This window comes from Ranitomeya variabilis, chromosome 5 (assembly GCF_051348905.1).
Source record: "Ranitomeya variabilis isolate aRanVar5 chromosome 5, aRanVar5.hap1, whole genome shotgun sequence".
NCBI classification, from domain to species: Eukaryota; Metazoa; Chordata; class Amphibia; order Anura; family Dendrobatidae; genus Ranitomeya; species Ranitomeya variabilis.
In genome coordinates, this window is record NC_135236.1 from 676,543,091 (window position 1) to 676,664,986 (window position 121,896).

The 121,896-nt window shown below is 46.1% G+C and overlaps 2 protein-coding genes and 1 pseudogene across 3 annotated transcripts; all 3 read right to left on the minus strand.

The window, feature by feature from the left end:
* Positions 1-53,033: 53,033 nt before the first annotated feature.
* Positions 53,034-58,958, minus strand: LOC143776998 (E3 ubiquitin-protein ligase TRIM39-like; annotated as a pseudogene). Its single transcript, XR_013215957.1, has 2 exons — positions 58,503-58,958; positions 53,034-57,539 (listed from the first exon to the last, which is right to left on the minus strand). The product of XR_013215957.1 is annotated as an E3 ubiquitin-protein ligase TRIM39-like (transcript).
* A 4,822-nt stretch (positions 58,959-63,780) lies between these two features.
* On the minus strand, positions 63,781-67,967 carry LOC143776997 (E3 ubiquitin/ISG15 ligase TRIM25-like). The gene has a single exon (XM_077266884.1). The coding sequence runs from the start codon at positions 67,937-67,939 to the stop codon at positions 66,317-66,319; it is 1,623 nt and encodes a 540-aa protein (XP_077122999.1). The 5' UTR covers positions 67,940-67,967; the 3' UTR covers positions 63,781-66,316.
* Positions 67,968-75,150: 7,183 nt separating this feature from the next.
* LOC143776999 (E3 ubiquitin/ISG15 ligase TRIM25-like) lies at positions 75,151-119,905 on the minus strand. The gene is made up of 3 exons (XM_077266885.1): positions 118,755-119,905; positions 89,056-89,103; positions 75,151-78,331 (listed from the first exon to the last, which is right to left on the minus strand). The coding sequence occupies exons 1-3, from the start codon at positions 119,903-119,905 to the stop codon at positions 77,866-77,868; spliced, it is 1,665 nt and encodes a 554-aa protein (XP_077123000.1). The 3' UTR covers positions 75,151-77,865.
* Between the last annotated feature and the right edge of the window lie 1,991 nt (positions 119,906-121,896).

The following is a 121,896-nucleotide window of genomic DNA, read 5'->3' on the forward strand; positions in this document are numbered from 1 at the left end:
TAATCCCCTTGTACCCATACATCCTGTCTGGTCTGACTCTTTGTCATTTCGTCCGCTACAAGGTCTCCCACTTAGGTCACTCAGCCCTGAGCTAACTGAGGCATCACTGCTTCTACCTGTTTCATCAGGCCATCTTCTGTTATGTCTCTGCTGGCCACTTCTCCCATGGTCTTTATTGCCTGGAGAGCAATCCATCCATTTTTCTCTATGTCCTCTGTTAGCTTCAGCTTGAGGACTTCCTGTCTTATGCGAACCTCTTCGCCTCTCTATACCGCGAGTTGAAGGTTGTGGCAATCTGTTTGCCATTTCCTGCAGTTCTATATTGATCTGCTCCCTCCCATGTCTTAGCTGCTCAACTTTTAGGTATGCCACGCAATACTCCAGATGCATCCGGATATTCTAAAGACTCTCCATGGATCCGACAACAAGGAAGGGAACTATCCCATCTTCACCCACGACCTGGCCCTTGTCATCACCCAGAACCCTCAGTCTCTTCACACTGGATCTATTTACAATCTCCTGCATCACTCGCCCAAGCCTTCCGATGACTTTTCCCACCAATTTTCTGGGTACCAGAATGATGTCTTCCACCAAGCCGAGCCGATTTTGAGCTTCTCTCGCTAGCTCCGAACGTCGAGCGGCTTCCTCATTCTTCAACATGATCATTTGCTTTGTGCGGAGGCATTGTAGATGCATCTCTCTCAGGGCAGCCACCCGCTTCACTGTGACTTCCCTATTCGAAAGTATGACCAGTTGATGAGTCTCAGGCGCCCAGTGCACCCTACATGCTTCGACCGCCTTTTTAAAAGCCTCATGCACCTCCTCACTGGCACACGCTTCTTGCATGTCTTCGGGTACGTCTATTACACATTTCAAAACGGAAGTCTCACCTTCTTGGTCATATCGTTGGACCTCCTCGTCCTTTGTTCGGCCATCTGCGGTGCTCTTCCCTTGCTTGATTTCTTCCCCTTATTTGGTCAGCCTCTCCAGCTCACTCTCCTTCATAGCGATCAGATCGGGAGAGCGCAACAGTTCGATTTCCTGGTCATCCATGGATTTCTGGAGCTGTTGATTAGTCTCCTTTGTCTTGAGCTCTTGGAGAACTTTATCTTGAGCTCTTGGAGAACTTTATCTTGCTCCTCTACCAAGCAGCGATGCTCATCCTCTCTCTGGAGAAGCTCCTGCTAATTCTTCTCTTGGTCGTCTCTGAACACCTCTATATCTTTCAATATGGCCTTGTTCATGTTTTGACACGCTGATAGGTGACCTCTGAGCTCAGAAACTTCCTTCTCCAGCTCATCCACTCTGTGCTCAATCACCTGTCTCAGGACCCTTTCTCGCTCGAACATTTCTTTAAGCAGCTCCATCTCATGGTCCTGCTTTCTTTTGGCCAGAACATGTCCCACCATCACTTCTTTAATTAGATTTTCAGATGGGGTCTTTTGCCCACCCACACTCTGCCTCTTCAGAGTTCCACCTGTTTCTGCATCCACCTCAATGGTGTCTCCTGGGCTCTCTGTCTGTTGGCTCCTAGGTACCTCTTGACTCTTGGTAACTTCAGAGTTCTCCATCTCTTCAGCATCAGGTACTTCATCACACTGAGCCATTTCACTCTTTCCAGGCATTGCAGATGTGGGTCTACTACAGGTCTGTTCTAACCCCAGCCCGTCACTAACTACCTCAGTGCTAGGGTTTGTCAGAGATAAAGTGACCCCCTCATCAGGGACTATAACGTGACTGCACGTGACCCCGTCTTTCTGCGGCCCCCACGACGAGATGAAGATGTGTCATTTTTACTCAGCTCCTCCTTACTGCACTCTTTTCTCCTTGCGTTTGAGTCAAAGTCTGAATAGGAGTCACCCCCTCTCACCCTGTCATCCTGGAACAACAAGTCCCCACTTAAACAGGTGTCAGACCCACACTTTCTTCCGGTCACCCGTAACTCTGGACTATTGACCTTAGGTGGCGCTACCTCCTCTTTACACATCCCATTAACAGGAATCCCCACAGCCTGCTGCTGTAGTGGGGCTTCAATATGACCATTCCATCTCTCCTCTAAGCAACCCCACACTTCATCAACTTCCCATATGTCTTCAAAGACCACAAAGTCCCGGCCCCTCTCAAAGGGGTAGAACAAGTTTGGTGTTATACCGCCATCTTGGCACTCTAAACTTTTGAACATATCAATGATCACTCTGTCCACAGTATAGTCCACAGTGACCCCATGGATGCAGTCAGGGCCGGACTGGGACTAAGATTCAGCCCTGGCATTTGAAGTTACACCGGCCCACTTGTCGCATGGTGAATATATAATATATTTGTGCACCCGTATGTCATAAGATGTGAGGTGCGTTTAACAAGACTATATAACATACAGTCCCAGATGGTCCAGTATTACAGCTCAGTCTTATTTATTGCTCCAAGGCCGGGGTCACATGAGCGTATAACATGGCTGAGTGCTATGTAATAAAACATCGTACAGCACTCGGCTCAGTGTTATCCTTTGGTGCAGCTCAGATCTGCGATTATTTTCACATGTCGATTCGGCATTTGAGAACAATCGCGGCATGCAGCGACACTCGGCTCACTGGCACCCACACAGGTCTGTGGGTGCATGTGAATCATCGGACTGCACTCGGATGTCATTCCAGTGCAATCCGATTTACGCAGAGACAGGTAATGGAGGAGATGGAGAAATTACTTTCTCCCTCTCCTCCGCAGCTGTGCTCGGATTCTCCCACGTGAGAGGATCGTAGCACAGAGCAGGACACTCACATCAGAGCTGGTGCCGAGGATCATTGGCATCTCGCATCCAATGCGCTTGCATCTGATGTTATATGCTTAGTGTGATTCCAGCCTTAGTTGTAGTACCAAGAAAAGTTGCTACTTTACACATGGAGCGGGGTCTCATAGACAATGAAGATGATGCTGCGCTCTCCATACTGCTATGGTCTGGTCCAAAGTGACCACATTAGCTATATTTTGCTTCTATGGGAAAAATGTGCACAAAAAAATTTAGCATATCTGCAAGAAAAATGGACATGTTGGAAATTTGAAGCACGCACTGCAGGTCAGTTTACACTGCATAAAAAAGCCCAGTGGCAGTAGATTTTTATATGTTAAATCCCATTCACATTGATGAATTGTAAGATGCTGCCTTTTTGATGCAGCAAAAATATGTAGCGCCAAAAACACACCAAAATCTGAGAAGCCGGCAGCGTTTTGGACACAGCGGACATGTGCTGCATCCAAAGTGCTGCCTAAGGTTATGTGCACACGTTGCAGATTTCTGTGCAGATTTTTCCGCTCAGTTTCTGAAAAATCCGCAGGTAAAATGCACTGCGTTTTACCTGCGAATTATCCACGGATTTACAGCGGATTTCTAGCGTTTTTGTGCAGATTCCACCAGCATTTTACACCTGCGGATTCCTATAAAGGAACAGATGTAAAGCGTTACGGAATCCACACAAACAATTGACATGCTGCAGAAAATACAACGCAGCGTTTCCGCGCGGTACTTTCCGCACCATGGGCACAGCGGATTTGGATTTCCATAGGTTTACATGGTACTGTACAACGCATGGAAAACTGCTGTGAATCCGCAGGCGAATCCGCAACGTGTGCACATACCCTAATACTGAACATTAGGGTTGAGCGACTTTAATTTTTTTAAGATCGAGTCGGGTTTTGTGAAACCCGACTTTGTCCAGAGTCGAGTCGAGTGCAGTCGGCCGATTATCGCTAAAAGTCGGGGATCGACCGAAACACGAAACCCAATGCAAGTCAATGGGGAAGCATAGTCGGCAGTGAGTGGAGGCCAGGAAAACACCTACAGTGCCCATTTTAATGCCAGAAACATCCATTCTTGTTTCTGAAGCTTGTCAATCTTAATTAACTGTATAATAATAGTTGTTCATTGGAACTTGGGGGTCATTTGGCAAAATTTGTGGGGGGTAGGGCTGGTTCAAGGTTTTAGTGGGCCCAGGAATCGTGGACTACGTCACGGCGGTAGAGCAGGGAGAGGTAAGTATTTCAACGTTGCAAGTGCTGTGATCCTGAGCAAGCAGGGGGGGCCCACTCGTTCGCATTGGCACTGGCACAGGGCCCCTCAAAGTACAGCGGTGTGTTTGCATGGCGGGGGCGCCTCCCACCAGCAGCGACACTTTTGCGTACTCTGAGGGGCCCTGTGCCAGTGACGTCGCCAACGAGTATGCCCCCCCACCTGATGAAGGAACCTGCACTTTCATCTGCACCTTCCTCTTTGTCCCTGTGTAAGGTGGTATAACATGCGGGAAGGGGAACCTTACTTTCAGCAGGGTCAGATTCTGGCTGTGTAGAGTGCAAGGGGAATGTAGTGGTCTAGGTCAATGTACCAGCAGACTCATCTAGCAGTGGCTGGGCAGTGGGCAGGATGAGGAGGAAACAGATATAGGGCCAAAGAATAAATTAGACTAAATGCAGTTCAAAATTGGTAACAGGACTAAACAGGCGGCATTGCTTTGTTGAGTGGATTAGCAAACCCAAGAGCAGCAGACACTGTTTTAAGGGCCCAACCACACTAGTAGGCCAAATGCAGTTTAATATCTGCTACTGTAGGCCAAAAGCCAGAAGGTTGAAGCACAGCTGTATTCAGTTGAGGACAAACACCAGGCAGGGGCAGACACCGTTAGTAGGCCCTAAACACCATTTTTTTTATTTAAAAACAGCACTTAATGAGAGCCAGAAGGTTGAAGCTCAGCTGTATTCAGGTGAGGGCAAACACCAGGGAGGGGCAGACACCGTTAGTAGGCCCTAACCACCAATTTTTAAAAACACAGCAGCACTTAATGAGAGCCAGAAGGTTGAAGCTCAGCTGTATTCAGTTGAGGGCAACACCAGGGAGGGGCAGACACCGTTAGTAGCCTCTAAACACCATTTTTTTTATTTAAAAACAGCACTTAATGAGAGCCAGAAGGTTGAAGCTCAGCTGTATTCAGTTGAGGACAAACACCAGGCAGGGGCAGACACCGTTAGTAGGCCCTAAACACCATTTTTTTTATTTAAAAACAGCACTTAATGAGAGCCAGAAGGTTGAAGCTCAGCTGTATTCAGGTGAGGGCAAACACCAGGGAGGGCCAGACACCGTTAGTAGGCCCGTAACCGAAGTTGAAGGCCAAATGCAGTTTAATATCTGATACTATAGGCAGAAAGCCAGAAGGTGGAAGCTCCGGTTTAGACAGTGGAGGACAATTTGAATTAGGGACTGCAGACAGACTTAGTAGGCTGTCCCCTGTGGACCATGCATCCACCACATTAACCCATTGCGCCGTAATGGACACGTAATCTTCCGTGGCCATGCCTACAGGTCCATGCGCCTGTTGTCAGGTGCACCTTTGTACTCACAGATTGCCAGAGTGCATGGACAATGCGGTCTTTTACATGCTGGTGGAGGGTTGGAATGGCTTTTCTCGCAAAAGAAGTGTCGACTGGTTAGCTTGTAGCGTGGTACAGCGTAGTCCATCATGGCCTTATTAATAGTAAATAAAATATATAACTAGGCTCTATGAACTTTAAAATAGGTTCCAGGGGTACACGGGCAGCATTGGTGTGGTCAGTGGAGGAGTATTGCAAGTAGGGGCCGCAGACAGGCTATCAAAGGCCTAAAATAACAAACAGTAGGCAGTCATGGCAGTTTGAAATCGGTTACATGGATACACAGGCAGGCACTCCAGGCAGCATTATGGTCAGTGGAGGAGTATTGCACACAATGAGAGACAGATGCCACACACAGCAATGGCACGGAGGCAGACTTGACAATATTTATCTCCCAATAATTTTTTTTTTGGAAAAGGGAGAATTTAGAAAAAAAAAAAAATGGCCCAGTATTACACAGTGTTTTCGGTGCCACACAACGAAAGACAGATGCCACACACAGCAATGGCACGGAGGCAGACTTGCCAATATGTATCTCCCTGCAGTTATCTCAGAAAAGAATGGCAGGCAGCTAGAAAAAGGACTGCTGCACACAAAAGTGTGGACAAACGCACAAGATAGCTGTGCAGAAAGGAAGGAAATACAGGATTTGTGCTTTGAAAAAAGCAGTTGGTTTACACAGCGTCGTACACACAAAACAACGCAGCTATCAGGGTCAGGGAGCCTTCTAGTGCAGCCCAATGAGCGACAGCGCTGAGGAAAAAAAATGTAGCTTCCACTGTCCCTGCAAACAAAAGGTGGTGTTGGACAGTGGAAATCGCTACAGCACAAGCGGTTTGCAGCTTTATGTACCCTGCCTATCACTATCCCTGCTTCCGAAGAAGCGGCAGCAACCTCTCCCTACGCTCAGATCAGCAGCAGTAAGATGGCGGTCGGCGGGAACGCCCCTTTATAGCCCCTGTGACGCCGCAGAAAGCAAGCCAATCACTGCAATGCCCTTCTCTAAGATGGTGGGGACTGAGATCTATGTCATCACGCTGCCCACACTCTGCGTCCACCTTCATTGGCTGAGAAATGGTGCTTTTAGCATCATTGAAACGCGACTTTGGCGCGAAAGTCGCGTACCGCATGGCCGACCCCACACAGGGATCGGCTCGGTTTCATGAGACGCCGACTTTGCCAAAAGTCGGCGACTTATGAAAATGAACGATCCGTTTCGCTCAACCCTACTGAACATCTATACATACCCTTAAAGTGAACCTGACCGCTGATACGTGCTGTGTGACCCATGGGCAGCACATATCCGGCACCGGCTGTACGATCTAAGCCAGGTATGTTTGTCTCTGAAATGCTGTGGCACCACAGAGAAAAACATGTCTGACTTCTCCCCTTCGGCTGCCAATGACTGGTGTGTCTCTGTACTCGCAGGCAGGAAGAAACTTGTCGCTCAGTGGGAGCGGATGGGGAGAAGCCACCAGGGACGCGCCTGTCTGACTAGTCACCCGTGTGGCCTTGGTTCTCGCCTTCTTTTAAAGTATGTTTTCACTGAAACAACAGCAGCATTTCAGAGTCAAACATACCTTTCTGGAATCATACAGCCACTGTCTGATACATGCGAACTGTGGAACGAGCAGCATGCATCAGCCATCAGATTCCCTTTAAGATCCCATAGGTGACATTTATGTCACATGGTTGACTATTATCCTTATCCCTTTGAGGAGAACTATAACTCCCAGCATGTACAGAAGCTCCTATGGCATGCTGGGAGTTCTAGTTCACCACAGGAGTGGTGATTTTCTTTTGAGTTAGGTTATGTTTCCACGGTCAGTACATGCTGTGGATTGGACGCTGTGTACAGCCGCAGCGTCGAAACCGTAGCTACCAGATGTTACAGCATAGTGGAGGGTATTTTACGCAGCTTCCCTGCGTATACGCACATGCGGTGTGTTTTTCTAGACCGCAGCATGTCTATTTATCTGGCAGAGACGCTCCTTCTCTGCCAGATAAATATCACAGTCCAATGTTTAGGATGCGGTGATTCCTCATGGTTCAATGAACACATGCGGAATCTCCGCACGAACAAAAGCCGGCAGTGCTTACTATGGAGCGGGAATGTGCTGCGTCCAAAGCGCTGCCAATACTGACTGTGGAAACATAGCCTTAGGCCAGGTTCACATTGCGTTAACAGCAGCCTGTTCAACACATGTGTTAACGGGCTGCTGTTACCGCAAGTGCCGAAACGCTGCCGGAAATGCTGCAGTCCGCGTCTCAGGGTTCGTCACTCAATGACTGCACATCCCTAGCGCACGCCCATTGTGGGCATGCGCTAGCGATGCGTCCGACATAGGAATTAATGGTGGCGTTAACGGACTGCGTCATATCGCGTTATGCCGCGGTGTAACGTAGTCCATCTAACGGACGCCCATAACGAAGTGTGAACCCAGCGGCAATGGAGCAGAGTGGACACAGCTTTTTTTTTTTTCTTAATTCTATTAATGGTTGCCTTTTAGCAGCTTCTTTTTTCCTAGGTACAACTCCGGGGCTTCCTGGGCTTCTGCTCAGGACACTCACGTTAGGTTATCAGACAGCAGCTCCTAAATCTTTTCTGTCCCTGCCGCCTCGTTGGACAGGAGGAAGTGGGCGGTCTGATGTCCTGATCACCAGCTGGGTCGGAACAGCACAGAAGAGCAGAGCGCGCCTCCCCCTCCCCCCTGCCTGTCTCAGTTACCTCACTGCAGCTGGTGACCAGGACATCAGAGGGCAGCTGCAAACTTCATCCCATAAAGCAGCAGTGATTTTAACAGAGCAGCGAGCTGCTGACTTCAGTAGCTGACAGCATGAAGGAGCAATAGATCGAGCGGCCCACTACAGGGACCGGCCGTTCTGGCATTTGCCAGAAATGCCCGATAGCCAGTCTGGCCCTGGGCACAGAGCAGACAGCACTGATATCATCCCCCTGGTGCTGTGCTGTCCCGTGCAGTGAGCTCCTCCCCCATCTCTTCACAGTGAGGACGGAGATGCTGCAGCCTGCTGGGGACAGAACAGTGGAGGGAGCAGAAGACACACTGTGAGTCCTGCTCTTCCTCCACTGCTGTTCCTGTGTGCTGTGCTGTGGGGCCCCTGACTGTAGGTGAGTACTCACCAGTCACCAGGGACGCGCCATGCAGGAGAGAAGAGAGACAGCAGCCAGTGAGCGCTCTCCTCAGTCTGGTGAGGAAAGCGTTCATTGGTCAGCGTCTCTCCCTGCATGACACGCCCCCCCCTTTTGAAGTCCTGCACTTCGTGCACCGCTCTCTCCCCAGCTGAGGGTGTTGGCAGGATTATAGGAGGGAGTGACAGGGGCCTTATGCTACTTGATACCGGGCCTGCCTGCAGGGGCCACCCTCCACCTCTCGGCCCCAGAGCAGTGGCATTGGCGGTATGTCCGCCCCTGGCTGGGGGGCCCTAGGGTAGAGGGGGCCCTAGGCAGCTGCCTAGTCTGCCTGCCCCTAACGCCAGCCCTGAGGACAGAGGACGGGCAGCACTCACTGCACCTGCCCAAGGCATGACAAAAGAGCGCAGGCGCCGGCTGATTTCAAAACAGTGCTGAGGAGGCTGCGTCCGGCGCCAAGAAGACTTGAGTGACGGCTGTGTGGCGTCTGCAGCAGGGGAGGGAAAGGCCGGCCTCCAGGACTGAAGAAAGGTATTTAGGACAAATTACAAAACAGATTATTTCTGCAGTTACAGCACCAATAACTAAAAGAGCCACCTTGTCGGAATGCAGCATTACTGCTGCACAAGGTGGCTCTTTTAGTTTCAAACGCCTGGGGGGTGACAGGTTCCCTTTAAAGAGCGAGAGAGTCCCGGGGATAGTGGCCCAAAAAGGGGTGGAGCTTTCAAAAGGGGCAGCACTGGTTACCTCAGTAGACATGTCTGGGGAACAGCAGTGTTTGTGTTTTGCGTATTCCGAGTGCAGCATAGACTTCCCATTTGATGACAGGCCGCAGGTGTGTACTGTTATGTTACACCGTGAAGGAGTATCTGAACTGCTGGACTCAAAGAGTCAGGTGACTCTGACGGGAACTCCTCTCGTTCTCTGTCTAACCGAGAAAAAGGTCAAGGTTCACTGCATCCAGGGCTGGACTGGCCATCGGGCATTTCTGGCAAATGCCAGAACGGCCGGTCCCTGTAGTGGGCCTCTCGATCTATTGCTCCTTTATGCTGTCAGCTACTGAAGTCAGCAGCTCGCTGCTCTGTTAAAATCACTGCTGCTTTATGGGATGAAGTTTGCGGCTGCCCTCTGATGTCGTGGTCACCAGCTGCAGCGTTTCGCAGCGTTTCGGCACTTGCGGTAACAGCAGCCCGTTAACACATGTGTTCAACGGGCTGCTGTTAACGCAATGTGAACCTGGCCTAAGGCTATGTTTCCACAGTCAGTATTGTCAGCTCTTTGGACGCAGCACATTACCGCTCCATCGTAAGCGCTGCCGGCTTTTGTTCATGCGGTGATTAAGCATGTGTTCATTGAACCATGAGGAGCATCCTAAACATTGGACTGTGATATTTATCTGGCAGAGAAGGAGCGTCTCTGCCAGATAAATAGACATGCTGCGGTCTAGAAAGACATACCGCATGTGCGTATGCAGCGCCCCAGAGTCCTGGTCGTTGCAGTACTGTGGCTCCGCCACTAAGGGGAGCTATGGTACGTCTGATGGCACTGAAGGAATTCATCTGACCAGGTATCACAGACACCAATACATTTCACAGTCGGGCCTCCAGGGGGAGCTAAGGGTTCTATTCACTAGGCCACTCCTCACATACTGGTAAAACTGGGGGTCAGGCAGGAAGTTAGATTAGAAAGCTACTGGGAATCGAACAGGCAACACCTTGTGGCAGAGGGTGTTGCGGGGAGAGACCAGAAGGGTCCCTGTCAGGGGTGGGATCCTGACAGAGGCCTGGCAACCTGAGAGAACGTCACGGGACCGTGCCTGCTCAGCATAGCGGCGGTGCCCAAGGAAGGATCAGAAGCGAGATATATTGTGCTGAGTGAGAAACGAGATCAACGCAAGAAGGAGAATACCAGTAGGAGTCGTGCTGTAAGACCGAGGCAACATCCTACTGAGGCAAACAACCGGCGGCCGGAACGCTGAGGAAGTACAGTGCTCCAAGCCATACTTCAAACCAACGGCAGGACAGTCAGTTAAAGGCGGGCTGTCTCACCTAAATCACCTACGAAGACATAGGGGGCAACCTGTGGAGAGGGGCGACTCTAGGGTCCCGGAAGAGCTCCGAGCCTACCCGTCATACGGGTGCCGTCCTAACCGTAACATCAGGGAGGGACGGAGGATTAGCAGAACATCATCTAATCGAGTTGTGAGGGAACTTAAGAAACAGACACAACAGTTGTGGGGACTTTCCGTAAGCACAGCAGGGAAGGACCACAACACTTAGCGCTAGCAGGTAGGCACAGATTTCCACCTGCAAGGAGAATTCTAGAGGTGCCATCGGACCGGCCGGACTTGCGCAGCCTGGTTAGCCGTATTCCGGATTGAGGACCCTGATTCATCAGTAAAGAGGTAAAGAGACTGCAACCTGGTGTCCTCGTTATTTGCTGCACCGCACCACCACCATTCACCACCACAATTACATTGGACGCCCCCGCGCTGGCAGGGCCACAGACCGGGTCTAGCCACCGTGACAACCCCATCGGAGCAGAGACTCAGAGGCCCGGTACCGGGTGCCCCTCGGCCCTGCGGCAGTGGGGGCGCTGCAAAACTTGGCGTCACGAACAGGATCTACTTAAGCCTGAAGAATCAGGTCATGTGTGCCTTGGAACTGTGATTTATTGTGCTTGGACTGTGCTTTACTGTAAAGACTGTGCATTGCCACTTGCCGCCAGAAGTTCCCGTCAAAACCGCCGCCATTGCAGCGCTGAGGAGAAGCGCAGGAGAAGAAGAGGGGCGTGGAGTAGGCGTAGACCAGCTGAAGAGCGCGAAAGACAATGGCCGCCCAGTCTAAATATTTCTGCACCGTGAGGACGTGTCCGTCAGCAGCAGAGATCCGCCTCCTGATCCTCAATGGAGGGCGGAGTCCGAGAAAACGACACTGCCCACGAAGGAGAGAGCGGGAAAAGGACCAGGAAGTGACCCACGTGGAGGACGCCATGGCCAGCAGCTCCGAACCCGAAAGTGGGGTTGAAGTGGAAGTCTCCCCCAACTACCAGGATGAGCGCAGCAGCCAGTTCTCCGCGGATAGCACCGAACTCCTGCAGGTCGAGATGGAGAGCTTGCTCGACCAGCTCCTTCAGCTGAACGTGAAGGCCCAGGCTCCGCACCAGGCGGCGCCGGAAAACAGTCTTCCAGCATCGGATCGTATAATGCTGCCGAGGTCCTCGCCGACACCGCTAGAGGAACCCGCCGCGGAGGAAGAGCCTGCATCGGCTGGTGAGTCCGCCGACCCCGTCCCGCCGGCCGAGGGCCTGCTAGTAGGCCCCGTTGCGGCACCCCCTCTCCCTGGGACCCATAGACTTCAGCGCCTGTTGCCATGGGAGGAGCCCACGGGTATGGAACACCGCTTGAAAGCCCCGATTCCATCCACTGCCTCGCTATGTGAGGTCCATGCAGAGCGCACGGTGTGTCGCTGGGTGAACCCAGGATCCAACCTTATGGGGTTCCCCGGGGTGAAGACCCAGGAGGGAGAGATGGTGCAGGCCCTAAGCTGGGAAGAATACCAGGTCCAGCTGGAGCAGCAATGGGAGGAGAAACAGAAAGAATACCAGGCCGGGCTAGAGGCCTACCATCAAAAGGACTTGGCGGTCAAGGACCGGGCCCGCAAGGACCCCACCGCTCACCAGGCCCCGCGCAGGCAGGGCACTGTTGTCACCTTCAGGCTTCGCGGAGGATGGGGCTTTGTCAAAGAACCGGGCCTGTATGCGGAGGTGTTTGTCAATCGGAGGGATGTAGAGTCTCACTTGAGGGAGGGTCACCCGGACCGGGACCTTCACCCAGGGGATGCAGTTACCTACACCCGGCACTTTGGAGAGAAGGGATGGTTTGCTTTGAACTTCCACAAGAAAAAGCTGATGGAACCCCCGACCAAGGTGTCAGAGAAGATATCTCCCATAGCCAAGGTACCCCCTTGTGGTCGGCCCACGATCACCACTGAGACCACCATGGTCACCCCAACGGGCACGATCGTGAAGACCACGACTTGCCGTGTTATGACCTCCACCTCTGTTGTGGCCACACGGGTGCCTCCTCAGGTGATCCGTGTGTCCACTGCCCCAGAACTGAAGACTGTGGGTACACAGACCCCCAGCTGGGATGGCAGACCCCCTTATGCAGTACCGGGCGGTTCACAATACCCAAAGGGGTTGCCGCCGCCGGTGCTGCCTCCTGAATGGTTCAAATAAATGTTTTAGTAATATGAACATGTAAATCGTTTCGTTAACTGTTTGGTTCCTGATTTTGCTGCTAAACCCATCCAGGGTTAACTCTTAAAGGGATCCCTTTGTTGACCCGGGATCCCTATTGTTTTGTTTGTTTTTCACTTTTTGCACAAGTTTCCAGAACTGCTGAAATCATGAACAGTGCATGATACAAACTGCTTGTAAATAGTTTGCACCTTCTTAAAGGTGCTCCCTACTGGTTTTACTTAAAGAGAGACTCTTTGCGAAGATACCGCACCGGAGCCTTTGCTGAGTATGGACTGGTAGCTTGAGAAGATGTGCTACCTCATAAAGACTTGGTCCCCTCTTAAAGGGGATGTTCACCTGTAGTACTTATGAACAGCGTTGCCTTAAAATGGTTAAGTGGCAATAATGTCTTAAAGAGAAAGTGATTATAATGTTTACATGAAAAGGTTATATGTAGAAAACCAGTTTATTGTGAAGAAACGTTGATAATGTGCTCTGAAGTAAAGTGACTATTGGAAAGGTGCAGTAGACCCGTAGGGGTAGACATGAAGTCCTGCACAAGTGAAAGTTAGAAGAAAGGTGCAGTAGACCCGTAGGGGTAGACGTAGCGTCCTGCATACATGTCAGTAAGAAAGTAGTGAAGGAATGTTTGATAATGTTGATAATGTGTTAGAGAATGAGGACAGAAAGTGAACCCGTAGGGGTTAGTCAGTGAGTCCTCCTAGGAGCCATATAGAGATGGCTCAGTGCTCTTAAACTGAAAGTAATGTTATGTTCTATACTGTGTATAGTAGTTGAAGAGGCAGTAGGCCCGGGCTGAAAGGGGCGGTCCTGTACAGAAAGGAGAGGCAGCAGGCCTGGAGCAGTTAGGACAGGCGGTCCTGCAGACTTAACGAAGGAGAATGTAGTTAATTGCCTTATAATGTGATTATAAGAAGGTCTTTGGTGCATGCCGAGTGTACGTCCTTAAAGGCAATGTTGAAGTATTGTTCAAAAATTTGCACTAAGTAGAATACCCAGTTGGGTAACAGAAGTTATTTATAGTCTGTAATTTATAATGTTTAACCATGTTTGTAACGTTCAAGTGTCCTTACCTCCCATAAAGGGAAGCTTTGTTCAAATATGCTTATTGTTATTGCACTCACAAAAATTGTATGTCTTTTTGCTAACCTGTATTGTTGTTTCTTCCCAGTCCAGGAGTACTGGATTTAACCGGGGGGGAGTGCAGCGCCCCAGAGTCCTGGCCGTTGCAGTACTGTGGCTCCGCCACTAAGGGGAGCTATGGTACGTCTGATGGCACTGAAGGAATTCATCTGACCAGGTATCACAGACACCAATACATTTCACAGTCGGGCCTCCAGGGGGAGCTAAGGGTTCTATTCACTAGGCCACTCCTCACATACTGGTAAAACTGGGGGTCAGGCAGGAAGTTAGATTAGAAAGCTACTGGGAATCGAACAGGCAACACCTTGTGGCAGAGGGTGTTGCGGGGAGAGACCAGAAGGGTCCCTGTCAGGGGTGGGATCCTGACAGAGGCCTGGCAACCTGAGAGAAAGTCACGGGACCGTGCCTGCTCAGCATAGCGGCGGTGCCCAAGGAAGGATCAGAAGCGAGATATATTGTGCTGAGTGAGAAACGAGATCAACGCAAGAAGGAGAATACCAGTAGGAGTCGTGCTGTAAGACCGAGGCAACATCCTACTGAGGCAAACAACCGGCGGCCGGAACGCTGAGGAAGTACAGTGCTCCAAGCCATACTTCAAACCAACGGCAGGACAGTCAGTTAAAGGCGGGCTGTCTCACCTAAATCACCTACGAAGACATAGGGGGCAACCTGTGGAGAGGGGCGACTCTAGGGTCCCGGAAGAGCTCCGAGCCTACCCGTCATACGGGTGCCGTCCTAACCGTAACATCAGGGAGGGACGGAGGATTAGCAGAACATCATCTAATCGAGTTGTGAGGGAACTTAAGAAACAGACACAACAGTTGTGGGGACTTTCCGTAAGCACAGCAGGGAAGGACCACAACACTTAGCGCTAGCAGGTAGGCACAGATTTCCACTTGCAAGGAGAATTCTAGAGGTGCCATCGGACCGGCCGGACTTGCGCAGCCTGGTTAGCCGTATTCCGGATTGAGGACCCTGATTCATCAGTAAAGAGGTAAAGAGACTGCAACCTGGTGTCCTCGTTATTTGCTGCACCGCACCACCACCATTCACCACCACAATTACATTGGACGCCCCCGCGCTGGCAGGGCCACGGACCGGGTCTAGCCACCGTGACAACCCCATCGGAGCAGAGACTCAGAGGCCCGGTACCGGGTACCCCTCGGCCCTGCGGCAGTGGGGGCGCTGCACGTATACGCAGGGAAGCTGCGGGTGTCCCTGCACACATAGTGGAGATGGGATTTTGCAGCGCCCCAGAGTCCTGGTCGTTGCAGTACTGACGCTCCGCCGCTAAGGGGAGTGATGGTACGTCCGATGGCACTTAAGGAGTTCACCTGACCAGGTATCACAGACACCAATACACTTCACAGTCTGGTCTCCAGGGGGAGCAAAGGGTAGTATGTATTAGGCCACTCCTCACAATCTGGTAAAACTGGGGGTTGGATAGGAAGTTAGACAGAAGCTGACTGGGTTGAAACCAGGCAACATCCTGTGGCAGAGGGTGTTTTGCGGGGGAAGATTCAGGGGGGTCCCTGTCAGGGGTGGGATCCTGACAGAGGCCTAGCGAACAGGACAGAATGTTAAGGAACTGCGCCTGCACTTCATTGCGGCGGTATCTCAAGAAAGGACAAGAAGCAAGGTTTATTGTGAAGAGTGAGAAACGAGATCACAGCAAATAGGAGATAACACCAGTAGGAGTCGTGCCGTAAGATCGAGGCAACATCCTACTGAGGCGTGTAGCCGGTGGCCGGAACGCCGAGGAAGTATTGGGCTCCAAGCATTACCGTATTTTCCGGCGTACAAGACGACTTTTTAACCCCTAAAAATTGTCCCAAAAGTCGGGGGTCGTCTTATACGCCGGGTACGGCGTGTGCAGGTAGCGATCCTGGATGATTCCCAGGGTCTGAAGGAGAGGAAACTCTCCTTCAGGCCCTGGGATCCATATTCATGTTAAAAATAAAGAATAAAAATAAAAAATATGTATATACTCACCCCTCCGAGAAGCCTGGCTCTCACCGGTGTAAGCGTCTGCCTCCGTTCCTAAGAATTGCAGAGCGTGAAGGACCTTCGATGACGTCACGGTCAGGTGACTGGTCACATGAGCGGTCACGGACCAATCACAGGCCAGTCACCTGACCGTGACATCATCGAGGGTCCTTCATGCTGCAATTCTTAGGAACGGAGGCAGACGCTTACACCGGTGAGAGCCAGGCTTCTCGGAAGGGTGAGTATATACATTTTTTTTATTTTTATTCTTTATTTTTAACATGAATATGGATCCCAGGGCCTGAAGGAGAGTCTCCTCTCCTTCAGACCCTGGGAACCACACGCTGTATAAGATGACTGGGCTTATAAGATGACCCCAGTCTTATACAGCGGGCATATCCCAAATTCCATATTTTATATGGAAAAGTTGGGGGTCGTCTTATACGCCCAGTCGCCTTATACACCAGAAAATACGGTACTTCAAACCAACGGCAGGACAGTTAATTATAGGTTGGCTGTCTCACCTAAATCACCTAAGCAGACATAGGGGGCAACTGTGGGACAGGGGCGTCGCTAGGGTCCCAGAAGAACTCCAGGCCTACCCGTCATACGGGTGCGTCCTAGCCATATCATCTGGGGGACGGAGAAGAACATCAGAATAGATACGAGTTGTGAGAGAAGAACATCAGAAACAGACACAACAGTTGTGAGGACTATCCCGTGGTGCTCAGCAGGGAAGTACTACAACACACAGGCGCTAGAAGGTAGGCACAGATTTCCACCTGCAAAGGGAACTCTGGAGGTGCTTTCGGACCGTCCGGTCTCAGCCAGCCCTGTTAACGGTACTCTGGATTGAGGATCTTGAAGCCTTCAGTAAAGAGGTAAAGAGACTGCAACCCTGTGTCCTCGTTATTCACCGTGACCTACACCACGCACCATCATCACACGTTTCATTGGACGCCCTTAGCAGGGTCACGGACCGGATCTAGCCACCATGACAACCCCAGAACTGAGACAGAGAGGCCCGGTACCGGGTACCCTGCGGCCCTGCGTCTGGGGGCGGTCCAATATTGGCGTCGTGAACAGGATGTACTTAAGCCTGAAGAATCAGGTCATGTGTGCCTTGGAACTGTGTCTGAATTGTGCTTGAACCGTGATTTATTCCAAAGACTGTGGATTGCCACTTGCCGCCAAAAATTCCGGCCAAAACCGCCGCCATTACAGCGCCACGAGGAGCGCAGGAGAAGAAGAAGGGCGTGGAAGTGGGCGTAAACAAGCTGAAGAGCGCGAACGACAATGGCCGCCCAGTCTAAATATTTCTGTACCTTGAGGACGTGTCCGTCAGCAGCCGAGATCCGCCTCCTGATCCTCAATGGAGGGCGGAGACAAAGAAAGCGAAACCGCCCACGAAGGAGAGAGCGGGAAAAGAACAAAGAAGAAGTCAGCCACGTGGAGGACGCCATGGCCAGCCACCCGGAGCCGGAGCGTGGGGTCGGAGCAGAGGACTCCCCCAGCTACCCGGAGGGGCACCGTAACCAGGCCTCCACCGCTGATGCTGAATTCCTGCAGGCCGGCATGGATGAGCTCAGCGACCAACTCCGGCGGACGCAGCTGAGCACTGAGGCCGGGTGGAAGAAGACCTTCATCGGGAGCCTCACCAGACGCCTGTTGGCAGCCTCGTCTAGTCCGGAGCAGGAAAGAAGTTCTAGCGCTCCGAAGCCAGAAAGCAAGGCCCTGCCGGAAAGCGAGATGCTGCTAACCGGGATGACAACGCCGCAGCACAAGACCCTGCAACCAGCGTTCCAGACCCCAGCGAAGATGGAGCAGACCGGCACCGGAGGGACCGCATCTGAAGCAGGCATGAAGGACGACCCTGCCCTGACAACCGACATCACTCCAGTGACTGCTAGTGCCACAGCTGCTGACTCCGTTCCAGTGACTGATCTTGCAGCAGCGCTACCTGCTGCCCTGACTAAGACCACCTCTGAACCGACGAATCCCAGCACTACTACTACAGAGTGCATTATCTCTACTACTGAACTTACTACCAAAACTGACATTCGAACCCAGATTATACCTGAAAAACCGATTAGTTACATTGATACCGCATCGGATGAGAAGTTGAACACAGATCTTCCCAGGCCAGGAAGTGTTCGCTACCAACTGATGCCTTGCAACCTACTACAAGAACAAACCTCGGAACCACGAGTATGTAAATAGTTAACTGTTTGTTTCCCTGCTTTTCGCTGCTAATACCTGACACGGGTTATTCTTAAAGGGATCCCTTTGTTTACCCGGGATCCCTATTGCTTTTTATTTTTGCTTTTGTTTTCCTTTTTGCTCCTTGTTCACCCATGTTATAAAGACTGCCGAATCATGGACGGTGAATGGTTCACAAACTGCATTGTAAATAGTTCGCACCCTATTAAGGGTGTCCCCTACTGGTTTTACAAGAAAAAAAGAACTCTTTGCGAAGAAACTGTTCCTGGAAACAGTACAGGAGTTCCTGCTGTAAACGGACTTGCGACTTGAGAAGTTGCCCTACCTCAAAGAGACTTGGTTCCCTCTTAAAGGGGATGTTCACCAGTTGCACTTAATGTATAATGTTGCCTTAAAAGAAAGTGAATAGTAATAATATTTTACATAGTAAGGTATATGTAGCCAGCTAGTTAGTTATAGAAAATGTTTGATAATGTTGCTAGAGATTGAGGACAGGAAGTAGACCCGTAGGGGTTAGTGGGTGAGTCCTCCTAGGAGCCATAGAGAGATGGCTCAGTGATCCTGTACTAAGAGAAGAGGCAATAGGCCTGGGCAGATAGACAGGCGGTCCTGCATATGAACAATCAGAAATTAAAAAGAAGAGTATTGCACTTAGAAGAGAGAAATAAAGAAAAGTTAATTTATATTATAGAGTTTTATAGTAAGCCTTTAGTGGATCCAGCTTATACGTCCTTAAAGGCAAAGTTAAATTATTGTTCAGAATTTGCACTTAGTAGAATACCCGGCTGGGTAATAGAAGTTATTTATAGTATGTAATTTAAAATATTTAACCCTGTTTTGTTTGTAACGTTCAAGAGTCCTCACCTCCCATAAAGGGAAGCACTGTTGTTATTATTACTTATTACTTGTTTATTGCATTTCAAAATTTGTATGTCTCTTTGCTGACATGTATTGTTGTTTTCTTCCCAGTCCGGGAGTACTGGATTTAACCGGGGGGGAGTGCAGCGCCCCAGAGTCCTGGTCGTTGCAGTACTGACGCTCCGCCGCTAAGGGGAGTGATGGTACGTCCGATGGCACTTAAGGAGTTCACCTGACCAGGTATCACAGACACCAATACACTTCACAGTCTGGCCTCCAGGGGTAGCAAAGGGTAGTATGTATTAGGCCACTCCTCACAATCTGGTAAAACTGGGGGTTGGATAGGAAGTTAGACAGAAGCTGACTGGGTTGAAACCAGGCAACATCCTGTGGCAGAGGGTGTTGCAAGGGAAGATTCAGGGGGTCCCTGTCAGGGGTGGGATCCTGACAGAGGCCTAGAGAACAGGACAGAACGTTAAGGAACCGCGCCTGCACTTCATTGCGGCGGTATCTCAAGAAAGGACAAGAAGCGAGGTTTATTGTGAAGAGTGAGAAACGAGATCACAGCAAAAAGGAGATAACACCAGTAGGAGTCGTGCCGTAAGACCGAGGCAACATCCTACTGAGGCGCGTAGCCGGTGGCCGGAACGCCGAGGAAGTATTGGCTCCAGGCATTTACTTCAAACAGCGGCAGGACAGTTAATTATATGTTGGCTGTCTCACCTAAATCACCTAAGCAGACATAGGGGGCAACTGTGGGAGAGGGGCGTCGCTAGGGTCCCGGAAGAACTCCAGGCCTACCCGTCATACGGGTGCGTCCTATCCATATCATCTGGGGGACGGAGAAGAACATCAGAATAGATACGAGTTGTGAGAGAAGAACATCAGAAACAGACACAACAGTTGTGAGGACTATCCTGTGGTGCTCAGCAGGGAAGTACTACAACACACAGGCGCTAGAAGGTAGGCACAGATTTCCACCTGCAAAGGGAACTCTGGAGGTGCCATCGGACCGGCCGGTCTCAGACAGCCCTGTTAACGGTACTCTGGACTGAGGATCTTGAAGCCTTCAGTAAAGAGGTAAAGAGACTGCAACCCTGTGTCCTCGTTATTCACTGCGACCTACACCACGCACCATCATCACACCTTTCATTGGACGCCCCTTAGCAGGGTCACGGACCGAGTCTAGCCACCGTGACAACCCCAGAACTGAGACAGAAAGGCCCGGTACCGAGTACCCCGCGGCCCTGCGTCTGGGGGCGCTCCAATTTCATAAAATACCCTCCACTATGCTGTAACATCTGGTAGCTACGGTTTCGTACACAGCGTCCAATCCACAGCATTTACTGACCGTGGAAATATAACCTAACTCAAAAGAAAATCACCACTCCTGTGGTGAACTAGAACTCCCAGCATGCCATAGGAGCTTCTGTACATGCTGGGAGTTATAGTTCTCCTCAAAGGGATAAGGATAATAGTCAACCATGTGACATAAATGTCACCTATGGGATCTTAAAGGGAATCTGATGGCTTCTCCCCATCCGCTCCAACTGAGAGAAGTTTCTTCCTGCCTGCGAGTACAGAGACACACCAGTCATTGGCAGCCGAAGGGGAGAAGTCAGACATGTTTTTCTCTGTGGTGCCGCAGCATTTCAGAGACAAACATACCTGGCTTAGATCGTACAGCCGGTGCCGGATATGTGCTGCCCATGGGTCACACAGCACGTGTCAGCGGTCAGGTTCACTTTAAGGGTATGTATAGATGTTCAGTATTAGGCTATGTGCACACGTTGCGGATTTGCCTGCGGATCTGCAGCGGATTGGACGCTGCGGATTCACAGCAGTTTTCCATGCGTTGTACAGTACCATGTAAACCTATGGAAATCCAAATCCGCTGTGCCCATGGTGCGGAAAGTACCGCGCGGAAACGCTGCGTTGTATTTTCTGCAGCATGTCAATTGTTTGTGTGGATTCCGTAACGCTTTACATCTGTTCCTTTATAGGAATCCGCAGGTGTAAAACGCAGGTGAAATCTGCACAAAAACGCTAGAAATCCGCTGTAAATCCGTGGATAATCCGCAGGTAAAACGCAGTGCATTGTACCTGCGGATTTTTCAGAAACTGAGCGGAAAAATCTGCACAGAAATCTGCAAAGTGTGCACATAACCTTAGGCAGCACTTTGGATGCAGCACATGTCCGCTGTGTCCAAAACGCTGCCGGCTTCTCAGATTTTGGTGTGTTTTTGGCGCTACATATTTTTGCTGCATCAAAAAGGCAGCATCTTACAATTCATCAATGTGAATGGGATTTAACATATAAAAATCTACTGCCACTGGGCTTTTTTATGCAGTGTAAACTGACCTGCAGTGCGTGCTTCAAATTCCCAACATGTCCATTTTTCTTGCAGATATGCTAAATTTTCTGTGCATATTTTTCCCATAGAAGCAAAATATAGCTAATGTGGTCACTTTGGACCAGACCATAGCAGTATGGAGAGCGCAGCATCATCTTCATTGTCTACGAGACCCGCGCTCCATGTGTAAAGTAGCAACTTTTCTTGGTACTACAACTAAGGCTGGAATCACACTAAGCATATAACATCAGATGCGAGCACATTGGATGCGAGATGCCAATGACCCTTGGCACCAGCTCTGATGTGAGTGTCCTGCTCTGTGCTACGATCCTCTCACGTGGGAGAATCAGAGCACAGCTGCGGAGGAGAGGGAGAAAGTAATTTCTCCATCTCCTCCATTACCTGTCTCTGCGTAAATCGGACTGCACTGGGATGACATCCGATTACAATCCGATGTTTCACATGCACCCACAGACCTGTGTGGGTGCCAGTGAGCCGAGTGTCGCTGCATGCCGCGATTGTTCTCAAATGCCGAATCGACATGTGAAAATAATCGCAGATCTGAGCTGCACCAAAGGATAACACTGAGCCGAGTGCTGTACGATGTTTTATTACATAGCACTCAGCCATGTTATACGCTCATGTGACCCCGGCCTTGGAGCAATAAATAAGACTGAGCTGTAATACTGGACCATCTGGGACTGTATGTTATATAGTCTTGTTAAACGCACCTCACATGTTATGACATACGGGTGCACAAATATATTATATATTCACCATGCGACAAGTGGGCCGGTGTAACTTCAAATGCCAGGGCTGAATCTTACCCCCAGTCCCAGTATATATATCTACTATATAATTGTCTAAGGGTCACTTCCGTCTGTCCTTCTGTCACCGTTATTCGTTTGCTGATTGGTCTCGGCAGCTGCCTGTCATGGCTGCCGCGACCAATCAGCGACGCGCACAGTCCAGAAAAAAATGGCCGCTCCTTACTCCCCGCACTCACTGCCCGGCGCCCGCATACACCGCTCACACAGGGTTAATGCCGGCGGTAACGGACCCCGTTATGCCGCGGGTAACGCACTCCGTTACCGCTGCTATTAACCCTGTGTGTCCCCAACTTTGTACTATTGACACTGCCTATGCGGCATCAATAGTACAAAATGTAATGTTAAAAATAATAAATAAAAAAAAAAAAACCTGCTATACTCACCCTCCGCCGCCTTTCTCGCTCCTCGCCACGCTCCCCGGACCGCTCCATTACAAGCGTCAGCTTGCGGTGAGGTCCCGTCCCAGGGCTGGTGTGCGGCAAGGACCTGCCGTGACATCACGGTCATGTGACCGCGACGTCTTCATAGGTCCTGCTCCCACCAGCCCTGGCACTTGCAATGGAACTCGGCTTCAGGAAAATGGCCGCCGCGATCTCGATCTGCGCATGCGCGGCATCCCGCGGCCATTTTCCTGAAGCCAACCACTACCATCTGCACAGGATCCCAGGAAGAGGAGAGGCGGGACGCAGAGGAGCAGCGACAAGAATGGTGAGTATGATACACTACAAGGGGCCCTCGGATCGTTAGGTGAGTATGTTTATTTTTTATTTTTTGGACCTGTCACTGGGCAATATCCTACGTGGCTCTGCTGTATACTACAAGGCTGGGCAATATACTACAAAGCTGTGCAATATACTATGTGGCTCTGTGCAATATCCTACGTCGCTGTGCTGTATCCTATGTAGCTGGCCAATACACTACGTAGCTGGGCAATATACTACGTGGCTGGGCAATATACTACGTCACTGGGCAATATACTACGTGGCTGGGCAATATACTACGTGGCTGGGCAACATACTACGTGGCTGGGCAATATACTACGTCACTGGGCAATATACTACGTGGCTGGGCAATATACTACGTGGCTGGGCAACATACTACGTGACTGGGCAATATACTACGTGGACATGCATATTCTAGAATACCCGATGCGTTAGAATCAGGCCACCATCTAGTAATATATATATATACATATATATATATATATATATATATATATATATATATATATATATATCCATCTCGGTGAAAAAATATAAATATATGTATTTTTTAGAGGTGTGGGGGCCCAAATAGAACTTTTGCTATGGGGGCCCTGTGATTGCTATGTACGCCCCTGCTTGCAGGGCAGTGATAATGAGGGCAATCTGACTTGTTTCTCAGAGCCCGAGGCTCCAGGGTGCCATTGCCAGATTGCCAACATCATAAGCAGTGTATCAGGCAGGAAGGGGGGCCCAGACACATTTCTTGAACAAGGGCAACAAGCTATTAGTGTCCGCCCCTGCCCCCAGCCAGTGGTGTGTCGCTAATAGCAGCACACCATGCAGCTGCTATGGGGCCGTGAGTCAAAGGGGCTCACCCGGTGCCAGTGAAAAAGGAGCAGTGGGTGACAGGAGGCAGGAGTCGGCTGCTGCGGCTAAAGCCTGTGCCCGCTGCTAAAGAGAAATTCATAGTCACTGCTCCCCACACCCATAGTCGCTCCCATCACTATGCACTGAAGCCGGTGCCGAGAGATGGGAGGGACTATAGGAGTGGAGAGCAGTGAATATTCATTTCACTTTAATAGCGGTCACAGTAGCCGCAGATGCAGGCTTCCTGCTGCTAGGCGATCACATGTGCACGCTACTAAAGGGAATGAATATTCACTGCTCTCCACACCCATGAATAAGATATATATCAGTGAGTGAGTGAGTACGTGGTGGCCATAATGCTGCAGGACTGCATTATATTCTGTTGGGGACTGCATTATATTCTATGGGGGGGCTGCATTATATTCAATGGGGGGTTGCGTTATACTATATGTCAGTATTATATTCTATATGGGGACTGCATTATACTCTTGAGGACTAAGAGAGTGTATTATACTCTATGGAGGACTATGGGGAGTGTATTATACTCTATGGAGGACTATGGGGAGTGTATTATACTATATGGAGGACAATGGGGAGTCTATTATACTATATAGAGGACTATGGGGAGTGTATTATACTATATGGAGGACTATGGGGAGTCTATTATACTATATAGGAGACTATGGGGAGTGTATTATACTATTTGGAGGACTAGGGGGAGTACCTTATACTATATGGAGGACTAGGAGGGGTACATTATACTATATGGAGGACTATGGGAGTGTATTATACTGTATGGAGAACTAGGGGGAGTGTAAAATGCAAGATATTCATCAAGTGATTGGATTGGTTATGCCTGAACAAAAATCATTGTTCTCATCAGCACATCGCCCAGGGAAAACTGTAGATATTCTGCTGCTAAGATGATGCTGTATGTGGACAGATTGATCTAGTGATTATTCTGAGCCCATCATTATTCCTCAGCTGATGTACAGAGGCCAGGAAACAAGCGGCAAATTACTTCAATATTGTTAATCACACTCGTTTAGTGGCCTGAAATCGGCGCTTGTTACTACAACCAAAATATTTCTGTGTGATGGTGCAATTTGTTAGCATTTGGGGCCCCATTTTAATCTTTTGCCTAGGGCCTCACTTTGCCTAAAACCGGCCCTGTCTGTTCTCATATGCAGTCTAGCTGACTGCGCCTGTGCGGCCGCCCTGCCTGTGAATCCCAGCCCTGCAGTGTCTTCTGATTTATTCACACTGTGGGGCTGGGATTCACAGGCAGGGCGGCCGCACAGACGCAGTCAGCTGGACTGCATATGAGGACAGAGGACGGGCAGCGCTCACTGCGCCTGCCCAAGGCATGACAAAAGAGCGTAGGTGCCGGCTGATTTCAAAACAGCGCTGAGGAGGCGGCGCCCGGTGCCAAGAAGACTTGAGTGATGGCTGTGTGGCGTCTGCAGCAGGGGGGAAGGCCTGCCTCCAGGACTGAAGAAAGTTATTTAGGACAAATTACAAAACGGATTATTTCTGCAGTTACAGCACCAATAACTAAAAAAGCCACCTTGTCAAAATGCAGCATTACTGCTGCACAAGGTGGCTCTTTTAGTTTCAAACGCCTGGGATGGGGGGGTTGACAGGTTCCCTTTAAGAGTTTGTGTGACCGGGTTCACACTGTCCTCTTACAATACCTCACCAGCTCCTGCTGGTACTGCCACAGCTCCTGTTGCAGTCACAAACCACTGGCATCTCCGGCTGCCGATCACCACCGACTGCTGCTGCAACTGCAGCTCCTGCTGCTGCAGAACCTCTTGCTGCAACTGCTCTGCACGAATCCCCAAACCTCCAGATGGCTTTGCGGACCTCCCAAACGACTCTACATTGATGATGTTGACCACCTTCGTAACCCCGCCGAGTTACTGCCAGACGCCTTCAGTCTTCGTGGCCCCATCGAGCCACAGCAAATACCTGCACACGTGCTTTATAGAATAAAACAGTCTCACTGACCCCGATCAGCACAGCACAGACTCCTGTCTGCTACACACAAGGCTTTACAGCCCAAACACAGTTTCTCACTGACCCCGGTCAGTATCACACGGATTCCTGTCCGTTACCTGTTGGTGTCGGCCACACAGGTTCCTGGAACCCTCTTCTCCTCAAAGGTATCCTACAAACAACAGTTCTCACTGACCCCGGTCAGCATAACACGGACTCCTGTCGGTTACCTGCCGGCCACACAGGTTCCTGGATCGCTCATCTCCTCAGAGGTATCCCACAAACAGCAGTTCTCACTGACCCCGGTCAGTATTACACACGGTTGTCAGACCGTTTACTCCTCTGTTGCGAATTCTGCTTTTGGGCTCCCTCCGGTGGTTGTAGATGGTAATGCAGTTGTCCCTGGGTTGCAGTCCTGGTCAGGTGTACCTGCTGATTGCAGTTCTGACTGGGGTATTTAGGCGTGCAGGATTCATTAGTCCTTGCCAGTTGTCCATGGTTTTGGGAGGTGTTGGTCCTTGTTTGGTTCCTTCTGCCTTGCTGCCAAATCAGCAAAGATAAGTGTCTGGTTTTGTTTCTGTGGCACACATGCTGTGTGCTCAATAATTCAGTGCTATTCATTTTTTTGTCCAGCTGAGATTGTGTAAGTATTTTCTCAGTCTTGTTGGATTCTCAGGAGTTGCAGATATACATTCCATGTCTTTAGTTAGATTGTGGAATTTTTTGTATTATCTGCTGTGGATATTTTAGGAAGGGTTTTAATACTGACCGCTTAGTATTCTGTCCTATCTTTCCCTATTTAGCTAGAGTGGCCTCTGTTGCTGAATTCTGTTTTCTGCCTGCGTGTGTCTTTCCTCTCCTATTCACAGTCAATATTCGTGGGGGGCTGCCTATTCTTTGGGGTTCTGCTCTGAGGCAAGGTAGTATTCCTATTTCCATCTATAGGGGTATTTAGTCCTCCGGCTGTGTCGAGGTGTCTAGGGTTTGTTAGGCACACCCCACGGCTACTTCTAGTTGCGGTGTTAGTTCAGGGTTTGCGGTCAGTACAGTTTCCACCTACTCCAGAGAAAGTTTCATGCGGCTCCAAAGTCACCGGATCATAACACTCCTCTGGCTCAGATCAGCCAGCGCTGCAACATGTGCTCCTTGGATCGTTGCCCGCAGTCTAGCACCAATTGTAAGGATTGTACCCACTCAGATGTGTAGGAGGAAACAGGAGGCACATTCTATTCAATGTCCATGTGGGTTTATTTGGTTCATAATCCACAAAGGCAGTAACAAAAAGGTAAACAGTCCGTACATCAGGCCAACACAGCATTAATGTCCATAGAAGAGCTCTGCTCTCAGGCCTGAAGGCACACAGGCTGTGCAATGTCCAGTACTCAGGCTCTATCTGAAGCCTCAAGCCACAGACACAGAAAGGCTTCTCCTTCTCAATATACAGACTACTCTGTAGTGTCCAGCCTGGACACATGGAAGTCTGTCCACACTGACAGACTCCCAAACACTCACTACCATGTGCTAAACATACCTCCTTTAGGTAGCCTGTAACCACACCCACAGGTGAGGTAACATCACATGCACTGTCACGTGATCATGACATCACTGCAGGTCCTCAATCTCCTGCAGGGAAAAGGGTACAGTTAGCGCCCCCACTCAGAGGTGAGGTATATGGGTAGCCAGACCCTCCCATCTCTCATAGCTACCCACAACCTGGACCCAGGTGCACTAAACGACATCTTTAGTGCTCATGTGCACTAAAAACAAAATACTCCGGGTTGCATCGCAGGGAGCATCCATCCCTGTGATACATACCTCCCATTAACCACGCAACCACCAGTCACACCACAATTCTTAACAAAAAAGTGTGAAACAACTGAAATTATGTCTTATATTCTAGGTTCTTCAAAGTAGCCACCTTTTGCTTTGATGACTGCTTTGCACACTCTTGGCATTCTCTTGATGAGCTTCAAGACGTAGTCACAGGGAATGGTTTTCACTTCACAGGTGTGCCCTGTCAGGTTTAATAAGTGGGATTTCTTGCCTTGTAAATGGGGTTGGGATCATCAGTTGTGTTGTGCAGAAGTCTGGTGGATACTGTTATGGACCTGGTGGTTAGGAGCACCCGAAATGACCTGATAGTCAAACTGCAAAAATAGAGCGAGCTCTGGGAAGTGGGAGCTCTGCTGACCGCAATCCTGATCCTATTATCACACACACTAGAATTAGCCGTGGATCGTGCCTGACTCTGCCTAGAGGACTCTTCACAGCCTGAGAGGTAACTACCCCTAAAGAGAAATATAGCCTCACCTTGCCTCAGAGAAATTCCCCAAAGGAAAAGGGCAGCCCCCCACATATATTGACTGTGAGTGAAGAGGAAGGCACAAACATAGGAATGAGACAGGTTTCAGCAAAGGAGGCCAGACTGACTAAATAGACAGAAGATAGATAAAGGGATCTTTGCGGTCAGCACAAAAAACTACAAAAAGTCACGCAGAGTGAGCAAAAAACCACCGCACCGGCTCACGGTGCGGTAGGTGCCACTCTGCAAACCAGAGCTTCCAGCTAGCGAGACAATATCATAATAGCCAGCTGGACAGAACTTAGCAGGTACTCAGAAATATATTCAGCACACAAATGAACAACAAAATGAGCTTAGCAGGGACTTAGCTTCTGTTGCAGTAGACAGATCATCAGGAGATCCAAGAGAGATCTGAACCAGTACTGATACATTGACAGCTGGCATCAAGTAACGATCTGAGCAGAGTTAAATAGAGGAACCAGCCCAGCACTAAACGATGCAGCTGAGGAAGCCACTTTAAGACCAGCAGCTCCACTTTCAGCCACCAGAGGGAACCCACGGACAGAACTCACAGAAATACCATTCCTGACCACAGGAGGGAGTTCGAGAACAGAGTTCACAACAGTACCCCCCCCCTTGAGGAGGGGTCACCGAACCCTCACCAGAACCCCCCGGCCGATCAGGATGAGCCAAATGAAAGGCACGAACCAAATTGGCAGCATGGACATCGGAGGCAAGAACCCAGGAATTATCTTCCTGACCATAGCCCTTCCATTTGACCAAATACTGAAGTTTCCGTCTCAAGATACGAGAATCTAAAATCTTCTCCACCACATACTCCAATTCTCCCTCGACCAACACCGGAGCAGGAGGGTCAACGGAAGGAACCATAGGCGCCACATATCTCTGCAACAACGACCTATGGAACACATTATGGATGGCAAAAGAAGCTGGAAGGTCCAAACGAAATGACACAGGATTGAGGATTTCAGAAATCTTATAAGGCCCAATAAAACGAGGCTTAAACTTAGGAGAAGAAACCTTCATAGGAACAAAACGAGATGACAACCAAACCAGATCCCCAACACGAAGTCGAGGACCAGCACGGCGACGGCGGTTAGCGAAACGTTGAGCCTTCTCCTGTGACAATGTCAAATTGTCCACTACATGAGTCCAAATTTGCTGCAACCTGTCCACCACAGAATCTACACCAGGACAGTCCGAAGGCTCAACCTGCCCTGAAGAGAAACGAGGATGGATACCAGAATTACAATAAAAAGGTGAAACCATAGTAGCCGAACTGGCCCGATTATTAAGGGCGAACTCAGCCAATGGCAAGAAGGTCACCCAATCATCCTGATCAGCAGAAACAAAACATCTCAGATAGGTCTCCAAAGTCTGATTGGTTCGTTCAGTTTGGCCATTTGTCTGAGGATGGAAAGCCGAAGAAAAAGACAAATCAATGCCCATCTTAGCACAAAAGGACCGCCAAAACCTTGAAACAAACTGGGAACCTCTGTCTGACACAATGTTCTCCGGAATGCCATGCAAACGAACCACATGCTGGAAGAACAACGGAACCAAATCAGAGGATGAAGGCAACTTAGGCAAGGGTACCAAATGAACCATCTTAGAAAAGCGATCACAAACTACCCAGATGACCGACATCCTTTGAGAGACAGGAAGATCTGAAATAAAATCCATGGAAACATGCGTCCAGGGCCTCTTCAGGACCGGCAAAGGCAAAAGTAACCCACTGGCACGAGAACAGCAAGGCTTCGCCCGAGCACAAGTCCCACAGGACTGCACAAAAGAACGCACATCCCGCGACAAGGAAGGCCACCAAAAGGACCTAGCCACCAAATCTCTGGTACCAAAAATTCCAGGATGACCAGCCAACACCGAACAATGAACCTCCGAGATAACCCTACTAGTCCATCTATCAGGGACAAACAGTCTCTCTGCAGGACAGCGGTCAGGTCTATCCGCCTGAAACTCCTGTAGAACCCGCCGCAAATCAGGGGAGATGGCAGACAAAATTACCCCCTCTTTGAGAATACCAGCCGGCTCCGAAACTCCCGGAGAATCAGGCACAAAACTCCTTGAAAGGGCATCAGCCTTCACATTCTTAGAACCCGGAAGGTATGAAACCACGAAATCAAAACGGGAGAAAAACAGCGACCATCGAGCCTGTCTAGGGTTCAACCGCTTGGCAGACTCGAGATAAGTCAGATTCTTATGGTCCGTCAAGACCACCACGCGATGCTTGGCGCCCTCAAGCCAATGTCGCCACTCCTCGAATGCCCACTTCATGGCCAACAACTCTCGATTGCCCACATTATAATTACGCTCAGCAGGCGAAAACTTTCTAGAAAAGAAAGCACATGGCTTCATCACAGAGCCATCAGAACTCCTCTGAGACAAAACAGCCCCTGCTCCAATCTCAGAAGCATCAACCTCGACCTGAAAAGGGAGCGAAACATCTGGCTGACACAACACAGGGGCCAAAGAAAAACGACGTTTCAGCTCCTGAAACGCCTCAACGGCCGCAGAGGACCAATTCACCACATCCGCACCTTTCTTGGTCAAATCAGTCAGTGGTTTGACAACACTGGAAACATTAGCGATAAAGCGACGGTAAAAATTTGCAAAGCCCAGGAATTTCTGAAGGCTCTTTACAGATGTAGGCTGAGTCCAATCATAAATGGCCTGGACCTTAACTGGATCCATCTCGATAGTAGAAGGGGAAAAAATGAAACCCAAAAAGGAAACCTTCTGAACTCCGAAGAGACACTTAGACCCCTTCACAAACAAGGAATTAGCACGAAGGACCTGGAACACCATTCTGACCTGCTTCACATGAGACTCCTAATCATCCGAAAAGACCAAAATATCATCCAAATATACTATCATGAATCTATCCAGATACCTTCGGAAGATGTCATGCATAAAGGACTGGAATACTGATGGCGCATTAGTAAGCCCGAATGGCATCACCAGATACTCAAAATGGCCCTCGGGCGTATTAAATGCGGTTTTCCATTCATCGCCTCGCTTAATTCGCACAAGATTATACGCTCCTCAAAGATCTATCTTGGTAAACCAACTAGCCCCCTTAATCCGAGCAAACAAATCAGACAATAGAGGCAAAGGGTACTGAAATTTGACCGTGATTTTATTAAGAAGGCGGTAATCTATACAAGGTCTCAGAGAACCATCCTTCTTGGCCACAAAAAAGAACCCTGCTCCTAACGGTGATGACGACGGGCGAATATGCCCTTTCTCCAAGGACTCCTTTATATAGCTCCGCATAGCGGCGTGTTCTGGCACAGATAAATTGAAAAGTCGGCCTTTAGGAAACTTACTACCAGGAATCAAATTAATAGCACAATCACAATCCCTATGAGGAGGCAGGGCACTGGACTTGGGCTCATCAAATACATCCTGGTAATCCGACAAAAACTCAGGTACATCGGAAGGAGTGGAAGAAGAAATTGACAACGCTGGAACATCACCATGGGCCCCTTGACAACCCCAACTGGACACAGACATTGATTTCCAGTCCAATACTGGATTATGGACCTGTAGCCATGGCAAACCCAACACGATCACATCATGCAAATTATGCAACACCAAAAAGCGAATATCCTCCCGATGTGCAGGAGCCATGCACATGGTCAACTGGGTCCAGTACTGAGGCTTATTCTTGGCCAAAGGCATAGCATCAATTCCCCTTAATGGAATAGGATGCTGCAAGGGCTCCAAGAAAAAACCACAGCGCCTGGCATACTCTAAGTCCATCAAATTCAGGGCTGCGCCTGAATCCACAAACGCCATAACAGAATAGGATGACAAAGAGCAAATCAAAGTAACGGAAAAAAGAAATTTAGGCTGTATAGTACCAATGGTGACAGACCTAGCGGACCGCTTAGTGCGCTTAGGACAATCAGAGATAGCATGTGTGGAGTCACCACAGTAAAAACACAGCCCATTCTGACGTCTGTGTTCTTGCCGTTCAGCTCTGGTCAAAGTCCTATCACATTGCATAGGCTCAGGCCTCTGCTCAGAGGACACCGCCATATGGTGCACAACTTTCCGCTCCTGCAAACGACGATCGATCTGAAAAGCCAAGGACATTGATTCATTCAGACCAGCAGGCGTGGGGAACCCCACCATAACATCCTTAAGGCCCTCAGAAAGACCCTTTCTGAAAATTGCTGCCAGGGGAAACTCATTCCATTGAGTAAGCACAGACCACTTTCTAAACTTCTGACAATACATTTCAGCATCATCCTGACCCTGACATAGAGCCAGCAAGATTTTTTCTGCTTGATCCACAGAATTTGGTTTGTCATAGAGCAATCCAAGCGCCAGAAAAAACGCATCTACATTAAGCAATGCAGGATCTCCTGGCGCAAGGGAAAATGCCCAGTCTTGAGGGTCATCACGCAACAAGGAAATAATGATTTTTACTTGCTGACTAGGGTCACCAGAGGAGCGAGGTTTCAGAGCAAGAAACAGTTTACAATTATTCTTGAAATTCAGAAACTTAGATCTATCCCCAGAAAACAATCCAGGAATTGGGATTTTAGGCTCTAACATAGGATTCTGAACTACATAATCCTGAATGCTTTGTACTCTTGCAGTGAGATGATCCACACAAGAGGACAGACCTTGAATGTCCATATCTACACCTGAGTCCTGAACCACCCAGAGTTTTAGGGGAAAAGAAAGGCAAAACACACTGCAGAAAAAAAAATGGTCTCAGAACTTCTCTTATCCCTCTATTAACACTTTGTGGCCAGCTGTACTGTTATGGACCTGGTGGTTAGGAGCACCCGAAATGACCTGATAGTCAAACTGCAAAAATAGAGCGAGCTCTGGGAAGTGGGAGCTCTGCTGACCGCAATCCTGATCCTATTATCACACACACTAGAATTAGCCGTGGATCGTGCCTGACTCTGCCTAGAGGACTCTTCACAGCCTGAGAGGTAACTACCCCTAAAGAGAAATATAGCCTCACCTTGCCTCAGAGAAATTCCCCAAAGGAAAAGGGCAGCCCCCCACATATATTGACTGAGTTAAGAGGAAGGCACAAACATAGATATGAGACAGGTTTCAGCAAAGGAGGCCAGACTGACTAAATAGACAGAAGATAGATAAAGGGATCTTTGCGGTCAGCACAAAAAACTACAAAAAGCCATGCAGAGTGAGCAAAAAACCACCGCACCGACTCACGGTGCGGTAGGTGCCACTCTGCAACCCAGAGCTTCCAGCTAGCGAGACAATATCATAATAGCCAGCTGGACAGAACTTAGCAGGTACTCAGAAATATATTCAGCACACAAATGAACAACAAAATGAGCTTAGCAGGGACTTAGCTTCTGTTGCAGTTGACAGGTCATCAGGAGATCCAAGAGAGATCTGAACCAGTACTGATACATTGACAGCTGGCATCAAGTAACGATCTGAGCAGAGTTAAATAGAGGAACCAGCCCAGCACTAAACGATGCAGCTGAGGAAGCCACTTTAAGACCAGCAGCTCCACTTTCAGCCACCAGAGGGAACCCACGGACAGAACTCACAGAAATACCATTCCTGACCACAGGAGGGAGTTCAAGAACAGAGTTCACAACAGGATACACAGCTGATAGTCCTACTGAATAGACTGTTAGCTGCTTTTTTCTTGCCATAATACAAATTCTAAGTAAAGAAAAACGAGTGGCCATAATTACTTTAAGAAATGAAGGTCATTCAGTCCAAAAAATTGGGAAAACTTTGAAAGTGTCCCCAAGTGCAGTGGCAAAAACCATCAAGCGATGCAAAGAAACTGGCTCACATGAGGACTGCCCCAGGAAAGGAAGACCAAGAGTCACCTCTGCTTCTGAGGATAAGTTTGTGAGTCACCAGCCTCAGAAATCACAGGTCAACAGCAGCGCAGATTAGAGACCAGGTCAATGCCACACAGAGTTCTAGCAGCAGACACATCTCTACAACAACTGTTAAGAGGAGTCTTTATGCAGCAGGCCTTCATGGTAAAATAGCTGCTAGGAAACCACTACTAAGGACAGGCAACAAGCAGAAGAGACTTGTTTGGGCTAAAGAACACAAGGAATGGACATTAGACCAGTGGAAATCTGTGCTTTGGTCTGATGAGTCCAAATTTTAGATCTTTGGTTCCAACCACCGTGTCTTTGTGCGACGCAGAAAAGGTGAACGGATGGACTATACATGCTTGGTTCCCACCGTGAAGCATGGAGGAGGAGGTGTGATGGTGTGGGGGTGCTTTGCTTGTGACAATGTTGGGGATTTATTCAAAATTGAAGGCATACTGAACCAGCATGGCTACCACAGCATCTTGCAGCGGCATGCTATTCCATCCGGTTTGCATTTAGTTGGACCATCATTTATTTTTCAACAGGACAATGACACCAAACACACCTCCAGGCTGTGTAAGCGCTATTTGACCAAGGAGAGTGATGGGGTGCTATGCCAGATGACCTGGCCTCCACAGTCACCAGACCTGGACCCAATCGAGATGGTTTGGGGTGAGCTGGACCGCAGAGTGAAGGCAAAAGGGCCAACAAGTGCTAAGCATCTCTGGGAACTCCTTCAAGATTGTTGGAAGACCATTCCCGGTAACTACCTCTTGAAGCTCATCAAGAGAATGCCAAGAGTGTGCAAAGCAGTCATCAAAGCAAAAGGTGGCTACTTTGAAGAACCTATAATATAAGACATAATTTCAGTTGTTTCACACTTTTTTGTTAAGTATATAATTCCACATGTGTTAATTTGTAGTTTTGATGCCTTCAATGTGAATGTACAATTTTCATAGTCATGAAAATACAGAAAAATCTTTAAATGAGAAGGTGTGTCCAAACTTTTTGTCTGTACTGCACATCACAGGACGCAAGTGTGAAAGAGGCCTTAGATCCCTGTAAAATCCTCTTTCCCTGGCAGCTCATGTCATCACATTTACTGAGCAGTGTGTGCGATGACGGGGGGAAAATAAATCCAACAGCAAATGCTGCGGGCTACAACAAAATGGCCAAGATCTCCTTCCACAGCTGTGACCTGGACAGTCGAGGTGTGTGCCGAGATCACAGCTAGAGGCAGGAGGAGCGGCGTCAATACAAGAGATGCAGTTGCCATCATATCGCAGGCTCTTATGCCCAGGGGCTGCCGTAACTGAGGTGCATAAGTGTCCTGCTTAGCCACTACACACCCCCAAATAAAAATGGCAGCCCCCAGTGGTTAAAGTATGAAGTAAGTAAAAAAACTAGTAAAGTTGTATATTTTATTTGGAATTAAAAATAATTGATTATGTAATCAATAAATATTAATGCAAAATAAAACATCACGGTACCTTCCCTTTAAGTAAAATCAAAGACAGAGAGAGGAATTGACAAATGTGCACAGTATGTGATTGGTGTATGACAGTGATATAGTTGATAAATCAGTGAATATATCTAGTATATGTGTGCACATAAGCCCTGGACCAAACATAAAGAGACCCTCGGTAATATGAAAAGCAAAACAAAAAAGCAAGAAAAAAACGAGATTAAGGTCGGTAATGATAATAAAATGTGTATTTTAATAAAGAAAAACTCTACCGCGGGTATACAACAAGAATGCTAAAAGGAGCCGCAGATCGTATGTATGTACAGTATGTATGTATGTATTCCAATAGTATATTGGTTGCAAATACATTTTTATGTATAACATGTACACAAATGTAATATGACTGCTGACCCTATAGTGCAATAGATATAGGTGTAGTGTATAGATAAATAAGTCAACTATTGGGATCGAGGCATAATATGTATGTGCAAATGGATACCCTGCTTTGTATGTATTGTGCTTAAAGTGGTGCAAACGTTAACTAAGGACAAGGCATCATATAGTATGCTCAGATACAGTCAGATGAGAATGCAAATTATACCTGAACTGATGAAGTTTGAAACTACGATATGTGTCTGTAAGAGGATGTGACGTAAAGGATGAGGAACCCCAGCACTGTGTGGTATTTGTGCATGAGGCCTGCTATCTACTGTCTAAACGGGTTCCTGCGGAACCAACCAGAAGAGGGAAAGTTTAAGGAGGTTCGAATTTAAATGGAGCACTGGGTAAGGTGACCTTGATGACGCAGTTTCTTTGTATAAGACACCAAAGCACCAAAACGGGGGGAGACTTGGCACCAAGAAAAGGGATGGTCAGGATGTGTGTCGAGGAAGACGCGGAGGCCAGGATGCCAGGAAATTTGAATCAGAGGGTTGTGGCGTGCCTGGAAGCAAAACTCAGATGGCGCTAGACACATTCCGGAATCAATATGCCGCTGATCAAGGCCCGAACACCAGACATGCACCGATAAAGATCCAGAGCGCAGATCACGCCAGTTAAAAACTGAGGCCTAGCCTTTGTCCCAACTGGTATGACAGCAGTCACTGGTTAATCACCAAAGAACCGTGAGGACACTCCGCTCAGGGGTGGACGCCTGTGGTGGTGAACGTGAGGTGTGAGTTGCTTCCATCACTGACATATGGTACAGGGGTTGGCCTGAGATAGTGTAAGAGGGTGAACTGTAGTCCCACTGAGAGGGCACTAGGACCCTGTGGTTTTTGCCTGCTGCAGCAAAGGACAGACACTGCCAGGCCCCCGGAGACTATGTGTGCTGGTGGGTGGGGTCTGGTGTTGGGTGTGTAAAGTGTCATATAAGGAAGTGGGGGCAGAGAAGAAAAGGCGGGAAGGGAGAAGGAAGCAGCAGTGTTATAGAAAGAGACTGTGTGAATTTGCTGCCAGTGTGTTGGAGAAGAGCTTTTGAGAAGAATCAACTCTGTGAGAGACTTGTTTTTGTTGCTAACGTTTTTCTGGGAACAGTTAACCTTTTATTTTGGAAGACTGAGACTTTACTGAAAACCCAGTACGTATTTGAGACTCTGTGGAGTCCCTGTGCATTGAGTTGAGAAACAAGTTTGGACAGACTGCTGATATAAAGACGGACGGATTGTTGTAAGAGCATTTCTAGGAACTACAGGAGTAGAGACAACTTCTTTAGGCCACTAAACTAAGTCCCCGGCGTTTGGGCTCGGCATCGGCCGACAAGACGGATAAGCGTGCTGTAACTTATTGGCGCCGAAGACTTGGACTGGCTGCAGCCTGTGTGGAATCCTGCCTGAGAGAAGACTCATCTTAGGTTAACGGTACCATAGTCATAGATACCTGGGTATCCCTTTGCAGAGTGTTTAATCGTTACTTTAGAGGTGTATCGCATATTAGATGTGTGTAAGTTATACTCAGTGTGTCATTCCAGGGGCTCCTCTTGATAACACTACATTCAATTTACGCTTCTTCTTGTATTGAGTTGTTCTGTGAGGTAAATTGGAGTATACAGTTCTCAGGAGACCTTGGAGTGGCACAGTGATTTCAGCTGCTGCTGAATTAGTGTATCTTTTGTGTGCATCTGCCTGAGTATTCCTCATATTACCTTACTTATTCTGCCTTTGAGTAAACCACTGTTGGAGATTTCTGCCTTAGTCTTGGTTTGTGACTCACTGGATCTTATTCGGACCTCTGGTCATTACATTTTTGGCGTAGTCGGCAGGATCCAGTGTTTGTCATGGACGAAGGCGAGGGTAGAAACGACCCCGCTGTATCCGCATCCTCCTCGGGGGTTGAGGTTCCCCGGGCAGCCGCGGCGACTCCGGGAGGGTATGTGCCTGTAGGAGCTTTACTTCAGCACATGCCGAAATACGATGGGCGCAATATGGCATTGCAAGATTGGGCCGAGAGGGTCCGGAGTATTCTGCGCATGTGTAATTTGACCCCCGCGTTACGCGCTGAGCTGGCATTAAATGCACTGGAGGGTGATATTAGGCATATGGTGATGGTGCGCCCAGAATCAGAGAGGGATACGTTAGAAAAGATTTTGGAACTGTTAGAGGGGAGTTTGGGGGGCCGAGTGTGTGTGGCCCAGCTTCAGTCCCTATTCTTTAATCGTCCCCAAAGAGAGTGTGAGTCCCTGATGCAGTACTCTAATATCTTGCAAGAGACGTTGAATGAGATGCAGCGACTAGACCCGGGGGCCATGGGGGCGTTCCGGGAGGTAGACCACTTGCTCCGGGATCAATTCATCACCGGGTTAGTCAATAGACTTCTCCGGGACAAACTGTTGGAAATGGCCCGGGCTGCACCAGAATTATCTTTCTGGCAGATTTACCGAGCTGCAGTGGAAAGGGAAGAGAAATCTGCCCATGTGCCCGAGGAAACAGTGAACAGTGCCCAGCTGGAGGAAGGTGGGTCATCGGGGTCAGGGGGAGAGGGGCTGGTAAGCGTGGTACAAGCTTTGCGTGCTGAGGTAAAGGAGTTGAAGCTGAAATTGTCTCAACTCACAGTTGGTCCCGCCTATACCCCCTCACGGGGGCCTTCTGCCCCACCCCCTGGAATGGTGACCCCACAGATGGCCAGGTCGCCCTATCAGAATGAGTCAACCCCTCGTCCACGAGGAACAATTACCTGCTGGAAGTGTGGGCGCCAGGGACACATCTCTCGTTACTGCCGGACGCTTGCAGCCCCAGAAACCCCGTCGCCGGCTTTAAACTTCCGGCCGCTGCCATGAGAGGGCAAGCAGCAGCGGCCCCACCCGCACAAAGCCCTCGACGGGATGAGCAAGATTTGTTTGCATGTAGTCCAGTGATGGAAGCAGAGTTTGAAGGGCGGAAGATGAGGTGCGAATGTACTATAATGCCTCTAGAAGTATATGAGAGATACTTCAGTCGACTAGTGATGCCAGAGGATGGCCGAGTGATACGACTTACCGCCGCAAATAATGCTCAACTGTTAGTCAAGGGGATCGTGTGGATGCAGCTAAAAATGTTTGGTCAAGAGCTGGGGCAGAAAGGGGTAGTACTGGTGGATCACCCCCCTAGAAGAGGAATGGAGGTGACGCTCGGAATGAACGTGGTGCGAGACTTGAATCACCAGATGTATGCCAGTGAAGGACCCCGATACTGGGCCCGGGCGACAAGACACTGACCCACACAGAGAATTTTACACCGTCTAGTGCTGAGTTGCGACTTGCTGAAAAGTGCGGTCCCAGGTGGCCGGGTGGGCCGGGTCCGAGTGCCATCGCGGGCCCCGATCCTGCTGGGACCCAGACAAGAGGAACTCAATGCTGCCGGTGGGAGCTGCACAGAGATTGAATGGGCTTGAAGTGCTACTTGAGCCCGCCCAAGAGAGTTCCTCATTTGCCAAAGTACATGTGGCCCGGTCTTTGGCGATTGTGAAGAATGGACGGGTGCCGGTCCGATGCATCAATGTTTTAGATGAGGCTGTTACAATTCCCGCTGGGACCATACTGGCTGAACTGTTTGTGCCGGCAGAGAAGGTGCCGGAAAATGCAGGATTCGAACTGCGACCAGATCAACAGTCATCCTGGACATTTGCGGTCGAGGTAGGCCGGACTGAACCTCCTACTGAGGAATGGAATGGTCATGTGATCATGGAGCAGATGGGGGTGGATCGGGAGAAGCTGACCCCAGTGCAGTTGGAGCAGTTGGAGAGAGTTTTGTGGGAGCATCAAGAGACCTTTTCCCGACATGGAGAGGACTTCGGGTGTACCCAGACGATTGAGCATGAGATTCCAACGGGGGATACTCCACCCATTAGAGAAAGATATCGTCAAATCCCTCCGGTGCTCTATCAAGAGGTGAAGAGCATGGTGGCCAGTATGCTGGACAACCAAGTGATCCGAGAGAGCCGGAGTCCCTGGGCGGCCCCTGTAGTCTTGGTCCGCAAGAAGGATGGGACACTCCGATTTTGTGTGGACTATCGAAATGCCCACACCGTACGGGACGCATATCCTTTACCCCGTATTGAAGAATCCCTGTCGGCCCTGGGTCGGGCCAAGTATTTCTCAACATTGGATTTGGCAAGCGGGTACTGGCAGGTCCCAATGGCTGAAAAAGATCGGACCAAGACGGCGTTTGTCTTACCAATGGGGCTCTTTGAGTTCAACCGGATGCCCTTTGGCCTTGCTACCGCCCCGGGAACCTTCCAACGCCTGATGGAACATTGCTTAGTCGATCTAAATTTTGAATCAGTCCTGATATATCTAGACGACATTGTGGTGTTCGGAACCTCATTTGAAGATCATCTGGAGAAGCTGCGTCAAGTTCTCCGGCGGCTCAGGAGCTACGGCCTGAAAATAAAGCCAAAAAAATGTCAATTGTTACGAAACCAGATTGAGTATTTGGGACACCTGGTGACCCCGGACGGGGTACTACCTATAGCCAGTAAGATTAAGGCGGTACAAGAGTGGCCACCTCCCTGTGACCTGCGAGAAGTGCGGGCCTTCCTGGGCCTAGCAGGATACTATCGGCGGTTTGTGCCTAAATTCTCACAAGTGGTGGGTCCCTTGAACGAACTTTTGAGAGGGACAGCACTGGGTCCTCGAAACCGCCCCATTCCATGGGGGGCCCCTACAGGAAAAGGCATTTGATGAAGTGAAAACCGCCCTCACGAGTGCCCCATTGCTGGCATACGCCCGGTTTGATACCCCTTTTTTGTTGTATACCGATGGTAGTCTTCATGGGTTGGGGGCAATACTAGCAAAGGTGCAGGACGGCCGAGAGCGAGTGATTTCTTATGGCAGCAGGTCTGTAAGAGACTCCGAGCGAAATCCGGCCAATTACAGCTCATTCCGACTGGAATTACTGGCCCTGGTGTGGGCAATGACAGAACGCTTCGCTGAGTATCTAACAGGGGCTGAGGTGCTAGTCATGACAGATAACAACCCGCTAGCTCACTTAGAGAATGCAAAACTGGGAGCGTTGGAGCAGCGGTGGGTCGCCAGACTGGCCAAGTTCAATTACCGCATTAAATTCCGCTCTGGTCGAGAAAACGGCAATGCAGATGCATTGTCAAGAGTGCCCCTTGGGTCATCAGGGGAAGATGTTGACGAACAACTTGAGGACACTGAAACTCCAGCTTTGGGGCAGATACCTATCTTCCAAAGTGTGGTACACTCAAGTGGGGTGGCCACCGGAATGCCCTGTGTCCTGGGTAAAACTCCCTCAGATTGGACAAAAGTCCAGGATGAGTGTCCGGACGTTGCACTTGTGCATCGTTGGGTACAAAACAAGGTCTGGCCCAGTGCAGAGGACAAGGCTCAGTTGTCCATGGAAGGAATGAAACTCCTTCGACAATGGGATAAATTGTGTGTGGAACAAGGTCTTTTGTATCGTAAGGTGTACCTGCCATCTGAGCTGCAGCATCGGTACCAACTGATAATTCCTGTGGGGATGGGTCCCGTGGTCGCTCGTGAGGCGCATGAGAAGGGGGCCCATTTTGGAAGTGAAAAGACACTTCAGTGGTTGCAGCGAGTCCTCTATTGCCCTGAGTTGGGAGGGATGGTGGCCGACGCGTGTCGGCAATGCCGAATTTGTGGGCTCAACAAAAGCCCTGAACAGCGGGCTCCCACACAGTGTATTAAGACTTCAGCTCCACTGGAGCTACTCATGATTGACTACGTTTTGATAGGGTACTCTACGTCAGGGTACTCCTATTGCCTGGTGATGACAGATCACTTTACCAAGTATGCTGTAGCGGTGCCGACAAGAGATCAGATGGCCAAGTCGGTGGCTGAGGCCGTGTGTCGACATTTCTTCCAAGTGTTCGGGTGTCCGCAGAGAGTACATTCAGATCAAGGGGCCTGCTTTCAGGGGACACTGATGAGGGAGTTGCACCAGCTCTATGGTATCGAGCAGTCGAGAACAACGCCTTACCACCCTCAGGGTAACGGGGCGTGTGAGCGCTTTAATCGGACCTTGTTGCAAATGTTGAGGTCCTTAGAGGGTCAGCAACAGACACGCTGGCCTGAGTATCTCCCTGAATTGATGTGGGCTTACAATAACAGGGTGCACAGTACTACTGGTTACTCACCCCACATGTTGATGTTTGGTAGACCTGGCCGAGACATTGAGGATTTGAACATGCCGGATCCCTCCTCCGCCCCCCTTCGGACTGCATCCGAGTGGGTACGAGAGCATCGGCGGCGGTTGAGGGTGGTGCATCAGGTGGTGGGCGACCGCCTTCGCCAGGTGGTCCATAGGGACACGCGACCCGTACAAACAGAGTTGTTCTCTCCGGGAGACAGAGTGTTGGTGAGGACAAAACGACGGTCAGGAAAGCTGAGTGACCGATGGGAGGCGATACCGTATCTGAAAAAAAAACAGGTGAATCCTGAGATTCCAGTGTACGAGGTCGAGCCGGTGGGGACAGGGGGGCCAACCCGTAATTTGCACCGTAACATGCTACAACGGTGCTGGTTTGAAGATTCGGCGCCTATTCCCCCAGAGCCAGAGGCCGTGTCCCAAGGGGCGGAAACTCTGAATGATCTTGAGTTTGATGGTGTGTGTTATGATCCTAGTGGCATGAGGATCGCAGGTCGGACTAGCTAAGTAACTGAACAGACGACTAGCTCTGGGGAAGTGGTAACTAGATTGACCGCAACCTGATCCTATCCGCACACAACTATAGGCAGCCGTGGAACGTTACCTGAAAATCCTAGACGTCTCTTCACGGCCTGAGAAACTGACTATTCCTGGAGGGAAAGAAAGTCCTCTCTTGCCTCAGTGAAATGACCCCAAAGATATAGAATAGCCCCCCACAAATATTAACGGTGAGTTAAGGGGAAAGCACAAATGCAGAGATGAAATCAGATTTAGCAAATGAGGCCCGCTAATACTAGATAGCAGAAAATAGGAAGGAAACTGTGCGGTCAATAAAAAACCCTATTCAAAATATCCACGCAGAGATTGCTCGAGCCCCCGCACCAACTAACGGTGCGGGGGAAGCAACTCCGTACCCCAGAGCTTACCAGCAACAAGAAATCACATATTAGCAAGCTGGACTAGACTCATCATACACAGAAATCATATTGCAGGCAGATGAGCAAAAAATATTCAAACAGAACTTAGCTTATCCTGAAGAGGCAGAAACCGAGATAATCAGGAGTAATCAGAATAGCACTGAATACATTGACAGCCGGCAACAAATGGAAGTGAAGCAGAGCTAAATAGGAGCCTCCCAGGAGAATAACGAGGCAGCTGATCCAGCCAGACCCGCAGGATAATAAACCAAACCACCAGGGGGAGCCAAAAAACCAAAGTCACACAATACCATCTGTGACCACAAGAGGGAGCCTGAAAATGGAGTTCACAACAGTACCCCCCCCCCTTTGAGGAGGGGTCACCGAACCCTCATCAAAACCCCCAGGGCGATCAGGGTGAGCCACATGGAAGGCACGAACCAAATCGGCCGCATGAACATCAGAGGCGACAACCCAGGAATTATCCTCCTGACCATAGCCTTTCCACTTAACCAAATACTGAAGCCTCCGTCTAGAAATACGAGAATCCAAGATCTTCTCCACCACGTATTCCAATTCTCCCTCAACCAGCACAGGGGCAGGAGGCTCAACCGAAGGAACCACAGGCACCACATACCTCCGCAACAACGACCGATGGAACACATTATGAATAGCAAACGATGCCGGGAGGTCCAAACGAAAAGACACAGGGTTAAGGACTTCCAAAATCTTATAAGGACCGATAAACCAAGGCTTAAACTTATGAAGGTCTCCTCTCCTAGGAACAAAGCGAGAAGACAACCACACCAAGTCCCCAACGCGAAGTCGGGGACCCACACAGCGACGACGGTTGGCAAAGCGCTGAGCTTTCTCTTGTGACAGCTTCAAATTGTCCACCACATGATTCCAAATCTGATGCAACCTATCCACCACAACATCCACTCCAGGACAGTCAGAAGGCTCCACCTGACCCGAGGAAAAACGAGGATGAAACCCTGAATTACAAAAAAAAGGCGAAACCAAAGTAGCAGAACTAGCCCGATTATTAAGGGCAAACTCGGCCAACGGCAAAAAAGTCACCCAGTCGTCCTGATCAGCAGAAACAAAACATCTTAAATAGGTTTCTAAAGTCTGATTAGTGTGCTCGGTTTGGCCATTCGTCTGAGGATGGAAGGCCGACGAAAAAGACAAATCAATGCCCATCTTAGCACAAAAGGTCTGCCAAAATCTAGACACAAACTGGGATCCTCTGTCAGAAACAATATTTTCAGGGATCCCGTGCAAACGAACCACATTTTGAAAAAACAGAGGAACCAACTCGGAGGAGGAAGGCAACTTAGGCAAGGGCACCAAATGGACCATCTTAGAAAAACGATCACACACCACCCAAATGACAGACATTCTCTGAGAGACAGGGAGATCTGAAATAAAATCCATGGAAATGTGCATCCAAGGCCTCTTCGGGACAGGCAAAGGTAACAACAAGCCACTGGCACGAGAACAGCAAGGCTTAGCCCGAGCACAAATTCCACAAGACTGCACAAAGGAACGCACATCCCGCGACAAGGAAGGCCACCAGAAGGACCTAGCCACCAAATCTCTGGTACCAAAAATCCCAGGATGGCCTGCCAACACCGAAGAATGAACCTCGGAAATAACTCTGCTGGTCCATCTATCCGGGACAAACAGTCTCTCCGGTGGACAACGGTCAGGTCTATCTGCCTGCAACTCCTGCAGCACTCGTCGCAAATCTGGGGAGATGGCAGACAAAATCACCCCTTCTCTGAGGATACCAGCCAGCTCTGAATCAAAAGGAGAGTCAGGCACAAAACTCCTAGAAAGAGCATCAGCTTTCACATTCTTCGAACCAGGCAGGTACGAGACCACGAAATCAAAACGAGAGAAAAACAACGACCAACGAGCCTGTCTAGGATTCAGCCGCTTGGCCGACTCGAGATAAATCAAATTCTTGTGATCAGTCAGGACCACCACCCGATGCTTAGCTCCCTCGAGCCAATGTCGCCACTCCTCAAATGCCCACTTCATAGCCAACAACTCCCGATTACCAACATCATAATTCCGCTCGGCAGGCGAAAACTTTCTTGAAAAGAAAGCACATGGCTTCATCACAGAGCCATCAGAGCTTCTCTGCGACAAAACAGCCCCCACTCCAATCTCAGAAGCATCAACCTCAACCTCGACCTGGAAAGGAAGGGAGACGTCTGGCTGACATAAGACCGGAGCCGAAGAAAACCGGCGCTTCAGCTCCTGAAAGGCCTCCACAGCCGCAGGAGACCAATTAGTAACATCAGAACCCTTCTTGGTCAAATCCGTCAATGGCTTAACAACACCAGAAAAATTAGCGATGAAGCGACGGTAAAAATTAGCAAAACCCAAGAACTTCTGAAGACTCTTAACAGATGTAGGCTGAGTCCAGTCATGAATAGCCTGAACCTTGACTGGGTCCATCTCAATAGCAGAAGGAGAAAAAATGAAACCCAAAAAAGAAACCTTCTGGACTCCAAAAAGACATTTTGAGCCCTTCACAAATAAAGCATTGGCACGCAGGACCTGAAACACCATCCTGACCTGCTTAACATGGGACTCCCAATCATCCGAAAAAAACAGAATATCATCCAGATACACAATCATAAACTTATCCAGATATTCGCGGAAGATGTCATGCATAAAGGACTGAAAGACAGAAGGAGCGTTAGAAAGTCCAAAAGGCATCACCAAGTACCTAAAATGGCCTTCGGGCGTATTAAATGCAGTTTTCCATTCATCACCCTGCTTAATACGCACAAGGTTATACGCACCACGAAGATCTATCTTGGTGAACCAACTAGACCCCCTAATGCGAGCAAACAGATCAGATAACAATGGCAAAGGATACTGAAATTTTACCTTGATTTTGTTTAGGAGGCGATAATCAATACAAGGTCTCAGAGAACCATCCTTCTTAGCCACAAAAAAGAACCCCGCACCAAGAGGGGAGGAGGAGGGGCGAATAAGTCCTTTCTCCAAAGACTCCTTTATATAACTCCGCATAGCAGCATGCTCCGGCACTGACAAATTGAAAAGTCTTCCCTTAGGAAACTTACTACCAGGAATCAAATTTATAGCACAATCACAATCCCTATGAGGAGGTAGAGAACTGAGTTTGGGCTCATCAAATACATCCTGGTAATCCGACAAAAACGCAGGGACCTCAGAAGGAGTCGATGAAGCAATTGACACCACAGGAGCATCGCCATGAATTCCCTGACAACCCCAACTTGACACAGACATTGCTTTCCAATCCAGGACTGGATTATGAGTCTGCAACCATGGCAGGCCCAACACGACAACATCATGCAAATTATGCAATACAAGAAAGCGAATCACCTCCTGATGAACAGGAGTCATGCACATGGTCACTTGTGTCCAGTACTGAGGTTTATTCGTAGCCAATGGTGTAGCATCAATTCCCCTTAGTGGAATAGGGAATTTTAAAGGCTCCAAAACAAAACCACAGCGCCTGGCAAATGACAAATCCATCAGACTCAGGGCAGCACCTGAATCCACAAAAGCCATAACCGGGTAAGATGACAGGGAACAAATCAGGGTAACAGACAAAATAAACTTAGGCTGTAAAGTACCGATGGTGACAGATTTATCAATCTTTTTTGTGCGCTTAGAGCATGCTGAGATAACATGAGCTGAGTCACCACAGTAAAAGCACAACCCATTTTGCCGTCTATAATTTTGCCGTTCACTTCTGGTCAGAATTCTATCACATTGCATAGACTCAGGTGTCTGTTCAGAAGACACCGCCAAATGGTGCGCAGGTTTGCGCTCCCGCAAACGCCGATCAATCTGAATGGCCAGAGTCATTGACTCATTCAGACCTGCAGGCGTAGGGAACCACACCATGACATTCTTAATGGCTTCAGAAAGACCTTTTCTGAAATTTGCAGCCAGGGCACACTCATTCCATTGAGTAAGCACCGACCATTTCCGAAATTTCTGGCAGTACACCTCTGCATCATCTTGCCCCTGAGAGAGGGCCAACAACGCTTTTTCAGCCTGGTTCTCAAGATTAGGTTCCTCATAGAGCAATCCAAGGGCCAGAAAAAACGCATCCACACTGAGCAATGCAGGATCCCCTGGAGCCAATGCGAAGGACCAATCTTGAGGGTCGCCACGCAAGAAAGAAATAATAATCTTAACTTGCTGAACAGAATTCCCAGAGGAACGAGGTTTCAAAGAAAGAAACAATTTGCAATTGTTCTTAAAATTCAGGAACCTAGATCTATCTCCAGAAAACAGCTCCGGAATAGGTATTCTAGGCTCTGACATAGGACTGCGCACAACAAAATCCTGAATACTTTGTACCCTTGCAGCAAGATGATCTACACTGGAGGCTAAACTCTGGATATCCATATCAGCAGCTGAACTCAGAGCCACACCAAGATTAAGAGGAGGAGAGAAGCCAGACACACAGCAGCTAGACACACGGCAGCAGAAAAAAATAAAATTTCTCCAAGCTTCTTTTCTCCTGCTTCTGCCATGCAATTAACACTTTACGGGCCGGCTGTACTGTTATGATCCTAGTGGCATGAGGATCGCAGGTCGGACTAGCTAAGTAACTGAACAGACGACTAGCTCTGGGGAAGTGGTAACTAGATTGACCGCAACCTGATCCTATCCGCACACAACTATAGGCAGCCGTGGAACGTTACCTGAAAATCCTAGACGTCTCTTCACGGCCTGAGAAACTGACTATTCCTGGAGGGAAAGAAAGTCCTCTCTTGCCTCAGTGAAATGACCCCAAAGATATAGAATAGCCCCCCACAAATATTAACGGTGAGTTAAGGGGAAAGCACAAATGCAGAGATGAAATCAGATTTAGCAAATGAGGCCCGCTAATACTAGATAGCAGAAAATAGGAAGGAAACTGTGCGGTCAATAAAAAACCCTATTCAAAATATCCACGCAGAGATTGCTCGAGCCCCCGCACCAACTAACGGTGCGGGGGAAGCAACTCCGTACCCCAGAGCTTACCAGCAACAAGAAATCACATATTAGCAAGCTGGACTAGACTCATCATACACAGAAATCATATTGCAGGCAGATTAGCAAAAAATATTCAAACAGAACTTAGCTTATCCTGAAGAGGCAGAAACCGAGATAATCAGGAGTAATCAGAATAGCACTGAATACATTGACAGCCGGCAACAAGTGGAAGTGAAGCAGAGCTAAATAGGAGCCTCCCAGGAGAATAACGAGGCAGCTGATCCAGCCAGACCCGCAGGATAATAAACCAAACCACCAGGGGGAGCCAAAAAACCAAAGTCACACAATACCATCTGTGACCACAAGAGGGAGCCTGAAAACGGAGTTCACAACAGGTGTGCTTGTTCCTGCGCCTGCTTATTTGCCCCCTCCAACCAATCTTATTCTTGTGTGATGAGAATATTGAGGATGTGGAGGATGCTGTTGAGGAGAGCGCATCAGATCGACTGCTTGGTCCTGACGCTGTATCACGGGACATCGAACCGCAGAAGGAGGCAACTCCACTTGCGCCCGCTAACACGACCACGGAAGTGACTTTAGCTCCCTCTAGGGTTGCACCTGTTGATGTAGGACTCAGGAGTAGGGTTGAGCAACCTTTACTTTTATAGGATCGGGTTTCACGAAACCCGACTTTTTCAAAAGTCGGGTCGAGTGAAATCGGCCGATCCTATAAAAAAGTCGGGGTCGGGGTCGGCCGAAACTCGAAACCCAATGCAGTGCATTGGGTTTCCAATGGTTCCCAGGGTCTGAAGGAGCGGAAACTCTCCTTCAGGCCCTGGGATCCATATTTAAGTGTAAAATAAAGAATTAAAATAAAAAATATCGCTATACTTACCCTCTGACGGGCCCTAGTACTAACCGGGAACCTTCCTTCCTTAGAATCAGCCTTCCAGGACCTCGCGGTGACGTCGCGGTGACGTCGCGGCTTGTGATTGGTGCGCGGCCGCCCATGTGACCGTGACGTCACCGGAGGTCCTGGAAGGGCTGATTCTTAGGAAGGAAGGCTGCCGGAACGAAGCCGAGGGTGAGTATATTCCTATTAGGTATATACTCACTCTCGGACACGCCCTGCGTCGTTTCGGCAGCCTTCCTTCCTAAGAATCAGCCCTTCCAGGACCTCCGGTGATGTCACGGTCACATGGGCGGCCGCGCCCCAATCACAAGCCGCGACGTCACCGCGACGTCACCGCGAGGTCCTGGAAGGCTGATTCTAAGGAAGGAAGGTTCCCGGTTAGTACCAGGGCCCGTCAGAGGGTAAGTATAGCGATATTTTTTATTTTAATTCTTTATTTTACACTTAAATCTGAATTCCGATACCAATTCCCGATATCTTAAACATATCGGGAATCGGTATCGGAACTCCGATTCCAGATTCAGAAGATCGCCGACTTCATGGCCGACCCCACACAGGGGTCGGGTCGGGTTTCATGAAACCCGACTTTGCCAAAAGTCGGCGACTTCTGAAAATTGCCGACCCGTTTCGCTCAACCCTACTCAGGAGAACTACATGATCTACGGCTGGAATACCGCCTCAGCGATATGCTCAGGATGAATTTGAGTGGGAAGGTATGTCGAGGACGCCAACCTCTAGTGGGGTGGCATGTAAGAGGGTGAACTGTAGTCCCACTGAGAGGGCACTAGGACCCTGTGGTTTTTGCCTGCTGCAGCAAATGACAGACACTGCCAGGCCCCCGGAGACTATGTGTGCTGGTGGGTGGGGTCTGGTGTCCGGTGTTTAAAGTGTCATATAAGGAAGTGGGGGCAGAGAAGAAAAGGCGTGAAGGGAGAAGGAAGCAGCAGTGTTATAGAAAGAGACTGTGTGAATTTGCTGCCAGTGTGTTGGAGAAGAGCTTTCGAGAAGAATCAACTCTGTGAGAGACTTGTTTTTGTTGCTAACGTTTTTCTGGGAACAGTTAACCTTTTATTTTGGAAGACTGAGACTTTACTGAAAACCCAGTACGTATTTGAGAGTCTGTGGAGTCCCTGTGCATTGAGTTGAGAAACAAGTTTGGACAGACTGCTGATATAAAGACGGATGGATTGTTGTAAGAGCATTTCTAGGAACTACAGGAGTAGAGACAACTTCTTTAGGCCACTAAACTAAGTCCCCGGCGTTTGGGCTCGGCATCGGCCGACAAGACGGAGAAGCGTGCTGTAACTTATTGGCGCCGAAGACTTGGACTGGCTGCAGCCTGTGTGGAATCCTGCCTGAGAGAAGACTCATCTTAGGTTAACGGTACCATAGTCATAGATACCCGGGTATCCCTTTGCAGAGTGTTTAATCGTTACTTTAGAGGTGTATCGCATATTAGATGTGTGTAAGTTATACTCAGTGTGTCATTCCAGGGGCTCCTCTTGATAACACTACATTCAATTTACGCTTCTTCTTGTATTGAGTTGTTCTGTGAGGTAAATTGATTACTAGCCTGTTGGAGTATACAGTTCTCAGGAGACCTTGGAGTGGCACAGTGATTTCAGCTGCTGCTGAATTAGTGTATCTTTTGGGTGCATCTGCCTGAGTATTCCTCATATTACCTTACTTATTCTGCCTTTGAGTAAACCACTGTTGGAGATTTCTGCCTTAGTCTTGGTTTGTGACTCACTGGATCTTATTCGGACCTCTGGTCATTACAGATAGTGCAACAGACAGGACGGGGGCCAGTTGAAATGAAGAAGACCCAGCAAGCCTTGCTAGACTTTGTCAGGAGGACGTGCGGCCTAGCGAGAAAAACCAGAGACCCCCACTAGGCTCTGTGTTAGAGGAAGAAACAGAACAATGACTTTCATAGGACTGGGATTATTACCTTTGCTAGAAAGATTATAAGATTATATAACAAGAGACTGTTATAATATTTAGAGTGAACCTGAGGATTCCTTGTATATCTTATATTGTATATTTCATGATTTCATGATTTTTAATCATAGACCGGTGACAGGGACAAGGGGGCATCCTCTACATCTGGAGGAAAAAAGGTTTAAGCATAATAACAGACGCGGATTCTTTACTGTAAGAGCAGTGAGACTATGGAACTCTCTGCCGTATGATGTTGTAATGAGTGACTCATTGCTTCAATTTAAGAGGGGACTGGATACCTTTCTGGAAAAGTATAATGTTACAGGGTATATATATTAGATTCCTTGATAAGGCGTTGATCCAGGGAACTAGTCTGATTGCCGTATGTGGGGTCGGGAAGGAATTTTTTTCCCCATGATGGAGCTTACTCTTACCACATGGGTTTTTTTTGTCTTCCCCTGGATCAACATGTTAGGGCATGCTAGGCTATGGGTTGAACTAGATGGACTTAAAGTCTTCCTTCAACCTTAATAACTATGTAACTATGTAACTATGATGTCATTACTGCGCTTTTAAACAGTTTAATTGGTTCCGCCTTATCCTTGTCTGCATGTTCATCCGGTCATCTGCTTACACGCCTACCTCATGTTTAGAACGACGATACTTGATGCTCGGTGTTTCTGTCAAGTATTGGGGCAGAGCAGAATCTGCCAAAACGATAGGTCAAGATTTTTCCAGACAAGTCTCATCATAGGTGTTTGTGAATGATAATTGGTGATGAAATGTATTTGGTTTGAGGGAGAAGGTACACAGGTATAGTATAATAATTGTTGTCTGGATGGATTCTTAGCTCTACGGTAAGTCCTTATTATAGACCTATGGCTATAATCACGTTCACAGAATCTTGCTTTAAGATTTTTTTCATGAATCACAAAGTCCACATCCATCAAACACAATTGCCTAAGGAGTGAGAATTGGCCAATATGTATGGATCACATTAAAGACACTGGATGAAATGTGCAATAATGCATTTACTGAGGTAGGTTTTCTGTAGATGTCGGACTCTAATATATTGGTGGAGTGTCTCCTGATTGTTATATCCAAAAATCAATGGATTTGGAATCAAAATGATATGTAGGGTGAATATTTTCATCATTCGAGTTAAGAAAGGAGATACATTTTTGTAATTTCTCTATGGAATACTAACAGATCAGGAAAATGTCGTCGATGTACCACCCCCCCAGAAGAGCACGCGGTCCATCCACCCATCCATCACACACATTGGTACATACATCACACACACATGGCAGGAAATTCATTTGGAATTGCACTTTATTTTATTGTAGGCACATACCATATGCCTTAGCTCTGGATTGTATTTGTTTTGCTCCCAGAGCAAATGTATTTTTTTTATTTCTTCATGGCAGGAATTCATTTGCACAAGTACTTTATTAGTACATATATGGTATGCATCGATCCCTATAGGTGACTTATTTATCTATACATATCAGGAATGTGCAGCAGATAGATCCCACCACTACCCTCAGTTTGTCAAGGAGACGCAACTCCACTGTCTCCAATCACCAGGATTATTACGCAATCTACTAACTAGTGATGGTCGAGGCTGCGGCTGCTTCCATTACATGGCTGGTTATTGGGGAACTCACAGTTAGCATATGGTATATACACCTCTGACTCCAAAGCATGGAATATACTGTATATACAGTACATACCCCGGCATAGATACTGCCAACTCCATAGTAACAAAATGAACAACTAGCTACCACCATGAATCGTTTATACGGGCCGATTGAACACCCTTTACAGGTGGTGTATGGCTTCAGGGGTGCGGTTTACAGAGCAAGAGGAACAGAGCTATTACATTTTATATATTTTATTCGGAAAGGTAGGCAGTGTTTATAAAAAACAAAGATGTTACAAAATGGGAACAAAACAATACTGCATATACCATTACATAACATAAAAAGAAATGATGAAAGAGAAATACTAAACCTGATGTTGCAGGAAAGGCTCTTCAGATCCGTACTGTAATTACCTGTTTAAAGTAGGAGGTCCATACTACAGTGGAAGTTAAAATGTCAGGTCTTTCTCAATTCCCCAGTTATAATGAATCCCATATTCTCATAGTGAGGTTCTACTTCAATGTAGGTTGTAGTGTCAGCGCTTTATTACTTCTCCAGTTATAATGAATCCCATATGTATAATGTGAGGATGAGATGTCTTTATTGATTTTAATTTTTCTTTATAACTATACAGTACGCCTATATCTATTGCAATCTGCATTATGTAAGGAGAACGGCTCCAGCATCACATTATAGATTAAATACAGGTCAAACATTCATACATTTGTATAAACATGTTGTATCACGACTCTGTTCTGCCTACAGCAACAATGTCACCCAACGAGGTTTTTTGCATAGAAGATCATGCGAGCTGATGTGTATGGGAAGAGCAGTGACGGCTTCTGGGGAGATTTTTTTTTACAACAGTTATATTCAGGATCGAAAAAACTAATTAGGGTCTATATGAGACGATAGTAAAAACTTATATTATGACATAATAACAATATAACTATTCACAACATGGTGATCTTTTCCAGCCTTGTACTAGAATCACAGAGGTGATTATCGATGAAGATCGGTCGCACATATAAACCTTTCAGGCGTGTGATTCCCTCTCAATAAACAGAGGGAAGGAGGCGCAAAGAATGTTAATAACTCGAGGAGTTTTGTTAAGTGCATTCTGCCGCCCATAGCACTTAACACCTCATTTACATAAAAAATTGAAATTCTTAGGATTTATGAAACATATTGACAATATAAAGGTAAATATGATTTCAGCTTTCACAGGGCTATGTGCACATATAAATGGTTCATGGGTTTATCTTCCTGACAGATTTCCTTTAGTGAAAGTGGTTGTCTCAAGTTCATGAATACGTAAAATTGCAAAATGCTTATAAAAATAATCAACTTTATAATTTACCTCTTACTAAAAATCCTGGTCTACATATACGTGAGAACAACAGATTTTATTTTTTTACCATCCTCCGCTCCCAAAATGAATAAAATTAAGCAGTACATTATATTTACCACAAAATCGAGCAAACAAAAATGAAGCCACCGTAAGACAAAAATAAAAGGTTACGTTATGGACACTTTGAGGGTATGTGCACACGTTCAGGTTTTTTTGCGTTTTTTTGCGTTTTTCACGATAAGAACACTATTAAAGCTCATTAAAAATGCATACATTATGCATCCTATCATTTAGAATGCATTCTGCATGTTTTGTGCACATGATGCGTTTTTTTCCGCGAAAAAATGCATCGCGGTAAAAAAAGCAGCATGTTCATTAATTTTGCGGATTTTCTGCATTTTTCCCGCTATTCTATGCATTTGGAAAAAAGCGCACAAAAAACGCACCAAAAACGCGTCAAAAACACATGCGGATTTCTGGCAGAAATGTCCGGTTTTTGTCAGGAAAATTTCTGCAAAAAATCCTGACGTGTGCACATACCCTTACACTATTATTATGTAGTTGATCATTTGTTCCTAAACGCAATATAAATTGTCTAATTAGTCTTCATTAGAAATGTTTTCTGCAGTAAAGTCTGAAGCTTTCACGTAGCCTAAGGCTACGTTCACATTTGCGTTGTGCGCCGCAGCGTCGGCGACGCAACGCACAACGCAAATGTGAACGCATGCACAACGCAGCGTTTTGTGACGCATGCGTCCTTTTTTTGCTTGATTTTGGACGCACAAAAAATGCAACTTGCTGCGTCCTGTGCGCCCTGACGCATGCACCACAGCGACGCAGGCGTCACAAAACGCAAATGCAACGCATGTCCATGCGCCCCCATGTTAAATATAGGGGTGCATGACGCATGCGGCGACGCAGCGGCACCCGACGCTGCGTCGCACAACGCTAATGTGAACGTAGCCTAAGAATTGGATGACAGCACTTTGTTCTCTGCTCTTCTCCGACCTCCTCTCAGTGTTAGAGATAGCAGCAGGTGCGGAGAGGAGATTGTACGTGGCCGATCAGAGGGTATAGGTGGTGGGGGATGGAAAAAAAACAGATTTACAGGAAGTGGAGATCACACAGGACCTATGGTATCAAAGTGTAAAGAGTGAGGAAGGCACAGAGGGAAGGAGTTTATGAATCTGGTAAAGCATCGGCGAACAGAAAGAGGAGAGAACACACTGACAACTTGCAGTAGGGGAAAGTCAAACCCGTCTTGGCATAAGAATTTCCCCTCACAGAGATCTATCATGGGCCAGAGAAATAATTTGCATCTGTCGTAGATTTTTTACAGAAGGGAAAATCATTCCAGGAATGAAGCTGTGCTGATACATGAGACTTGGAGAAGACAGCAGCGTCTAGGACACACTGACCTCACAACCAGCCTGTATTACTGGGAGGGACACGAACACTGGAGAAATGTCTGAAACCAGGATCAGGTTGTAAAGTGCATATCAGGAGGTCTGGGAATGGATGAAAGAAAGAAGACTGCAGTGAAACTCAAGGAAACCACTAACACATGTACAAATATTTTCTTCCAGGATAAAGGTGTGACCCCTTAATAAACTTGATTCATCTTATTAAATCTACAAAATTGCAAAGGGCTCATAAGAACCAAGCCAACTTCTTATTTCCCTCTTATGAAAACTCCTCTCCATTCTGTAAAGCTGCAGTGTACAGATTGTTGCCTAGGTTATCGGCCACCTCTGCAGTGCAGTTTCCCAGGAAAGTAGCATTTTCTTGCAATCTCCCGGCTTTAGAGCTTGTAAGTGCTGCTCTGAAGCTGAGGGGTCGCTGCATCTGGTAAACGTCAGTGCTTCATCCTAAATCCTAAAGACAAAGCTGACTCTACATGTTACAACGCTGGTCTGTACTGTGAATCTTAAGAAGATCACAGTCCCTGGCAAGAAGGAAATTACGAGGCCGAGGAGAGGTGTGCTACTGAAGACAGGAGATTATAGAACCCATATAAAGATGTTGTTCCCCTTCAGAAAAAGTTTAACTTTGGCCGCAGTTTGTCATAAAACAGTAAACTGGGCCGTCCTCACCGTCCGCGGTTCCAGCGCTGAGCTCCCGGTGCTGATTCTGATGTCCGGTATTGGCTAAAGCCCTGACGTGACTTCAAAAGTGCAGCAGCCAATCAGTGAGCTCAACGGCTCTGCCCGTGTGGATAGCATGCCTCCCTCAGACACGCTGAGCTCACTGATTGGTTGTTGTGCTGTCAACATGACGTCAGTGCCGCATCCTATACCGGACATCGGAAGCAGCACTACAGACTCAGCACCGATACCGAGGACGGTGAGCAGAGCCGCAATCTATACCAAACTGTATCCGGGGCTGAACATTTACTAAAAGGAGACGACCCCGTAATATTTATCTACAGACACTAGATATACCCCTCCAACCGATGCATCCTGTTGCCCAATTGCTTCACCAATCATATTCTAATCCCTGTAATGTCATCTATCGCTGGGTAGATTTCTACTAGGATGATGTTTCCTCACACCTGCTCCTGATATCTTTATAGAACCATTTAATACACATAACACAGCATGAAGGGGCTCGGAGAAGGCGGCAGTGAAGGTGTGTAAGTGTCTGATGGGGTCACACAGCTCATAAAAGGACAACTGCCCGGCCTCATAATCCAGACATATCCTGACCCGATCACTGGAGATCTGGTGAGGCAACGGGATCACTTTACTGTCATGTATCACTGAATACTGATTATTATACTCCCGCCCTTTATGTAAACACAAGGACTTGTTATTACATCCAATGTATGACTGACGCCCCCTCCTGTCTATACTGGGGTAACACATCCCCACACTCCACCACTCAGTCCTACTGATCTCCACATCCCAGTAATGTTGTCCTGAGGTAAATCTCCTCCCGCTCATCACCTGATAACCCTGGAATCTCTCTGCTGCTTCTGGACGATTCTGTCTTATTTCTGTCAACGTCGCAGTTTTCAGGTCGTCTGATATAAGGAGATTATTACCAGCCGTGTTTACATCCAGTAATATGTCTGCAGGATCCTGAACATGGAAGGTCACATTTATATCTCTTATCATAGCAGATAATGTGTGTGATAGGTGGGAGATCAGCTCCGCACCCCGATCACCTCCATCATGTCCTCCTGTGTCCTCATCTCCCTCCTCCTCAGGATCACACAAGTCACCGGTGTCTGGTTCCTGTAAGACAGTCAGTGGATCCGTCATGTTACACAGCTCCTCAATGTGTCTCATCTTCCTGGACAGCTCGTCCTTCTTTATTTCCAGCTTCTGGATCACATCAGACATCTGCTTTTCCCGCCTGGAGATGTCACTCAGGATCCTCTTCTCCAGGTCGTCCACCCATCTCCTGATGTCTATAAACAGGGCAGTGACTCTTTTGGCTTCTCCAGATGATTTTTCTTTAACTTTTCTCCTCTGCTCCTCCAGACTCCGGACTCTTTCCTCGGTTTTCCCTCTCTTTGTGTTCAGATTCTGCAGAAGATTTCTCAGTTTCTCCTTCTTCTTCTCTGAGGCCTCCTCCAGCATTTCCACCCGGTGTCCCCGATGTTCTCCGGCCAAACTGCAGGACACACAGATACAAACAGCGTCCTCAGTGCAGTAATATTCCAGGATCTTCTTATGGACAGAACATTTCCTGGTCTCCAGAGAAGTGCTGGGATCAGTGAGGACGTGTTCTGCTCCTTTAGGCCATGTGCACACGTTCAGGATTGTTAGCGTTTTTTTCGCGTTTTTTTCGCTATAAAAACGTGATAAAAACGCGAAAAAAACGCTAACATATGCCTCCTATTATTTACAAGGTATTCCGCATTTTTTGTGCAAATGTTGCGATTTTTTCCGCGAAAAAATCGCATAGCGGAAAAAAAAGCAACATGTTCATTAAAAATGCGGAATTGCGGGGATTCCGCACACCTAGGGGTCCATTGATCTGCTTACTTCCCGCACGGGGCTGTGCCCACGATGCGGGAAGTAAGCAGATTATGTGCGGTTGGTACCCAGGGTGGAGGAGAGGAAACTCTCCTCCACGCACTGGGCACCATATAATTGGTAAAAAAATAAGAAATAAAATAAAAAACAGTCCTATACTCACCCTCGATGTCCGGCGCTGTGTTCCCGCCTCTGTGCTGCACGCTGGCTGGTTCCTGTAGCTGGTGTGCGCTGAAGGACCTCGCCGAATGACGTCACTGTCCTGTGATTGGTCGTGAGCGGTCATGTGACCGCTCACGTGACCGGACCGTGACGTCACGGAAGGTCCTGTGCGCACACGCCAGCTAGAGAAAGAGGAACGGACGCCGCTGAGGAGATGTCTGGGTGAGTATAAGCATTTTTTTATTTTTTTTATTATTTTTAACATTCTATCTTTTACTATAGATGCTGCATAAGCTGCATCTATAGTAAAAAGTTGGTCACACTTGTCAAACGCTATGTTTGACAAGTGTGACCAACCTGTCAGTCAGTTTTCCAAGCGATGCTACAGATCGCTTGGAAAACTTTAGCATTCTGCAAGCTAATTACGCTTGCAGAATGCTAAAAAAACGCGAAAAAAACGGAAAAAAAACGCAAAAAAAAAAATGCGGATTTCTTGCAGAAAATTTCAGGTTTTCTTCAGGAATTTTCTGCAAGAAATCCGCAACGTGTGCACATACCCTTACTGTGAACCCTCAGATGATTATCACACAGAGAAGCCTCACAGTGTAGACAGGATCTAACAGCAGATACAGGAGAGTGAATACAGTAAGTGCAGCAGATCCCGGTGATCTCCTGATGTGGCTAAGTAGACATGAAATTCTCCACGACATTACTCAGAGTTATGTTCCTTATCAGTGCTGGTCGCCTCCGAAACTTTTCTCTACATTCAGGACAGGAATAATCTCCAGACCCGTCCCGTGTATTCAGGACCTGATCAATACAGACCCGGCAGAAGTTGTGTCCACATCTCAGGGTTACAGGATCTGTATACAGGGTCAGACAGATGGAACATTCCAGCTCCTTTCTGAGACCAGCAGACGCCATCGCTGAAAGCAGAAGGAAGAAATGAAAGTTAAATTCTCCCGTAAACACCCAGTGGGTGTGACCCACAATTACTAGAAAGCGAGGGCCTGAACTTGTCCTTCTGGCTGTATCTACAGGTTTGGTGACGATTTCAGCAAATACCTACTTAAGGTCGGTTTTGTCACTATCACTCAGGTTTTTGTGCTATAAAGATTTTTCAATTTGTGTTTTTTTTTTTGAGTCATTACTGCAGCCCGTGCTGAATTGTGACTTCTTCTATTTCCTGTTTCTTCCAAAGCAATAAATCTGCGCCGTTAGTTGCTATATTTTTCTTTGTCTGTTAGGGCTTTTACAGACATCCGTGATCATCGGTCCGATCTCGGATCACAATGTACGGAGTGGCCATTCGTCTCCCAATCCCGAGCGTGACAGGTTCATATATTTCTATGAGGCTGTCAGTCTTGGGGTCGGGAGATGCGCGGCCAGCCCATGCATTGTGATCCGAGATCACGGAAGTCTTGAAGAGCCCTACTTGGGTTTCAATGTCATCACCTGAGGGAAATATAGGAGCTTACTGATCACTAATTCAGTGACTGAGGTATAATATTTAAGGGTTTATCTAATAAAGTCTACCACTGTCCATATGTCGTGTTAGGTCACCTGGAGGGCCTATGGGTGTCACACGCAATCTCAAAAGTAACCTACAAATGACCATGTCTTCAGACGTTTTGTGTTATAAAGATGCTGCTTCCTACAGTGACGATAGATTATCCTATTGCTTCCCCTACGTTCCTATAGTGCTAACACCACAGAATTTTTCCTATGGAGCGAATTTGTAAAGCTGAAACTTTGGGCAGCAGACCTGCAGGATAAATTGAAGGGGATGTCCATGAGGTCATGAAAATCGGATTGGTCGGTGTGTGACACCAAGCTCCTCTACCGTACACGTGATAACCATAGCTAAGGACTCTGGAAGTTCACAGTATTCAGAGCTCCATAAAGTGAGTAATGATCGGTTCCTGGTCCTCCGGCTTAGGTTACATTTAATTCAATGAAAACCCAAGTACAGCCACAACACAATGTACCCAAAATATCGCTGCATCCTTAAAGAATCCCACCAGCAATTTATACATAGACATATAACGCTGTGTAATCTGTTTCATCCCAGCTCAGTTACATCCATACATTATTGGCATCGTGTTCATGTGATCCAGTCTGACCACCAATTCCATACGTTTCCCTGTGTGGCCAAGATGTCGGTCTCCTCTGTTGTTGAGAACATCCAATGAACTACAGAATTACATTAGTTTAGCATGAAAATCCTCCTGGCTGCCTCCAAACCAAGCTCTGCTCTCACTGTTTCTCGGTATGAACCCCCTTCAATGCCATACTTGATGATAATACGGGAACTGGATCACAATAGGGAGACTCAGTAATGTCAAGTTCCAACAAGGACATTTTGGAGACTCTTCTGGGCTTCCGAAGGGCAGGCTGAATTATCATACATTAATATTGTTAATGATGCTAAGATTAGAGTGCCGAAGGAGAAATCAGTCCAGGAATGAAGCTGTGCTGATACATAAGAGCTAGTGAGGACAGCAGAACCCTGGATACCTTACAAATTACAGGTTTTACTAGATTCACACTTAAGTTTGATCCTCAGTTGCAAGATGGAATCTTCCCCCAACAAATACAAATAGTGTCAGACGGACGCCATTTACTATAATCTGGTCTTTTTGGTTTCCATAAGAGTATTTGTCATTTTAGTGAATAAGTTAAAGCAGCATAAAAGTATTAGACACTTTATCTGCATCCAAACGTACACCATTGTAGTTAGTGGATCCATCTGACAACATTTTAGTCTGTAATCAGTGGAAACAGTCTCATTTTCATAGCTCCTTTCTTCGTTGTGAAACCAGCCTTAAGGTACCTTCACACTAAACGATATCGCTAGCGATCCGTGACGTTGCAGCGTCCTGGCTAGCGATATCGTTTAGTTTGACACGCAGCAGCGATCAGGATCCTGCTGTGATATCGTTGGTCGTTGGTTAAAGTTCAGAACTTTATTTGGTCGTCAGATCGCCGTGTATCGTCGTGTTTGACAGCAAAAGCAACGATACCAGCGATGTTTTACACTGGTAACCAGGGTAAATATCGGGTTACTAAGCGCAGGACCGCGCTTAGTAACCCGATGTTTACCCTGGTTACCAGTGTAAAATGTAAAAAAACAAACAGTACATACTCACCTTCGCGTCCCCCGCCGTCCGCTTCCTGCACTGACTGAGTGCCGGCCGTAAAGTGAAAGCACAGCACAGCGGTGACGTCACCGCTCTGCTGTTAGGGCCGGCACTCACAGTCAGTGCAGGAAGCGGACGCCGGGGGACGCGAAGGTGAGTATGTCCTGTTTGTTTTTTACATTTTACACTGGTAACCAGGGTAAACATCGGGTTACTAAGCGCGGCCCTGCTTAGTGTGAAGGTACCTTTAGATACGCTGGCAGATAATGTTACACATGAAGTGTTAAATCCAGGGTGATTATAGAGGACAAATGTTTCACAATAATCTTGCAGTGTAAACAGGCGGAGTATCACCCCATGAATGCAAAACGTGCTGCACAAAAGATCAAGGTTCTCAGCAGCACATCCTCCTGTGTAAATATATCTTACTCTGCCAAGAACAATGGCAGCCAATGCGGACTGAACAACGGATTACAGATCATGAGTGACATTCAAAGCCGGGTCGTCCTGATTAAACAGGTTATTAAACAGCAAACATGTAGCGGGACGGTATTCATATAAGGCCACACGAGTGTTGGGATTGATTATGGTAATTAAATATTAATCAAACTTTGCTCCGAGTTTGAGCCGAGTGTCACCTTATTGTGATCTGATTATCTTCGATGTGAGAATCACAGCACAGGTGAGAAGATGGAAAACATAATTTCTCCATCTTCATTGTTTGAGTCCACGGACACTAGACTGCACTCGGATGTCATCTGAGTGCAGTCCAATGTTTCACACTCATCCACAGACTTGTATGGGTGAGTGTCATCCGATTTGAAAAAAGCACAGATCTGGACAGCGCCATAGCATAATATTGGTCCGAGTGCTATCTGATAAAATATTGGAGAGCCGTGTTATACGTTATTTGTGAGCATTCGCTAACACTGAGATATGTACATTAAATGTGGAAGCTGAAATGATCACATCTGATTAAGTATGTTCCCCTCCCGCTCCTGTAAGTTACGTTCTTAGCAATGAATCCCTAGGAGGCCACCTGGTAGATCTATTTTGCACATACGCCTTTATAACTGTGTCTGCTATCAAAAATCCTGATACAAAGTGCAGCGATTCCCATGATCCAGATATGTTCAGAAATACGTAATAAAACCAACATCCCCAACTTGTGCCCCAATATTTCCTGCAATCTTTATCAAGAGAATAATCCCTCGATGCACCATTGGTGTAAGATACAACTTCTACCATGTTGTGAGGAAGTTGCGTACTTTAAATTACAGTGATATTAATTTCCATTTCTACCCGAGTTTGAGAAGTGAAAGATCGGATGTCAGGGATGATTTTCGCTGTTTATCACTGGTTTAATTAAAAAGTCTAGTAAAAAGATGTAACAAACAGTTCATAGTTCGATGTCACGTCCGACGACTTGGGAATTATAGAGAATTGTTATCATTGTACTGTTGTTTTCATACTGCCTTGTAATCCGGTTTGCCTTTTAGGAGGTTGTCCTGTCTCTCTCCCTGTAGCCCAGCTCTGATGTCAGTAACTCCTCCCTTCTTCCTCAGATAGTGTATGTCAGCCATGTTGCTTTTGTATTTGTTTTGCTCCCAGTGCAAATGTATTTTTTAATTTCTTCATGGCAGGAATTAATTTGCACATGCACTTTATTAGTACATATATGGTATGCTTTGATCCCTATAGGTGACTTATTTTTCTATATATGTCAGGAATGTGCAGCAGATAGATCACGCAGATCCCACCACTACCCTCAGTTTGTCAGGGAAACGCAACACCACTGCCTCCAATCACCAGGATTATTACACAATTTGCTAACTAGTGATGGTTGAGGCTGCGGCTGCTTCCACTACATGGCTGTTTATTGAGCGTATGGTATATACACCTCTGACTCCAACGCATGGAATATACTGTATATACATACCCCGGCATGGACACTGCCAACTCCACAATAACAAAATGAACTACTAGCTGCCACCATGAATCGTTTATACGGGCTGATTGGACACCCAATAAAGGTGGTGTACGGATTCAGGGGTGCGGTTTACAGAGCAAGAGGAACAGAGCTATTACATTCTATATATTTAATTTGGAAAGGTAGGCAGTGTTTCTAAAAAAACAAAGATGTTACAAAATGGGAACAAAACAATACTGCATATACCATTACCTAACATAAAAAGGAATGATGAAAGAGAAATACTAAACCTGATGTAGCAGGAAAGGCTCTTCAGATCCGTACTGTAATTACCTGTTCACAGTAGGAGGTCCATACTACAATGGAAGTGTCAGGTCTTTCTCACTTCCACAGTTATAATGAATCTCATATGTTTAATGTGAGGATGATATGTTCCTTCTCTGAAGATGTCTTTATGGATTTTAATTTTTCTCTATAACTATATACTACACCTATATCTATTGCAATCTGCATTATGTAAGGAGAACGGCTCCAGCATCACATTGTAGATTAAATACAGGTTAAACATTCATATAACATTTGTATAAACATGTTGTATCACGACTCTGTTCCGCCTACAGCAACAATGTCACTCAACAAGGTTTTTTGCATAGAGGATCATGCGGGCTGATGTGTATGGGAAGAGCAGTGACGGCTTCTTAGGGAGATTTTTTTTTTTACAACAGTTACATTCTGGTTCGAGAAAACAAATTAGGGTCTAAATGAGACGATAATAAAAACTTTTATTATCACATAATAACAATATAACTATTCACAACATGGTGATCTTTTCCAGCCTCGTACTGGAATCACAGAGGTTATTATCGATGAAGATCGGTCACACATATAGACCTTTCAGGCGTGTGATTCCCTGTCAATAAACAGAGGGAAGGAGGAGCCAAGAATGTTAATAACTCGAGGAGGCGGAGTTTTGTTAAGTGCATTCTGCCACCCATAGCACTTAACACCTCACTAAAATGTGGAATTCTCAGGATTTATGAAACGGATTGACAATATAAAGGTAAATATGAGTTCAGCTTTCACAGGGCTATGTGCACATATAAATGGTTCATGGGTTTATCTTCCTTTCGTTAAAATGGTTGTCTCAAGTTCATGAAGATTTAAAATTGCAAAATGCTTATAAAAATAATCAACATTTAATTTACCTCTTACTAAAAATCCTGTCCCTTTTATTTATATTTATCTGGTCGACATATAAGTGAGAACAACAGAATATCATTTTTACCATTCTACGCCCCAAAAATTATTACCATTAAGCAGTACATTATATTTACCACAAAATCGAGCAAACAAAAATGAAGCCACCGTAAGACAAAAATAAAAGGTTACGTTATGGACACCTTTACACTATTATTATGTGGTTGATTATTTGTTCCTAAACGCAATATAAATTGTCTAATTAGTCTTCGTTAGAAATGTTTTCTGCAGTAAAGTCTGAAGCTTTCACGTAGCCTAAGACTTGGATGACAGCACTTTGTTCTCTGCTCTTCTCCGACCTCCTCTCAGTGTTAGAGATAGCAGAAGGTGCGGAGAGGAGATTGTATGTGGCCGATCAGAGGGTATAGGAGGTGGGGAAGGAAAAAAATTTTTTCAGGAAGTGGAGATCACACAGGACCTATGGTATCAAAGTGTAAAGAGTGAGGAAGGCACAGAGGGAAGGAGTATATAAATCTGGTAAAGCATCAGCGAGCAGACTGAGGAGAGAACACACTGACAAGTTGCAATAGGGGAAAGTCAAACCCGTCTTGGCATAAGAAGCTCTCCTCAGAGATCTATCATGAGCCGGAGAAATAATTTGTATCTGTTGTAGATTTTTTACATAAGGAAAATCATTCCAGGAATGAAGCTGTGCTGATACACGAGACCTGGAGAAGACAGCAGCGTCTAGGACACACTGACCTCACATCCAGCCTGTATTACTGGGAGGGACACGACCACTGGAGAAATGTCTGAAACTAGGATCAGGTTGTCTTATCAGGAGGTCTGGGATGGATGAAAGAATGAAGACTGCAGTGCAACTCAAGGAAACCACTAACACATGTACAAATATTTTCTTCCAGGATAAAGGTTAATAAACCTGATTCATCTTATTAAATCTACAAAATTGCAAAGGGCTCATAAGAACCAAGCCAACTTCTTATTTCCCTCTTACGAAAACTCCTCTCCATTCTGTAAAGCTGCAGTGTACAGATTGTTGCCTAGGTTATCGGCCACCTCTGCAGTGCAGTTTCCCAGGAAAGTAACGTTTTCTTGCAATCTCCCGGCTTTAGAGCTTGTAAGTGCTGCTCTGAAGCTGAGGGGTCGCTGCATCTGGTAAACGTCAGTGCTTCATCCTAAATCCTAAAGACAAAGCTGACTCTACATGTTACAACGCTGGTCCGTACTGTGAATCTTAAGAAGATCACAGTCCCTGGCAAGAAGGAAATTACGAGGCCGAGGAGAGGTACGCTACTGAAGACAGGAGATTATAGAATCCATATAAAGAAGTTGTCCTCCTTGATAAAAAGTTTAACTTTGGTGGAAATTTGTCATAAAACAGTAAACTGGGCCGTCCTCACCGTCCTCGGTTCCAGCGTTGAGCTTCCGGTGCTGATTCTGATGTCCGGTATTGGCTAAAGCCCTGACGTGACTTCGAAAGTGCAGCAGCCAATCAGTGAGCTCCACGACTCTGCCCGTGTGGATAGCATGCCTCCCTCAGACACGCTGAGCTCACTGATTGGTTGTTGTGCTGTCAACATGACGTCAGTGCCGCATCCTATACCGGACATCGGAAGCAGCACTACAGACTCAGCACCGATACCGAGGACGGTGAGCAGAGCCGCAATCTATACAAAACTGTATCCGGGGCTGAACATTTATGGTATGTGCAAATTTACTGCGGATTTACAGCGGACTTTATGCGGATTTTGTGCGGATTCCTATTATGGAGCAGGTGTAAACCGCTGGGGAATCCGCACAAAGAATTGACATGCTGCGGAATGTAACCTGCTGCGTTTCCGCGTGTTTTTTTCCGCAGCATGGGCACTACGGATTGCATTTTCCATAGGTTTACATGGTACTGTACACGCATGGAAAGCTGCTGCGAACCCGCAGCAAAACCGCAACGTGTGCACATAGCTTTACTAAAAGGAGACGACCCCGTAATATTTATCTACAGACACTAGATATACCCCTCCAAACGGTGCATCCTATTGGCTGATTGCTTCACCAATCATATAATCTGTCACTGGGTAGATTTGTTCTACGGCGATGTTTCCTCACAGCTCCTCCATGATATCTTTATAGAACCATTTAATACACATAATGCAGCATGAAGGGGCTCGGAGAAGGCGGCAGTGAAGGTGTGTAAGTGTCTGATGGGGTCACACAGCTCATAAAAGGACAACTGCCCGGCCTCATAATCCAGACATATCCTGACTCTATCACTGGAGATCTGGTGAGGTAACGGGATCACTTTACTGCCATGCATCACTGAATACTGATTATTATTCACCCGCCCTTTATGTAAACACCAGGACTTGTTATTATCTCCAATGTACAACTTCTGCCCCCTCCTGTCTATACTGGGGTAACACATCCCCACACTCCACCACTCTGACCCACTGATCTCCACATCCCAGTAATGTCGTCCTGAGGTAAATCTCCTCCCGCTCATCACCTGATAACCCTGGAATCTCTCTGCTGTTTCTGGACGATTCTGTGTTCTTAGTGTCCAGGTCGCAGTTTTCAGGTCGTCTGATATAAGAAGATTATTAGCAGCCGTGTTTACATCCAGTAATATGTCTGCAGGATCCGCCACATGAAAGATCACATTTATATCTCTTATAATATCAGATAATGTGTGTGATATGTGTGAGATCAGCTCCGCACCCCGATCACCTCCATCATGTCCCCATCTGTCTTCATCTCCTCCATCATGTCCTCCTGTGGCCTTATCACCTCCCTCCTTCTCCTCAGGATCACACAAGTCACCTGTGTCTGGTTCCTGTAAGGCAGTCAGTGGATCCGTCATGTTACACAGCTCCTCAATGTGCCTCATCTTCCTGGACAGCTCGTCCTTCTTTATTTCCAGCTTCTGGATCACATCAGACAGGGACATCTGCTTTTCCCGCCTGGAGATCTCATTCAGGACCTTCTTCTCCAGGTCGTCCACCCGTCTCCTGATGTCTATAAACAGGGCAGTGACTCTTTTGGCTTCTCCAGATGATTTTTCTTTAACTTTTCTCCTCTGCTCCTCCAGACTCCGGACTCTTTCCTCAGTCTTCTTCCTCTTTGTGATCAGTTTCTGGAGAACATTTCTCAGTTTCACCTTCTTCTTCTCAGAGGCCTCATCCAGTGTCTCCACCCGGTGTCCCCGATGTTCTCCAACCAAACTGCAGGACACACAGATACAAGTAGAGTCCTCAGCGCAGTAATATTCCAGGATCTTCTTATGGGCAGAACATTTCCTGTTCTCCAGAGAAGTGCTGGGATCAGTGAGGATGTGTTCTGGTGATTTACTGTGAAGTTTTAGGTGTTTCTCACACAGAGAAGCCTCACAGTGCAGACAGGATTTCACAGCAGGTACAGGAGAGTGAAAACAGTAAGTGCAGCAGATCCCGGTGATCTCCTCCTGATGTGGCTCAGTAGACCGGAAATTCTCCACGACATTACTCAGAGTTATGTTCCTTATCAGTGCTGGTCGCCCCTGAAACTTTTCTCTACATTCAGGACAGGAATAATCTCCAGACTCGTCCCGTGTATTCAGGACTTGATCAATACAGACCCGGCAGAAGTTGTGTCCACATCTCAGGGTTACAGGATCTGTATACAGAGTCAGACAGATGGAACATTCCAGCTCCTTTCTGAGACCAGCAGACGCCATCGCTGAAAGCAGAAGGAAGAAATGAAAGTAAAATTCTCCCGTTAACACCCAGTGGGTGTGACCCACAATTACTAGAAAGCGAGGGCCTGAACTTGTCCTTCTGGCTGTATCTACAGGTTTAGTGATGATTTCAGCAAATACCTACTTAAGGTCGGTTTTGTCACTATCACTCAAGTTTTTGTGCTATAAAGATTTTTTATTTGTGTTTTTTCTTGAGTCATTACTGCAGCCCGTGCTGAATTGTGACTTCTTCTATTTCCTGTTTCTGCCAAAGCAATAAATCTGCGCCGTTTGTTGCTATATTTTCCTTTGTCTGTTAGGGATTTTTCAGACTTCCATGATCATCGGTCCGATCTCGGATCACAATGTACGGAGTGGCCATGCGTCTCCCAACTCCGAGCATGAGAGGTTCATATATTTCTATGAGGCTGTCAGTCTTGGGGTCGGGAGATGCGCGGCCAGCCCATGCATTTTGATCCGAGATCATGGAAGTCTTGAAGAGCCCTACTTGGGTTTCAATGTCATCACCTGAGGGACATATAGGAGCTTAGAATGATGATAACAACAAATGAATCCACGCTGGAAGGGCACAAAAGATAAAGTAATAGAAGTGAAAGACTACCGCGATGATATAACACACAAAACCGCATGTGATAAGTTCGCCTGCACACCCCACCACAGCGGAACAACCCCACTCCAACCAGAACAAACCGGAGCACTGACAATGCCGCTCACAGTAGAGGACTCACCGTCAGGAGATGTAGCGCTATGGAGCATGGTGAGTACGGACAGGTCGGAGAAGGAGGATCTGGCGTGTGGAACACTAGCGGGAGGGCAGGCGGGCAGAGGTGGTGGACCGCAATGCAGGCCAGCAATTGCAGAAGCTGCGTAGAGCCAGGGAAAGCCCCGGCCGGTGGCGTCCCTGGATACGAGCAGGAAGAGAGAATAGCTGGCACGAGGCTCAGCGTGTGACGTCACACAGGTAGTACGGGGCAGCACAGAGACCAAAAGCCGACTTTTGCCCGCCTGCCCTCCCGCTAGTGTTCCACACGCCAGATCCTCCTTCTCCGACCTGTCCGTACTCACCACGCTCCATAGCGCTACATCTCCTGACGGTGAGTGCTCTACTGTGAGCGGCATTGTCAGTGCTCCGGTTTGTTCTGGTTGGAGTGGGGTTGTTCCGCTGTGGTGGGGTGTGCAGGCGAACTTATCACATGCGGTTTTGTGTGTTATATCATCGCGGTAGTCTTTCACTTCTATTACTTTATCTTTTGTGCCCTTCCAGCACGGATTCATTTGTTGTTATCATCATTCTAGGCTATTCATTGACAGCGGTGGCACCTCCCTGTCTTGTCTCCTGCAGCTGAGGGCTTTCATCCCATTGTATGAGGTAGCGCGTGTGCAATATTTGTTTATTTTACATATAGGAGCTTACTGATCACTAATTCAGTGACTGACATATAATATTTAAGGGTTTATCTAATAAAGTCTACCACCAGGGGCGTAACTACCGCGGTCGCAGCGGTCGCCATTGCGACCGGGCCCCGCAGGTCAGGGGCCCCGGGCCGGCAGGTCTGAGCAGGGCCAGGCTGGCCATCGGGCACTTCTGGCAAATGCCAGAAGAGCCGATGCCAGTAGTGGGCCGCTGCACTGTTCCTCCCCCGGAACCCCCCCCAGTGCCGCCGCCGCCGCCGCCGCATTTAACTATACCGGCGTCTATGACACCGGTATAGTTCAATGCAATGATGGGAGGAGAGAGCGTCACCTGACGCTTCCTCTCCCATCATTCCCCGCTCTGCCTCTGACAGTACACTGCGGGTGCGCGATGACGTCATATCATCGCGCACCTGCAGTGTCCTGGGCAGACTTCAGCCGCCAGGAGCAGCGCGGGCAAAAGGAAAGGTGAGGAGAGTTTTTTTTTTTTTTTTTCTTTTTAACCGGACTGTGGGGCCATTATCGGGGGGGGGGGGGGGATGAGATGTGGGCTGTGCTCTATATATCCCTGTGCGGGCTCTGCTGTATATACCCCTGTGGGGACTCTGCTGTATATATCCCTGTGCGGGCTCTGCTGTATATATCCCTGTGCGGGCTCTGCTGTATATACCACTGTGCGGGCTCTGCTGTATATACCACTGTGCGGGCTCTGCTGTATATACCACTGTGCGGGCTCTGCTGTATATAACACTGTGCGGGCTGTGCTCTATATACCACTGTGCGGGCTCTGCTGTATATAACACTGTGCGGGCTGTGCTGTATATACCACTGTGCGGGCTCTGCTGTATATAACACTGTGCGGGCTGTGCTGTATATACCACTGTGCGGGCTCTGCTGTATATAACACTGTGCGGGCTGTGCTCTATATACCACTGTGCGGGCTCTGCTGTATATAACACTGTGCGGGCTGTGCTGTATATACCACTGTGCGGGCTGTGCTCTATATACCACTGTGCAGGCTCTGCTGTATATAACACTGTGCGGGCTGTGCTCTATATACCACTGTGCGGGCTGTGCTCTATATACCACTGTGCGGGCTGTGCTCTATATACCACTGTGCGGGCTGTGCTCTATATACCACTGCGGGCTGTGCTCTATATACCACTGTGCGGTCTGTGCTGTATATACCACTGTGCGGGCTCTGCTGTATATACCACTGTGCGGGCTGTGCTGTATATACCACTGTGCGGGCTCTGCTGGATATACCACTGTGCGGGCTGTGCTCTATATATCCCTGTGCGGGCTCTGCTGGATATACCACTGTGCGGTCTGTGCTGGATATACCACTGTGCGGGCTGTGCTGGATATACCACTGTGCGGGCTGTGCTGGATATACCACTGTGTGGGCTGTGCTGGCACCCAACACCATGTTGCAGTGCAGGAGATTCCTGCAACAGTCCGAGGCGTATCTAGGGGAAGCGGGGCGGGGGAAGGTGGGGGGGTTGTGGGGGCGGGGGAAGGTGGGGGGGGGGGTAGGGGGGGGTAGGGGGGGGCCCCATTTGGAAGTTCGCACCGGGGCCCATAACTTTGTAGTTACGCCACTGTCTACCACTGTCCATATGTCGTGTTAGGTCACCTGGAGGGCCTATGGGTGTCACACTCAATCTCAAAAGTAACCTACAAATGACCATGTATTCAGATGTTTTGTGTTATAAAGATGCTGCTTCCTACAGTGACGATAGATTATCCTATTGATTCCCCTTTGTTCCTATAGTGCTAACACCACAGAATTTTTCCAATGGAGCGAATTTATAAAGCAGAAACTTTGGGCAGCAGACCTGCAGGATAAATTGAAGGGGATGTCCATGAGGTCAAGAAAATTGGATTGGTCAGTGGGTGACACAAAGCTCCTCTACCGTACAGGTGATACCTGGAGCTAAGGACTCTGGAAGGTCACAGTATTCAGAGCTGGGACAGCAGAGCTCCATATAGTGAGTAATGATCGGTTCCTGGTCCTCCGGCTTAGATTACATTTACTTCAATGAGAACCCAAGTACAGCCACAACACAATGTACCCAAAATATCGCTGCATCCTTAAAGAATCCCACCAGCAATTTATACATAGACATATAACACTGTGTAACCTGTTTCATCCCAGCTCAGTTATATCCATACATTATTGACATCTTGTTCATGTGATCCAGTCTGACCACCAATTCCATACGTTTCCCTGTGTGGCCAAGATGTCGGTCTCCTCCGTTGTTGAGAACATCCAATGAACTACAGAATTACATTAGTTTAGCATGAAAATCCTCCTGGCTGCCTCCAAACCAAGCTCTGCTCTCACTATTTCTCGGTATGAACCCCCTTCAATGCCATAATTGATGATAATACGGGAACTGGATCACAATAGGGAGACTCAGTAATGTCAAGTTCAAACAAGGACATTTTGGAGACTCTTCAGGGCTTCTGAAGGACAGGCTGAATTATCGTACATTTACATTGTTAATGATGCTAAGATTAGAGTGCTGAAGGAGAAATCAGTCCAGGAATGAAGCTGTGCTGATACATGAGAGCTAGTGAGGACAGCAGGACCCTGGATACCTTACAAATTACAGGTTTTACTAGATTCACACTTTAAGGGCTCATTTCCACATGCGAGTCACACATCCGTATCTCGCATGTGGAAACCAAGCTGTGGAGCCGGCACTCAGGAGCGGAGCGTGCGGCCGCATAGGAACACATGGAGCTGCACAGCTCCGCTCCAAAGTGCCGGCGCCACAGCTTGGTTTCCACATGCGAGATACGGATGTGTGACTCGCATGTGGAAATGAGCCCTAAGTTTGATTCTCAGTTGCAAGATGGAATCTTCCCCCAACAGATGCAAATAGTGTCAGACAGACGCCATTTACTATAATCTGGTCTTTTTGGTTTCCATAAGAGTTTTTGTCATTTTAGTGAATAAATTAGAGCAGCATGAAAGTATTAGACACTTTATCTGAGTCCAGATGTACACCATTGTAGTTAGTGGATCCATTTGACACCATTTTAGTCTGTAATCAGTGGAACAGTCTCATTTTCAAAGCTCCTTTCTTCGTTGTGAAAACAGCCTTAGGGTACTGTCACACCGTGCAATTTTCGTCGCTACGACGGCACGATCCGTGACGTCGCAGCGTCGTATGAGTATCGCTCCAGCGTCGTAGACTGCGGTCACACTTTGCAATCACGGCGCTGGAGCGATGCCGAGGTTCGCTGGTAACCAGGGTAAACATCGGGTTACTAAGCGCAGGGCCGCGCTTAGTAACCCGATGTTTACCGTGGTTACCAGCGTAAAAGTAAAAAAAAAAAAACAATACATACTCACCATCTGATGTCCGTCAGGTCCCTTGCCGTCTGCTTCCCGCTCTGACTGAGTGCCGCCGTACAGTGAGAGCAGAGCGCAGTGGTGACGTCACCGCTGTGATCTGCTCTCACTTTCCGGCCGGCGCTCACAGTCAGAGAGGGAAGCAGACTGCAAGGGACCTGACGGACATCAGATGGTGAGTATGTACGGTTTGTTTTTTTTTTACTTTTACGCTGGTAACCACGGTAAACATCGGGTTACTAAGCGCGGCCCTGCGCTTAGTAACCCGATGTTTACCCTGGTTACCAGCGAACGCATCGCTGGATCGCTGTCACACACAACGATCCAGCGATGACAGCGGGAGATCCAGCGACGAAAGAAAATTTCAAACGATCTGCTACGACGTACGATTCTCAGCAGGGTCCCTGATCGCTGCTGCGTGTCAGACACTGCGATATCGTAACGATATCGCTAGAACGTCACGGATCGTACCGTCGTAGCGTTCAAAATTGCACTGTGTGACAGTACCATTAGAGATGCTGGCAGATAGTGTTACACATGAAGGGTTAAATCCAGGGTGATTATAGTGGACAAATGTTTCACAATAATCTTGCCGTGTAAACAGGCGGAGTATCACCCCATGAATGCACAAAGTGCTGCACAAAAACCCACTGTTCTCAGCAGCACATCCTCCTGTGTAAATATATCTTACTCTGCCAAGAACAATGGCAGCCAATGCGGACTGAACAATGGATTACAGATCATGAGTGACATTCAAAGCCGGGTCGTCCTGATTAAACAGGTTATTAAACAGCAAACATGTTCCGGGAAGGTATTCGTATAAGGCCACATGAGTGTTGGGATCGATTGTGGTAATGACACCTTAATCAAACTTTGCTCCGAGTTTGAGCCGAGTGTCACCTTATTGTGATCTGATTATCTTCGATGTGAGAATCACAGCACAGGTGAGAAGATGGAAAACATAATTTTTCCATCTTCTCCATTGTTTGAGTCCACGGATGCTAGACTGCACTCGGATGTCATCTGAGTGCAGTCCAATGTTTCACACTTATCCATAGACTTGTATGGGTGAGTGTCATCCGATTTGAAAAAAAAAAATGCAGATCTGGACAGCGCCATAGCATAACATTGGCCCAAGTGCTATCCGATAAAATATTGGAGAGCCGTGTTATACGTAATTTGTGAGCGATCGCTAACACTGAGATATGTACATTAAATTTGGAAGCTGAAATGATCACATCTGATTCATTTTGTTCCCCTCCCGCTCCAATGAGTTGCGTTCTGCAGTAATTAATCCCTAGGAGGCCACCTGGTAGATCTATTTTGCACATACGTCTTTATAAGTGTCTGTTCTCAAAAATCCTGATACAAAGTGCAGCGATTCCCATGATCCAGATATGTTCAGAAATACGTAATAAAACCAACATCCCCAACTTCTGCCCCAACATTTCCTGCTATCTTTATCAAGAGAATAAGTGACTAAACAAATGTATGTGATGAGACTCACATTTCTCTCTTACTCACCGAGTACATCCCTCAATGCACCATTGGTGTCAGCTACTACTTCTGCCATGTTGTGAGGAATTTGTATTCTTTAAATTACAGTGATATTAATTTCCATTTCTACACATGAGTTTGACAAGTAAAAGATCGGATGTCAGGGATGAATACCGCTGTTTATCACTGGTCTAATTAAAAACTTTGGTAAAAAGATGTAACAAACAGTTCATAGTTTGATGTCACGTCCGACGACTTGGGAATTCTAGAGAATTGTTATCATTGTACTGTTGTTTTCATACTGCCTTGTAATCAGGTTTGCCTTTTAGAAGGTTGTCCTGTCTCTCTCCCTGTAGCCCAGCTCTGATGTCAGTAACTCCTCCCTTCTTCCTCAGGTAGTGTATGTCAGCCATGTTGCTAGTTCATCTCTATGCATTTCTCACTTTAGAATCATCGTTTTATCCACTGCAATTGTGCATAATACGAGAATTGAGCTTGAGAATAAAACTACTGTTATCTTCATATGTGCCTCCGCCAGGGCTGGCACTAGGAATTTCGGGGCCCCATACTGTAGTAATGGCTGTAATGCCCTGATGGCGGCCCTGGCCTCCGCAGTCGAGTTAAGCTATCTGATGAAATCTCTTATGTGAGTACTGGCCAATACTGACATAGAAACGGTGTCACAGGAGCCCCACACTCGCAGTCTAGTTACGAAGTCAGAATATTCCCAGATCTAAATGTTAATTCACGCCATTAATTTTTCTATGGCAAGCATCTTTGGGTGTAAAAGGTGGAAACTTATGTTAGGGCGCTGGAGGGCAAATTCGGGCAGTAGGGATAATAGTAGACGACGCTGCCAATGTTACCTTGCTACATCTCTCTGACCGATCTGTGTGGGTTGGGTGATGTATAAGGCGGGCCTACTTGCTTGATCTGTCTTCATAGGACACCAAAATATCTCGTCTCGACCCTGGAGAAAAGTAATAATCCCAAATATTTGATCTCATCTGTCTATAATAGGCCGACGCTGACTCAGAACGAATTAAGTTACCAGCAAGAAAATGTAAAAATCTAAAGTTTCAAAAATTAGTTTTATAAGAACATATTAAACATCTCATGGAAGATTTTACTGAATAATGAAATGAAGCTGGTAACATACTTTGTGGGACATCTAATGTAATGCACATTTTAGCACCCGGTAGAATATAATAACCCCAAAATGGGCAAAAATACAACATATATAGTAAAGCTATTACCCCATTACAAATTAAACAAAATTAAAAATTAAATATAAGAAAAAAAATTTAAAATTTTGATCAAGTTCAGTTATTTATTTTATTAAGTGCTGGTGCGGTCTACAGAACGTATGGGAACTGCCCCAAAATCACATCGACACAAATCAAACATGCATAAAACTTTTTTTTTACATATGTTGTATGACCACACTGTTCTTTTGCCTTCAGTATCAATCTCACCCCAGTGATGGTCATTTTTTCCCCGCAGAACGTATACAGAATATTGGCTAAACGTGGTCTCGGAGATGATCATGTGAGCTGCACGGGAACAACAGCGCCGTCTTCTGGAAAGATCTTTTTAATAGAGTCACATGCAGGTACTGAGAACCCAGATAAAGTCTAATCTAAACAATCATAAAAACCTTCTGGACTCTCGGGATTTTGTACTTTGGATCTTACGAAATTAAAAATACTATAAGACCATGAAGGCTGATTACAGTTTATTTCATATATTTGTTCTCCCGTTTTATTTCTGTTTTTTTTACATTATTTTCTTTCTATCTGAATGATTATCATTTTAAACCTATATTTTACAATCTGTCATTAATTTTAGTAATCAATTATTTTTCAGATATTTATCATTTTTGCTTTTAGATGCAGTAAAACAACCAGTCAACAAGGGCTTCATCATATATTTTGCTCTTTACTGTTTTTATATGAGCTTTATAATATTCTTACCACATCCTCCCCCACATTTTACATTAGTGTTGGGCTGCTCATCTTGTGTATTTAGCTTCCCACAGTTAGCTCAGGGTCCTGCTCGGCATCCATCTATTTTGAGGACTTCAGGCACATAGGTCACCATCCTGATTGGGTCACCTTGTCGCGGTGGGATGACTTTTTATAATATTCTTACCACATCCTCCCCCACATTACACATTAGTGTTGGGCTGCTCATCTTGTGTGTTTAGTTTCCCACAGTCAGATCTTTGTCCCGCTCTGCATCCATCTATTTTGAGGACTTCTAGTACATAGGTCACCATCCTGATTGGGTCACCTTGTTGCGGTGGGTTGACTTTTATGAATTTTTTAATCAAAATAGTGTCCACTGAGTACCCTAGGTTTTTTTTTACATATATTACTACAATTTATTTACTTACTGCAGGGCATCTATTCACTGTTTTTATTCTAAGTTTTATTTCTTAAAACGACTAGTATTTATTTATGGTGCTGATTTTTATTTTCTGGCTATTTTCTAGGAGATAAGCCGCTGCCAGAGTAGTCTGGCAGCGGCTTTTTCATAGGGAACATAGGAGCAATTGGTCCATCCCAGTGTAAGGAGGTCTCAGGAGAGATAAATGTCATCCGCAAAATAATTCAGCTATATATTGTACATGGGGCTTTACTGATAGCAGCGGAGAGTGGGATACACAGATCAGATTGTGGATTGGAACATCCAAATCATAGGTAGGAACAGATTACACAAGCAACATACTGGGAGGAAAGCGCACACAAGATGACATGGGGTCTCGGAATACAGGAAAAAAAGTGTTTTTAGTCGGCTAAAACAGTAAGGCATAAAAAACCTATACATAATTGGTACTGATACATCTATAAAGGCCTAAACAATTATTTTATCACATTATTTAAATGAGAAAATCTGTAAAAAAATTAATAACACTGTAAATTGTTGATCTTCACATTATCTGGATTTAAAAAAGAAATGAAATAGTGGAACGTATTTTAAAAATCACACCAATGAAAATACTAGCAATTGATAAAAAAATAAAATTATGACTCAGAATTTGTCAGCATCCGGCGCTCCTGATGAAGCGCTCATGACAGCTATACACATGGGGTCTCCACATCCATTATCATGTGGGCAGTAATGTAATTTCTTCACTTGTATTTACAAAGCTTTGGAAACTGTATTATCTATTTCAGCATTTATTTAGGGATCAGTTTATTTCGGTATAAAGCGGTGAACCTTTATGATCCTGCTATTTTTGTGTTTCACCTGACGGCTCTGTGTGTTCACCACTATGACGGTCCAGGCCCTGAGGTCTGACCTCTCTTCAATGTGAATAATATTGATTTGAATTTTGTGCTATTTCTCAGGATTTTCTAAAAATAAAGCAATTTTTAAGACATACATTCTAACATTTTGTGTAGTCTTTATGTTGTTTTTTTTGTTTTTTTTTTCATCCATTTTAAATGAATATTTCAGCCTGAAATCTAATGAAAATGATGGAAATCACTAACATATGTACACATTTCTTACATGTCAAAGGTGTCCATAACTCTAACATGATAACCTGGAGAAAACAGGAAGGGCTGAGCTATTGCCTCTCTCACAGCAGCACCCAACTGGCTGAAGGGGGCTCCAATCAGATTGCTTAAATTCTGAATCTTTGGGTAGATTTTTTTCGAGCTTGATGGTTCCTCACAGCTGTTGAGCCTCCTGATATATCTAAACATCCTCCAAATACACATAACACAGCATGAAGGGGCTCGGAGAAGGCGGCAGTGAAGGTGTGTAAGTGTCTGATGGGGTCACACAGCTCATAAAAGGACAACTGTCCGGCCTCATAATCCAGATATATCCTGAATCTATCACTGGAGATCTGGTGAGGTAACTGGAATGTCTTACCATAATATTTGACGGAACATTGATTATTATATGCCAGCCCTCCATATAAACACCAGGACTTGTTATTATCTCCAATGAATGACTGAGGCCCACACCTGTCTATACTGGGGTAACACATCCCCACCCTCCAACACTGTGATCCACTGATCTCCACATCCCAGTAATGTCGACCGCAGGAAAATTCATTATTGCTCATCACCTGGGAATAAGACTGGAATCTCTTTTCTAAAAAATAGGTTAAACCGCACCCTATGTCCCTTACAGCCTTCCTAGGCCTGTGGACGCAAGTCCTTGCCAGGGGGTCAGCCCAGCTAAAAAGTCCAATCCATAATGTAAAAAAGAGGACAGCGCCACAACGGTCAGTGATGAGAAAAAACTTACAGCTTTAATCTGCCAACTGCGGCGACGTTTCGGTATAAACCTTTATCAAGCACAGTGTGACACATGTTCCAACCACCATTATATATCCCAAGCACCACCCCTCATTAGAACAAAACACCAATAGGAGTATAGTACTACAATGACACAATACATCAGTACATCAAAATACATATAAATATACAAAAAATACTTGTACAAATACATAAACATTGACAATACAGCATCAGAAAAAGGCATACTAGTCCTGATCTCTAAAAATCCAACGAACTAACCTACAAAAATGCAAAAAAGATCGCCCTCAAACAGATGTAAACAAACGACATTCCTCCAATAGAACTATAGCATTCCCCGTAGTCAAGATACAAACCACCCCCCCAGGATGATGTCATAACGGCCGTAGTCCAATCAAATACTCCTCCACAAATCATGTGATCATGGTGATAGAAAAGATTGCTGCACAGATCCAGTCCATACATGGGAGAAGTCTCCATTGCGCATAACAGGATTAGTATCCAGGATATCGATCAGCTCCCAAACAGAATAACAGTAGTCCAATGCAAAATAACAGTAGTCCAATGCAAAATAACAGTAGTCCAATGGGATCCTTGTTTACATCAGTGTGGTCACAGGGGTAAGATGAATCCCTGCGCATGTTCAGTTAGTTCACAGCAAGCATACCCACTATATATGCCACAGGCAGCGTCCATAGCGATCCAGATAAATAGCGATATCCTGCAGACTCATCATATTCCGATAGCGTTCACCTATGCAGGCAAATGGGGGCAGCAGTCCATATGTGGCAGTTGTAGGTATGCTGCAGCTTGTCCATAGTGCACATTATCCCGGCCATATATAAATATATCAAATTCAGAACTAACAGTCTATGAAAATAAAAGTAAAACATCTCTACATTATTAGACTCAAATACTGTCACCCAGGCCTGATTCAGAACACACCCTCAATGACAATATATCAAAGACCGCCCACAAGTGTACCTCCCCCATTGGAATCTACTTCAAAACATCAACATCATATATAGAGAAAAAAACCTTAAACTGATAACCTTTAATAGTGCAACAAACATGAAGGACCGAAGAGATCTATCATAATAGCCACACCGATATGTGCAAATAGCCCTCCTGGGGAGGAAATAAAAAGTCAGTAAACAAAAAATGCTTGACATTAAGGGAATCATTCATCATTAATATCCCCACACATAAAAATAGCTAGTTCAATGGGACAAACCCTCAATATTCTACCAGGGATTCCCAGCTAGTCTCCCATGCTGGTACTTGCCTAGCCTCAAGCTGCTTAGCATTTACAATCTGGCGAGGGCAGGCACATTCAGCCTAAAGTGGCCATATATACCATAAAGAAAATAAAAAAAGAAGAAAGAAAAACAGGAAAACAATAATGGTTAAAAACATTATACCAGAAGATTACTGTCAGAAATATTTAGCAGATACTAAAGGCAACAGCTCTGTTGGTACTCCAAATTTAACCCCCTAGGTGACAGGGTGTCGAGCTCAAAAATCCATCTTAATTCCCTCTTTTTTAAAAGGGCAACACGATCTCCCCCACGTCGCATCACTGGTACATCATCAATCACCCTGTACCTTAGTTGATTGACCGAATGTCCCTTATCGTGAAAGTGTCTCGGTACGGGCAGATCCAATAATTTGGTCCTAATCGTACTTTTGTGTTTGCTGATTCTTGCCTTGACCTCCATAGTGGTCTCCCCCACATAGAAGAGACCACACGGACAGGTCAAGACATACACCACAAAACTGCTCTTACATGTATACCGCCTCCTAATGTCGTATTTTTTACCAGTATAGGGGTGACAGAATGAAGCCCCCTTGAGCATGTTACCACAGCAAGCACATCCCAAACATGGAAAATTGCCAAGGCTCGGCTGACTCAATGTCATTTGTAAATCCCTTTTAGAACTTCCAATATCCGAAAGGACCAATTCATCCCTTAAATTTTTGTTCCTTCTGTATGAGAATAAGGGAGGTGCCTGAAACTCAACAACATTGGAGTGACCCTTATTCAGCAAAGACCAATATTTACGTATGATACCCGAGACCTTCAAACTCATACCATTATATGTACTCACAAATGGAATTCTTTTGTTAGTCTCTACCCTATCCTTTGGGACCAAAAGATCCTCGCGTCTGGTATCCAAGGCCCGCTGTTTATATTTTACAAGGTCACCCCTGGGATAACCCTTTGTTAGAAATTTATGGCACATATCTTCCAGTCTATCATCAACAGAAGTTTCACAGGAAACAATCCTCCTCACTCTCAACAGCTGACTCCAAGGCAGGGACTCAACCATCCTGCGTGGATGTTCACTGGAAAAGTAGAGAAGATTGTTTCTATCCGTTTCTTTCACACGCAAATCAGTATGTAAGCAACCACCAAGTTTGTAGACACAGGTATCCAGAAACTGGATCCTATCCTGAGAACATTCCATCGTAAAACCAAGACCAGGATGGATGTTATTCAGATAGACAAGAAAAGATTCCAACTCAACTCTATCCCCATCCCATACCAGGAAAATATCGTCGATGTAACGCCGCCAGCCCCTAACACAGCTCCAAAAACGGGAGCCATACACGTGTTCATCCTCCAGGACAGCCATATAGATATTAGCATAAGTGGGGGCCACATTGGACCCCATGGCTGTCCCGCGGCGCTGCAGGAAATAATCATCCCCAAAGAGAAAAAAATTCCTCTCCAGGATGAACTCCAACAGCGCCAGGATGAACCGTGTACAGCTCGGAGCCATGTCGGAGCCAGCAAGCGCCACACCGACTGCATATAGTCCCCTGGCATGCTCAATGGAGGTATAGAGGGAGGATACATCAAAGGAGACCAACCATGTGGAATTAACCACATGCAATCCTTCAAGGGATTTAATAAAATCACTAGTGTCCCTCACATATGAGGGAGCAGACACAGCAAACTCCCTCAACAGCCGATCCAAAAAAATTGCCACTTTACTGCAAAGAGACCCCCTGCCCGACACAATCGGTCGGCCAGGGGGTCTCCGTAGATCCTTGTGGATCTTAGGAAGCGTATACAGTATAGGGACCACCGGATGATCAACCTTCAAAAACTCAGCCAATTTGGTGTCAATAATGCCCATACTCAGGGCTTCATCAATAATTGCCTCTAATTCAGATTTGAATCCCTGAATGGGATTTACTCGTAGCTTTTCATAAACATCACCATCAGAAAGCTGAGACCTTATTTCACTAACATATTGTGGAGTATCCATCACCACCAACGCCCCGCCTTTATCGGCTGGCTTGATGGTGATGGATTTGTTCTTCCTCAATTCTCCAATAGCCTTACGCTCAGCATATGATAGATTAGATCTACTAGATTTAAAACAACTTTTCCTCAATTTGGCTACATCAGCCTTAACAAATTTAGAAAAGGTCTCCACAACCGGGTCATGCTCCGGAGGAACAAAATCACTCTTGTTGTAGAGACCTAATTTGCTGAGTGAGAGGCCTGCTTGTGGAACCGAGGACACAGAACCCTCCTTCCCTGAAAAAAACAGTGTCAGTCTCAACCTTCTAAAAAAAGCAAACAAATCATTATCTAAACCGAACCAATTGGTACGACTTGTAGGGCAGAATGATAACCCCTTAGACAAAAGTTTAATCTGAATATCCGAGAGAGAAAATGAAGATATATTTACCACCAAAGAAGCTGGAGCATTCATTTCGTCCTCCCCTTGGATCTCGTTGTCAGGCCTTGGTTCCCTTTTCTTATGCCTCCTACCACCTCTGTGGCCACTGCGCCTTCTTGGGGTGTAGATCCCCCTTCCTTGGCTAAAAAACCGACAGGGCTCGTACCTACAGCACCACCATCATCAGTGGAATCCGACTCCCCGCCTGTGAACCCAAACGACTTCTGTGGGGCTGGTTGTTTTTGAGGTCTTTTCCACCTCCTGGGCTGATTGCTGGACCGCCCAGAACCCAATTTCGTTTTATTAGGCAAAGAGTTCCTAAATTGCCAGCCGTATATCCTTCCATTATTATAGTCCTCAAGGTCTCTAAACCATTTGGACCTCTTAGTGTCCTCCAACCCGGTCCGATATTTCAGAAGATTTTCATCAATCCTGGAACCAATCAAACCAAGATCCGCAGCTGAGACCAAAGGTACGAGACTACTCTTAATCTCATCCACCTTTACTTTCAAAGAGTCAATTTCCTTCTTTAAAAACTCTATGTTAAGCAGCATGATGTCAAATGCATACTTATTACCAATAGCCTCAAATTTAGCACAAAATTGGGCATTATTTGGCATTAGGGTGGGTCTTAGATTAGGCCTTAATCCCCTCGGGATTCTCTTCGCCCTGCAGTACTCCACCAATGTCCCAGCATGCAGTTCCAATGAGATAAGTTTCTTCCTTTCAATCTCCCATCTGTTTTTCAACATTTCAGGGGAAGGCTGGTTCAGAAACGAATTGTCCACTCCAGCATCTGCAATAATTCTAACAGCATCTTCATCAGTATTTTAAAAACAGGCAGATGCTAGCTCACTGCCACTCGTACTAGCACACATATCCATACTGAGAAGGGGGTAGGGTGCAGGTAAAACAAGACCCACAACGTAAACAAATCCAAAAAATAGGTTAAACCGCACCCTATGTCCCTTACAGCCTTCCTAGGCCTGTGGACGCAAGTCCTTGCCAGGGGGTCAGCCCAGCTAAAAAGTCCAATCCATAATGTAAAAAAGAGGACAGCGCCACAACGGTCAGTGATGAGAAAAAACTTACAGCTTTAATCTGCCAACTGCGGCGACGTTTCGGTATAAACCTTTATCAAGCACAGTGTGACACATGTTCCAACCACCATTATATATCCCAAGCACCACCCCTCATTAGAACAAAACACCAATAGGAGTATAGTACTACAATGACACAATACATCAGTACATCAAAATACATATAAATATACAAAAAATACTTGTACAAATACATAAACATTGACAATACAGCATCAGAAAAAGGCATACTAGTCCTGATCTCTAAAAATCCAACGAACTAACCTACAAAAGTGCAAAAAAGATCGCCCTCAAACAGATGTAAACAAACGACATTCCTCCAATAGAACTATAGCATTCCCCGTAGTCAAGATACAAACCACCCCCCCAGGATGATGTCATAACGGCCGTAGTCCAATCAAATACTCCTCCACAAATCATGTGATCATGGTGATAGAAAAGATTGCTGCACAGATCCAGTCCATACATGGGAGAAGTCTCCATTGCGCATAACAGGATTAGTATCCAGGATATCGATCAGCTCCCAAACAGAATAACAGTAGTCCAATGCAAAATAACAGTAGTCCAATGCAAAATAACAGTAGTCCAATGCAAAATAACAGTAGTCCAATGCAAAATAACAGTAGTCCAATGGGATCCTTGTTTACATCAGTGTGGTCACAGGGGTAAGATGAATCCCTGCGCATGTTCAGTTAGTTCACAGCAAGCATACCCACTATATATGCCACAGGCAGCGTCCATAGCGATCCAGATAAATAGCGATATCCTGCAGACTCATCATATTCCGATAGCGTTCACCTATGCAGGAAAATGGGGGCAGCAGTCCATATGTGGCAGTTGTAGGTATGCTGCAGCTTGTCCATAGTGCACATTATCCCGGCCATATATAAATATATCAAATTCAGAACTAACAGTCTATGAAAATAAAAGTAAAACATCTCTACATTATTAGGCTCAAATAATGTCACCCAGGCCTGATTCAGAACACACCCTCAATGACAATATATCAAAGACCGCCCACAAGTGTACCTCCCCCATTGGAATCTACTTCAAAACATCAACATCATATATAGAGAAAAAAACCTTAAACTGATAACCTTTAATAGTGCAACAAACATGAAGGACCGAAGAGATCTATCATAATAGCCACACCGATATGTGCAAATAGCCCTCCTGGGGAGGAAATAAAAAGTCAGTAAACAAAAAATGCTTGACATTAAGGGAATCATTCATCATTAATATCCCCACACATAAAAATAGCTAGTTCAATGGGACAAACCCTCAATATTCTACCAGGGATTCCCAGCTAGTCTCCCATGCTGGTACTTGCCTAGCCTCAAGCTGCTTAGCATTTACAATCTGGCGAGGGCAGGCACATTCAGCCTAAAGTGGCCATATATACCATAAAGAAAATAAAAAAAGAAGAAAGAAAAACAGGAAAACAATAATGGTTAAAAACATTATACCAGAAGATTACTGTCAGAAATATTTAGCAGATACTAAAGGCAACAGCTCTGTTGGTACTCCAAATTTAACCCCCTAGGTGACAGGGTGTCGAGCTCAAAAATCCATCTTAATTCCCTCTTTTTTAAAAGGGCAACACGATCTCCCCCACGTCGCATCACTGGTACATCATCAATCACCCTGTACCTTAGTTGACTGACCGAATGTCCCTTATCGTGAAAGTGTCTCGGTACGGGCAGATCCAATAATTTGCTCCTAATCGTACTTTTGTGTTTGCTGATTCTTGCCTTGACCTCCATAGTGGTCTCCCCCACATAGAAGAGACCACACGGACAGGTCAAGACATACACCACAAAACTGCTCTTACATGTATACCGCCTCCTAATGTCGTATTTTTTACCAGTATAGGGGTGACAGAATGAAGCCCCCTTGAGCATGTTACCACAGCAAGCACATCCCAAACATGGAAAATTGCCAAGGCTCGGCTGACTCAATGTCATTTGTAAATCCCTTTTTATTTTATTAAATCCCTTGAAGGATTGCATGTGGTTAATTCCACATGGTTGGTCTCCTTTGATGTATCCTCCCTCTATACCTCCATTGAGCATGCCAGGGGACTATATGCAGTCGGTGTGGCGCTTGCTGGCTCCGACATGGCTCCGAGCTGTACACGGTTCATCCTGGCGCTGTTGGAGTTCATCCTGGAGAGGAATTTTTTTCTCTTTGGGGATGATTATTTCCTGCAGCGCCGCGGGACAGCCATGGGGTCCAATGTGGCCCCCACTTATGCTAATATCTATATGGCTGTCCTGGAGGATGAACACGTGTATGGCTCCCGTTTTTGGAGCTGTGTTAGGGGCTGGCGGCGTTACATCGACGATATTTTCCTGGTATGGGATGGGGATAGAGTTGAGTTGGAATCTTTTCTTGTCTATCTGAATAACATCCATCCTGGTCTTGGTTTTACGATGGAATGTTCTCAGGATAGGATCCAGTTTCTGGATACCTGTGTCTACAAACTTGGTGGTTGCTTACATACTGATTTGTATGTGAAAGAAACGGATAGAAACAATCTTCTCTACTTTTCCAGTGAACATCCACGCAGGATGGTTGAGTCCCTGCCTTGGAGTCAGCTGTTGAGAGTGAGGAGGATTGTTTCCTGTGAAACTTCTGTTGATGATAGACTGGAAGATATGTGCCATAAATTTCTAACAAGGGGTTATCCCAGGGGTGACCTTGTAAAATATAAACAGCGGGCCTTGGATACCAGACGCGAGGATCTTTTGGTCCCAAAGGATAGGGTAGAGACTAAGGGTACCGTCACACATTGAAATTTCCATCGCTACGACGTTACGATTCGTGACGTTCTAGCGATATCGTTACGATATCGCTGTGTCTGACACGCTACTGCGATCAGACACCCTGCTGAGAATCGTACGTCGTAGCAGATCGTTTGGAACTTTCTTTCGTCGCTTGATCACCCGCTGACATCGCTGGATCGTTGTGTGTGACAGCGATCCAGCGATGTCTTCGCTTGTAACCAGGGTAAACATCGGGTAACTAAGCGCAGGGCCGCGCTTAGTAACCCGATGTTTACCCTGGTTACAAGCGTAAACGTAAAAAAACAAACCGAACATACTCACCCGTCGGTGTCCTTCAGGTCCCTTGCCGTCTGCTTCCTGCTCTGAGTGCCGGCCGGAAAGTGAGAGCAGAGCGCAGCGGTGCTGCGATCTGCTCTCACTGTACGGCTGCACTCAGAGCAGGAAGCAGACGGCAAGGGACCTGAAGGACACCGATGGGTGAGTATGTACTGTTTGTTTTTTTACGTTTACGCTGGTAACCAGGGTAAACATCGGGTTACTAAGCGCGGCCCTGCGCTTAGTTACCCGATGTTTACCCTGGTTACCTGGGGACTTCGGCATCGCTCCAGCGTCGTGATTGCAACGTGTGACCGCAGTCTACGACGCTGGAGCGATGATGATACGACGCTGCGACGTCACGAATCGTGCCGTCGCAGCGATTAAAATTTCAATGTGTGACGGTACCCTAACAAAAGAATTCCATTTGTGAGTACATATAATGGTATGAGTTCGAAGGTCTCGGGTATCATACGTAAATATTGGTCTTTGCTGAATAAGGGTCACTCCAATGTTGTTGAGTTTCAGGCACCTCCCTTATTCTCATACAGAAGGAACAAAAATTTAAGGGATGAATTGGTCCTTTCGGATATTGGAAGTTCTAAAAGGGATTTACAAATGACATTGAGTCAGCCGAGCCTTGGCAATTTTCCATGTTTGGGATGTGCTTGCTGTGGTAACATGCTCAAGGGGGCTTCATTCTGTCACCCCTATACTGGTAAAAAATACGACATTAGGAGGCGGTATACATGTAAGAGCAGTTTTGTGGTGTATGTCTTGACCTGTCCGTGTGGTCTCTTCTATGTGGGGGAGACCACTATGGAGGTCAAGGCAAGAATCAGCAAACACAAAAGTACGATTAGGAGCAAATTATTGGATCTGCCCGTACCGAGACACTTTCACGATAAGGGACATTCGGTCAATCAACTAAGGTACAGGGTGATTGATGATGTACCAGTGATGCGACGTGGGGGAGATCGTGTTGCCCTTTTAAAAAAGAGGGAATTAAGATGGATTTTTGAGCTCGACACCCTGTCACCTAGGGGGTTAAATTTGGAGTACCAACAGAGCTGTTGCCTTTAGTATCTGCTAAATATTTCTGACAGTAATCTTCTGGTATAATGTTTTTAACCATTATTGTTTTCCTGTTTTTCTTTCTTCTTTTTTTATTTTCTTTATGGTATATATGGCCACTTTAGGCTGAATGTGCCTGCCCTCGCCAGATTGTAAATGCTAAGCAGCTTGAGGCTAGGCAAGTACCAGCATGGGAGACTAGCTGGGAATCCCTGGTAGAATATTGAGGGTTTGTCCCATTGAACTAGCTATTTTTATGTGTGGGGATATTAATGATGAATGATTCCCTTAATGTCAAGCATTTTTTGTTTACTGACTTTTTATTTCCTCCCCAGGAGGGCTATTTGCACATATCGGTGTGGCTATTATGATAGATCTCTTCGGTCCTTCATGTTTGTTGCACTATTAAAGGTTATCAGTTTAAGGTTTTTTTCTCTATATATGATGTTGATGTTTTGAAGTAGATTCCAATGGGGGAGGTACACTTGTGGGCGGTCTTTGATATATTGTCATTGAGGGTGTGTTCTGAATCAGGCCTGGGTGACATTATTTGAGCCTAATAATGTAGAGATGTTTTACTTTTATTTTCATAGACTGTTAGTTCTGAATTTGATATATTTATATATGGCCGGGATAATGTGCACTATGGACAAGCTGCAGCATACCTACAACTGCCACATATGGACTGCTGCCCCCATTTGCCTGCATAGGTGAACGCTATCGGAATATGATGAGTCTGCAGGATATCGCTATTTATCTGGATCGCTATGGACGCTGCCTGTGGCATATATAGTGGGTATGCTTGCTGTGAACTAACTGAACATGCGCAGGGATTCATCTTACCCCTGTGACCACACTGATGTAAACAAGGATCCCATTGGACTACTGTTATTTTGCATTGGACTACTGTTATTTTGCATTGGACTACTGTTATTTTGCATTGGACTACTGTTATTTTGCATTGGACTACTGTTATTCTGTTTGGGAGCTGATCGATATCCTGGATACTAATCCTGTTATGCGCAATGGAGACTTCTCCCATGTATGGACTGGATCTGTGCAGCAATCTTTTCTATCACCATGATCACATGATTTGTGGAGGAGTATTTGATTGGACTACGGCCGTTATGACATCATCCTGGGGGGGTGGTTTGTATCTTGACTACGGGGAATGCTATAGTTCTATTGGAGGAATGTCGTTTGTTTACATCTGTTTGAGGGCGATCTTTTTTGCATTTTTGTAGGTTAGTTCGTTGGATTTTTAGAGATCAGGACTAGTATGCCTTTTTCTGATGCTGTATTGTCAATGTTTATGTATTTGTACAAGTATTTTTTGTATATTTATATGTATTTTGATGTACTGATGTATTGTGTCATTGTAGTACTATACTCCTATTGGTGTTTTGTTCTAATGAGGGGTGGTGCTTGGGATATATAATGGTGGTTGGAACATGTGTCACACTGTGCTTGATAAAGGTTTATACCGAAACGTCGCCGCAGTTGGCAGATTAAAGCTGTAAGTTTTTTCTCATCACTGACCGTTGTGGCGCTGTCCTCTTTTTTACATTATGGATTGGAATCTCTTTTCTGTCTCTGCAAAATTTTGTGTTATCAGGGTCCAGGTCGCAGTTTTCAGGTCGTCTGATATAAGGAGATTATTGCCAGCCGTGTTTACATCCAGTAATATGTCTGCAGGATCCTGAACATAGAAGATCACATTTATATCTCTTATCATATCAGATAATGTGTGTGATATGTGTGAGATCAGCTCCGCACCCCAATCACCTCCATCATGTCCTCCTGTGTCCTCATCACCTCCCTCCTCCTCTTCAGGATCACAAAAGTCACCCTTGTCAGGTTCCTGCAAGACAGTCAGTGGATCCGTCATGTTACACAGCTCCTCAATGTGTCTCATCTTCCTGGACAGCTCGTCCTTCTTTATTTCCAGCTTCTGAATCAAATCAGAGAATGACAGTGACTCCTGCTCTTCCCGCCAGGAGATCTCACTCAGGACCTTCTTCTCCAGGTTGTCTACCCGTCTCCTGATGTCTATAAACAGGGCAGTGACCCTCTCGGCTTCTCCAGATGCTTTTTCTTCAGCTTTTCTCCAGTGCTCCTCCAGATTCTGGACTTTTTCCTCAGTCTCTTCTCTTTTTTTGATTAGATACTGCAGAACATTTCTCAGTTTCTCCTTCTTCTTCTCAGAGGCTTTATGCACAGGATGCAACTTATGTCCCTGGTGTTCTCCAAACAGAGAGCAGGACACACAGATACAAGCATCATCCTCAGTGCAGTAAAATTCCAGGATTTTTTTATGGACAGAACATTTCTTGTTCCCTAGGGAAGTGCTGGGATCAGTGAGGACATGTTCTGCTTCCTTGCTGTGAACTGTCAGGTGTTTATCACACAGAGAAGCCTCGCACAGCAGACAGGATCTAACAGCAGGTACAGGAGAGACCACACAGTAAGTGCAGCAGATCCCGGTGATCTCCTTTTGACTTGGCTGAGTAGACAGGAAGTTCTCCACTACTTTACACAGAGTTATGTTCCTCTTCAGTGCCGGCCGATCCAGAAACTCTTCCCTACATTCAGGACAGGAATAAACTCCAGATTCGTCCTGTGTGTTCACAAACTGACCAATACAATCCCGACAGAAGTTGTGTCCACATCTCAGGCTTATAGGGTCTGTATAAAGGCTCAGACAGATGGAACATTCCAGATCATTTCTTAGATCGGCAGATGCCATGGCTGACAACAGAAGGAAGAAATTAAAGTAGAATTTTCTAGCTGATACTAAATGGGTGTGATCCACTTTTACCAGAAAGGGAGAGGCTGAACTTGCCCTTCTGGTTTATCTGTAGGCTTACTGACAGCAAAGATCTCAGAAAATATCTTAAAGGGAATTGGAATGCCCGTCAGGGCCGTGGGGTACTCGGTACTGGGTCCAGTCATCGTTAAAAGGGTGGTCGTGGTGGCAGCGACCCGGTCCGTGGGCCTGGGCTCCCAAGTAAAAGGGATGATCTTTAAAGGGATTTGCAAACATAATAAAAGTTCTTGACGCCACCTGTGGTACTCGACGCTGCTTAAAGGGGTCCTCTGGGGGTGATGGAGCGGCAGCAAAGATGGCATCGCTTCCCACAGGTCAAACTGGGCCCTCAGGGCTCCCGTGTGATTGGCAAGGATGGTGTAATGCCGGAAAATAAATGGAGGACACAGGGTTACTGTCTCTTTACCTGGTTTACTGGTTGTAGTATCCACAGTCCAGGGTACCAGCAACAGGTGGTGATGTGGTCCGTCCGGAATGGAGGCAATGGTTGATCCCTCTCCCAGGTGAGGTTTGTAAGCCTTCATTCTAGCACTCTTTTGTGAAGTCCCTGCTGCCTGTGGCTCCCTTACAAGGTCCTCTCTCTCCTGTCTTGGGACAGTACCCATATGGTGGGCACAGTGAGCCTTTTTACAGGGTCTCTATCATGGCCTGGGCTCTGTGTTGCAGCACCTTCGGGTGTGGGTGCGGACAGACGACTTGTAATCTTCTGTCCTTCCGATTCTGCTGTGGGACTTGAAGTACAACACAGCCTCGGGCTCCCGGTGCCCGATTCCCGCGCTTGTGATCGGAGTGTGCCTGGGGTGTTACAGAATCTGTCAGCAGGAATTTGCTAAGTAAACTACAGACACTGCCAGGTTGGCGCTGTTATACTGATTGAAATGATACCTGGGGTGAAGATATCCGTCTTGTGGTTCTTGTATAATCAGTGTTAGAAGTTTTCAGTGAATGAGATGCCCGTGCTACAGGGCATGACTGTAGGCACAGTCTTATCTTCCTGGTCTAATCCAGAGAAACTAAGTAAAAACCTGCCCACAGGCAGCCCTGAAGCACCCAAAGGGTTAAATATTTTTTCTCTGGGAGGTCACAAGGACATTGTTTGAGGACAGGTCACACACTGAAGGGAACACAAGCCTTCCATGTGGCAGCCCCTCCCCTGAAAGCCAGGCCTTTCGTCTATCTGGTAACTGACTATATGTTCTTTTTGTACCCTTTGTCCTACCACTATTGTATTTGCATATCTGACTATTATATGTATATAACCAGTGTGTATATAGTGTATTGTCTAGTGTGCCCTTAAGGCGAATAAATACAGAATTTAACCTTGGACTACTCTTTTATCTTGATCCACGAATCCACACGTCTGTTTCTCGGCCTAATCTCACATGCTACTGGGTCAGGTTTCCAGCCCAAAATTACCCTGTTAACGGACCAGGCATATATCAAAAGAGGAACTGGTGGCAGTACTACCTGGCTGATAAGGTTCTGTTTCACTGGGGCTAGTGAAAGGGGCCTCTCAATCTATTATGGTTGTGGGCGAGTGTGGCACCATGTCCTTGACTGTGTGGGCCACCTTCTCTCACTCACCGTGCCTTCCTGGGCCCGTGTCGACAGGGGGGTGTCTGTGTAAAACTGTGCTAAGCTGACCTTACATGTCCCTAAGGAGTGTGGAATGTCACATTGGTACAAGTGGGGAGTCCTTACCACACGATCCTGCTGACGTAATATTGACATCAGGCGGGGTGGCGAGGTGTGGACCCTTCACATTTCCTTCACAACCCAGAACACGGACTTCTTCAGGAAGTACAAGTTTCTGTTCGGCTTCGGAACTCCAAAAATCATCTGTTTCTCATGCAGTCATCTGTGTGACAGGGCGAGAAACACCAGCGGCTCTGAACGGCGATGCTGCGGAGTCAAGATGTGAGATGTCACCATGAGCCCAGTTGTGAATTGCGGTAAAAAGCTTACCCTGCTCTAACCGGCAGCCAGCTACACACTGACAAGAGTGTAATAGCTCCTAAGTGAGAACTTTCTCACACAGCAGCAGTGCCATCAGTGAGTTCATAGGGGGTTATGAGCTGATGAACCCCCGATGAACTCACTGATGGCCCAGCTGCTGCGTGAGAATGTACTGATGAACTCCTGTCAACTTTCTCACGGCAATTCCGGTGTCAGTGTGTAGCCGGCTGTTGGATAGAGCAGTCACTGCTGATGTGAATTATTGTGGATAGGTGAGGGAAATAGAAGTTTATTATTATTTTTTCACTTTTACAGGTGACAGGCATCTGTGATTAGGTGTTAAGATAAATATAATGTTGTTTTTTATTTTGTTTGTTTACTTTTTACAGCTTACAAGGGCTTCAGGGATTAGGCATTAAGGTAAGTATAACTGTGTTTTTGATTTGATTTTAATATTTATTTATTCTAACTTTTTTTCTTTACCTTGAGCAAAGGCTTCAGCTGATGACTACCCCCATCAGCAGTGCCTGCTCTCTGTTATCAGCGACAGCAGGCATAGGCTGATGATTAAAGTAGTAAGCTGTTTACTGCCAGTCACGGCTGCGGTCTCACGATGACATTTGACAACATGCACCCGCAGCACTCTGACCGGCGGTAACGATCTTACCGCAGATTGTAGCCCATGTTGTGCGTTCTGTCATGCAGATGGTCCAGGTTCGGGTACTGTTCTGGTACCTGAACCAAACATTAAATAGATGTTTGACCAAACCTGTCAGACCCGAACATCCACGAGTCCTCCCATCTCTACCCATGAAATAAACTTTCCTTTTTGGACATAATCATTTAAATTAAAAAGGTTGAACAGTACCGTAACTGTGTTTTTTTCATAAACCATGTTTTTATGTGGCTCTCAATACATCCACTATGTTATTTTAGCAATATTACCTTTTATCACGCTCTAGCAGCACGTACGTGTGGCTGGCTGCAGCTCGGATGGGTAAATCGACAACTTCCTCTCTCTCCTGACTTCCTGTGTTCTATTACTACAAGTTCCATCATGCATTGCACTGGTCTGTAAGTCAGCACCTATCACCCTCACACAAAAGTCCACCCAAACCCCTCCTTGTAAGCTCTGACTGCTGATGAAAAGTATCACATCAGTGTCAGAAACCCCAGCACCAAGCACTGCACAACTATAGTAAGAAAGCTCTTCTCTCTTTCTGATATGTTTCATAGTATATATATTTTAGAATACATATATAAGACGTATATAGAGACATCTCACTTTACATATGTTTCTATAGTTATATATACTGTATATACATATATACAGTGGGTACGGAAAGTATTCAGACCCCCTTTAAATATTTCAGTCTTAATTTCATTGCAGCCATTTGGTAAATTCATTTTTTTCTCATTAATGTACACTGTGCACCCCATTTTGACTGAAAAAATAGAAATGTAGAAATTTTTGCAAATTTATTAATATAATACAAATTGATATATACTGGTTCAGAGTGGACGGGGACCCGACTATGAAATAGACTAGAACTAGAACTAGACAAGCTAGAAACTAAAGTTGCTCAAGCACCTCCCTAAAGGGGAAGGTTCCTTAAATACATGATGCCTCCCAGGAATAGACTGTGGAAACTTCCAGAGTGCAAGCGCTAATCTTTTAAGAAATACGATGCACACATCCTAAGCACATTGCCAGGAGACCTGCGCGGTGTACACAGGTTTTGGAACCCGGGAGGTGCAGCAGAAGAGTGAGTATGGTGGTGAGCATGTCAGCGTCCTTGCTGGGTGGGAAGGAGGGATGGGGAAGAGCCATGCAGGGATGCCGAAGTAACAGTATGTAGATGTGCACCCATCTATGTACCATAGATTTGAGTTAATTTAAATTATGTCCTCCTTGGCTAAACATTCTCCTAAAAAATTGCTAAGAAGAGCCTTTTTACCGATTTGTAAAATATGTAGTTTGACCTCTGCCAGAGCCTGTCCTATGGAACAGTGGCGGCACCAGCAATCTTACCCTCAGCAACTTATGGCCCGTTAAAAAAAATACTAAAAACTTATCAACCCCCTTCCAGTGCAAGCCACTCCTCTATAAAAGCCCGGAAGTTAATGTGACACCACAGGATATGAGCACCAGAGTCACAAGATCAGCACTGGGAAGGCAGGGATAGCGCCCCTCAGTGGCTGAGTTGACAACAGAAGGTTATTAAAGAAGTGCTTGTTTTATAGACCTCTGTATGAAGCTTTCAAGCAAAAGAATGCTCAAGAAATTGAGAATTATGTTACCAGAGAATGCAGTTATTTCAATGACAGACGAAACAAGCAGTAGGACTGCTGTAGAAAAAATAGTTGATACCTTTACTCTAAAGTTTGATTTACCTATGAAATGACATCATGAATGGGGAAGAGAAGTTGGGAACCAGCTATTTGGAGTCTGGAAGCCTCCGGAAGTTTGTCCTGTATTGGGGCACTTTCGATCCAGTATAATTAGGGCAGTTCAATTTTCTTTCCACAGTTTTTAATGGTATTTCTAACAATGGCCACAGCATTATAATTTATAAGGTCATCCGTCATCTTCGGAGCAGCTCCCTCTTGCATTTCCCTCCGACCATTTATCCTACAACTGCCAGGATCCCCCTTTGTAGAGAAGATCTTTGCCATCAATAAACAAGTGTAGAAAACAACAAACTCTATAAATCTAACTGATTGGTACAGAGAGAAATAAGAGAGTCGGAGTGTCATACATCCACCACAAGTAAATTAGGACATCATCATCCACGAGGTATCCAACATGGAGAGTGAAAAAATACAAGAAAACGAAAACTCACCAGGTTTGTCCCATATGAGATAAGGCTACCAGCTTTCAGGCCAGATAATCAGCATCCTAATAAGCTGTAGACAAGCCCCCAATCCAGTCTGAAACACAGGAAAAACACCTTTTATAATACTCACCTACTTGGTGGTCCAATCCAGTGGGCGTTGTTGTCTTGGTCCGTTGCCTCCCTTCTTCTTTCGATGCCGTCCTTCTTCTGTGCTTCATGTGGATGACGCATCCTACTTTATCCACACAGTGTCCCGAACATCGCGCTCCTTCTGAGGTGTATTTTTCTGCCCTGACCAGTACGGTAGTGCGCATGCACCTGGGCTTGTTGACCTTTCCTGGCACATGCGCGCTGCAGTACTTCTCCCTGCCCTCAAGAGTGCACAGAAGAATAACGTGAACTGTAAACTTAGATAAGCTTGTCGATAACTCAAGAGGGAAGGGTCTGCAGCACTGAGGAGAAGCATGAAATGCTAATAAATGTACTTCTGGCAGTGTAAGAATAAGACCATCCATTAATCTGCGGAATATGTTAGCGCTATATAAAAATAAAGAATATTATTATCAGCCAAAGCATGACAACGGGTATCCGTGACTCCTGTGAGCTCTAGTGTAAAACCGCTTACCTCACCTCATGTCACCCCCGAGATAACAGCCGCCTCCCCCTTCATCTGTAGTAACAGAATAACCCTATTAAAACACACGACAAATAGGTTGGATTAATTGGCCACAGCAGCTGTTTATTAACATTTAAACATACAACAATAATGGAACAATAAACCCCGGAAGTGGATGATCCTCGAAGCCCGAAACATATATAGAACATTTTCCAGCCAAACATCCCACCTATTTTGGCCTTATATCTGCCTTACCCCCAGCCGCTATGCACCAGCTCGGAGGCAAACTCCACCCGCCAGGCCAAAACCCGCACACCTGTTTGTGGTTCCCCTAATAATCCCTTCCATGGGATTATCTGTACCCCATTGACCATTTTAAAATCACCCCAAGGAGTCCAGGACCTATTGAGATCCCCCCCCCATCAATCCGCCATTTTCCACTTCCACCAACTTCGAGGATCACCACCCCCTGCCACGCTGCCGCGACAGATATTCTACCATACTTAACTATAACTAAGTACCTTCATAAAGCTAGAAACCTAGCCCTAACCCATAATTAATAACCCGATTTTTACAAACTTTAAACCATGGACAATAAAGGGAGGGTGGGTGGGAGCTTCAGTCTATGGCTGGTGAGTACCCAAAATGGTTGCCCCACTAATGTGGCCACCCCCTTTTATAAAGTCTCCCCCTCCCCTGCCCCCGACCCCTCCTTCTCCTTTCAAATTCAAGAAACTCCGTCACTCCCCTCACTTCTTTTAACCCTGTACCCCCCAGCAGTCCTAATAAGCTCCCTATTGTCGCACGTTTCCCTGTCATGGCGGCCTCCCCTAATGGCCAGAGGCCCAGTACGGCCTTTCTAGAATATGCCAGAATCTCTAATTACAGTCAATGCATTAAAAATACTGGGGTGATGTCTTAAATATTTTTGTCACCTTCACACATCTATACACATTTTTTTTTAGCATTGTGATGTAGTTCAGCGTGTTAAGAAGGAGAAATTAGTCCAGGAATGAATCTGTGCTGATACATATGATCTGGTGACTGCAACACCATCCTAGACACTGACCTCACATCCAGCCTGTATTACTGAGAGGGACACGATCCGAGGAGAAAAGTCTGAAACTATCAGCATATCAGGGTATTATGCACACACTTCTCAGAACGTGGTGTGGGGTGCATCTGTATGGGTTAATTTATATCCCTTCACTCAATCTTGCACTCAACCTTTGTTATAAGCTGGAAAGTGAGCATAAATGAGACCCCGACACAGTCCACACACCCCGGCTACGCAACACGCTGCCACCACTCATCAAACAAACGGGGTGATGAGTCCTCGAAATAAATGCTATCAGACAATCAAAAAACATCAAGCACTCTCTGAAAGACTATGGATTGTTTAAAGCATACAAAGACCTAACTTTTTAAAATTTTAAGCTTTAATATAAAGAAAATACAGAGCTCCCACTTCCTCCCACTTCTGCCTCCTGCTGGATGAGTGATACAGCAATCAGATTACTCAAGCAATTAGGTGACCGGTCTCCAGGCCGATCCTTCTACGTTTATGGCTCCTAACTGCTCCTTCTGATATCTTTATAGAACCACCACATACATATAACACAGCATGAAGGGGCTCGGAGAAGGCGGCAGTGAAGGTGTGTAAGTGTCTGATGGGGTCACACAGCTCAGAAAAGGACAACTGCCCGGCCTCATAATCCAGATATATCCTGAGTGTATTACTGGAGATCTGGTGAGGTAACGGTATCACTTTATTGTCATGTCTCACCGAATACTGATTATTACACACCCGTCCTTCATATAAACACCAGGACTTGTTATCATCTCCAATGTATGACTGACGCTCCCTCCTGTCTATACTGCGGTAACACATCCCCATCATCCACAATACAGATCTGCTGATCTCCACATCCCAGTAATGTCGTCCTGAGGTAAATCTCCTCCCGCTCATCACCTGATAATACAGGAATCTCTTTACTGTCTCTGGATGATTCTGCCATATTTCTGTCCAGGTCGCAGTTTTCAGGTCGTCTGATATAAGGAGATTATTATCAGCCGTGTTCATACCTCCCTGTTGTGAATTTGCTTTTTGCTCCCTCTAGTGGTTACTAGTTTTTTGACTCTGGTTTTTCTGTCATTCCTTTTATCCGCACCTGGGTCGTTAGTTAGGGGTGTTGCTATTTAAGCTCCCTGGACCTTCAGTTCAATGCCTGGCAACGTAGTTATCAGAGCTAGTCTGCTGTGCTCTTGTCTACTGATCCTGGTTCCAGTTATATCAGCTAAGTCTGCCTTTTGCTTTTTGCTATTTGTTTTGTTTTGTATTTTTGTCCAGCTTGTTCCAAATCTATATCCTGACCTTTGCTGGAAGCTCTAGGGGGCTGGTGTTCTCCCCCCGGACCGTTAGACGGTTCGGGGGTTCTTGAATTTCCAGTGTGGATTTTGATAGGGTTTTTGTTGACCATATAAGTTACCTTTCTTTATTCTGCTATCAGTAAGCGGGCCTCTCTGTGCTAAACCTGGTTCATTTCTGTGTTTGTCATTTCCTCTTACCTCACCGTTATTATTTGTGGGGGGCTTCTATCCAGCTTTGGGGTCCCCTTCTCTGGAGGCAAGAAAGGTCTTTGTTTTCCTCTACTAGGGGTAGCTAGATTCTCCGGCTGGCGCGTGTCATCTAGAATCAACGTAGGAATGATCCCCGGCTACTTCTAGTGTTGGCGTTAGGAGTAGATATATGGTCAACCCAGTTACCACTGCCCTATGAGCTGGATTTTTGTATTCTGCAGACTTCCACGTTCCTCTGAGACCCTCGCCATTGGGGTCATAACAGTTTGCCAGGCCAGTATTAAATGTTTAATGCATTGCAGAAGAGGGATTATAAGAAAGAAGATTCTGAGTTTTTTTTTTCTTCTTCCCCTTTACCTCAGAGTGGCTATGCTTGCTGCAGACATGAATGTCCAGACCTTGATTACAAGTGTGGACCAGCTGGCTACTTGTGTGCAGGGCATACAAGACTATGTTATCAGAAATCCTAGGTCAGAGCCTAAAATACCGATTCCTGAACTGTTTTCCGGAGACAGGTTTAAGTTTAGGAATTTCGTGAATAATTGTAAATTGTTTTTGTCCCTGAGACCCTGTTCATCTGGAGACTCTGCTCAGCAAGTAAAAATTGTTATTTCGTTCTTACGGGGCGACCCTCAGGATTGGGCTTTTTCGCTGGCGCCAGGAGATCCGGCATTGGCTGATATTGATGCGTTTTTTCTGGCGCTCGGTTTACTTTATGAGGAACCCAATCTTGAGATTCAGGCAGAAAAGGCCTTGCTGGCTATGTCTCAGGGGCAGGACGAGGCTGAAGTGTATTGTCAAAAATTTCGGAAATGGTCCGTGCTGACACATTGGAACGAGTGTGCACTGGCCGCTAATTTTAGAAATGGCCTTTCTGAAGCCATTAAGAATGTTATGGTGGGTTTTCCCATTCCCACAGGTCTGAATGATACTATGGCACTGGCTATTCAAATTGACCGGCGGTTGCGGGAGCGCAAAACCGCAAATTCCCTCATGGTGTTGTCTGAACAGACACCTAATTCGGTGCAATATGATAGAAAAACCGCAAATTCCCTCATGGTGTTGTCTGAACAGACACCTGATTTAATGCAATGTGATAGAATCCTGACTAGAAATGAGCGGAAAATTCATAGACGCCGGAATGGCTTGTGTTACTACTGTGGTGATTCTACACATGTTATCTCAGCATGCTCTAAACGTATAGCTAAGGTTGTTAGTCCTGTCACCGTTGGTAATTTGCAACCTAAATTTATTCTGTCTGTAACTTTGATTTGCTCACTGTCGTCTTATCCTGTCATGGCGATTGTTGATTCAGGTGCTGCCCTGAGTCTCATGGATCTCTCATTTGCTAAGCGCTGTGGTTTTACTCTTGAACCATTAGAAAATCCTATTCCTCTTAGGGGTATTGATGCTACGCCATTGGCAGCAAATAAACCGCAGTATTGGACACAGGTTACCATGTGCATGACTCCTGAACACCGCGAGGTGATACGTTTCCTGGTTTTACATAAAATGCATGATTTGGTTGTTTTAGGACTGCCATGGTTACAGACCCATAATCCAGTCCTGGACTGGAAGGCTATGTCAGTCTCAAGTTGGGGCTGTCGTGGTATTCATGGGGATTCCCTGCCTGTGTCTATTGCTTCTTCTACGCCTTCGGAAGTTCCTGAGTATTTGTCTGATTATCAGGATGTCTTCAGTGAGTCTGAGTCCAGTGCACTGCCTCCTCATAGGGACTGTGACTGTGCTATAGATTTGATCCCAGGCAGTAAATTTCCTAAGGGAAGACTGTTTAATCTGTTGGTACCTGAACATACCGCTATGCGTTCATATATCAAGGAGTCTCTGGAGAAAGGACATATTCGTCCGTCTTCTTCCCCTCTTGGTGCGGAATTCTTTTTTGTGGCAAAAAAGGACGGATCTTTGAGGCCTTGAATTGATTATCGGCTTTTAAATAAGATCACTGTCAAATTTCAGTATCCTTTACCGATGTTGTCTGACTTGTTTGCCCGGATTAAAGGTGCCAAGTGGTTCACCAAGATAGACCTTCGTGGTGCGTACAACCTTGTGCGCATTAAGCAAGGTGATGAATGGAAAACCGCATTCAATACGCCCGAAGGTCATTTTGAGTACTTGGTGATGCCTTTTGGGCTCTCCAATGCGCCTTCAGTTTTTCAGTCCTTTATGCATGACATTTTCCTGAAGTATCTGGATAAATTTTTGATTGTTTATCTGGATGATATTTTGTTTTTTTCTGATAATTGGGATTCGCATGTGGAGCAGGTCAGGTTGGTCTTTAAAATTTTGCGTGAAAATTCTTTGTTTGTCAAGGGCTCAAAGTGTCTCTTTGGTGTACAGAAGGTTCCCTTTTTGGGGTTCATTTTTTCCCCTTCTGCTGTGGAGATGGACCCAGTCAAGGTCCGAGCTATTCTTGATTGGACTCAGCCCTCGTCAGTTAAGAGTCTTCAGAAGTTCTTGGGTTTCGCTAACTTCTACCGTCGTTTTATCGCTAATTTTTCTAGCATTGTGAAACCTTTGACGGATATGACCAAGAAGGGCTCCGATGTAGCTAACTGGGCTCCTGCTGCCGTGGAGGCTTTCCAGGAGTTGAAACGCCGGTTTACTTCGGCGCCTGTTTTGTGCCAGCCCGATGTCTCACTTCCCTTTCAGGTTGAGGTGGATGCTTCAGAGATTGGAGCAGGGGCCGTTTTGTCGCAGAGAGGCTCTGGTTGCTCTGTTATGAAACCTTGTGCCTTTTTCTCTAGGAAGTTTTCGCCTGCCGAGCGAAATTATGATGTGGGCAATCGGGAGTTGTTGGCCATGAAATGGGCATTTGAGGAGTGGCGTCATTGGCTCGAGGGTGCTAAGCATCGTGTGGTGGTCTTGACTGATCACAAAAATCTGATGTATCTCGAGTCTGCTAAACGCCTTAATCCGAGACAGGCCCGCTGGTCATTGTTTTTCTCCCGCTTTGATTTTGTTGTCTCGTATTTACCAGGTTCAAAGAATGTGAAGGCCGATGCTCTTTCTAGGAGCTTTGTGCCTGATGCTCCTGAAGTCGCTGATCCTGTTGGTATTCTTAAAGATGGAGTTATCTTGTCAGCTATTTCTCCGGATCTGCGACGTGTGTTGCAGAGATTTCAGGCTGATAGGCCTGAGTTTTGTCCACCTGACAGACTGTTTGTCCCGGATAGGTGGACCAGCAGAGTCATTTCTGAGGTTCATTCCTCGGTGTTGGCAGGTCACCCGGGAATTTTTGGCACCAGAGATCTGGTGGCCAGGTCCTTTTGGTGGCCTTCCTTGTCAAGGGATGTGCGGTCATTTGTGCAGTCCTGTGGGACTTGTGCTCGAGCTAAGCCTTGCTGTTCTCGTGCCAGCGGTTTGCTCTTGCCCTTGCCTGTCCCGAAGAGACCTTGGACACATATCTCCATGGATTTCATTTCTGATCTTCCGCTATCTCAGGGCATGTCCGTTATCTGGGTGATATGTGATCGCTTCTCCAAGATGGTCCATTTGGTTCCTTTGCCTAAGTTGCCTTCCTCTTCCGATCTGGTTCCTGTGTTTTTCCAGAACGTGGTTCGTTTGCACGGCATCCCTGAGAATATTGTGTCAGACAGAGGATCCCAGTTCGTTTCCAGGTTCTGGCGATCCTTTTGTAGTAGGATGGGCATTGATTTGTCGTTTTCGTCGGCTTTCCATCCTCAGACTAATGGACAGACGGAGCGAACCAATCAGACTTTGGAGGCTTATTTGAGGTGTTTTGTCTCTGCTGATCAGGACGATTGGGTGACATTCTTGCCGTTGGCTGAGTTTGCCCTTAACAATCGGGCTAGTTCCGCCACCTTGGTTTCGCCTTTTTTCTGCAACTCTGGTTTCCATCCTCGCTTTTCTTCGGGTCATGTGGAGCCGTCTGACTGTCCTGGGGTGGATTCTGTGGTGGATAGGTTGCAGCGGATCTGGAATCATGTGGTGGACAACTTGAAGTTGTCACAGGAGAGGGCTCAGCGCTTTGCCAACCGCCGCCGCGGTGTGGGTCCCCGACTACGCGTTGGGGATTTGGTATGGCTTTCTTCCCGCTTTGTTCCTATGAAGGTCTCCTCTCCCAAATTTAAACCTCGTTTTATTGGGCCTTACAAGATATTGGAAATCCTTAATCCTGTATCTTTTCGTCTGGATCTTCCTGTGTCGTTTGCTATTCACAATGTATTTCATAGGTCCTTGTTGCGGCGGTACATTGTGCCTGTAGTTCCTTCTGCTGAGCCTCCTGCTCCGGTGTTGGTTGAGGGCGAGTTGGAGTACGTGGTGGAGAAGATCTTGGATTCTCGCCTCTCCAGGCGGAGGCTTCAGTACCTGGTCAAGTGGAAGGGCTATGGTCAGGAGGATAATTCCTGGGTGGTCGCCTCTGATGTTCATGCGGCCGATTTAGTTCGTGCCTTTCATGCCGCTCATCCTGATCGCCCTGGTGGTCGTGGTGAGGGTTCGGTGACCCCTCACTAAGGGGGGGGGTACTGTTGTGAATTTGCTTTTTGCTCCCTCTAGTGGTTACTAGTTTTTTGACTCTGGTTTTTCTGTCATTCCTTTTATCCGCACCTGGGTCGTTAGTTAGGGGTGTTGCTATTTAAGCTCCCTGGACCTTCAGTTCAATGCCTGGCAACGTAGTTATCAGAGCTAGTCTGCTGTGCTCTTGTCTACTGATCCTGGTTCCAGTTATATCAGCTAAGTCTGCCTTTTGCTTTTTGCTATTTGTTTTGGTTTTGTATTTTTGTCCAGCTTGTTCCAAATCTATATCCTGACCTTTGCTGGAAGCTCTAGGGGGCTGGTGTTCTCCCCCCGGACCGTTAGACGGTTCGGGGGTTCTTGAATTTCCAGTGTGGATTTTGATAGGGTTTTTGTTGACCATATAAGTTACCTTTCTTTATTCTGCTATCAGTAAGCGGGCCTCTCTGTGCTAAACCTGGTTCATTTCTGTGTTTGTCATTTCCTCTTACCTCACCGTTATTATTTGTGGGGGGCTTCTATCCAGCTTTGGGGTCCCCTTCTCTGTAGGCAAGAAAGGTCTTTGTTTTCCTCTACTAGGGGTAGCTAGATTCTCCGGCTGGCGCGTGTCATCTAGAATCAACGTAGGAATGATCCCCGGCTACTTCTAGTGTTGGCGTTAGGAGTAGATATATGGTCAACCCAGTTACCACTGCCCTATGAGCTGGATTTTTGTATTCTGCAGACTTCCACGTTCCTCTGAGACCCTCGCCATTGGGGTCATAACACCTCCCAACTTTTGAAGAAGGGAAAGAGGGACAAAGTTTGCGGCGCGCAACGCGTCCCAACCACATCCATTTAGCACTGCTGATCACACTGTTTCATATACAATAATTATAAACAAAAAAATATGGCCACACAGTGCTCCATACTGTATAATGACCCCACATGCTTCTCCATACTGTATAATGGCCACACATGATGCTCCATACTGTATAATGACCGCACATGATGCTCCATACTGTATAATGGCCACACATGATGCTCCATACTGTATGATGACCGCACATGATGCTCCATACTGTATAATGGCCACACAGTGCTCCATACTGTATAATGACCCCACATGCTGCTCCATACTGTATAATGGCCACACATGATGCTCCATACTGTATAATGACCGCACATGATGCTCCATACTGTATGTATAATGGCCACACATGATGATCCATAATGTATAATGGCCACACATGATGCTCCATACTGTATGATGACCGCACATGATGCTCCATACTGTATAATGGCCACACATGATGCTCCATACTGTATAATGACCGCACATGATGCTCCATACTGTATAATGGCCGCACATGATGCTCCATACTGTATGATGACCGCACATGATGCTCCACACTGTATAATGGCCACACATGATGCTCCATACTGTATAATGACCACACATGATGCTCTATACAGTATAATGGCCACACATGATGCTCCATACTGTATAATGGCCACACATAATGCTCCATACTGTATAATGACCACACATGATGCTCCATACTGTATAATGGCCACACATGATGCTCCATACTGTATAATGACCGCACATGATTCTCCATACTGTATAATGACCCCACATGATGCTCAATTCTGTATAATGGCCACACATGATGCTCCATACTGTATAATGACGCAAAATACCAAAATAGCTGGCGCACTCACTAAATCCACATAAATCCCAAGGATAGTGGGGGTGCAAACACAAGTGGCTAATACAATGTCACAAAGCCAAGAGAGAAAGAAGCCACTGAACAATTATTCGCACACCACCCATGATAAATATCAAAAGGAACAACTTTATTGGTAACACAATAATTAAAAACAATACAAAAAAACTCCCCCCATCAGGTCCATTGTGAAATAACGGCTGCAACAAAAACATGAAACATGCTCGATGGTATGCATGAAAAAACACAAAGAGATAAAGTACTGCAAAAATGGGTCAGGAACCAAGTACTGGTAAATAGAGCCCCCTAATGTAAAACGTATACCCATCTACCCCCAATCGAAGAAAAGGGGGGAGGGGGGGAATAGTAGAAGCACACCCCACTCCTATACGTATTCCTAATGGACCGTGATAAATGCAAGGTCTAGCCCAGTAACCACTGTGGCATATAATAGTGCAACAAACCCCCCAGCTCACCATGGGCCGGGGTAAGAGGCCAGGAGAGCTCTAGAGGGAACACCGACCCAAGGCAGGAGAGTGTGAATCAACGGTTACCATAAAATACCTACAATAAGGATGGTAACCGAGCAGCCAGAAGCAGGACCGACGGGCAGGAGATCCCGACGTGTGTCGCGGTTACAGGGACCGCTTCATCAGGGGAAGTGCTTACCAAAGCAAGTGCCATCCTTATATGTAGCAACGGTGATCAGTAAACGCTGGCATGTGCGTCATCATGGGCCGGAAGTAGCACGGCCGGAAGACCGGAAGTAAAAGTAGTAACAGAAAAAGGAGCCGCAGGCGCCTGCGCAGAAGGTAAAAGACACTAACTGTGGGCAGACGTCTCTGCCCACACACAGTTTCAATGCGCACGCGCCGGTAAAATAGCCAGCGGTCCGCATAGAAGCCAGGGGAAAAGGATAATAGCAGCAACTGTGGTTAAGATGGATAAGAAATGACCACAGCCAAGAAATAGGCAAAGAGGAGAAAACGGATATTGAGAATGTACCAAAGTTCAGGAAACCCTCTGACCACCAATAAAGAGATGAAACCCCAGATACCCCTGAATGGTACCAAATATCCGTCGAATATCTGTTGGGGCAAGGAATAATTAGAACATAAACAGGAGAAAGCAAATACAGGAACAATGATAAATACAACCCTGCACAGTGTATATATATATATATATATATATATATATACAATATAATATACAAACTGAAATACATACACATCAATGCATAACTACAAAGTATATATAAATATAAATATAATGTGGTCAAAGACCATTCTAAACTGTACATCCCAGCAGGGACCAGAGGAAAATGATAACCAGCCACTGTAGCTTAGTAAGCGTCCACAAAAAGTCCTGGTCCATCCACTCTCATCGGGAGAACAAAATAGGCACCAGCTGCAGTCCAATATGTGACATATTCATCGATAAGAAATGGCCACAAAAAGCATGATCAGGGGCTTGTCCAGACCAAGATTTGCACCCGGACCATGTTCCTGGCTATCAACTGGCCAGTTCAGCCCAGGAAACCCGTGAAGTGGAGATCCTCATTAATCCCCTGGGGTGCTGTTTTTTGTATTGTTTTTAATTGTTTTTAATTATTGTGTTACCAATAAAGTTGTTCCTTTTGATATTTATCATGGGTGGTGTGCGAATAATTATACTGTATAATGACCACACATAGTAACATAGTAACATAGTTAGTAAGGCTGAAAAAAGCCATGTGTCCATCCAGTTCAGCCTATATTCCATCATAATAAATCCCCAGATCTACGTCCTTCTACAGAACCTAATAATTGTATGATACAATATTGTTCTGCTCCAGGAAGACATCCAGGCCTCTCTTGAACCCCTCGACTGAGTTCGCCATCACCACCTCCTCAGGCAAGCAATTCCAGATTCTCACTGCCCTAACAGTAAAGAATCCTCTTCTATGTTGGTTGGAAAAACCTTCTCTCCTCCAGACGCAAACAATGCCCCCTTGTGCCCGTCACCTTCCTTGGTATAAACAGATCCTCAGCGAGATATTTGTATTGACCCCTTATATACTTATACATGGTTATTAGATCGCCCCTCAGTCGTCTTTTTTCTAGACTAAATAATCCTAATTTCGCTAATCTATCTGGGTATTGTAGTTCTCCCATCCCCTTTATTAATTTTGTTGCCCTCCTTTGTACTCTCTCTAGTTCCATTATATCCTTCCTGAGCACCGGTGCCCACAGCGGTACACAGTACTCCATGTGCGGTCTAACTAGGGATTTGTACAGAGGCAGTATAATGCTCTCATCATGTGTATCCAGACCTCTTTTAATGCACCCCATGATCCTGTTTGCCTTGGCAGCTGCTGCCTGGCACTGGCTGCTCCAGGTAAGTTTATCATTAACTAGGATCCCCAAGTCCTTCTCCCTGTGAGATTTACCCAGTGGTTTCCCGTTCAGTGTGTAATGGTGATATTGATTCCTTCTTCCCATGTGTATAACCTTACATTTATCATTGTTAAACCTCATCTGCCACCTTTCAGCCCAAGTTTCCAACTTATCCAGATCCATCTGTAGCAGAATACTATCTTCTCTTGTATTAACTGCTTAACATAGTTTTGTATCATCTGCAAATATCAATATTTTACTGTGTAAACCTTCTACCAGATCATTAATGAATATGTTGAAGAGAACAGGTCCCAATACCGACCCCTGCGGTACCCCACTGGTCACAGCGACCCAGTTAGAGACTATACCATTTATAACCACCCTCTGCTTTCTATCACTAAGCCAGTTACTAACCCATTTACACACATTTTCCCCCAGACCAAGCATTCTCATTTTGTGTACCAACCTCTTGTGCGGTACGGTATCAAACGCTTTGGAAAAATCGAGACATACCACGTCCAATGACTCACCGTGGTCCAGCCTATAGCTTACCTCTTCATAAAAACGGATTAGATTGGTTTGACAGGGGCGATTTCTCATAAACCCATGCTGATATGGAGTTAAACAGTTATTCTCATTGAGATAATCCAGAATAACATCCTTCAGAAACCCTTCAAATATTTTACCAACAGTAGAGGTTAGACTTACTGGCCTATAATTTCCAGGTTCACTTTTAGAGCCCTTTGTGAATATTGGCACCACATTTGCTATGCGCCAGTCCTGCGGAACAGACCCCGTCGCTATAGAGTCCCTAAAAATAAGAAATAATGGCTTATCTATTACATTACTTAGTTCTCCTAGTACTCGTGGGTGTATGCCATCCGGACCCGGAGATTTATCTATTTTAATCTTATTTAGCCGGTTTCGCACCTCTTCTTGGGTTAGATTGGTGACCCTTAATATAGGGTTTTCATTGTTTCTTGGGATTTCACCTAGCATTTCATTTTCCACCGTGAATACCGTGGAGAAGAAGGTGTTTAATATGTTAGCCTTTTCCTCGTCATCTACAACCATCCTTTCCTCACTATTTTTTAAGGGGCCTACATTTTCAGTTTTTATTCTTTTACTATTGATATAGTTGAAGAACAGTTTGGGATTAGTTTTGCTCTCCTTAGCAATGTGCTTCTCTGTTTCCTTTTTGGCAGCTTTAATTAGTTTTTTAGATAAAGTATTTTTCTCCCTATAGTTTTTTAGAGCTTCAATGGTGCCATCCTGCTTTAGTAGAGCAAATGCTTTCTTTTTACTGTTAATTGCCTGTCTTACTTCTTTGTTTAGCCACATTGGGTTTTTCCTATTTCTAGTCCTTTTATTCCCACAAGGTATAAACCGCTTACAGTGCCTATTTAGGATGTTCTTAAACATTTTCCATTTATTATCTGTATTCTTATTTCTGAGGATATTGTCCCAGTCTACCAGATTAAGGGCATCTCTAAGCTGGTCAAACTTTGCCTTTCTAAAGTTCAGTGTTTTTGTGACTCCCTGACAAGTCCCCCTAGTGAAAGACAGGTGAAACTGTACAATATTGTGGTCGCTATTTCCTAGATGCCCGACCACCTGCAGATTTGTTATTCTGTCAGGTCTATTAGATAGTATTAGGTCTAAAAGTGCTGCTCCTCTGGTTGGATTCTGCACCAATTGTGAAAGATAATTTTTCTTGGTTATTAGCAGAAACCTGTTGCCTTTATGGGTTTCACAGGTTTCTGTTTCCCAGTTAATATCCGGGTAGTTAAAGTCCCCCATAACCAGGACCTCATTATGGGTTGCAGCTTCATCTATCTGCTTTAGAAGTAGACTTTCCATGATTTCTGTTATATTTGGGGGTTTGTAACAGACCCCAATGAGAATTTTGTTACCATTTTTCCCTCCATGAATTTCGACCCATATGGACTCGACATCCTCATTCCCTTCGCTAATATCCTCCCTTAAAGTGGACTTTAGACAAGACTTTACATAGAGACAAACCCCTCCCCCTCTCCGATTTTTACGATCCTTTCTAAACAGACTGTAACCCTGTAAGTTAACTGCCCAGTCATAGCTTTCATCTAACCATGTCTCGGTTATTCCCACTATGTCAAAGTTACCTGTAGATATTTCTGCTTCTAGGTCTTCCATCTTGTTTGTCAGGCTTCTGGCGTTTGCGAGCATGCAGTTTAGAGGATTTTGTTTTGTTCCAATCTCCTCGCTGTGGATTGTTTTAGAAATGTTCTTACCTCCCTTCTGAGTATGTTTTCCTGGGTCTTCTTTCTTCGAGTCTAATGTTTTTCTTCCCGTCCCCTCTTCTTCTAGTTTAACGCCCTCATGATGAGTGTAGCGAGTCTTCTGGCGAATGTGTGTTTCCCAGGTTTGTTGAGGTGTAGTCCGTCTCTGGCGAGGAGTCCATCGTACAAGTAATTCACACCGTGGTCCAGGAATCCGAATCCTTGTTGTCTGCACCATCGTCTTAGCCAGTTGTTCGCATCAAGGATCCTGTTCCATCTCCTGGTGCCATGCCCGTCTACTGGAAGGATAGAAGAAAAAACTACCTGTGCATCCAGCTCCTTTACTTTCTTCCCCAACTCTTCAAAATCCTTGCAGATTGTCGGTAGGTCCTTCCTTGCCGTGTCATTGGTGCCAACATGTATCAGAAGAAATGGGTGGACGTCCTTGGAGCTGAAGAGCTTTGGTATCCTATCGGTCACATCCTTGATCATCGCACCTGGAAGGCAGCATACTTCTCTTGCGGTTATGTCCGGTCTGCAGATGGCTGCTTCTGTGCCTCTCAGTAGTGAGTCTCCCACCACCACCACTCTTCGTTGCTTCTTGGCTGTACTTTTTGCTGTCACTTGTTGCTGTGTACCCTTTTCTTTTTTGCTTGCTGGTAGTGCTTCATCCTTAGGTGTGCCATCTTCATCCTCTACAAAGATTTGATATCGGTTCTTCAGTTGTGTGGTTGGTGATTTCTCCATGGTCTTCTTGCTTCTTTTGGTCACATGCTTCCACTCATCTGCTTTTGGAGGTTCTCTGACATTTTTTTCACTTTCTGTGACCAGTAGAGATGCTTCTGTTCTGTCTAGGAAGTCTTCATTCTCTTTGATGAGTTTCAAAGTTGCTATTCTTTCTTCCAGACCCCGCACCTTTTCTTCTAAAAGGGCCACTAGTCTACACTTCTGACAGGTGTGACATGATGCTCCATACTGTATAATGGCCCCACATGATGCTCCATACTGTATAATGGCCACACGTGATGCTCCATACTGTATAATGACCGCACGTGATGCTCCATACTGTATAATGACCGCACATGATGCTCCATACTGTATAATGACCACACATGATGTTCCATACTGTATAATGACCACACATGATGCTCCATACTGTATAATGACCTCACATGATGCTCCATACTGTATAATGACCGCACATGATGCTCCATACTGTAAAATGACCGCACATAATGCTCCATACTGTATATTGGCTGCACATGATGCTCCATACTGTATAATGACCACACATGATGTTCCATACTGTATAATGACCACACATGATGCTCCATACTGTATAATGACCTCACATGATGCTCCATACTGTATAATGACCGCACATGATGCTCCATACTGTAAAATGACCGCACATAATGCTCCATACTGTATATTGGCTGCACATGATGCTCCATACTGTATAATGACCGCACATGATGCTCCATACTGTATAATGACCGCACATGATGTTCCATACTGTATAATGACCACACATGATGCTCCATACTGTATATTGGCCGCACATGATACTTCGTACCGCATAATGGCCACACATAGCTACTCCTACGCACGCGGCTGCGCTCCGTACACTTTGCACACACGGCTCCGCTCCGTACACACGCGCTCCGCTCCATACACCTCGTACACATGCGGCTCTGTTCCGTACACCTCGTACACACGCGGCTCCGCTCCGTACACACACGGCTCCACTCCATACACCTCATACACACACGGCTCCGCTCCATACACCTCGTACACACACGGCTCCGCTCCATACACCTTGTACACACACGGCTCCGCTGCATACACCTCGTACACATTTAGCTCCGCTCCATACACCTCATACACACACGGCTCTGCTCCATACACCTCATACACACACGGCTCTGCTCCATACACCTCGCACACACACGGCTCCGCTCCGTACACCTCGTACACACATGGCTCCGCTCCATACACCTCGTACACACGCGGCTTTGCTCCGTACACCTCGTACACACACGGCTCCGCTATGTACACCTCATACACACATGGCTCTGCTCCCTACACTTCGTACACACACGGCTCCGCTCCATACACCTCGCACACACACGGCTCCGCTCCATACACCTCGTACACACACGGCTCCGCTCCATACACCTCGTACACACACGGCTTTGCTCCATACACCTCGTACACACACGGCTTTGCTCCGTACACCTTGTACACACACGGCTCCGCTACGTACACCTCGTACACACACGGCTTTGCTCCGTACACCTCGTACACACATGGCTCTGCTACGTACACCTCAGACACACACGGTTCCGCTCCATACACCTCGTACACATTCAGCTCCGCTCCGTACACCTCGTACACACACGGCTTCGCTCCATACACCTTGTACACACGGCTCAGCTACATCCACAATGTAAACACCTCCTGACCCCACACAAGGCAGCTTACCTCATCCAGCAGCACCATCGCAAGTTGGCAACCAGCACAGGAGGTCCCGATCATGTGACCCCTGACTCTTCCCCCTGTGACCACATCACAAGTCCTCTCCTGTGAGCAGGGAGCAGCCAATATGTGGTGTGCTGTTCTCAGGCTGCGGGGATGAGGCTGACCGGCTGATATTGCATGCACACCTCCCAACCACTGCGGGACAACTAATGTCCCGCCCGGGATCGCGGGGCTGACTGTCAAAATCGGGACAGTCCCGCTGCATCCGGGATGGTTGGGAGGTATGCGTGTTTATATCCAGTAATATGTCTGCAGGATCCTGAACATGGAAGGTCACATTTATATCTCTTATTATATCAGATAATGTGTGTGATATGTGTGAGATGAGCTCCGCGCCCTGATCACCTCCATCATGTCCTCCTGTGTCCTCATCACCTCCATCATGTCCTCCTGTGTCCTCATCACCTTCCTCCTCAGGATCACATAAGTCACCGATGTCTGGTTCCTGTAAGACAGTCAGTGGATCCGTCATGTTACACAGCTCCTCAATGTGTCTCATCTTCCTGGACAGCTCGTCCTCCTTTATTTCCAGCTGACGGCTCACATCAGCACACCTCCCAACCGTGCGTATGAGGTGTACGGAGCAGAGCCACGTGTGTACGAAGCGGAGCCGTGTGTGTACAAGGTATACAGAGCGGAGCAGAGTGTGCAATGTGTATGGAGCGGAGTCGTGTGTGTGTATGAGGAGCCGTGTGTGTACGAGGTGTACGGAGCGGAGCCGCGTGTGCAAGCTGTATGGAGCGGAGTCACATGTGTACGAGGTACGGAGTGGACGCTAGCTGTGTCAGATTGGAGCAGATATTGCTCCTCGCTCTGACACTGACTGGCACAGGAGACATGGAGGTCTTTATCAGTGGCGTATCACAGCTGCAGCGACGTGAACAGTCAGCGGCGCAGCTGGATGACACCATTCAGCACCGTGGGAGTGAAAGCTGCCGGCTGCTGCGAGGAAGCGCGGTGAAAGGTGTGTGTGTAGTGATGGAGAAGGCAATGATGGGGGTGGGGTAGCCATGTGTGGCCATTATTCTGTACCCAGCATCATGTGGGGCCATTATACAGTATGGAGCAGCATGAGTGGCCGTTATACAGTATGGAGCATCATGTGTTTATGAAACATTGCGATCAGCAGTGCTAAATGGGTGTGGTTGGGGCGACACTAGTTGTGAAATGGGTGTGGTCAGAGGCATGACCAAAAACTGAATGCAAAAAGGAATATTTCCAATTATTGACACCAATCAGAGGTGAAAAATTAATTCACAAAAAGCCGAGTCATCATTTGCTAATTTTTAAGTCACTTTTTTTTGTCCTGTGATATTTTATGCATCTAAGTGGTGAACATGGTTCAGGAATTTTGTGCAAAATTTAAAAAAAAATGTTTTTGTCTAATATTTTTGCAACTTTTTAGAGCAAAAAGGTTGTACGTTCCACTAAAATGTCGCAAAATTTGCACAAAAATTTCTGGCAGAAATAAAATCACTTTGAAGGATCAGGAGGGGGGAAACACAGTAGTACACTGGTGCAAAATTTTAGTAAGATTTTAAAAAGTCGCAGATGATGAATCAAAATGTAAAAAATGTGGAAAACCTGATGAATGGTGATGGTGAAAAAAAAGCCAGGTGAACACATATAAAACAGACTTTAAAAAATGCACAAAGTTAAAGAAAAATAAAATGCAAAAACACCAAAAACTGGACAAATATTGATGCAAAAGTAATAATAAATTGGGCCCAAAAGTCTCTTGTTAAATTGTAAAACTTCTCATTGTATAATGATTATTCTTCACTCTCCTAATCCCCTACAGAAAGATGTAAGACTTGACCCCGATATAAGACTTGACCTTGATATAAGACCTGACCCCGATGTGGCAACTTCATCTTCCGCTCAGGCGAGAGATCATCAGAACGCTCAGACACCAGGATTCTTATCATTGGTTTTTATTGCATATAAATCAGAGTAACAATAAATCAATCATTGATCTGTAAGGGTTAATCACACAATCACACAGTAACTATACACAACATGGTGGACTCTGGTGACATTTCAGGGTCTTGTTTTGTAATTACGGAGGTTGATGAATTCTGGTAACACATGGAAGTCAATGTAATGTCACTACGATGGCCATAACTAATGACCCCATCATCATGGTGCCCCATTGTATTACAACCAGGACCAGGGATATATTACAATAGGGGGGCTACTGGGGACACATTTAGAGATCTCACCATTATGTTCCCGGAGATTTATAAATCATTGACCTCAGCCACCATTGTTGTAACTTTTTTAGTTTGTTTTGTTGTTGTCGAAAGTACAAAAGTAAAATCAGGAATGATGGCCACCAACCTCCCCATAATAATCGAGAAGACGCCCCACTTACTTATCTTACTATATAAAGTTTCTCTCTAGACGTCATGGACCAGATCCAAGGTCTCCACTTTTCCCAAAATTTACCACATTTTTGTGTTTTCATTAAAATATTGAATTCCAGATATATAAATTTACTTATTAGATTTTTTCCATTCTATAATAGTCATTGTAGTCTGAGACATCGATTTGTTTGCTACCACCAAGCAGGCAGTCAAGAAAGCCATGGCCACCAAATCCTTCTGTGTAAGGTTGGAGTCTTGTAATCGGTCCATGTCTCCAAGTGACTAAATTTTAGGCTTTCACAAATTTTATATTTCTAATCCTCTTCTCCACCTTCTACTTCACATCCTTCCCCTATTCTCTTACTTCCTCACAATACCGGAAGAGATGTACAGACCCCGTATTAGGACAATGGCGTTTAGGACAAGCCTGCTCACTCTTCTTTATTAGCCTAGCTGTCATCGTACCGGTCATTTTAAATTAGTTATAAAACTGATTAATTTTTTGATATAAACTTAAATTGTTAAACTGAATTTAATTTGCAAAATTTAGTACATTGTATAAAGTGAAAATGTCCTTTAATTAACCACCGGGTACAATGCAGCATTCATATACAAAGCCAATAAAGACTTTAACCCAGAAAAACAAAAACCAAGGAAAAATAAAAAACTAAAGCTTATTGAGAATGAATGACTATTGCAGCCTGAAACTTAGTACAACTAAAGAAACACTCTAACATACAGGGTGGGCCATTTAACTGGATAAACCTAAATAAAATGGGAATGGTTGGTGATATCAACTTCCTGTTTGTGGCACATTAGTATATGGGAGGGGGAAAACTTTCCAAGATAGGTGGTGACCATGGCGGCCATATTGATGTTGGACATTTTGGATCCAACTTTTTTTTTTTTCAATGGGAAGAGGGTCATGTGACACATCAAACTTGTTGAGAATTTCACAAGAAAACAATGGTGTGCTTGGTTTTAACTTAACTTTATTCTTTCATGAGTTATTTACAAGTTTATGACTACTTATAAAATGTGTTCTAAGTGCTGCCCATTGTGTTGGATTGTCAGTGCAACCTTTTTTTCCCACTCTTGACACACTGATAGCAAAACTGCAGAAGAAATGCTAGCACAGGCTTCCAGTATCCAATGTTTCAGATGGTTAACATCTCGTATCTCCACATGGTGTGGTATATTGGGTACAAAGATAGTGGGGCCATTCTTCATCAATGGAAACCTCAATGCCACTGGATATCTGAAATTGCTACGTGATGATGTGTTTCCCTCTTTATGCACTGAAGATGGCAACTTCACTGAGTTTTTCCAGCAAGATGGTGCACCACCACATTATGTGTGTCAGGTCTGAGCATTCCTACATGAACAGTTTCCTGGAAAGTGGATTGGTCGTCATGGGCCAGTTGAATGGCCACCAAGGTCTCCCAATCTGACTCCCTCGGACTTTTATCTTTGGGGTCATCTGAAGGCAATTGTCTATGCTGTGAAGATACGAGATGTGGAGCATCTGAAACATCGGATACTGGAAGCCTGTGCTAGCATTTCTTCTGCGGTGTTGCTATCAGTGTGTCAAGAGTGGGAGAAGAGGGTTGCATTGACAATCCAACACAATGGGCAGCACTTTGAATACATTTTATAAGTGGTCATAAACTTGTAAATAACTCATGAAAGAATAAAGTTACGTTAAAACCAAGCACACCATTGTTTTTCTTGTGAAATTCTCAATAAGTTTGAAGTGTCACATGACCCTCTTCCCAGTGAATAAAATAAAGATGGATCCAAAATGGCTGACTTCAAAATGGCCGCCATGGTCACCACCCATCTTGAAAAGTTTTCCCCTTCCCATATACTAATGTGATACAAACAGGAAGTTGATATCACCAACCATTCCCATTTTATTAAGGTGTATCCATATAAATGGCCCACCCTGTATATGTACTGTAATTTCGTTCAATCAAAGGTGTCAATAGCCCATAACGTGTTAATGTTTGTATGGATATTGTCTCTTTGGAGAGGAAGAGGACTTGAGCTCTAGTGCCACCTATTGGAAATATTGACCATTTAATGAGTCTTGTCACATGACTTAGGATAAAAGTTCGACCAGGCACTCTCCAGCTTTTTTTCTAAGTCATGTGGCAAGATTCGTTATAGGGCGGAAACTGACTTTTAGGATTGCTCCTTCCAATAGATGACACTAGAGTTCAAGCCCTTTTCCTCTCTGAAGAGACAGTTCACATATTTCATTTCCCAGAGGTGCAGTGCATGGCCTATAAGTCTCTTCACTCTGGAATGTCTCTAAAAAAGAAATGTTCCCCTTAGATTCCCTGTTTATACAGAGTCCTGGAAAAATTTAGCTCAACTGTGGCCCCTTCCACTGCTGCCTCCTACTGGCTGAGTAATACACCAATCAGATTGTTCAAGCTATTAACCTCTTAATCACCTCCAATACGCCTTTTATTGACAGCAGTTAAGGGTACTTTTTCCTCAGTGCTGCTTTCTAATGAAGCTGAGAAACAAGGATATAACGCCCCCCAGCTTCGTAAAATCTCCCGGAGAACATGATTCGGGTCATTTTTTACCATCCTTAGTCTCATGATCACTGTTATTCAAGGAATAACAGAGATCGCAAAAAAAAAGTCTGGTTTCCCATTTATTTCTCCTCTGATGATGTAGCATACCAGAGGAGAGAGAAATGGGGTCCCCGAGCCCTCCTGGTACCTTCGTTGTCCCTGGACCCTCCGGGTCTGTCCCACAGCCCGTGGCATCTTGTTCCTGGAAGAAAATGGCGGGCTCATGAACAGTGCGCTCGCCGAGATCTGCCGGTCGGCACCCGGCAACAATAAGAGATTTTTCCTATTGGTTCATTTTGATCACTGTGATAGGATCTATCACAGTAAAAAAAATAGTGAATCAAACCCCCCTTTATCACCCCTTTAGTTAGGTAAAAATAATAAAAATAATAAAATTAAAACATTTATTTTTTTCCATTTTTCCATTAGGGTTAGGGTTGGGATTAGAGCTAGGATTAACATTGGGGCTTAAGTTAGGATTGGGGCTAGAGTTAGGTTTGGGGTTGTATTAGGGTTAGGGTTGTTTTGGGGTTAAGGTTGTGTTGGGGTTATGGTTGTGGTGTTGCAGTTTAGGGTTGTGGTGTTGGGGTTAGAGTGGTGTTGGGGTTAGGGTGATGTTGGGGTTAGGGTGGTGGTTAGGGTTAGGGTTGTGGTTATGGTTGGAATTATGGTTATGGTTGGGATTAGGGTTAGGGTTGTGATCAGGGTTATGGTTGTGGTTGGGATTAGGGTTAGGGATGTGTTGGGGTTAGGGTTGGAGTTAGGGCTGTGTTAGGGTTGGAATTATAAATAGGGGGTTCCACTGTTTAGGTACATCAGGGGGTCTCCAAACACAATATGGAGCCTGACATAGATTCCAGCCAATTATCCGTTCAAAAATTCAAATGGTACAACCTCCGCTCTGAGCTCTGCCATATGCCCAAACAGTGGCTTTTCCCCACATAGGGGGTATCGGTATACTCAGGAGAAATTGCACAACAAATTTCGTGGTCCATTTTCTCTTGCTACCCTTGTGAAATTAAAAAAGTTTGAGTCTAAAGTAATTTCTTTGTGAAAAAGTAAAAGTTCATCTTTTCCTTCTACATTACTTTAGTTCTCGTGAAGCACCTGAAGGGTTAATAAACTTCTTGATTGTGGTTTTGAGCATTTGAGGGGTGCAGTTTTTAGAATGGTGTCACTTTTGGGTATTTTCTGTCATATTGACCCCCAAACTCACTTCATATAAGAGGTGGTCCCTAAAAAAAATGGTTTTGTAAATTTTGTGGAAAAAATGCGAAATCGCTGGTCAAGTTTTAACCCTTATAAAGTCCTAACACAAAAAAATATGTTTCCAAAATTGGGTAGATGTAAAGCTGACAAAGTTGACATATGGGAAATGTTATTTATTAACTATTTTGTGTGATTTAAGGGCACAAAAATGAAGTTTTAAAATTGCAACATTTTAAAAAAATTTTTGCCAAATTTCTTTTTTTTTTCCTAAATAAATGCAAGTCATATCAAAGAAATTTTACCACTAAGATGAAGTACAATATGTCATGAAAAAACATTCTCAGAATCAGTGGAATTCGATGAAGCGTTCCAGAGCTATAACCTTATAAAGTGACAGTGGTCAGAATTCTAAAAATTGGCCCCAAGTGGTTAAGTTATCAGTCTCCATGCAAATTCTTCTAAGTTTACGATTCCTCTTAGCTCCCCCTGATATCTCTATAGAACCATTACATACATATAACACAGCATGAAGGGGCTCCGTGAAGGTGTGTAAGTGTCTGATGGGGTCACACAGCTCATAAAAGGACAACTGCCCGGCCTCATAATCCAGATATATCCTGAGTGTATTACTGGAGATCTGGTGAGGTAACGGCATCTCATTATTGTCATGTTTTAAGCCATACAAATTATTACGCGCCCCATATAAACACCAGGACTTCTTATTATATCCAATGTATGACTGCTCTCCCCTCCTGGCTATACTGGGGTAACACATCCCCACCTTCCACCACCCTGATCCGCTGATCTCCACATCCCAGTAATGTCGTCCTGAGGTAAATCTCCTCCCGCTCATCACCTGATAACCCTGGAATCTCTCTGCTGTTTCGGGACGATTCTGCTTTATTTCTGTCCAGGTCGCAGTTTTCAGGTCGTCTGATATAAGGAGATTATTAGCAGCCGTGTTTACATCCAGTACTATGTCTGCAGGACCCTCCCCATAGAAGGTCACATTTATACCTCTTATGATATCAGATAATGTGTGTGATATGTGTGAGATCAGCTCCCTACCCTGATCACCTCCATCATGTCCTCCTGTGTCCTTATCACCTCCATCATGTCCCCATGTGTCCTCATCACCTTCCTCCTCCTCAGGATCACATAAGTCACCAGAGTCTGGTTCCTGTAGGACAGTCAGTGGATCCGTCATATTACACAGCTCCTCAATGTGCCTCATCTTCCTGGACAGCTCGTCCTTCTTTATTTCCAGATTCTGAATCACATCAGACAGTGACAGCGACATCTTCTCTTCCCGCCTGGAGATCTCACTCAGGACCCTCTTCTCCAGGTCGTCCACCCGTCTCCTGATGTCTATAAACAGAGCAGTGACTCTCTTGGTTTCTCCAGATATATTTTTTTGAGTTTTTCTCTTGTGCTCCTTCAGACTCTGGACTCTTTCCTCGGTCTTCTTTCTCTTTGTGATCAGTTTGTTCAGGACATTTCTTAGTTTCTTCTTCTTCTTCTCAGAGGCCTCATCCAGCATCTCCACCCGGTGTCCCCTGTGTTGTCCAGCCAAAGTGCAGGACACACAGATACAAGCAGTGTCCTCAGTACAATAGTATTTCAAAAGTTCCTTATGGACAGAACATTTTCGGTTCCTCAGAGAAATGGTGGGATCAGTGAGGACGTGTTCTGGTCCTTTGCTGTGAGCTCTCAGGTGATTATCACACAGAGAAGCCTCGCAGTGTAGACAGGATCTAACAGCTGGTGCAGGAGAGTCCATACAGTAAGTGCAGCAGATCCCGGTGATCTCCTCCTGATGTGGCCGAGTAGACAGGAAGTTCTCCACCACATTACATAGAGTTATGTTCCTCTTCAGTGCCGGTCGCTCCTGAAATTCTTCTCTACATTCAGGACAGGAATAAACTCCAGACCCATCCTGTGTATTCAGGACCTGATCAATACAGACCCGGCAGAAGTTGTGTCCACATCTCAGGGGTACAGGATCTGTATACAGGGTCAGACAGATGGAACATTCCAGCTCCTTTCTTAGACCTGCAGACGCCATCGCTGAAAGCAGAGGCAAGAAATGAAAGTAGAATTCTCAAAGAAATAGCCAGTGGGTGTGATCCACATTTACAAGAATGGGCGAGACTGAACTTGCCCTTCTGGCTCTTTCTACAGGTTTAGCAACACTGAAGTTCTAAGAAAATAACAATATGACTTCTGATGTTATCACAAATGTAAATCAGCACTGAATGGGACTTTTTTCATTTTCTCTGACAGAGCCAGAGAAAAAAAATTGGCCCCTGTACATTGCTACAACCTGACTTTTTGTTTTATCAGTAGAGTTTACAGAGAAAACTATAAGATTCTTAACTTTGACTGATCAGAAAACTTTGGATGTGAAGAGGGTCAGCCCCTGCCAAGAACTGAACTGCACTGTGACTTTGAGATATGATGCATCACTCTGATTTGTGTCTGCTTGGATTAGTCCTTTTACCTCTTCAGCCTGCTGTTTGTTGGTTTGAGCAAGAAGCAAGAAGTGTGGGTTCAGGAAGTGATGAGAGAGTCTCGTGTTTGTATCAGAGAGACAGGACAAATACCGTATATACTCGAGTATAAGCCGACCCGAGTATAAGCCGACCCCCCTAATTTTGCCACAAAACCTGGCAAACTAATGACTCGAGTATAAGCCTAGGGTGGAAAATGCAGCTGCTACCGGTAAATTTCAAGAGTAAAAATAGATACCAATAAAAGTAAAATTAATTGAGACATCAGTAGGTTAAGTGTTTTTGAATATCCATATTGAATCAGGAGCCCCATATAATGCTCCATAAAGTTTGATGGGTCCCATTAGATGCTCCATATTAAAATATGCCCCATATAATCTTGCATAAAGGTTAATAATGGCCCCATAGATGCTCCATACAGACACTTGCCCCTTATAGTGCTGCACAAACATTATGGCCCCATAGATGCCCCATACAGGCACTTGCCCCTTATAGTGCTGCGCAGACGTTATGGCCCCATAGATGCCCCATACAGGCACTTGCCCCTTATAGTGCTGCACAGACGTTATGGCCCCATAGATGCCCCATACAGGCACTTGCCCCTTATAGTGCTGCACAGACGTTATGGCCCCATAGATGCCCCATACAGGCACTTGCCCCTTATAGTGCTGCACAGACGTTATGGCCCCATAGATGCCCCATACAGGCACTTGCCCCTTATAGTGCTGCACAGACGTTATGGCCCCATAGATGCCCCATACAGGTACTTGCCCATTATAGTGCTGCACAGACGTTATGGCCCCATAGATGCCCCATACAGGCACTTGCCCCTTATAGTGCTGCACAGACGTTATGGCCCCATAGATGCCCCATACAGGCACTTGCCCCTTATAGTGCTGCACAGACGTTATGGCCCCATAGATGCCCCATACAGGCACTTGCCCCTTATAGTGCTGCACAGACGTTATGGCCCCATAGATGATCCATACAGGCACTTGCCCCATATGCTGTGGCTGCGATAAAAAAAATCACATGTTTGAGCCCGCTCAGACAGACATACTGTTGAGGGAGGATTTAAAGTGATCCTTCACGGTTAACCCAGTGATTTCCAAATTAATATATAAAGTGTTGCCGGCAACTGAAAATGACCAGACGGAGACGTGTGTCTCTGTATGGGGGATCGAGCTGATCTCTAGCCCCCGTTTATTCCGCATGACTTTATCACAGTCATAGAAATTACACTTCAACCAATCAGCATAAGAACACGCTCACGGTTCTTAGCCTATAAGAATGCAGAACTTCAACCAATCAGCATAAGAACATGCTCACAGTTCTTAGCCTATAAGAATGCAGGAACAATCTGTGCGTCAAAGTTTTGTAGAACAATACACCCTCAGTCTCATATTCTACCGAGGTTGCAACAATCAAGGTCTCATCGAAATCTCATAACAGCTGTAACCTTTAGCCTACTAACAAAATTTATCAAAACAACAAAATGGAGTCGAAAAGCACAAAAATGGAGATTCTTTCTTAATTTCTTCCTTCA

What these genes read in the sequence shown, in the direction of transcription:
- LOC143776997 (XM_077266884.1), bottom strand. Translation starts at nt 67,939, where the DNA reads ATGGCGTCTGCTGGTCTCAGAAAGGAGCTGGAATGTTCCATCTGTCTG.
- LOC143776999 (XM_077266885.1), bottom strand. Translation starts at nt 119,905, where the DNA reads ATGGCGTCTGCAGGTCTAAGAAAGGAGCTGGAATGTTCCATCTGTCTG. An exon ending in GACGACCTGAAAACTGCGAC is followed by an intron (nt 89,104 to 118,754) that starts CTGGACAGAAAT and finishes GAAAACTGCGAC; the next exon opens with CTGGACCCTGATAACACAAA. An exon ending in GAGACAGAAAAGAGATTCCA is followed by an intron (nt 78,332 to 89,055) that starts ATCCATAATGTA and finishes AAAGAGATTCCA; the next exon opens with GTCTTATTCCCAGGTGATGA.